This window comes from Lathamus discolor, chromosome 4 (genome assembly GCF_037157495.1).
Source record: "Lathamus discolor isolate bLatDis1 chromosome 4, bLatDis1.hap1, whole genome shotgun sequence".
Lineage (NCBI taxonomy): Eukaryota > Metazoa > Chordata > Aves > Psittaciformes > Psittacidae > Lathamus > Lathamus discolor.
In genome coordinates, this window is record NC_088887.1 from 23,050,410 (window position 1) to 23,192,230 (window position 141,821).

The following is a 141,821-nucleotide window of genomic DNA, read 5'->3' on the forward strand; positions in this document are numbered from 1 at the left end:
AATCGGGGTTTCCTGAAGCGAGTCCCCCACCATTTACTGCCTTTACTTCCCCTCACCCCGGCTCAACCGGCAGCCACCCCGCACAGCAGCGGCGCTGGGGCAGGCCTGCGCCCGCACCCGCCAGGCCGGCCGGCCGGCACAGTCGGGACGGGGGACCCGGCCCAGCACGGCGACAAGCGGCTGACGACGGGCTTCCCTCCCGCTCCCTCCCCCTCGGTGTCCCCCGGCGCGGCCTCTCGGCGGTGTTTTCCGCTGAACCTCGTCACGTTTACGAACGGCTTTCGCGGCCCGGGCGCTGTTTAACGACTGCCGGGGCTGTGCGCCAGGGGAGGGCGGCGGGGTGCGGGTCTTCCCCTCAGGACGGAGGCAGTTAACGCCGCCTCCCGGGACCCCCCCGCCGCCGGCGGAGTTTTTCCTGCCGGAGTCCTCAAACTTTCCACCGGCTCCGAGGCTTCGTGATTAACCCCTGTGGAAGCCGCCGAGAGGCCGCTCGAGCGAGCCGAGGCGGCGGTCGCCGGCCCCGCAGAGCTCTCGGCCCCCAGTGCCGGCTCCTCGAGCGCGGCACCGCTCGCCCTTGGCTACCGCTCCCCGCCTGGGCCCTGCGGCCCGGTCGCGCCTGCTCCTTTAAATAGCGGCCACGGCCCCGCCGTGCGCCCCGCTGAGGCAGTTAGCGGGTGCCGCGCCGCTCTCGCCCCCTCCATGGTAAGAGCCGTGCTCTGCGCGCTCCCCGCCCGCCCCTTCGGCGGGCTCCATGACCCCGGCCGCTGCCCCGCCACGGCCCGCCGCCGCACCGGCCCCCGGGCGAGCTGGCCGCCGGCGGGCTGCCCAGGTAGGTGCGGAGAGGGTGGGGGGGGCGGATCCCCGCTTCTTCCCCGGCGGACGCGGCGGGCGGGCCGCGGTCGCGGGGCTGCCCGGAGGTCCGGCGCCGGGCAGCGCCGCCCGGGGATGCGGGCCCGCCGCGCTCAGCTCCGACGCCACCGCACACCGCTCCGAAACTTTCTTGGGACGAGGCGGGCACGGCCGCGGGACGGGGCGGCTGTCCGGGCCCGAGCAGCGCCGGTGCCGTGGGCCGCCGGTGAGGAGGGGCGGAGGTTGGCCGGCGGGGCTGCTGCGGCCCCCGTAGGGAGGGGGGTCCGGGCTCCCGGGTCGGGAGGGCTCCCTGGGGAGAAACCCATCCGCGCTGCCGGGAGGTGGCTTCGGGGTTACTGTGGCAGCCGCTGGATTCTGTCAATATGGTGGGTCGGGCGGGTGATCCCGCGGCAGTACCGGGTCTGCCTGCCGTGCGGGAAGCGGGGGTGATGAGCGGCAACGGGTGGCAGTGTGGCGAGTCCGGGGGTTTGCGTGGAAGACCTCCGGTGAGCAGCTCTTCTCGCCCCACGTAGCCTGGGGTGTCCCTGTTTTTCTGCCTCACCCCGGTGCCTTCTCTCGAACGTACCCCGAGCCGGGGCCTGCGGTTTGGCTGGAGCCTCGGAAGAGTGCTGGCCTGTTGGCGGGGTGTTGGCACCGCTGTCTAGCTATGGGCGGTTGTGTGAGTGCCAGCATTGCTCTGGTTTCGAGTCGTTTTAGACCTGAAACCCAACTTAATCTCTTACTGATGGATCCAGTAATACAGGTGGTGTTAGTGCTCGGTTAGGGCCCTGCACTGGTTGTGTACAGTTTCCTAGGTGGCTTGGGGCAAGTGAATTTTTTGGCTCAGTTTCTCTTGGTAAAGTAAAACTGACCTCCCAAGTGGGAGAGATACTTGGGGAGATAGCGTGTAAGTGTACAAGAAGTCTGCTTACCTTTGTAATAAGTGATATGAATAGAACTATTTGCACGTTGCCCTTTTATTGCTATACAACAAAACAGACAATTTGCAGTATAAGTAAGTATAAATATTTGATGTATCTCATTATAATAACATGCCCGTCAGCTAGTAAATGCTACACCAGTGTGACCTTTCGTAAGTTTTGAAAGGTCCCACAGATTCTGGAGACATGTTGATGTCTCATGTTGATGTTATTCCGGCTTTAATTGTCTGTGCAGCTTGAGTGTTCAAGTTAAATGGCAGCTGTGGAAATAAAATACTCACAAAAACTAAAGTAATAATTAAATATAGTATACTCTGGGAAAAAAATAAATGGAAAAGCTGTAAGTGGGAAGTCCTTCCATGCCACTCAACTTGGTGAAACTAACATGTCAAATTTTACTTACCACGTAGTTGTTATATGGATTAACTATCTTATTTTGCTTTTCTTCTCCATTGTCGGAATTACATACCTTGCTTCTTTGTTCATAGGAAGTTCATGAAGTGGATCATGGTCTTATTAGCCAGCTCCTTGCTGATTCAGAGGAGACTCCCAGTTCGTGCACAGAGAAAATGCAGGGTCCTGCTCAATATAGCTGGAGTGCTGACTGGAGCTTTTGGGTAACATGTTTTGTGTTTCTTCCAACTTGTGTTTTCTTTATAAATATATATATATTCTGATTTTTATGTGTATATATATGTACTGGCTTTATATCCACAGTTCTCAAGTTGCTTTGTAGTCATGAATTAGTAAAGCGCTCTCCACCCATGTAGTGAGGTAGGTAATTTTATCATTATCAGCTTACTAAAGTGTAAGCTGAGACTGAGAGGGGGTGAAGCTGTTTACCTGATGTCACCTATCAAGTTAGTGACAGGACTTCTGGTTTCTGTGCCCAGTCCTGTCTCCCAGTTCCTTGCATAGTTTATTGACCTATCCATGTCTCTCCATGCCTTTAGAAAGACATTGTTGGTGCTTTTTAACAGTAAGGGCTGAGTTTTGATTCTCAGTGTTGGGTAGCTCTTCAGATGTGCTCTCCTAGTATCTTTTGTCAAGTAAACATTTGTTTTTCACAAGAGTGAATAAGCTTCCAGTGTTCTGTGTAAAGAATGGGATTTATGAATAGGAAGGACAGGAAGAAGGGATTTAATTTTGTTCCTCTCCAAGGAGATGCCTCATTGAAAGTTGAGGGTGTAATAATAAATGCTGACTTTAATTATTCATTACTTTTGTCATGCTTTTGATGGATTTCTCTTCTTTCCTCCCCTGCCCTCTCCCCCTCTCTCTGGTACAATGAGAGAAGGTAAACTTATGGATGTGTACTTAGAGTGTATGCGTTGCTGTTAGTTTTGTAGATGAGTTGCTACAGTTCAGAAGGGAAGGGGAACACTTGTGGCATGCAGCCACAGGCAGAGTAACACCTGATCTCATGAAGGACTTAGATGCCCTTCCTCACAGCTCTGACAGTCTGACTCAGGTTCTGCATCAGGAGGCCTCAGTAAATTGGCATGCTTCAGCTTGTGTATAGGAGCATCATCGAGACTACTGTGTTCATGTACTGATGAGGTCAACGGAGTGTTCATTATGCTCAGGAGGTGAAAGATTAAGTAACTAGCAAAGGCCGTAGGGAATCTGTGGCAGACCTGCAAGCAGAACTAGGGGATCAGATTTCCCAACTCTGTCTGTATAAATCTAGCTCCTACGTCTTTTCATTCCTGCTGTTCAAACTAAGTGGCTGTTCTGCTGGTCAGAACATTGGTTTTGTATCTTGGGCCCTGGCATAACCTTCCTCTGAAATGCATGAGTACTTTAAACTGAGCAACAGTAATCGGGAGCCAGTGGAAATGGGACAGGCCAAATTAATCCCAGCAGGTTGTAGACTTGTGTTGCTAGAGAGAGTGAGTGAATGCTTGAATTGTTGAGTATTTTCTCCACTGTTCCTACAGTGGCAGAGATGATACAGGGTTGTTCTGCCTTGTGCCCAGCTGTATATCTGTGCATGAATCAATAGCAAAGTGTGCTGCACAGATGTTGGAACTTCCAGCTATGCTCTCGTTAGGTGGCAAATTAGATTGTGCAAACTAACTCTTGATGGTTTGTATACAACCATTAAAGCAGTTGGTAGCTTGTGAGGTAAAAACGTGCTTAGGTCTTGGGGGCAGTGTGTTGGACTTACAGTTAGCAAATCTGTTTTTACCTGATCAGCTTGGCAGTCTAAACTAAAGTCAGTACAATGGAATATATGAGGAATATAACCATGCTACTGGCTTTGCATTTTTAGGTTTGAGACATGATGGTTAGAAGTTTCTTTGAACAGAGCTTCAGGCGTGTACAGTGGAGCATATTGTGTGTGCACCCAGTGCCATTTTCTGCTTCCTGTAGTAATGTGTGCATGTAACTTAAGGGGAATGGGATTCTTCAGCACAATAGCAGCCACTGAGAGAGGTGTTGTCTGGTATGATTAAATGGTTGCTTTCTGTCTGATTTATACTTCAAGACCTCAGTAATTGTTTGAAGTTAGTGTTTATCAGGTTCTGCAAATATGATCTTGCAGTTAAAACAAAGGAATTGTGTAAATACTTGCTTCTTCTAAGATACCACGTGGCTTGTAAAGTGGCTTATAAAGCCATACTGTTTGTCACTGATTGCTTCTAAAAACCTCTACGAAGCTGGTTATAGGAGGCTGTGGTACTCATTTATCTCACCCTCATGGGACTCAACTTGGAAGCTGCAAGAAGCAGAAAGTCACAAATTGAAGACAAATTAAGATATTCTAACTAAAATGTTATGTCATTGGCATCTTTCCTTGCTCTTCCAGACAGAAAATGTCTTTTAATAACTTGCATGGTTGATGATCAGCTGCTGACTACATAAACAAATCGTTAAAACTACCTAAATACTGAGTCATAGTAAATGTGTAGGTGATAACACAGAAGGCAGCTTGTTGCAGTGTGCAAAGCATGTGTCACTAACATCTGACAAAGGATGACCTTTGTGTCCTGTAGCAGGTGTGGATTTGTTATGCTCATTCCTACTCACAGGTCGCTAGGACTAAGGAATTGCTACAATAGCAAGAGTAGCCTGTGGTAGCATCTAGGGGTCAGCTTTGTTGCCTGGATTGTTTGCTTGGAGAGGCTACATCTTTCTGACAACTTTGGTTTGCTCCAAGGGTTCATTTCTTCTAAGTATTTACTCTTTGCTTCTCTGATGATGGAAACCAGATGTGGATGTTAGAGCCTGACTGGTTTGACTTCAATTTTTCATGGATTTGAGTGGGAGTAAACAGTTGTGCCATGCCTCTGGAAGTCAGGCCACATATCATGAATGCTCAGTAAGTGCACATGTGATTAGCAGCAAGCTAGGATTGGAAGCCTCTGGGATACAATTGCTGTCCTGGCTATGGTGAGTGGGGAGAAGGAAGGATAGCAGGAAAAATTAGCAGGGAAGGAAGAAGAGACTCCTACTATGCATAATTTCCCTCCATCTCTTAAAAACCAAAACACAACTTTGGCTAGCTTTGAGAAATTTTGAGAAGAAGGAATTTTCTATGCCTTTGTAAGCAATTCTTAAATTGATAGTGTTACTAACTGTTGGTGTTAAGGTGGATGGTGTCTGAGTGGGTCTTTTGTGTGTTTTGTTTGGGTTTTTTGGGGGGGCTGTTTTTTTGTTTGGTTTTTTTTTTCTTTTTTCCCCCTTGTCTAAAGACTGCTCCCTGGAGGTGGACAAAGCCAGACTTCTGTAACCTCACTGGAGGAAGAAAAAAGCTTGATCACAAACTTAATCTGAGGGCTTTCCCTCTTCACTGGAACCTGTAAAGCTTGCACCTACTTTTGATTGCCAGTTTTGGCTACTGCAAATAGAAATGATGGAAGTCAAAGATGTTTTGGAAATTGTTATATCTGGAAGCCTCATCTCGAGAATTTGAATTCACTTTTTATCCTTTTTAAGCTCTACATACTGAAATATAATTTGAATTAATATCCTTGGAAGAAGAAACCTTGTGAAAATCTTAAGTAGTCTACTGTAATAAAGAAGGTAAAGGTGAAAGAGGAAGCTAATCAAAAGGATCCTTGCATCAGGACTGAGGTGTTCTGTCTGAGGACTCTAGTTTCTGTTAATAAGCAATCAAAGTAAGTCCATATGTGTCTACAATAAGAAGAATGCCTATGGAAAGAAAGAACAAAAAAGTAAGTCATTCCCTTGCAACGAAAAAGTAGGTGGAAAGAGTTGAAATCAAATGAGCATCTCAGAAAATTCCTTTTATCTGAGAGGCTTGTTTAAGAATTTGAAATGTGAGATGCCAAGTAGGTGTTGGGAAAAATAAGAGGATTTATAAAAGCCAATTTGATTGCAATGTAATGTCCGTTTAAAGAGTTGGTCAGTGTAAAGGAATATGACAATAGAAGCAAACAAGTGCTACAGTGGAAAGTGAAAATAAGGCTTTTATTTGTACAAGATTTGGAAATGGAGTTTGAATTTTTACAGGCATGGATTTGGTTTCTGTGAGAGCTAGTCTGTGGGAGCCTGTGAGAATCTGGATGCCAAGAATATGATATGACTCAAACCCGCACAAGAGGGATGCGGATATACATTACTATTTGGAACGTAACTTACTGCAGCACAGATAGAAGGTGGCATACTTGGGGCCAAAGGCCAGAAGGGTTAGATGAAATATTTCTTGCATCTCTAGTTTGAGTGCTTCTTCCACATTTCTCTGAAGAGTCATGTTCACTCTGGGAATGGTTTACTGGGCTTGTTAGATTGGTAACTGTGTTTTGGCAGGCTGGTATTTAAGACCTTCTGATGGTTGCTTCATCTTTGTGTGCTTGTTATGTTACTACTTCTGAAGAAAGCTTTTCATCTCATCTGTGCCTCCAAATAATAGGGTTGTGAAGGACAGATGTGGCTTGTGACTTTGGAGGAGGATTTTTAGCCTCCTATTTATTTGCTGGTATGAAGCAGTCTGCTGAGGAGGATGAGAACTGGATGAATACTATAGGTCTCCAAAGAAGAAGAATCTTAAGCACACTTATGCTGTCCTTTTCTGTAAAGTGTCCTATAACAAGTACAGGCTTTTGCTGTGGTTCTAGCACTGGTGTGTTGTTTGTTTACATATCTGGAATCTAGAATAGGTGCCTTTTCAGCCATGTGATGGCACTGATTATACAGAAGCAGCGTTTTAAAACGGCGGGAAACAACAAAATCTGTATTTCTGACTAGCTTTTGAACATGGCTGCCTAATCCTAAAGTGTTTTACTCGCTTCTCGTTCTGGGAATCCCTCTATTGCTGTTGATGCAGCTCAAAACTAAGCACTGGGGTAGGTCCAACTGCTGTCAAGTTTGCCTGTTCCAGAGACTGGCAGTTGGTGCCCTATCTAAATAAGCTTTCCTCACCTGCAGCAGTGGGAAGCTGTATATAATATGAATTATTATTTCACACATATGAAGAATTAGTCTAGAACCTGAGGATTAAGTTTAATATATTAGGAAGAAAATACTTCAGCTTTGCGATTCACTTTTGTTCTTTCAGTCACTGGGAGCAAAACCATTAGAAATTCAGTATAGTTCAGAAAAAGAGCGTGGAGTTTGTTGAATGGTGGTATCTATTTAATGAAAGGGCAGCGCATAGCTTGTGGAGTGAAATGCTTAGAAAACAATTCTAGGAAATGGAAGTAAGCTGCTTTTTTTTTATTTTTTTATTTTTGACTTTATGGTTAGAGCTTTGTTCAGTATTTCTGCAAACAGGCAGTGGTGTAGCACTGCCTTTGTCTGGTACAGGTGAGCTACTTGTATCCCTTAGGAGGGAAAGAAGGCAGGTAAACAAAACTGTACAGGATGTGATTGTTCACTGGCATATTTAATTAAGTCTGTAGTAGCAGCTAGGGATAGAAATTCTCCAGGAAATGTTGAAGAGAAAAATTAATCAAAATCTGAAATATTTTGTGGAGGTTTAGATGATTTGGGGCACTTACCTATTCAAAACTATAAGAATTTTCTAGCCAAGTGTATATGGCTTGTTTTCTAATGAGCATTCTGGAAGTTACATTTTGTGTCATCCTGTGTAGCAGATGGTTATGCAGTGATTGAGTTGTGTCAAGATTCCTTGGTGGTATCAGCATTTTAGAAATCGCATGGAGTAAGTAAGGATTTTATTTCTTTTTTTTAGGTAGTGCTTTCTTATTGAAGCTGCTTGCAGAGTCAGTAAAGTGCACACTTGGGATATTTGTGTATTTGTTACTGCAACCCTCTAAAGTTACTAGGGTAAAATCATTCAGAACTTTGGTTGGCTCATACGACTTCTCAGCTGCTTCTGCCTTCTGCTATGACTGCCCATCAGGACTCAAGATATTGTTCCTTGTTCAGAACAAGTTGAGGTATATGATGATGGACCATGGTGTGTATGATCTGCTTGTACTGATATACAGGTCTTGAAACAGCTGACCCTTTGCACTCTGTTCTTATATGAAGTTGAGGAAAAATTAAGTATGGTTTGTCTTTGCTGAGAATGGCTCAGTCAAATCTGGTAGCGGCTTTGTAATCTAGAAACAACTACGAGCAAAATCTGCATTTGGTTTCTAGGGTAGAATAGGAAGAGATCAAGTTGAGTATTTTGTAGGAAAAATTGCTTGGTGGGTGCTGTTTTCCTTGTCATTTCAAGTGCAGTAGGCTATTAGCAGGCTTAATGAGGTGAGCAGTGTAATTTGCACCAAAACAGTTCATGTAATTGACTACAGTCACTATGACATTAACTATGTTAACTACTATTGTAGTTTGTCTAATGCTTCTTCAGGCTTTCACCATAATCCTCATCCAAAGTATTTGTTTATCCTTCTATGAGTTGCTGAAAAGTAGACAACAGCAGGAGGAATTACTACCAAGAGGATTGTTTCCTTCATGAACTTTTTTCTGACCAAAATCTTGGGGGCTGTTAAACTTCAGTAAAGGTCAGGGATGCCAGAGTCCAATTCTAGCAAAGTAAGGATGGGAAAGTGGAAATGAGGCACGCCATTCTTTTGCTTCTGTATTTGGCTACTTTTGGTTAAGTAATCTTGGGGAACTTTGTTGCAGGTAGGGAAAATGAGTTCAGAAGCAGTATCTTATAGTTACTTTAATGTATGAGGTCCCTCTACTCATCTGAATTCTCCCTCCCCTCACCCCCCCCGTGGAACAAGTAAGTCTAAAGCAGCTTGATATTTATTTATTTTCATTACTTCAGCAGCCTGAAGTGAAAGATCAGGTGAAGGAACAGATGTTTTTAACAAATAACATTGGCTAATTGTTTCACACACATGCTGTAGAAACAAATGAGTCAGATGAAACTGCTGTTCAGAAAGGAATGTATTTTTTATCCAAAAGGAAGTCATCCTCACTGAGCTTTTAATTGCCATTGCATCATATTAGTTAGTACATTTAGGGCTGTTGAAATCTGGACAGCATGGTTACAGGAACTCAAAATTAAACTGGAGAGCGGACAAATTGTCTGAGCTAAAGGATAACTTTGTGCTGGGAGGGTGAAAAACTCGCTTCAGTTACACAGTGTTAAAATAGTAACTGCAGTGCTCATACATAAGCAATAATATTTGTTTTAGAACTTGATGTATCACAGGGTTTTTGTTGTGCAGTGTTTTTGGTTTTGGTTTGTTGTGGGTTTTTTGTTTGTGTTTTTCAAATCCTTGTGTAGTAGATGAAATCACTAAAACAAAACAGATTGCGTGAATGCTGCATCTTTGAAGTCAGGAAAGTAGGCACAGATCCATTTTTTTTTTCCCAAATTGAAAAGGAGGTAGGCACTCAAGACCCTTGTGATCTTGGTTTGTACTAGTGTCTCAGGGAGGCAGCATGAAACATGGTCTCTGGCAGGGGCATAATAGCATAATTTTACTACTGGGTCAAATAAGTTATTGCCAGCTATGGGTGGTGTTGATGAGTATGTTGAGTGAATCTGAGATTAGATCATCTTGCCTCCCGGAAGCTAAAAGCACCTTTGTTTCCACTTCAGAGTTGGGGAAGATGTTTATTGATGGATGTGCCCAGATCTCTTGAGCTTTTTGCTTAACCTTCTTATTTAAAATGTAAATGTTTGTTTCATCCAAACTCGGAAGTACTTGGTAGCAGTTATATAAATACTTACATTAGAAGCTGAAATTATCATTTTTATTGCTAATTGCAGACGTCCAGACTCAGCTGTTTAATCAGCTGAAGATGGTGTTATCTTATAAACAGGAAATGCATGTAATTCACTTATGCCACTTCTGAGGCCTGAGTCACACTGGTACCCAGGCTTTGACTAGGCCTTTCTGAGATCCTTTTGAGTCCTCTTACTGTATTCTTCAGGCAAAGGAATTGCCAATGAGTATTTTTCTGTGTATATTTGCCTCCCTATATCTTGCTTCTCTTTCAATACACAGCGATTCTCTGTAATGTATCCTAGCTTTGCTGAGTTGCCTTGTTTTTCTGGTGAAACCAGTTCCTGTTATTTACATATGTAGCTGATCTTGACAACAGAACTGTGGGCTTTCTGAAGCACCACCACCCAGCTAGGTGCACAAAGACAACTGCTTAATCTTGGTGAACACCTGTGGCTGGCAAAATGACTGTAAATATAGCCCCATTGTATTCAATTATCTTCCTCTTTCAAGCTTTCAGGTTTAAATCTGAGTAATTAAAATGCCTTGAAATGCATTTTTCTGTTTCTTCTCTCGGCTTCCTCAGAAGGGCTGTGCTGGGAGAGGGATCTCTAGTTGCTGTTGAGTGAGTCATTAGCTCTGCATTCAGCCAAGTGCCCGAGGGGATCCGACTTGCAGGAGGCTGGGCCTTCTGTGGGTGAGGAGAATGCACCATAGAGACACCTGCCTCTTCTATAGCTCTGAAAACCCTGTGTGTGTTGTTCCAGCTTCTAGGGATGCAGTCTTGCAGCTGGGGTTGGGTGGGTGGTGCCATGCAGCAGAGGGGCTCCACAGCCCGTCACTACTGCAGTGGCTTGTGGCCTGTTCAGCCTGCTGTTTCCTTTGTAGACCTCCTTGCTTCTGGAACAGCCCCGTACACAAACAGCAGTCAGAGCCTGACTTTATGTAGGTACTTGCAGGTGCTAGGTAAGGTAAATGGAAAGGGACAGACAGTGCAAAGAAATTAGAATAGATGAATGCCTGCTGTTTCCACTTCAGAGCAGGTAGAGAGGTCTGATGGCATGCAAAACCCTATATCCCTTGCCTCAAAGTGTCTGCTCCATGCCTACAAAGAGCTGAGGTCTGGGAAGCTGGGGGTGGGGGGGAGGTGGTAGCGTACTCATTTGGGGATTTTCCTGTCCTGCTCTGGAGTTCAGACTGAGGAGGTCTCTTAGCAAGGGCTTGAATTATAAAGTGGTCAATGGCCAGGTCTTGTGTGTGAGTAGACTTTGGGTCCATATTGAGCTGCCAGGTGTAGGTGCATTCTATCCTTACGACTGGTGTGTGGGCTATAGACCTCAGTGGTACAGATCAGTTCTGATCAGATACAGGAGTGCTGGGTGTTGAGTGCTCCTTTCCAAGCGGGTGTTTCCCTGGTGATAGTACTTTCCACTGCTGTCCCCTTTGGGACTTTTTGTGAACTTGAAATGATCTATGCTACTGCAGTCTGCCTCCCATATCCATTCAGATGATGCTGATTTTTAGATTGGAGCTGGACAGGCTCTATGCCACCCCCACATCTTAAGTTTTCTTTGGCCACTTGTTGCAGGATTTGTGTCTGTTCCACAAGGCCAGTGTGTTTCTGCCTGGTTTCCAAGCTGGCATGCAAGCAAAGGCTGGCAGAACACTAGCTAGCTCTGCTGGATGAGGTCCAGCACTGTGCGAGTGGGTGGGAGAAGGGAGAGCCGTAGAGGCTGCTGGAGTGTTGGCCAGGGATTTGCATGGGTTGGAACAGGCTGCAGGCAGCTAGAGAAGGAGGTGTGTGTAGGGGGTGTATGTCTTCTGACTTTACATTAGCTTCATGCCTCAGTCAGTTTTATTTCTGAAATGAAGCATATGCTTTGCTCCTCATGTACATGTCAAACTTGAGATTTTTATATCCAGATCAGAGTTGTTACGAAAGTACATTGGCTTCACCGTTTAAAAATGCTTTAGAATGCGTATTTGCACAAAGTAAGTACTGAGTATTATAAAGCAATTGCTTCATAAGCAGAGGATGTTCTCAATCCAAACTATTTTCTGGTTTTTGGCTTTCTTGTCACCTGGTAAGAAGGTTATCAGCTTTTTCCCAAGGACCTTGTTGGAATAGCTTAAGCTGAACCCTATTTCAACAAAATGAAATGGCTTGTGAAACTGAGCTAATTTCAGTGAGTTCTTAAGGGAGAAACTTGTGAGAGTTCCTCACAAGTTCTAAAATGAAATATTTTGTTACAAAATTGGTCTACATCTTTTTTACTGTTGTGTGTTTTGTTTTTTTTTTCTAAAGAGCAAAAAAATCCCCACTTGACTTTAACTGGTTGTGCAGCTTAAAGTTTGCTGAAGAAATAGAGAACCTCATAGTATATGAATAGAAAAAGTTCAACTTTTTAAACATTGAGTCTTTGAGACTTCTTTCTGCTTGGAAAGGAAGGCAAATTTAAAAGTTCTTTACAAAAAAGATACTTTTGCTCTATTCCTAATTATGTAACCTAATGTTAGCAACATAGTTCTCAGTATTTCATATGATGCTAAACCATGACCCTAAATTTTGCTGTATGTCAAAATCATAATTGTGACGACTTTGTGGATTTTGTAGGCTGTTTCCCAAACTGTGCTCCAGCATGATTTGACACTGTAATTGCATAGGCAAAGCTCAAGTATAAGACTTTCATTCCTGCTTTTGGAAGCACAGGGTAGCTGTTGAAGTGTAGATGACCAGGCCTTTTATGAGCAGGATTCCAGTTCAGCTGAGTTCATGTCAGCAATTGACCAGAACTGGCTTTCAGAAAAGCAGGCCCTTACCACATGTCAGGTCAGTGATCAAGATGGCTTGATGAGACTGATGTCTGCATACCAGGAGCTAGTATGGGCTAGGCTACTGTGGGATGAACTAGACCCAGACTTCAGAGTAAATGGGAGCAGTCTACATTTCTGAAGTACCAGATTCGGTCAGTTTCATGACACTGGGCACCACATATTTTGTAAGTTGGGTATCCAGTATTTCAGAAGTTCTCAGTGATGGAATAGTTTTGAGGAGTTTTTTCTACATGGATTTTTGTAAGCTGTCAGGGGTAAATAATAATTTAACATTTTTAGTATACCTTCCTGTGCATCTGTAAGAACTGGTTAATAGAACACTCCTTTTTGGGGACTAGAGATTCTCTTTAGCCTTGTTTATGGGATCTCATAGGATTTAAAAAGAAAAACAGAACAAGCCAACAAACAAAACCCTAGAAAGCAGCTTAAATATTTGCTTGTGACCTGAATTTTAATACCCATTCTTTGCAATTTTACATGTTGTATTTCCAACAGAAGAAAGACATAGTTGCACGAAAATTCTTACTGAATGCCCCTCTGCCTGTACACAGATGCCGCTGAAGGAGAACTGCCACGGGTTTATTTTCTGCTCAGTAATTAAGAAGTGTTAAAATCTGTTTCTCCTTCAGCCTCTACAAATAAGAGGGGGGCTGTGCCACAGAAGGGGATGTAATGACCCTTGTGCACAGCCCTGTGCCTGCCAGTGGCCCACTGGAAGAGTGCCCTGTGCTTATGAGACTCCCCTCTCCAGAGAAGTTAAGGGTGAATGAAGAAGAGCATGTAATGAACGTAAGTAAAATAGTCCTGGCTCCTTAAACTCGTCCCACTCCCTCTGTGGCTATGGGCTGCATTTCCACTTCCTTGAGAGCATGGGAATTTTTGGAAAGCAGGCTCCTAAGGAATACCATGGCTGAGCCTCCCCTGGTAACAGTTGCTTGTTTTCCTTCTTGCTGGTTGACATGCCTCATATGACCTGTGAACGAAATACAACTGTGGATAATTGTGTGTGATTAAACAGCTCCTTATTTAAAAATAAAAAAAAGAAAAAGACCAAACCAAAAGTGGGCACTGTGTACACATCCAGTCCCAAAGTGCATAGTGTACTGTAGACAGCATAGCATGTCACCCCTAAGTAAGGTGGTGTTGCTCTTCAGCTCCTGTGAGTGTTTGTTTTGCTGTGCAGGATTAATGCTTTTATGCTTTAAGAGACAGTAAAGAGCAGTAGGTTACTGTGAGTAAAGCTTCCGAGTACTCAATAATTGGAAGTTAATTCTAACCCAGAATTTTTCTGTGCTTCTGTCAAGGAATGATTAGTGAAAATAGATCACTGTAACAGTGGATCTGGACTGTTTACTTGTGATAGGGTTAACAGAACAAGTCTGACACTTTCAAAGTACATCCTCACGCTTGCTTTCAGAAGAAATGGAAAACTGTGCCCTGCAACTGTGAAAGAGATAAAGAAGACTGGTAGTCACATGAATGTAAGCTTCCACTGGGATTCTTTGCATAAAAGCAAATGTGAGGCAGGTTTGTGTGTGTTTACAGTGATTCCTGCAGTGGTACATCTGGCTTTTAAGAAGCACATTGAAAATAAGAAGGGATTCAGAAAAGCCATAAGTCTGAAAATATCTTTTTGCTAATAGACTTGGGAAATTTAATCCCTACCCCAAAAGAAGTTATGGGGTAACTTGCTCACAATCTGAAAATAAGTCACAAAGTGAATTATTAGCTAGGATGGATTTTTCCGTAAGGATTGATCTTTTTAAGAAGGTAAATCATTTTCTTATTTTTTTTTTTCCTAAAGTGAAATTTAGACAGCCCTGGTTTTAAAGCAAGAGCTGAATTGCAAGATAGCTGTGGTTCGTGTGTTATAGATTAGATTGGGTGGTCCTAAAGAGTTTTCTTGGACTGAAGAAATGGTTGTGGTGGGATCAATGTTTCTGATAGAAAGGCTTGTCAGACTTGGCACCTTTTACAGGTAGCCTCAGCAAAGAGACTGGGATGGATCTAAGTGTGCCACAAGAGTTCTTGTGTTCTTTTGGAATATGTGAAGTCTTAAGTTTGCCTGCCTTATACTGCTAAATGAGGCTTTTGTTCAGGGCTGTTAACTTAGCCTTCTCCTAACCTAGTGATGCTTTAGACTTGCTGAAAGGGGAATATTTGTATGTTTTGTTTGGGTTTGTGTGTTTGCTTTTTGATTGCTCCCTTACCAGATAACTGTCTGACTGTTGTTCTTCTGGAGTCTGCTTGCTTTTTCTTTCTCCTAGTGCTAAGAAAGATTTTAGATGCATGTGAAGAGAGGAGAAAGCAATGCATTCTTCAGTTGAAATGCATCAATTTTTGCCAAGATATTTAATGTTTGCTTTAATGTGTTAGTGTAGGATTAGAAAGCGCTTTCATCCTAACCTTCCTCATATCCAGAGTTGGTTTTGACCATGTCTAGAAGCTTCATATGCAACCTCTTCTGTCTTTGGAGAATAGCACATCAGATGGTCTTTATGTAGGGTGCTGAGACAGTGACATGGACTTGCTTGCTTGTAGACAGAGGAGCAAAGCCATGCATCTCATTGCACATCTTGTGATGGCTAAGTGTGGCTTCTGAGCATAAAAGGGGAGTAGGTCCAGCAGCTTGCTTGTAGGCTTGTTTGATTCTGGGACCCCAAGCACATGGTAGTAACTAATACCAAGTCTGAAGCTCAGTGGGAGGCACATGATCCAATTGAAGATGTCCCTCATCATTGCAGGGAGGTTGGACTAGATGACCTTTAAAGGTCCCTTCCAACCCACACCATTCTGTGGTTCTATGTGCATCTCTTAAAGTGAGATGACATCAGAGTTGTATTACTCTAGTGTGAGGTCAACTTCCATATGTTGTCTGCTGTTTTTATGCATAGCTGCATGTCAAAACTATAGAATGCAAATTGTCAGGTAATGTGGTTTTTGTGGTGTCTTAAAACAAGCGGAAAACACTAACAAAGCAAATGCAAAATTATTACTGTCATTAGCAAGTGTTAAAAAAATGTGCACACTGTTCTGCTGAGGTTGATTGACTATTTGCATTGTTAGTGGTATGTGCAGGTAATTCGCTAATGATTAGCATTTCTGCTGTATGCCTGGGAGAAGGTGTAGCTTAATTATCCTCTGCAGTTTGCAAAATGGCACAAGCTGTTTGCAGTGTCCATGCTTTTGAAGCTGTAAATATGAAGGGAAGCTCTTTTTAAACAGGCTTCTATTGTATAAATAACTCAGCTTAGTCCTATTTAAGTTAACATTTTTTTTCTGGAGCATGACTTTGCATAGTTGGACTCTGGTCCATTTCCAAACAAGGGATGAGGATCACTGGGTTATGTGTCTTCAAGCAGTATCTGGGTCTTGCATAACTGTCTTCTGTAAAACTTTTTGGATGGCACTGAGGAGGTTTTTATACGTATGCTATTTTACAGGTTTCTAGTGTATTTTGTGGCTTCAGATAAAGAATGCTAATATGTTGTTGGCTGGACTTAATTTTCTTAATGATTAAGTATAGCATACCCATAAATGCTGAAGATTATCCTCAGGCAAAGTGTTTGCCCAATGACTTATAATAAAACTTAGAAATGTGCATGTGTTAAAAATAAGTTGCTATTTTCATCTCTTTAAATGCCATGCTACAGCCTAATTTATGCTTTTCTTATAATACTTAGTGGTTAATTTTGTAACCCAGAGGTGGCAACCTTCCTCAAATGCTGCCACATCTTGGGTATTATTATAATAGTAATTATAAGAGATGCAGTTTTCATAGAAATGGAAATGTCTTATTTCCTTAAAGTTCATAATAACAATATTGTTAAAATTGTCCCTGCTGTTTCATAAGTGCTTTGAGTGACATTTTGATCACCAAGGCATATACTGAGTACATAATAATTACTGATCTAAGTGAGCTAGTTTTCATGTAAAGTAAGGAAAGGATAAGGTTAAAATTTCCATGTGCTCACCTTTTTTTATGGTGATTAGAGAAAGATTCAGAGCAGGCTCTTTATAAATGCCCTAAGAACTCAGTAGAAACCTACAGTTAATAAGATGATTCCTTATAGCCTGTTTGTCACTCATGATAAAGAACATTTCTAAATGCTAGCAAGGGTTTCTCAGACAAACTATAGCAGTGTTTCAAGCTCTGGAAGAATTCAGTTGCCAAGTAAAACTTAAGGTAACTTGAGTTTGGATTCTTGGCCCCATTGAACTGGCTGATTCAGACACCAATGTAAATGTGTCTGTGATACTGTAATGTTCCTCCTCTCTTCTTGGTTCTTTTTGTCTTACAACCACAAAAACTTCAGTGTAGCTCTTATCTCTTGTGTACAGTGTGTTTGAGAAATTGCATCTTTCCTTAACAGCATGGCTTCTTAAATCATGGTTTCGTAAATCAGGCTTGAAGATTGTGAACTTTCTTTTGCTCTCATGGCTGACTGCTTCTTTTGTCCCCTTGTATGTTAGTCTCGTCATCACAAGCTCAGATCTCAGTCAACCGAGGTATGACTGTGTAAATTGTAGGGCCTCTGCTGGAACTACAGGTGGAAACTTTGCAGCTTTGAGTTAACTTTTCATTTTTCCCCATGCCTCTTTCTGGAGTAATTGCGCAGAACTCCATTTCTTCAAAGCTGTGCAGTCATTAGATGCCTGTTTCAGGTGATCAGTTAAAAGCATGTCTTTCAGGGCACAATGTGGCATGGTCAAGAAACCATAGCCTTTCTACTTTAGTAGATGATGTGCTCTCAGAGAATGTTATTTTCATAATCTCAGAAATAGCTGAAGTATAACTGGAAGCATACAGCTTAGTAGGACACATCTGGCATGTTGCCCTGTTAGTTGTACCTGCAGCTTTCATGCTTACTTAGCTCAGAAGGGGAGGGGTGGACATGCTTTTTTTTGTTTCACCCCTTCACTGCCTTTTGTCATTGCAATACTCAGAATATTAGTGGACATCAAATATGTACTCACCAGTGGTCAGACTTCTGTTTATCAATGGTAATAAAAGGTAACTTTTAAAGCTGAACTGAGTCAGGGTGACTTTGCCCTCTCCTGTGTTTTATGCTCTTAAACACCTGACCTTGAAATAGCACTCATGTTCTTGTGGCCAAAGATCTTGATTCTCAAGTATGGGTAGATGACAAACAGTCATAGGATGTGTGTTTAGGGTGGTGTTCAGGGAACCTCTGAACTGCAAAGAGGAGTAATCTGTTCTGTGGAAAATGGCAAAATGTGAGAATCTTAGTAATTCTAATAGCACTAGTTTATTAAAAGACCCTCAAGCTGAAGATAAGTCTGTCTTTGTTAGGAGATAGTTTTGACAACCACAGAGGTAATGAGAAAGTAGTGTCCAACTAACATGCTATAGGAGCGTGCTAAAACTAGGTATTTTCTTGTTAAACTTGCTGCAAGGTCATACAGTCAAAAGTGGTTCTTTGCCTCCTTTCTTCTTTCTTTCCTCATGCTCAGAGTAAATAGCCGCTAATCTTATGGTAGATGGATTTAATGCTGAATGTCAAGTTTTGGAGTAATACAGGTGCTCAAGGAAAGAATAGCAGCCATGTGCTTAAGATGTTTAGAAAGGTTAAAACAAAAAAAAAAAAAAAGAAAAAGGTGTAAAAGGGGCTTTAATATTATATTTGTTCCTAGTTTTGGTAACACTTGAAAGTGATTAATGACTTTTTCATGTCTTAGCTGTAGTCCAGCTGAGTCACTGCCTTACACAGCATTTAGTTAAGATGGCCCTTAAAATAAGCAGCCAACATCTGTTAAGAAAAAAAACTGGCCTTTTTATTGCTGTGAAATGAAAACTAGGGCTTTTACAGCAGAATTGTTTCTGGAGAACATGCTGAAGCTCTTTATTTGAATGGGAACAGGGACATTCGTTTCTAAGAATATTGAGTTCAAGTCCATCTGGATTAATCTACTTTGCTCTTAGTTTGCTGCCCAGTCTGAATCTCAAAGGAGCCATAGACAGCGATCTTTTAAAATATATGGTCAAATGTAGAAAAGATCAGGAAATCAAGAGGTGATGGTGGTGCTGCTATTTGTGCTTGCCGGAGGATGCTTTTGCCTTTGTTTTTACTGGTCTAATTACAACAACTGGCGAGCAACCTGGTCTAGTGGAACGTGTCCCTGCCCATGGCAGGGGGGTTGGAACTAGATGATCCTAAGGTCCCTTACAACCCAAACCGTTTTATAATTGTAGTATTCCTGAAATGGTACTCCAAGTAGAAATTGGTGATCTAGGTTGTGTCCTTGTGACCAGCTAGTGGCCTGCATGAGGACTTGACCTGCTCTGTCACCTCCTGTGTCATGGCTTTGCTACCTCTTCATTCAGTCTGTGCTGGAAGACTTAGCTGTAGAAGGGGCTTTCATGTCCCTGTGAGTGGAGGAGTTTGCCATCATGCAACTATAATGCCTTGCAATTGGCATCTGGCCTGATACAGGGAATAGTTTGGCCAATGCTATCCTAAATACAAAAGCACGTTCTTATATAAGCAAGCATAATGTTACAGTTCTTCATTGCTCTTTTGATGTTAATTTGTTCTTCAAGATAAAATTACACATCCAGTATGAAGACAGTTGATGGCTGAAAATAAATCTGTTTGTTTGCTTAACCTTTTACTATTCTTTGTTGCAGCTCTCAAGTTCCTCTTACAAATATAGGAGTGAGGAATTCAAGAGACAGTTTTCTCATCTGCCAGATTCTGAGAGACTCATAGTAGGTAAGATGCAATCATACAAAAAGCGTTTGTCTTCTGGCTGATAATTCCAGACTGCTGTAGTGCCAAGGCTTCTTTTTTGTGGCAAATTCTAACTATAGCTGATAACTTCCTATTTTTCTGTCTCTGAACTAGCATCAGATACATTCAGAGAAAGTCAGGTCCATACTCCTCTTCTGTATTGCCTGCTTTCTGAAAAAAGACAAATTTCTTCAGGAGGTTAAGAAGTGAAGGAGAGGGTACAGATCTTCCAGTTCATCTGGATATGGGATGGGAACCTCTTGATGTCTTTTACTTCTATTACTTTTTAGTGCTTTACTTCCTGGCAGCAGTGGAGATGTGACAGCTGTTAGCTGACAAACTGGAAAGAAAGATTGCTATGCAGGGTCCTGGTGCTCACTGAACACAAATTCAACATACGTGTATTAGTTTGTGCAATGCAAGTGTGAGAAAACCAGGTAGAGTTAATCCTGAGGGCACTGAGTTTGTTGTTTGTTCTTTCCAGCACAGAGAGACAACTTAGTATACCTCTTGTAGTGTCATACTAACCCTAACCCTAAACCTACCCCTAACCCTAACCTAGACCTTTGCCCTAGGCACTTGATTAATGTGACTTCTGGGACTGACTGACACAGTCCCACTTGTAATTTAAAAAACACTTTTTGGAGACAAATGCCAGCTATGTGATATGAGGACATAAATTTCATCATTTAAATGTATAATTCCCATCAGCTATCATAGGATATCATTGAAAAACACAAACAAATACTCATTTTATCCTGACTTAATGGTGTGCAGTTGGATGTATTCACCACCATGTATAGAGAGGGCAGATAAAAACGTTTTGTGCCTCACACTGGTATGTGCACATGTGGTTACTGCCTATACTGAGCATTAAGTATGTTATCTGGTGCTGCTAATTCTGGGCTGGCTCATGCCTTGAGTGGAGGTTTTTCACATCCCAGTATACCAATTTAGCTTACCCATATGCTCATGACACAGGTGCAAGCATAGATGTAACACTCAGCTGGAAGAGCAGAGGAGATAAATCAATGGGGTGGGAGGGGACAGAACAAGGTGGCAGAGACTATCAAACTATGGTGCATAACTACTTGGCATCAAAATGTTCCTTTTGAGCTCCCTGTTATGCTCCACTGCAGAATTCAGAGAAGGTAAGCCTGTAACCCCACCTCCTTTGCATGCAGTGATGCACCTTATTTCTCTTTTATAACTTGCCTTGCAGGTAAGTCTGCCTATGCTGCCCAAGCATTGTGTAAGAAATGTACTACCCCAGAACTGGGATTTGTTTTAATACAAGGGTGGTATTGTTTAGTGTTCACCTCTTATGCCATCTTTAAGGAAGTGAATATTGGGAGGCTGTCAGTATATGTTTCTAGTATGCAACGAGTTCCTTCCAGATTAATGAAAGATAAATTTGTGCAAGTGACAGCTCTGAAATTGTTAACTACCTGCATCCTTTTTCCTTTTCCAGCCTTAGAAGGAAGCAGTTTTCCTCTGAAATGCCTTCTGCATTTTTAAAATGCTTGAATTCAGTACAGAAATGAAACAGAAGAAAGGGATATTACTTCATAGCATTGTTTTGGTGTGTCTCCTGAAAGAGGATTGATACAGAAAGCCATGTAGCAAACTGAAGCACAGGTTCAATGAACAGACTGCCTAGGATTTGGAGAAAGATTTAGTGATGGGCTAATCTCAATAATGTAGGACCTGCTCCATCAGAAGCAAAGTCATTAATTTGTATACATGATGGAGTTTTCACCCCATAAAAAGCAGTGCTTCTTTGGGAGGACTTTTTGCGTCCTCTAAGCAAAGGGCTTTTCCTTTGCTTAATGCAGAGAAACTTATAGGCTTTACAGTGTTCAGAGAAGCAATTAATTGCTGCTGTTCATTAAAATAACTGTAACTACTCCCATTCCTAGCTTAGCTGTTAAAAAACTAAGCAGCTTCCACTGTAATGAGCACTGTATATAAAGATTTTGTGAAATAATTTTCTTACAATGGAAGAGGAATGACTTAGACACTTGGGAGTTTAGAAGAGTGCCACTAATTTGTCTGAAAATGTTTACAAGCAATCTTTCCTTTTTTGTGTAGGTAGGTCATGGTGTTGCTTATCACTTGTCTGTCTCCCTGCCCCAAACATAGAAGTCGGATACAAACTTCTTGATAATGCTTTCCTCAAGTCATAGAATCATAGAATAGTTAGGGTTGGAAAGGACCTCAAGATCATCTAGTTCCAACCCCCCTGCCATGGACAGGGACACCTCACACTAAACCATCCCACACAAGGCTTCATCCAGCCTGGCCTTGAACACGGCCAGGGATGGAGCACTCACAACTTCCCTGGGCAACCCATTCCAGTGCCTCACCACCCTAACAGGAAAGAATTTCCTCCTTATATCCAATCTAAACTTCCCCTGTTTAAGTTTGAACCCATTACCCCTTGTCCTGTCACTACAGTCCCTGACGAAGAGTCCTTAACCTCAAACTCCTGCTACCTTCCCTCTCCCTGCTCTGTGTGTTTTGGTATCTGACTTCTCTTTAAGCATCACGTACAACTTACTGGTTTGGATTTCTTTAATTCTGTTTGCAATAATGTCTTGTATGCATGCCTCATGCTTGTTGCAAGAAATTCTATTTCTACTTGATTATTTGAGGGGAAAACCCAAGAGAATTTAAGAAATCATAATAAAAGCTCCTGTAGATGCAGACTTACCTTGAAGTTAGGATGGCAAGGGTCTCCTGAGCCTCTTGGTACTTAGAGCAACTGTGTTCATCATCTTGTTGTACACAGAACCAAAATTCCGTCTCGGACACTAGCAGATACATTGCTTTTCAAAATAACAAAACTCTTTGATACCTCTAAAGTTAAAATCAATAACATCCTGCTTGAATAGGTACATTTTTCTATACATAAGGTAGCCTTCTTTAGGCTTGAGCTTCCAAAAGGGAAGTCTTGAGTGTCTAGCAGTAGTACTTGTGAAAATTCCTTTTGGATCTTCAGGGTCTGAAATTACATAACGTGAGAGGTTTTTTTAAAAATGCATCAAAATCCTCTGGCCTGGTTCTTAATTAGTAGGTATCTAATGATGGGTAATTGCATTCTAGATGAATGTTTCTCAATAGGCATGTTTCAGCCACAGGCAGTATCATAAGAATGACAGCCTCTGAAAATATCTCATGCCTGAGGAACTGGGTAGCTTCAAGCTGCCTTTTAGTGTCTCACTTTGCAGATAGTTTTAGCTAGAGATTAGAATCTGTTTAGTGGGAAATAATTATCTTACTACAACATATGAACTACTGTTAATGTAGGAGTTGACAGTATATATACTGTTATACTGTAAACATGTTTGTGTATTCTGTTGTTTAGGCACTTTGAAGTTTGACTTATGAGTGCTTCTCCTGTGTGCTCCTGATCTTGCCTGATACCTCTTCTCTGAAAATACAGGATAATGCACAAGGGGATTAATACATGGAATGCTGTCCTCATGCAGACATTTCCATCAGCCCTGGCACTGGGGTGTTCCCAGAACAATGATCTGGATGCAACCGAGTACAAGTCTGCCTTCACAGATTTTTGAAGATTGAAAGAAATAGCTTTTTATTTGTATTGTAATACCCTTATCTTATTTTAAGTTAACATGTGTGGGTCAACTGAGCTGCATTAAGTGAGTAAACTTGTTCTTTCTCTCTATACATAGATTATGCCTGTGCACTCCAGAAGGATATCCTGCTGCAAGGACGCTTGTATCTCTCTGAAAACTGGCTCTGTTTCCACAGCAATATTTTCCGATGGGAGACCACAGTAAGATCTCTTAGCTTGCTTGAATCCTTGAATCCCACCTCTTTGTCCTGTATGATCAGGATATGACTCCCTCAAATCTTGCCCTGTAAATCTCATGCTAGTAACTTTGCACTGGAAAGATATAGCCTCCACCCCTCAGCAGAAATACAGATCTGTTGCTCCATAAAATGAAAATAGCATTGGAGACGTGAATGCTGAAATAGGCCTACTCCATCACTCGTGCAGGAAGGTGTTCAGGAGTTATGCTGAAGATGATCTCTTACATTTCTGGATGGCAGTTTGCCTCTCCTTACTAAGGAGAGTTGTCCTATAAAAGATGTAACATGTAATGTTTTCCTATAAAACCAGGAGCATGATACAATGCATGCTGTTGCCCTGTTCAAGAACTCTTCAGTGTTAAACCTTACTTGGTTTAGTCTCGTGTAAATATCAACCTAAGAATAGCTAAAGAGAATCTATAAATGACCTTGGCAAGTTCTCGTGTTGTGTAGCTTTTGAACGGTATGAGGAAAAGTAGATATTTGTGACATTGGCCCTCTATTTCTCTTCAGTTAGCTTAATGAGTTAAAATTTTTCATTCAAGCAATTTTTGCGTATGATGCAGAAATAGCATAAGGCAATGAATGAGAAAAGGAAAGTAACCTAGTTAATAGGTGATGGAGATGTGTCAAAATCTTCTGCAGCTGTAAGACTACTCATACCTTAATCACAGAATTCTACTATGTGCACTCTGAAGTATACAGGGCAGACAACAAATAGCTTGTGTACTGAAGACAATGAGGAGGTGTAGAAATGTTTAACTGGAAAACAAGCTTAATTTCATCAGATATGTTTTACAATTTAATGTTTCTCGTTGTAGACTTGAGATTTAAAAAAAAATCCTTTTGAAATCACATCCTTGAATATACATGAACTATTCAAAGACCTATTATTTTTTTCAGCTAAACTAGCATATATTCTGGTAACCTGTTCCTGCCTGCCTAGCAGAGTGATATCCTATGCAATATCAAGGCAATCTGAGCCTATTAGCTACAATGGTAGAGCTAAGTTTTGGGACCTCCTTAGCAGGCTGTGTTGATGCAGAGAGAAAGTGGACCTTCTGCACACACAGGAAAAATCAAGATTCCACTGCTCTGCTATACAGAAACATTTAGAATACTAATATGCAAGGCAAACACACCCAAGCAGGAAGATTTCCTTGCAGTGTCTGGACTGCAAATAAACCTCTGTGAAAATGGACTAGATAGTCTGTCATCTGATTTATGTCCTGCCTTATGTATAGCATACTGATGGGGATGGGCTTTCAGATCTGTGCTTTGTGTGTGGTTGGGATTGTGCCTTAATCCTCAAGTATTGCTGGATGAATGGAAGGAAAGAAGAAAGAACTGCTTGCTTCTCTAGTCTAGTATGAAAGGAGATTAGTCTTAAGTCATCTTAACTTGCTTCTGCTTTGGAATGCTTGCTGTTAGCAAGTTGAGACAGTAATTGACTTTGTGATCTCAACTCAATTGCATCCCAGGGCTTGGGGTTAGTTTGAGTTCCTCTTGCATGTTCTGTGACTTCGTAAATTTTCAGTTTTAAGTTATTTGTAATATGTCATTAAACTTCTTTCTGCTTAGATATCTATTGCCTTGAAGGATATCACTTTCATGACAAAGGAGAAGACTGCTCGGCTCATTCCAAATGCCATACAAATAGCAACAAAAGGAGAGAAGGTGAAAACCTGTATTGTGATGTGTTGTTTTTTTTTTTTGTTTTGTTTTGTTTTGGGTTTTTTTTTTGCTTTTTATTTTGTTTAATTGCAATGTCCAGGGCAGAGCACTTGTAGTTTTATATCCAATCACATTTAAAGATTTGATCACCAGACTTGGTGATCTAGTCCCTGTACATATTGCCTTGACAATTCAACCTAGAATTCCCTAGAATCCCAGAAAGTAAGGGAGTTTTTGTCCCATTGGTTCTTGAAGGAAAACCATTGTAAAATTCAGAGCATGACTTCAGAATGTGCATCCTCCAGACTGCAAAAATTTCAAATTCACTAGGTTTAAAGTGTCCCTGGAATTTCAAAAACCTGATTAAAAACAAAAGGAATGATGTTGTGGAGAAATCTACTCATAGAACATGTAATTTTATGTGCTGGGAAATGTAGGTTTTGGGTATCCATTTGGAAAAACTGAAAAGCATGATGTTCATGTGCAGTGCTCTTCCAGTATTTGTCTGCTCTCTCTCAATTTATTAACTTTAATCATCAAGGAAGATAAACCTCTTTCTCTGCTAAACAAACATTCAAATGGGAAAGATTTTAATACTGCAAATGATGCATCTCATTTGATCTATTTTAATTATTTTGATTTCATATCTCCTTATGTGAAAAGATTAATGAAAGTAATATATGGTAGAAGGATGGAAAAGGCTGTGGCCTGCAAGAAATAGGTATACGCAACTCTAATTTGTTCCACATCCTATTTAAAACTGGGAGAAAGATGTAGCTGTGTAGTTAGTTGAGGGGGGAGCACTTCCTTTATGCCAGAGATACAAAGGATAGCAATGAGATGCCTGGAAGAGCAAGTGTCTTTATATACTAATGGGGAACTAATTTTTACTTACTGAAAGTGATTAAAAAGTGTGGAGTGTGAGGAATGGCAACCCAGGTTTGTTGAATGTGAGAGGATTATACTGTTGGCTGAAAACCTTAGTTTATTCAAGACAAGGAAGGATTCTGAGTTTGTTGAAAATACCTACAAGTGAGCTTTTATTTCATTTTAAACAGTGAGCACTTTGTTTTTCCTGCAGTTTTTCTTCACATCGTTCAGTGCAAGAGACAGAAGCTACCTCAGTATCTTTCGCTTATGGCAGAATGTGTTGTTAGATAAGGTAAGCTTGTAAGTGTGGGTGCCAGTGGTTAAGTAACAAAATAATATTTTTCTAATGTAAGAAGATATGTCTTTGGAAGACAAGAAGCTTTCCTTGAGAAGTTAGTTTTTTTCCTTCTCATACTGCCACCTACAGCTTTGCTGTTGGTGAAGTATTTTGTCATTGAAGATAGGTTGTATGCTTTTCTTCGCTACCAACTCAAGCAGTTATTACTAAATTGACATGCATTTGCTTAGCATTTTCTATGGCTAATTTGTGATCAACAAGGCAAGAGGCTTATTCACTGGAAGCTTTTTATCTTTTTGAGGAAAAAGCCTAAAGTCACCTCAGGTAACTTAGTTGAACCTTGGCCAGCCAACTCATTACAACTCCCCTGACCTTGAATAAATGCAGTAAAGGCAGGCTGTATGAGATGGAAGTGTATTTTGGCAACTTCTATTAGTTAGCTTGATTTATATTGCAATTTGTGAATACTTGAGCTAATCTTCTTTCTAAAAATGTCCCGACAGTTTTGCAGAACATCACTAAGTAATGCAATTTTTGTAAACCAATCCCTTCCTGTTTATGGCTCTTGTTGTTTTAATATTTCAACACAGTTGCAAATGAGCACTGAAATATCCATATATAACTGTGTGGTACAGTGGTCCCCAAAGGCTTAAAGCTGTTGTACTGCTTAACTGGAGTGTACCCACAAAAGTTTTTTGTTTTTTGTTAGGTGAATTCTAGGGCAGATTAGAGGCACTTTTTGTCAAACAAAAGCTGGAAATAAAGGAATGTGCCATTTAAGGCAAAAGTGAAGTTTCCTCCAAGTCTCTTATCTCTCATATTAAATACTGTTTTATTGTAACATCCCAGTTATCTTGTCTTGAATCCAGCAGCTAGTGCTGCAAACCCCACAATGCGCTATGTCATCTTTAACTGGAATGTGCAACTGGAAACCAGCCTTGTTTTCTTTCGTTAAGCATAGTTTGTCAGGAATGGTAATTATGCAGTTGTTCAGTTCATGGTGCTGGAGGGTGAATGTATGGGCATTCAGGTATACAAACCTACCCAAGAGAGTGGACCAGAGGCAGCAAGCTTTCTGCTGCTCAGTGTTAGTTTTTCCCCTGTGTTTGGTCTCTTTGACACTGAGTGTCACATTAGAAAAAATTTTTCACTTCAGAGCAGTAACTAAAGGATAGATATGAAAGTAGAAGTCATGGACTGCATGTAATATGAGATTAATTAAGCCAGAGAGTTTTAGGGACCAGTAGTTTGGGACCTTGTCTTATTCTTTATATCACATCTTGCTGCTAGCATTACTTGCATCTCACTAAAGTACATTGAAAGATAAGTCTGCAAAATTTTGCATGGGGTTCTCAGTTGTAAGAGCATTGCTATGAGGTGTAGGGCTTTTAGTGTAGTATGTTTGGGGCTACTTATTGAAACAGGATTTCTGTTGGGTTGAGCTCCTACTTCTGCAGGGCAGTAGTGACTTCTGATTCTCTGCTAGAATGTTTGAGTCACCTGTCAGCCTGCTTTATGATTCTTTATGATTCTTTGTTGCTTAACCAAACTGGATCAAGGTATAGAGGGGCACTGAGGAGTTGAAAGTAGAAAGTGAAGTTGCTAGAGCTGGATCTGGCATGGCTGTAGTGACAGCTGTCCACTGACCCGTTGCTAAAAGAAAGCCCTTAGTGCATCCAGGCATTTTTGCTGTTTTCTCCCCATCACCCTGTGACAGGGACAGAGTATGTTTGAAAGACATCTCATGTCTGAAGCTCTGGCATGGTATACAATGTCCTAAGTACGTGAAGCCTGGTGTTTCTGGGTTGTGGGCTCAGTGGTCACAGGGATCCTGTCAGAATTTGTAAGGCTTGTGACAAAACCCCCCAAATCTCACCCTGGAACCAGTTTGAAAAGGAGCTGGTTTTAACATTTCCTCCGTGAAGAGCTAAGTAGTTAAAGCCTATGGATACTGTAGTTATTATCTGAAGTGCATCTGCTAGACCTGGAAATGAAATCCAACTGTTAAATTCTGAAATAGTCATTCTTGTGTCACCAGAAGTACACTGGATACAGCGCTGGTTTGCACCGCCATCTGATGGTAAATAATCCCCAATTTGCACGATTCGCATCCAGGGGATTGGGTTTGTATTTACTTCAAACCATGTTTGTGCAGAGGTAACTTTCAGTCAAGGGCACTGGCCTCTTCAGTGTGTTCTGAGCATAGATTTTTGTGTTACAAGGTCTCGCCTTTGAAGAATGACCTACCTCCTTTAAGGGGATGCTCCTTAAGCTTTCGCTGCCTGCAGAACTTTTTGGTAGGGTCAGTATGTCCTTTCCCAGATCTCCATCTTGTGGCCATTCTGCCTTGTACTTTTAAAGTATCACAGGACCTAGAGAGCTGAACAAGTAGTCTTCTGTGAAGTCTACCTTTCTATTAGAAGTTACTTGCATTATGCATGAAGAACAGTAAAGGATTACATGCTATTCCATGCCTAAGCTTGCTTTGGCCATCAAGATGCTCTCTTCCAGCTTTACATCACTGTTCTCGTAGGACTGCTGGTCTCCTTAGCTGGGCTGTAGCTCTCTAGCTCAAAGCTTCTCCTCTGGATCTTGCTCTGAGTAACAATACTATGTGCATTTGGCACCCTTCAGCTTTGGTTCCTCAGGGAATCAATGAGTACCTCCATCTTAAGATGGTCCTTTCTTAGGCTATTTTATTTAAAATGTCCACGTAAAGACTTTTTCTTTTCAAGGAAAAATACACTTATTTTTCTCTAGTCCTATTGCAAAATGTGCTCGGTAAGTCTCTTAAGGCTTGCTATTGGGTATTTTTATTTAAATGCTCCTGGCTGAAGGGGAAGCATCATGGAAAATAAGGAGTTGTTAATGTAGGTCTGGAAGAGACATGACACCGGTTTTGATAAAACAGATAGCTGCTTCCACATCCATTGTGGCTTTCAATAATACATCAGTTTATAAAATCAGCCAAAATTCTTGTTTTGCAGCAGGCTTTCCAGATTGGTTAAACAAGTTTACTAATGGCTGTTATTGACAGTAAAAGCAGTGCCATTTAGACTTTTGCTTTATTTTGCTAAAGCTTTTGGGTGTCAAATATCCACCCAGTTTAAGGGAGAAGGAACAAATTAAAATCTAATTAGGCAGGTCATTCAAATCCCAAACAAACACAGCACTCCTTATTTCTAATGGAACAAGATCTTAACTTAATCAGTCTCACTTCCCATGAGTCTTCTTTGTTAGAGCTGGATTTATTTTCCTGTTCTTATGCATTGCTGGGTAGAGATTTGCACTTCTCTCCAGAGACATTGTAGCAGGTAAGTCTAGAGGTGTGAGAAGGGACCGGAATTTCTGATGAGCTGGGCTTCTTGTGGCAACATCTACCAGGACAGCAGTTCTGCCTTCTCCGGCAGCTTCTCAGGGAGGGTTGTGGAAAAAAAGGTGTTTGTTTGCACCTTTGTGTGCAAGGAGGGGTCTTCTGGAGATCTCAAAGGGCTTGGGTTGATTCTGACCTTCACGTTTGGGCAGTTAGAGGGGGGAGTTGGCTGTTTCACTCACCAGCCCTGCAACAGACTTCAGTATCAGAGTAGCCTGGTGTGAGTGTGATGTGTGGTGGGGGTTTTTCTCTGAGGTAAACCTGTATTGAGTGTCCTGTTCTTATTGCTGCATGTCTGGGGGGGCTAAAAATCAGCAGCTTTGCTTATGTCAGTGATATTCCGTAGTATCACTTGTGCAACGCCGCCACTTTGTATAGAGTGAAACAAAGAATTGATGTTTTTTGCTCCTAGTTGAAAAGACAAAACTGTGTGTCCTGGCTGCTTCTTGTAGCCTTTTTTTTTGTATACAAAGGGAACTGAGGAAAAACCCAGCATAGGCCATCACCTCCGTGGGCAAAGTAATTCATGTTTAGGTTCAGCCTTTCAAGCTTCAGAGCTTCTCAAAACCACGCTCTCAGAAGCAGAAGTCTGACCCAGAAAATTCGTGCCCTTGTTGCCTTCAGAACTTTTGCTTTATTGTACTGGAAAGGATGTCTGGTCTGATCCTGGGCTGTGACCATTAAGAACTTAGTATATCTAGCTGAGCTAGGAATAATTGAGTAGAGTGCAAGAATCCCGTTTTAGAAGCAGAAGTCGGTAACATTGACTTTAGAGAACCACAGGAAACAGCTTTATAGATTCCTAAAATGCATAGCTGAAAAGATTCTGTGCTTTCCTCAGATCTTTCAGCCCGCTGTGCAAGGGCAGCCTAATGTGCTCACACACTGGTGCAGACTGTGCTGGTGAATTTCACTAGTGACATTAGCTGTTTCCCGGTTATTTTCTTATGACTGGAAATAAAGGCACTGTCAATAATGGGCATGGGAAGTGAAAGGGGCTTTGCGTCTGCCCTTTAATTTCTGGTTGCAAGGTGTGCTATCTAAGCATGCACTTCAGTCATATTCCTAAAGCATGTAATACCTGCTCCTGGTTTTAGTCACTTAAGGGGAACAGCTGTAGGTAGTTGTTTGGCTATGAATTTACTGCTCCAAAAGACAGTGTGCCTGGGGAAAGCAAGGCAGCTATGCGTTGCTGCATATATTTTTAGCACTGCACCCCCGTGGCAGAGGCAGGCATTAGCTGGTATGACCCTTGCTTTCTATGTGTGTGTTTTGTGTTTTAGTGTTTCCTTTGTCCTGGGTAGGATCAAATACCTTGAACCTGATCACTGCCCATAAGATGCTTGTGCCAGCTGCTTTCTGAAAAGACCAAAACTTTGTTATGCTGCAGAATACCCGGGAGAAAGCCCCTCTTCCAGGGCGGCCGTGTGCCGGTCCGGGCTGGGTTTGCCCTGACCCCGCAAATTTTACCCCTGGTTTTGCGGAGGCGCCGTCTCCCTCTCGATGCAGCGAGGGGACCCGCATCGAGCCGGGGCGGAGCGGCGCCCGGGGCCGTGCTGGCGACCGGGGCCGGCGCTTTGACAGTGCCCGGCTTCCCCCGCTCTGGCGGGCGGGGAGGTGGTAGTGGGGGGGCTGTCCCCGGGCGGGCCTCGCTGCCGAGCAGGAAGTGGGAGCGCGGCGGCACCGGGCGAGGCCGAGGGTGACCCGGGAGGGGAGCGGCGCCGTGCGGCGGGGAGCGCCAGGTTTGTGGCGGCGGGGGTGCCGCAGCCGGGGGAGGCGGGGGGGTAGAGCTGCCCGGTGCGTGCGAGTGTTGCTGGCGGGGGGTCAGCGCTGCTCGCTGTGTAACACTGCGGGTAGTGTAACACGCCACAGGTGGAAGCGGGGAGGGGAGAGGATCACTTAGAAACGCTTTAAATAATGCATGGCTGTTTAATGCGATCATTTCATGCGCATAGTAAGCAGTAAGCAGTACTTGTGTAACTGCCTCATTATCACAGTGCTGTTCCCTTGATCAATATGGATTGTGGCTGAGGCACATTTTCCAGGATGGTGTCTCTCTTTTAAGATTGCTGGTATTGCTCCCTGAGCGCTGCTAAATCCCAGAACCGTATCTCCTGTCTGTTTTTTCTTTTTCTTTTCTTTTTTTTTTTGTTTGTTTGTTTTGTTTTTTGGTTTTTATAGCCCTTTACATCCAAAGTGGACTTTGAAACCTTTGAAACTGGTTGCTTACTTTGCCGATATGAGTTTGTCATACTACTTTCACTTCCTAACTTTCCCGATGATTTGAGGGAATTTAAGTATATCCCAGTACCTATGGGGGTTCACAGGGCAGGGCAGAGATTATACAGAGAAAGAGGAGGGTAGCTAGTGGTGAGTCAAGGTAATACTGTTACTGAGCAAAAGCGACTTTTCTTTAAAGGCAGTTCTGGTGGTGGTCCAAAGTGAGGCTCTCCTGTCCCACCTTGGCAATGTGGATAGTTGGTGGCAGACCTAGACAGACGGTAGTGACTGGAATGCTAACTTCTCACCGTTCATAAGGCATTCTGAGTGTCCTGAGAAGCAGGCATGTGTCTATTAAGCAGTTTGTCCAAGATCAAAGAGGGAGTCCTGGCTGTCTTCTAGTTACTGGTCTTGTGCTGTACTGAGTGAAATTCAAGAGACACTGAATTTCAGGAACACTGTGAAAACACAGGTGACACATGAAGAAGCGAGTAATGGCTACAAGTGTGTGTTTTCTTGGAGTAACCATTTTTCTTGTGTCTGACATTTCTGGTTAAAAAACGGGTTTAGGAATATGGTTTCTGTGTTTCCCAAACAGTGGTTTGGGAATATGAAGTAGACAGGAGTACAGTTCCCCAAAATGCTGAAATCCAATCTTGAAATGTGATACCTAAATGCTTTCAGTCCTTGTCAGAATTGAGGTTAAAGGCTGTGGTGTAACTCAGACTTCTGGTTTACCTCCTGTGCTTTATTGTCCCATACAGTAGTTCTTGACTAGCCTGCTTTATTTCAGAGGCTGACCAAGCAGGAATTCTGGCAGCTGGTGCACCAGAGCTATGGCTCTGAGCTGGGCCTGAACAGTGAGGAGATGGAGAGCTTCCACTCATCGTCTGAGGACAACGGGCAGTCTCGGTAAGGAGAGGCTATAAAGCTTATTGAAGCACTCTGGGAGAAACAGTGTCCTGTGTCTTAGAAATTCTGTTTCCAAAGTGTTGCTGTAGCCTTGCTGGAAAGGTTAAGCCTATAGTAAAAGGATGCAAAGAACCAAATCGCATAAACTGATCATCCATAAAAACTTAATTGTGTTCATTGTCTAAAATGTAGGAGCACAGTTGAGGTGCTTAGAGAAGGGACATTTGAAGACCTCGTTCTCCTTGGAACTGCTTGGGGATACCAGCAGGATAGCTTAAATAGCAACCTTTTCTCATTAAGATACCTAGTCAGGGTCTGTATGCCCTTCAACAATATGGAAGGGCTGAATGGAATGGAGCTACGCATGGTGTTCAGATACTTTCTGATGCAGAGACTGAAACACTTGTTTTTCTTTATTCTTATGATGTCTGAGGTATTAGCTTATTTTTGTGTTGTCCTCATCTTGAATTAGGAAGCTGGAATAATCTCACTGTATGTGGATTATTTTTTTAGAACAGTTACCTGGCCTTATGAACTGCTTTAATTATGGCTTTAATTTTTGTGTCTGTATGTAAATAAGTATGGCTCTACAAAACCAAACAATGTAATTTATGTCTCTTTTCAACACGGTCTTATCTGAGTATGTTTGCTAGAAAATGAAAAAAAAAAAAACCCCAAGTTAATTGCAAGCTTTTTTCTTTTTTCCTCCTGTAATAAAAATGCATCACTTTGCAACTCTGGAATTAGGGGGGTAGGGGAAAAACATCTTCTTAAACTTTCTTAAAACCTTTTATTTCCAAGTTTGTTCTTGGCTATCTCCATTTCCTCTTTTTCTACAGCATGCACTCTCTGTGATTCACCTGTACTTGGTTTTGCTAACTTTGTGGTCAGAAGCTGAACATTCTGAGAGGTGGTTAGCATGGGGAAAATGGCTTGTGAGATTAATGAGCTGAATGTGGGAAGAATGAGTTGGTAGTTTTTGAAGTTAGCTGAACAGACATTGTTTAAATGCAAAAATCTCACACGAGAAGCTTTCTCAGATTTCTCAGACCTTATATCTCCAACAATATCTTCCTTCTTGCTTTGGACAGATCCAGCATTTGTGAAGATTCTGGAGAAAGGGATGAAAAACTGCCTAAAATGATTGGTTTAGTTCGGGAACCCACGCTTCAAACAGAAGGGGAGTCACTCAATAGACACACATTGCCAGGAGTAAGTCCTGACGCAGCCTTTCTTGCTTATTTGTAACTGATAAGCATATATACTTGTGTATGCTTATATAAGTGGAGGATGCATGAGCTTTTAACTTCTAAAGAAGCCCTTAGGAATTCATAATAGTCTAGGCAGTTTTCACATCAGAAAAGATGAGTATTGTCAGGTTTCAGGAATATTTATTGAATTTAGAAATGATCAATGTTAATAAAAGAATATTGCTTGTGTGAGTTGCAGCAATGTCTTGTCACTAATTCACTGCATAACCTGGCTGGAATACTGAGGCTTAAGCCGTTTTGTTGTGGGGGGTGCGTTTTTATTACTAAAACCAAACAAAATTAACTTTGTTTTTTATCCACCTTTCTAGGGACCATTTTTAGCCAAGTGCTTTACGAAAGTAATGCTTTTGTTTGCTTACGGTGCTTTCTTGCTTGTGCTATTAGTTGTTTATAAAGTATCTCTTCTTATACTTCTCTTTCCTATACATGAGGTTTATTGAAGGGTACTTATGTTGTATTACCCTTGCCTTCAAAGATCAGTTAGTCTGCTGTTATGAGTATATGAAACATTTTTTTTTAATTGTAATATCTGGAAATGTTTCAAAAAGGAAGGGGAACCCCTATGTTTCATATAATATAGATGAGTTTTGCCTTAATGCCTTGTGTTAATACATGTTACCAGCATGAATGCTTCACTCAGTACTGTCTAATTTTGTGAATATATTTTTCTGTTTGGGAGTACAAATGCACTGGTGGCAGTATCTAAGGTGTGCACAGTGCCCAGCACAGTTGCCATATGTAGCTGTAGTCCTGAAAGGTTACAAACATTTTCTCCTAACAGACACTGCAAGGCAAAGATCTTGGAAAAGCAGATAGAGCAGTAAAGCACTTCTTATAAACTTCAGTAGAGTTGGGTACCTAACTGCTGTTTCTGCTTTGGAAAATTTGGGGAGGGAAGAAAGTAGATGATTGTAGCAGTTTTTACTGCCATGTAAATCTTCTGGCTTTTGTCACTTGCTAAAACTGATCTGGAGGTTAAGCAGGCTTTAAATAGTTCTGCCAAAAATCCAAGTTAATGGCTAGAGACTTGTACCCAACAAACAAGACTGGTATTTGTCAGATGTTAAAAGCTTAGTTAATTGGGTGATGGATGTCCCTCGTGGAAATCCTGGCAGTATGAAACCAGATTTTTGGAGAGATGTAAGGGAGGCCTAGGAGGACTGTGGATGCTGCTGGAGTTTGGTCTCTTTAGGATAACTAAAAATCTGCCCAGGTAGCCTTGGTTTGGACTTTTAAGTCCTACTTGCACAAGAACAAGCCATTTAAAACTAATTGCTCTGCCTGGAAAAGTGTTTTGTTTAACTATGGGGTGCCACATCCAGAGATGTCTCTTGCAGGTGCTACATGTAATTGAGCATATTGGTAAGCAGGAATGCCTGGGGATTTGGTCCGTATGCAAGGAAAAACTTTAGGATTCTCCCTTGTATAAACTGCCTTTAAAAAGTCTTTTAATTATAGTGTAAAACACAGTCTTGATAGATGTGTAACTGAACTGTTTAGTTTACTGTTTCAGCGTAACTAAAATACATAATGAGTGTGTTCAGCTATATGTGTCACTTGGTATTTCTCAAGAATGCCAACGCTCTCTCCACAGCCCCAGGATGACAGCGTATTTTGTAGAAGCACAGGGACAGTAGGAGGAGGTGGTAGTGCTCTAGAATGTATCTGTCAAAACCATTGCACTGATGGAACAAAACACAGTTAACACCTTCCAAAGACTGGAGGAAAACATGCTTAACCTCTCCTTTACTGCTCTGATTGACAAAATAAGTCCCAAAGCTCTCTTCAGAGGAAGCTGTGAACTAATGGAGGGGTTGGCTATAGGACTTGGCCTGTCTTGGAGTAAGTATTGTCAGTAGCTGTCTATAGCTGATTAAAAGAAGAACTGTATGTAACACCAGTCATGGCTCATCTGCTTCTCTGAGTGCAGTTCATCTCAATGTGGGAGCCACCTTCTCACCTGTATTTGCAACCATCTTTTTCTCCATTCCTTGTAGGGAGGCCTTCCAGTCCCAGAGCCTGCTGTTCACAGGTTAAAAACCAGAAAAGCCTTGGCACAGAGATTAGCAGTATTGGACTAGCTCAGGAGATAATACAGAAAGAAGAAATTACACATTTTCAACTCCACCTGACAGATCTGAAAATCATTTCTCTTTAGCGTAAAAAAACCTAAACGCCCACCCACATCCCTCTGCAAAAAATAAAGTAACCTTTAAACCCTAAGAAAGCCAATTTGAGTTACTACAAAGGCCTCAGCATCAGTCTCCTCTGCCCTGACATTATGAAATCCTTTTTTGTAGGAGCTGTTGCCCTTGTCTTTTGACATGAGCCTGACATTCCTGTTCTGCTCATGGCATGGTAGGCTGCTGTTATGCTGCTAGTGGGGGCTCCACTTGTTCACCAGATCCTTAATCATCATAAAAACGCAATGCAGGCTCCTTAGATTTGAGCTGGATCTGTATGTCAATTTTTAGACTGTTTTACCACAGCTAGCTCCTGTCTTCCATCTGTATTGGCAGAGTATTTTGACATAGAAATGTTGGTTCTGTCCTAGTTCCTGTTGTGTGACTGAGTGTAATTTCAGGCATTGTAGCTCTTTTCAATAGGAACATTTCTTGACTGATCTGCTTTTCTGATGCAGTTTTTTGACCTTGAGGGAGTATTTCTGCCCGCTTATGCTGCAGTTAAATTCATGCCTGCCTATTTCCCAGCCACCCACCTTCTGCTGATGTTCCTCAGTTGCACAGAAAAGTAGATGGTCTTTATTGAAGAAAGCCAAGTACAGGAAGTACATGATGACTTTTCAAGTAACGGATGCTCTTGCTTTTTTGAGTCAGCGCTGAATAATCTGCAGGGATGATGGTGTACTGCAGATGAACTGGAGCTACTCAATAAAGGAAGCCTGATCTTACTTATTTTATGGTCTGTGTAGTACTTCATATAGAGGCTGTAATATTGCTGATTTCAGCTGTTCCATTGGAGGCAATGGGAGCTTTGAGGAGAGATTTAGAATGAAAACTATGATTTAATGCTCATAGCCAAGCTTTTTGGGTGGCATTTGGAGATGTACAAACCTTGTGCATACAGTTCCGCTAGAAATTACTTCTTGAAGTATGCAATGGCATGTAAGGTTAGCCACCAGTTCTTAAAGTTTAGGGTTAAGAGCTGCATCATTGATTCAGTGACTCATGTTTTTGGGGGTTTCCTGCTTATTGGAGATGGCAAAATGGTACTCTGTTGCTTTGTTTCCGAGAAGTAACATTTTATCAGTAGGATGGCTCTAGCCAGTGTTTTAAAAATTTTTTGTCAAAGGGTAATGGAGCTCTACAAAATAAGAACACATTTCAAATGTATAATTGGGAATTTCAGATACCTAATTGCTGATAAAAGGGAGGTCGTGTCACAGAATCACAGAATCACAGAATCCAGATGTCCAGTTTGCATAGCTGATCCCTAACCCAATCCTCATCTACCAAAGCAAACTCCTCCTTTGTCCTGACTCCTTCTGGGGCTATAGAAATCCAGGGCCCTCGGGGAGAGTCTGCAGGAGTAAAGACAGAGGCAAAGAAGGCATTCAGCACCTCTGCCTTCTTTATATCCTCTGTCTCCAGGGTACCCACTTCGTTCAGCAGTGGGCCTATATTGCCTCTTGTGTTAGTTTTATTTGCTATGTATTTGAAGAAGCCCTTTCTATTGTCTTTAACCCGACTAGCAAGATTGAGTGTCTATTTCACTGTGCTTCCCCTCAAGATTATTGGACCCCTGACTAAACTGTCAGGAAAAAAAAATAACCTGATCAATAAAAAGTAAAAAAATCTGTGTTAGTTTAATGAATATGTAAATGCATCAATGCAGGGAAGGACACCAAACTGTGCAGGTGGTTGCAGGGGCACTGGATGAGGAATAAACAGTCCTTTTTAAGGCAGCTTTTGGTATAACAGGACAGATAAGTAATTCTGTTGCTTGTTACCAGAGTAAAGTGACAACTTGAAACAGAGGAAGGGAGATAGGCTGTGGCAGTGGAAAAGTGAGAACTTAGTGTTTGACTGTGTGGTAATTGAGCAGATAGAACTTTTCTGCTTTTACATGGCTTTCTTCTTTGGTAACTTTTTTTTAAATGGCTTCTGATTACAAATGCTTTTTTTTTTCTTTCCTCTTGGTTTTTTAAGGTGGAGGAGTCCCCAAGTGAGAAGGAGGTAAAGAAGAGTCCTCTTCCATCTTCAGAAAGAAAATCTGTTAAGCTGGTCAGGAGCAGGTCTTTAGAAAAGTCCTTGGACCTGAATGAGAATGAAGATCCTCCAGAGAAAAGCAGTGCCTCAGACAGTGAAGAAGGTAAATCTTTTGGCAGTTGGGATCTATAAGCCAACCTGACTGGTGCTGGTCCATCTCACTTCTGGAGCAAGTTAGAGAACTTTCTGATATTATGAAACTTGCTGTTCATTTGTTTCACGGAATTGTAGCAACAGCATCTTTGTATCTTACTTAGTTTCTGGGGAGGAAGAAAAAGTTGCTGGTGTTTAGAATGAAAACAAATTATGGTTTTGCTTTTTCTCCTTTGGTGGCTAGAGAGTTGGTAACAGCTTAAACAAAAAGATAAAAAATGGTTTATTTGACAATGTGGTGGTGGTTGCTCACTTTTCATGCTCTCACAGGTACTTCAAATATTTTATTTTTTTCTGTTTTCACTTCTTGGGAACTGCTGGGAAACATTTTTGACCATTCTTCAGTTTTTGAAAGATTTACCCACCCCCACTTCTTTACACTTCTCCCTAAGGCATATGGGCTTCAGTGTTACTGATGGGGTAAACTGAGGAACTCACCGAAAACACAGACAAGACAACTTCTCAGACTTCAGGAGTGTATTGTGTGTATTTTAAATCTGGTCTGAAGGTGCAAAAACTTTCATGTGTGTCTTGGAGGAGATTATACTTTGTGTTCCAGCACAGTTAGTATCTTAATGGGTCCTAATATCTCATCCTCAACTCTGTCATTACACAGTATAAGATGAGGAGAAACTTGGACCACAGTAGTGCAGCGCTTGTAACCTGGCTATTCTGAGCTTCCTTTCCCCTTCTCACCATAGGACAGAAAAGCATAGCTATTTGTCTCATAGTGGTTTTGGTATAAGTATTTCTGCTACCTCCTGGGGAGATAGTAAGGGCAAACTGTGCCTTCTACCTAGGCTGGATGACAGAGAGACTCGTGCTGTGGTCTGTGGGTTCTCGTTCTGTGGTCCCACATTAACCACTGACAACTTCTTGCTCTAAGTTGAGTGTTTCACTTATCTTGGCAAACTTCTGTGCGAAAGGGCCATAGTTGTTCAAACAGCTCACTAAGTTGTGGTGGATGTTCTGTTAAATATCCCAGTCTTGAACTCTGTAAATGCCTTTGAAATGAGGTGTGCACAACCTGGATTGATTCCAAAGTTGTATGGTGGTGTGCAAATGACAGACAGGAAAGCTCAACAGTAGCAGTGTGCCCAGTGGCAGCTGCATGTTTCTTTCGTATGTGAGGAGATAACTTAACTTGCTTTTGTTGCCTGTTGACAGGAATAGAGGAGTTCAGTTAATTGAGGCCAGTTCTTAATCCGGCTGAAAAACTTTGCATCTCATCCTTTCAGAGTTAGCAACTGAAGTTGCTTGTAGGTGTCATGATGTTGGAATCACGGAGGTGTCCAGAAAAGCTTTCAGAGTCATGGAATGAATTGGCTGCCTGCAAGTTGTGGTTGTTGGCTGAGGATATACTTTATATTCATCTAACTTTCCTTTTGTTCACCCATACTGCTTCTGTGCTTGCTTGTGGGTATCTTGCAGTTTTCCTGTTCTTAGTACCATGTCTCTCTTCTGTCTCTGGGTTATATTTTGTGACAAAGGTCTCCAGTGAAAGTGATGCAAAATGGTCCTGTTGTCTTTCATACTGCTGTTTGCCTAAATGCTAGCAGAAAATATTCCCCATCACTTCTGCACTGGTGATGTTGAATAAATAGAGCATATTAAACTGGAGATGTCTCTTTAAAAAAAAGAGAGAACTGACTTCATGCTGCTTTTCTTATTTCTCCCTCCCCTCCCCCAAGACTAGTCTTTTTTATTCAGAGCAGGATTTTCTAGTCCCACAACATTAATCTTTTCTTTCAGATTCCCTTCTTCATGCTTAGAATATTTTTCTTCTGTTTCTCTGTTTTCTATTGCAGTTGTCCCATACTCTTGCAAGGTGAATTCCTTCATGCAAATAAGGCTATCTTTCTCACATGGCGAAGGTTTACCCATGCAATTAATTTCTCTTGTGTCCTCTGGCTCATGTTCAGGCTGCCAGTGGAGGTGTCCTGGCAAATAAGGTGATGGGCAAGCTCAAGACTTGTACTCCCAACTGCAGGTCCAGCTGACACCCAAAGCTGCAATGCCAGAGCCTTAGCAGCTCTTCTTCTCTTGCCCTAAGTCATTCTCACATTGCTTACTTGGGAACAGGGGATGTGCATCTTGCTGTGCACCACTGAGCCTTTTGACTTGCATCTTAGTGCTTTTGTTTGGTTTAATAAACTGGAGTATCAGTCTCAAGCCATGACAAACTTCTGGCTGAGCTAAAAATTAGTTTTTGAGGTCTAGATTCTGAATTTCAGAAAACAATTTTTAGGTCAAGCATAGAGTATCTACTTCCAAAACAGAGCCAGAAGATTCTGGATTTCCTCACATGACCCTTGTATGTAGGTTTTAGTTTGGGGTTTTTGTTGTGTTTTTTTTGGTTTGTGTGGTTTGTTCTTGTTGGGGTTTTTTTTGTTTGTTTGTTGTTGGGGTTTTTTTCTTTGCTTTTTGGTGTTTTGGTTTTGTTGTTTTTTTAAATGACTGTTTAGCAGCATAAAATACTTGGAAATTAAAAAGGGGGAAGCAGGAAACAGTCTTTTGTGTTAGAAAGCTTTACTGTGTATGAGGACATGGTAAATTCCTTATTCCCTTTGTGACTTACCCCCTTTGTGAGACTTTCTGTATTGTACTAATAACCATCTTAAATATGTGGTCTGCAGGAGAGCATAACTGCTTGTGCTGTAGTGCTGTGGGATGGGTACACCGACCTTTCTTGCAGAAGGGTATATAAAGGGCAGAAAATATTTTAAACACAGGATGGTTGAAATTAGTTCAATCCTGTTTGGTTTTGGGTCACCTGTCAGCACATACCCGTCCCCATGTGAGATTTTGGATGTGCAGTGTATGTAAGGAAAAAATGGCCCTGTTATCTTGTTGCCATTTTAATCAAAATACTGGAAGTGTATATTTTGAATATATAAATACAATTACTTGTTGCTTTGGGGTTTGGAAGATACGTGGTTGAGTTATCTAAAGGCATGAGGTTTTTATCTTCTGAACTGGAAGAAGCTGGCATTGTTACAATTCATACTCAGTAACTCCCCAAGTTAATTTTGTCTTTAGTGTTTTAAAGTTTAGGGGAGTTCTTTGATAATGGTTAATATTGCTGATGCAGTCATTAAATAGATGGTGTCTGGAACATGTTCACTTCAGGAACTGGTTTTATTGACTTGATTTCAGGTGTGTATGGTTAAAGGCTCCTGCCTGCATATTTTTTTGTGCAGTGTGCAATTTTTACCTCCCACAGAGGCACAGAAATCCTCACAGTGCCAAGATTTGCATGCATGCTTCTTTCTCTCCTGATCCTCCCCCAGCTCTGTGGAGTGGAAAAATCAACCATGTTATTAATTTGTTTGATAGCCTCTGCTCTTATCAGTTCAGCTTTCTTAATTTGCTTGTGGTACGTGTTTACTTTGAGCTGTTAGCTGTTTACGGGAATTTTAAGAACATTTTTCCCTCTCTCCCTTTCCCCTCTTCCAGTTTTCTGTCTCTTTTGTGTTGCAAATGTTTTCAAACCTCTCAGTCACTGCTGCATCATGATATTATGATCAGATATTATTTCACATCTTGTCTTGCAGCAATGAAAATGACCTTATGAAGTGCAAGGTAATAGTGGGGGGAGGGAACAGGCTTGCTGCTCTCATTACTGAGTGCCCTGGTTCAGTTTAGGTTTACTTTTGGATTTCTGGGTCCCTAGGGTCCTAAACTAAAGTCAGAATAATCTTATGTTCTCTTATCAGACAGCAGCACCAATTCATCTATAAATGTGTTCAGGCTAAGAGAATTAGTGGTTGATAATTGCATACTGCTGAGGTGTTAGAACAGCATTAAAGTTTAAGGAGTTAAGACTGATATCTAGATACCTGCACAAAACATTCTGTTCATAAACAGTATTTCTAAGCCAGTCCTAGGTAAAATGCTTGCTGTTGCTCTAGTATTGAGGTAAATAAAAGGAAGGTAGATTTTTGTGTGAGTTAAAATGGTTGACAAACAGGCGTATTCATTTGTGGCAGAGACAAGTGGTTGAAGCTTTCTATCCTGTTTAAATTGCAAGCGTGTAAACTGTACAGTTATTCTTTGCTATGCTGCTGTTCCTGCTTGCTGCTTCACCTACAGGTAAACTCTGAGAAGGCCAGATGAAAGTGACTTGAAGTTTGTCAATCTCCTGGTGTATGCAGTAACTTTCTTCCACAGATGTGGAACTCACAGCAGCATTCATACATACATGCACCTTCCAGACCTGTTGTATTGAAGATTTTTCTAGGTTTCCTGGGCGAGAGCTGTTTGAATCTCAGCATCCAAAGTGGCTGATGGGCCTGATGTGTCAGCCCAGTTTCAGCTTGGATTTTTTGAAAATACTGCTTCATGTAATAGCACCATTTTTAAAAATTTGTGTGTTCCAAGGGCTGAGAGCAAGTAAAAACATATTTCTCAATAATATTCTCATGCACTTGGCACTCATTGACTATTCCTTATTAGAGGCATGACTAGATACAAATATTGTACAGGAATATTGTATAGACCCATGGATGCTCTTGCTTAAGACTTAGTACAGGGAGGACAGACATCATGCTCGAAGAGTAAAGTATCTCAGTAGCAAGGTGTGCACATCAAGGTAATAATGTATGGGCTTTGTGCATATCATAAGTTGCTGTGGCTTATTGAATTACCTTGCATTATCAGAAACATAGTAGCTGTCCTCAGGAGTTTCAGGTGAATGTAAAGTTGTGTAGTTTAGCTGAGCCTCACTGGGGCAAAGGTGACTTGTATTATCTTGTATTTGCTAAGACATATACAAATAGCTGCCAGAGCTTATCTGATGTACAGTGGCTTGGTCATGTGTCTGGGGTTTTGTATTTTTTTTAAGTGGTAACAGATTCCTTGGGCCTGTCAAGGTCCAGCTGAGTGAGACTCAGAGTAACCAGGTTTGAATTACCTGGTGTCTGATTCCATGCATGTTAGCTGATGAGCAGCAGGCAAAGAGGATGCCAACACCAGTATCTGAAGCTTCCTATCTCTTAGTGAAAGGAAGTGGAGAGTGAACTCTGAAAGAGAGGTCTATAATGTTGAGGTCTTGTTAGCTGAGGTCAAGCTTACAGTTCACTTGGTCTGCATTTGGCTGGAATTGGGTTCAGCTCCAAGAGGAAATACAGTGAACATAAGCTGAAAAGCCAGGCTGAATTTCTGGCTTCCCACAAAATGTTTCAGCACAGCAGAATCTGTATTCTGGCATGTAATGACTGCATATTGGCTGATTAAATGTATCTCTTAAAATGCATGCTTGCTTTCTGTCGCCCCTTGTAATTGTAACTGCATAAGCAGAACATAGCATGGGAAGGAAGTCTTTCTCTTGTGCAAGCACAAAAATATGGCAGTCATGCTTTGCTTTTGGAATCCTACACTGAAGGTCAAAGAGAACTTTTTTGAAGGCAGATGTGTAATAGGGACTTCTAGCAGGCCAGAAGCAGCACCAGAATGGAAGTCTGCTCAGTCAGAATTGGATTTCACTGGGGGACTGTGGTGTTCAGTTGCTGTGTTTGCATTCATCCATACTGACTGCTGCTACTAAGCAGTAACATTTTAAGTGCTGTAATCTTAGCTTATAGGAGCTATAGCTTGATATTCAGGCTAGCTTTGCATTGGTGGCTAGCACTGACCTTTGCCAGCTCTGAACATTCATTTCTATCAGTTGAAAGGTTAGCCAGACTTCCATCTGGCTCCCACAAGATTTGCTTTCAGGCATTTTGTTTTGTTTCAGTAACATGGGTGTGTGTGGGGGTTTGTTTGGTTTTGGTAATAATACCTTAGGATGGACTTCCTTCTAAAGCATAAGCAGCTTGAGTTGGGGTTGGCATAGGAAACTGCTTGCCCTCCAGGATCATAATTCTGTCCCTTATACCCTGCAAGAGTGGCTGAGATGACCACAAAGCTGAGTCATGCCAGCAGCCAACAAGGAGAAAAATAGCAAAGGTCAGTGCTGCAGCCACAGAATGCCACTGGGGTGCTTGTCGCAGGTTTTGAATTGGGGATGGCAATCCTGGTGCACTTTTCAGGACTGCAAAATGGAGCAGGGAACCTCTTGCATTGCTCTTATGATTAGGTATGGAGGGAAGAACTGTATGGGAGTTTACCTGGTCTCTTAGACTGTGAACACTATTAACATTACAGATGTTAAAAGCAGAATTCTGAAACTCGCCACAAGTAAGAAAGCCAGTATAGTTTTACTGTCCTGCTTGCTATGCATGTATCCTTCCTATAATAGGCATGCATATGAATGAAGATTATGTGCTAACATTTTGTCTTCCACAATGATTCTTATAGTAGGATTAGTAGAATACTGAAGGCAAAACTAAAAGGATGGGACCTTGTGATGTTGATTTATCATTTTAAGTTTGCACAGGGAAATGGGGGAGTGGTGTTGAAAATCAATTCTGGACTTTGTTTCTGAAGACAGCCTACTTACCAAATCATGTGCTGCTGTCATTACTGTTTTTTTGAGAGTGAGAAACAAATGCTGATGCAAGCTTGGGAAGGATTTGAGCTGTAATAAAGCTTAGAATATTATAAAGTTTCTTCATAATACTGTTCCATTCTTAACGTGACCTCTCTGCCTTTCCTTAGCAGTGAAGGAGACTGTCTCTGAGAATGATCTCTATGGGAGACTTTTTATAAACAGAGTTTTCCATATCACTGCAGACAAGATGTTTGAAATCCTTTTCACCAATTCTCACTTCATGCAGAGGTTTCTCAATTCCAGGAGTATAGTAGGTAATGCACTCTTCTCCTTTCTGCCTGTGTTGCAAACTACCCTGAAAATTTCAAACTCTGAGAAATATTAAATAGGGCTAAGTTGAATTCTAAGGTTCTCATTGCATAAAAAGAATTTTGGAGCTTTGAAGCTTTACTATGAGAGGGGTTATTTAAAGCTAGCCTGTTGTTTCCATAGATTTGTAGATCAGTTATACTTCAGTGTAAAAACCTCATTTCAGTGTACTGCAAAACTGCACCCTAATGGCTGAATTTGGGTTTGTCTGTTACAGAGATGCAATCTGTGGGGTATTTCTGATTACATTGTGTTCCAGAAATAGTGAAACATGCAGGGCTGGCACAGGGGCAAGATAACTGTATCCTCCTAAAAGATACTAACAGGCTTTAATTTTCTGGATGAGTAAACTTTACTCATTGATACCATATGAACAGAAATCAAAAAGGGTAATAATATTTATTCAGTGTCAGCTTGGAAAGCCAAGTGCCAAAAGTGACATATTTTCGTTTAATTGCTTACTCTTCTCTGCACCCTCAGGTCTCTTTCAGTAGACCCAGGTTCAGCCACTTAGTGCTTCACCTTTGTTCATCAGTGAACTACAGTTTTCACTTTTCCTGCAAACACCACACCCATTTGGAATCTGTTTTCTGCCTCTTTCCCCACCACTGTTCTTAAACTGTTAAGATGTGAATAGGCAGAGATAATGCTTTTTAGGTAACCTACATGTGAGGTTTTGCATAATTTCTCATCTAGATGCAGTATCAACCCCTTGGAATAGAGATTCCAATGGCAATCAGTTGAGGACTTTGACGTACACTGTAACGATTAACAATCCACTCTGTGGGAAGTTCACAACTGCAACTGAAAAGCAGGTACTGTGTGCATGTGTGTGTCTGTCTGGTGTCCTTTAATGCAAGGGAGAGGTCAGATGTACAGCCTGTTGGAGAGCTGACCGCAGTTTAGAGTTCAGTGAGCTGCAGTGCATCTGCAGTTTAAAGGTAGCATCTCTAAGGTAGATTGCTGCCTCTCACCATTAGTGAGTAAATGCTGATGAAATCAGAGAGGCTTTCTGCCTTTACAGGTGGCTGTAAGCTTCTGCTGCAGACTTTGTGGGCAGAAGTATTAATGTCTCTTATGAATTTAGGGCTGAAAAGATGCAATGAAATGCTTTCAGTGTCTACTTATGGGCTCTTCAGGAGAGATGGAAAGAGTCTAGCAAAGGGCCACTAAAGTGATTAAGGAAATGGAGCATCTCATGGGAAGCGGATGAGAGTTGGGGCTGTTAAGCCTGGAGAGGGCTTCAGGGGTGATCTTACAATGTGTCTATAAGTATCTGAAGAGAGAGTGAGGGTAACAGAGCACTGGAACAGGTTGTCCATTGAGGTTATGGCATCTCTCCCTTGGAGATACTGGGAAGCCTGGTCCTGGGCAACCAGCTCTGGATGGCCCTTGAGCGGGGTCCTTGGACAAGATAACCACCAGAGGTGCCTTCCAATCTCAAGCATTCTGTAATTATGCTTTGAGAAAGGTCTCATAGATCAGTCTCAAAGAGCAGCTGTGGTCACGAGTCAGTGGCCAGCCTTGCATCTGGTACTTAAAATGGCAGTGGGGAAATACTGTTGCATAGTGAGGCATCTTCTCTTTCCCACCCCATCTATACTTCCTATTAGTAACTTTTTTATTGTGGTTGTTCAGGCTTTCTCCCTGCTCTACTTCACTTGAAGTTATTGATCTAGCCTAAGGAATTCAGGCTGAAGGGGGGGGGGGGGGGGGGGCGGGAGGGGAGGAGCCAAACAGGTACCATGAATATACCTTCTTATTTTCTTTTATGGTAGATCCTGCATAAGCAAAGCCAGAAAGGTCAGTCTTACCAGGTGGATGCGGAGGTGCTGACCCATGATGTCCCCTACCATGATTATTTCTACACTGTGAATAGATACTGCATCAGCCGCACGTCCAGTCACAAGTGTCGATTACGGTGAGGCTGAGTGGTGCACAGTGGGAGGGGAGAAGCCGAGACACTTATGTTACAGGTTGATGAAGTGTGCTTCTCTAAAGATCTGCCAACAGCATAGAGAAGGTCAGCTTCTCTTGAAGTTAGGGATCTCTTCTGAAAAGTAAGCTTGGTTTATTTCTTGTCACATGTATGCTGTATTTAGATTTCATTAATGTAGTGAGAAATGAACTCTTACTCTGTGAGGCATAGATCTCATCTCCAAGGCTGAACTGGGTTCTGATCGGCCTTGAATTTTTAAGTGCACCTGTGTGAGTGGGGAAAAATTGAAGTTGTGATGTTTTATTACAAAGTTTCCCAGATATCCTTGTTAAGGGCCTGCAGAGGAGGACAGTTTCATACGAAGGTACAGAGAAGATGGAAATGTACCTGCTTTTGAAGGGAGGGTACTTAAGTGAATCAGACTTCATTATTAAGCTCTACCTAGATATGGGAGTCTTAAAAGGCACTTCTCTTTTCTCTTCCATTTGTTAAAAACATGCTTAATGTGAAACTTGATCCCTTCAGATATTTATGTGACTTTCTGACTATATTATCCTTTCTTGTGCTGCCTCTGTTTTATCTCAAACTTCATCAGTACCCAGGAAAGGTAGGAAGCCTGAATTTTGCTCTGGCTTCTCTCAGGCTATACACATGTTGAAGGCTCTCTCTCTCTACTGGGAGAAGAAAGGAAGAAAGGTCCTGTTCTGAATGATTTTATTTTTTTTTTTTTTTTCAAGAGTCACTCTTCCTCTGAGGGCTGTGCTTTTTTTTTTTTATCTGAGACACATGGCAACCCCAGGGTAAGACCGAAAACCTAGATTTCAATATGGTGCACAGAGCATGCATGTATAGAACAGAAGGTGCGTGGTGGTGTTACAGCTGGCTTTATTATACTATGTTTAAAATGGTTCAGAAACGCTATTTGAAAGAAGCTGTTTTATTAGACTAGAAACACAGTGGGCTTACATTGATTTGGGTAATTATTTGAAAGCGTTGAAAAAAGGTATGTTCTTGACTTAAAGAGCTCAAAATCACAGCCTACCCTTTTGTCCTTTGTGAAAAGCTTTGGGATTCATTCAGTTCTTAAAAGCAACACTCTGAAGGAATCTGTGCCATTTCTATTCTGGAAGCATTATTGATTAGCTTGACCTGGGGAATGCAAAGGAGGAATGTCACTTCCCTTCTGTTGTACAGAAAGACAGATTTTAGTTTTGGGGTAGGATCTGAGCACTTGGCACATAAGTGGTGATGATGAATTTTAGCTGCTGCCATTGCACTGCTCATATGATACATATGTATACACACACAGAATAAATTCAGGATTTCATGATCTGAAAGCCTGAAGCCTATTTTGAATGTGTGTTAAGACGCGATCACTCAGAGGAGAGAAATTCTCTGCTAGTCTGAAGGAAAGTAGTTCAAAATGTTTCTTGTAATATGGACATTCACATCTGAGTCTTTAGCTAGATATGTGCTCTTTGGTACTGTCTGTCTTACTTTGCTTCAGTGTAGCTGCTGTCCAGGTGGAAAGCCAAGGCAATTGCAGTTAGTATTTCAGATTGTGGACAAAAAAGCTAGAGGCCTGCTTCTGATAAGAGATTTCTATCACTGTGCTACCCAGAAGAGCACTCTTTCACTATTGTATTCTGTTTATTAGGGTTTCTGCAGAAGTGAAGTACAAAAAACAGCCCTGGGGCCTTGTCAAGTCTGTAATTGAGAAGAATACCTGGGGAGGTATACAGGAAAACTTCAAACAACTTGGTGAGGCATTTTCTTTGTGCTGGAGTAAAGTGGCTACCTTTCCTATGTATATTTTCATGTCTGTCAAACTTGATTCTTTAAAGAATGGCTTGAAAAGAAGGCAACACCAAAGGAACCTCGAAGTCAGAAGTTCCTGTAGTCAACATATCTGCCAATTCCAGGGTATAAAAGAAGCCTTGTGGCTCAATGCTAACAAAAGGCTTGTGTATATCTTGTTATAATAGCTTTCTGAAGGAAACATGAGGAGCAGCAGAAAAGCTGTTACTCTCAACTGTATCTGTCTTTAAGTACTTCCTTGATTGTGGGTATGAGAAGAGAAGCAGTGGCACTCCTCAGGCTTCTTGGCTATGTCTGTTACCAGTCTGGTCAGCCATAGCTGCAGGCTCACAGTCTAACAGTGTCTTGAAGTGCTCTTCCAACTGCTGTCAAGCATACCATTAAACAATCCTGCATAGGCAGAACATACACCATACCTGAAAAGTGTACTAAGTGCCCTCCGGCAAATAGAACAGGTGGTACAGGTCAAGGCATAATTTATGTCAATAACCTGCTTTTATGTTTGTTTACTGGAAGGTGCAGTTACTCTCTCACTGCCATCCTGCATATCTCACAATTGCGCTAGGCTTTTCAGCTCTCCATTTGAAAGTTGGGTAACGTATTGTTTTCCCACTGCAGAATCAGATCTCCTAATGGAGGAATATGCAATTAATCAGTCTATAGAAGACACTGGAAAATTAGTTGCCCTGAGACGAAGACGACGCACTTTACACCGGAGTCTGGCAGAATCACTTCCCAAACGCTCTTCCCAGCACTCCTCTGGTGACATGGGAGTACAGTCCCAGAGCAGCATAGTAGGTAGGAATATTTATATCAAGTGTTTTCCAGAAGGTGTGTTCAATAAAACTGACTCAGAATACTGCAAAAGTAACGCTTGTGTGTATGTTACTTTCACTGTCTATCTAATCGGTGTGGTAGCAAATGCCTCAGTGTGCTTAAGCCTGCATAAAATAGATTTGGAGCATGCATAATTACTTATAAGTATCTCATGAATACAAAGCTAATCTCACCTTCTGTTTTTAAAACAAACAAACAAAAAAAAAAACCATCCAACACCTGAAATGTCTACACTGTACCTGCATAGGATTGAAAATCAAGTGGGATTAGAAAGTAATTCAATGTGACTTCTGTAAAATTGGTGAAAGGAACTCATGTTCTTTACTATGTTCTATACTAAGTATGTTTTAGGGAAACAGGAAATTGCATTTAAAGATTGGCCTGCCCATGGTGGGAGGGATAGCTCAATTTGGAGAGGACTGGCATGCTTTCTGTCTCACTAGTGTCTGGTCCCTGTGGCTTGATGGCTAGCAGGTATTCTTTTGAAAGGCTGCCTTCAAGCTGATATATATTGACTTGCTTTATACCAAGTCAATAAGGATGAGACAGATTGCAGGAGTATTTTATTTGACCCTGGTTTTCAGACTAATGTGAGCAGAAGAACAAGCAAAAAAGAGCCACTTCGCAGCCTGTATCTGCTTATGTGTGGCTAGCAGTGTGTGTGAGTGTTACTAATAGGCTATAGGTTTCTCAGGCTATCTAGGTTTGATGTGAACATGCCCCAGTGCTGTGTTCTCCCTGGCATACTGGAGTAGGGGGAAATCTTGCTCCCAAAGGAAGAGCCTTACCATCCAGCCAACTTGTCTGAGCTGACTGCAGAAATGCCTTGGTGAATGATAGAGATGATCCTCTGCACCCACATGATCTGTTATTTTTTTCCATCAGAAGCTGTTGAGCTGTTCTGTGTGAAATGCTGGGCACTGACATGTATCTGCAGGCATCCTTTAGGAATGTTCTTCGCTGCTTTTTAACCTCCTTCTCTTCCATGCCTTATAGGAAGGAAAAGAGATGCTGTAAGTAGGACCACCACCATCATTGTAGTAATGAGTGTCTTGTAAGTACTCGTTTGCATTAAAATGTGGCTTGACTCAAGTTCATCTTGGTCTTTTATCTGTCTGTACCTCACTTGTATGTTAACATTGCATGTAGCATGATAATTTGAATGGAGCACTCAGGTATAGGAGGGGAGTGGATTGTCTTAAGTGACACATGGAATTAAAATGCTGACTTGCCAAACTAATCTACCTTGCAGCTTTACTTAGGTCTAATCCTAAAAAAACCCAAGAAGTGTAGAATTTACTAATTCCTAATCTTAAAAGATCCAGGAGGAGACACTTGTCGTTCTTATTAGTTGCCATTACACATCTTAATGCTACTTGCTAAGAATTCTTTGGACAGATCTTTATTTTCAGTATAGTGCTGCCCCACGCATTTTTTGGCTCTCAGAAGGATTCTCTTTTCTTACCTGTTTTTAGCCAAGATCATGTTTCTGTAGCGTTGCAACTGAAATTGTTACCGGACTTGATTTTTGTTCTCTTCTCTCTGCAGCTTGCTGCTCTTGGTCTTGCTGAATATAACACTGTTTCTCAAACTGTCAAAAATAGAGCATGCAGCTCAGTCCCTCTACCATGTCCAGCTTCAGGAAGAAAGCTCTTTGAAGTAAGTTGCATTCACAGTCTTTGCTTTCTTCACAGCTTATGTGAGAATTTGATCTAAAGAAATAAATTTTAAGCAATGAAACTCAGTGGTAAGTTTTCGAAAGCTGCTGGTGCTTCCTGCTTTTCTGTGGTGTGTGCTGATATCCAGTGACATGTCTGACTGCACCTTGCTGTAATAAATTTCTCCTTTGGCAAGTTGTTTTCTGGGGAGTGTTAACCATTGCTTGCATTTATCACCCTGCTGTGTGACTCATCTTCTGAGAATGTCATAGTGCTGATCAGAGAACCAAAGTGTTCGCTTCATCATGTGTGAACTGGCGTGATCTCAAATGTAACACTGAAGATTCACTTTAGCTTTTTAGTCTCTTTCTGTGAGTCTCCTGCTAAACCTCCTTTCCCCCTCAAACTTCCATGTTATGTGCCTTTTGTGTTCAGGCACACAGAAGAGGCTCCGATATTGTTTCCTCTCTTAAATATGGTATCAGCAAACAAGTTGAAAAAATATAACTTGATTTTGAGTATGGAAGCAGTGTGGTGACCTCTTGGAATAATCACTTGGAACTGATTAAAGTGGCTTCATAGGAAAGACCTTGTCCTCTGAAGTGTGTGAACTTGCATTGTAGACATAATGTGAGGACATTTGATTTTGGTGGATGTTGTCTGTGAAGGTCTGAGGTAGCATCTCCAAGGCAAGAGGGATTGGAACTCAACTGCAGGCAGATTTTTAAATGGCTTTTGGAAAAGGGTGCTTTTAGCAGTGGCAGAGCAATGGTGGCAAAGAGCAGTAGCTTTTAAAAAGGCGTGAGAGGTGCTTGTTTCATATTTCTGGTTTAATCTTAATCTCTTTCAGCATATCCCCAGAAATGGTATCAAAAGAGGAGATCCCTCAGTACGATAAGGAACAGGTTAAACACGTGAAGGGAGTTTTGAGAGACTCAATTGAAATGCTTGAGCAGGTATGTCTGCCAGTCTTTCCTGGTGATACTCTTGTTTGTTGATGCAGTTCTGAATCATGACAAAGCAAAGACTACAGTAATTCAAAATATCCTCTTTTCTAAGAAGACTCAAACCATAATATTAAGTAGTTGGTCACCTTGTTACGGGGTTTCTTCATTCAGGTTTATCCTGGCTTTGCTCCTCATTAATACTCTAGATACTGGTAAGAGCTTCAGTTAGCTTTGGTATCACAGGGCCACCTAATCTCCAGTGAAAAATAAATAAATTCTATAGACCATATGTTTCTGAGAGGCTCCACAGCTGTGGAGTTAATCCTTCTCAGTAACTGACATTTCCAGGCTCTTAAATACTACAAGCGCTAAAAAAATAGCAAGGTTGCTGAATGCTGTTGTATTTCTCTGATCCTGAAGTCCAGGACTCGTGAACCCCTAGGCTGGGTTTTCAACTCAGTAAGTGAAGGACAATAAATTTGTACTTTGGTACTTTGTTTTTTACTTCTGCATGTTCTGATTTTAAGTTCTTTTGGTAAATCTTAAAATGTGACAGAACAAATTACTAGATTAGGAAAGCTGGGATGGAGTTCACACGTACCTCTTTGCGCTGTGTTCTCCCACACACTAAAGGTAGAAAAAGAAGCCACTTCTTAATTCTCCTTGTTCAGAGGTGTCTTTGCACAGGAAATTGTTCTTAATCTATTAACTATTTTGATCAGAGCTTGAAAAGGCTTATGAATGCTGGAAATTTCACAGTAGAAATTAATTTCATTCCCATGCCATTTTCATTTTCTTTGGTTACTACATGAACAATTCCTAATTCTGAAGTGTTAAGCTGCTTTTTGAACACACAGTGTAAAAAGAATAAAAAAAAAAAAAACAACCTTAAAAGTGAGAATCCAACCACCTTTTTCATCCCAAGTAACACTTTAGTCTGGAAATCATGATGCATCTTAGTGCCTGTTACCTTGTGTTTTGTGAGGGTTGTCAATAATTTGAACACATTTTGTGTACCAAAATGCACTGTGAGGGCCAGGTATTAAACATAAATTAATGCTTTGCTGCTACATTCCTTAGAGCATTTGGTATGAGCATTAACTATGACTAAAAATGAGTGGGGTGGCTTATGTTCTGCACTGTTGTCTGGTGAGGTGTTGAGACTTTATCGTACTGGACTGTTAGTATTTATAAACTGCACAGAGTATAGCTGTTAGGGAGAGCACAGTAAGCCAACTGTTTATAGAAACAGGGAGGAGGAAATTGCATGAAATCTTTAAAAGAAAAGGGGGGAGACATTATTTTCTCGATAGCACTCACCCATGCAGAAGACTAACTTAAGTAATTGGGGGGGCTATGATGGTTGTATCTTCACAGCTAAAGAGCTCCCTTTCCGTGCTCCAAAGAAGCTTTGACCACTTGAACAGGACACAGAGTGGCAAGACTGAGAGTTAATACCCACATCAGCTTTCCATTCAGGATGTTGGAAGAACAGATGTGTGTGTGTGTATGTGTGTGTATGTGTGAGGACTTACGGGGTAGGGATTGCAAATGTTACCTTTGGACTCTTTATTATTTGGCTGAAAAGCTGCACAGAATAAAGGTTTCTGAAAGAAGTTCTGCATTCCTGTAGCCTGGTGACCTGTCTCTCCTGCCAGCCCTCTACCACAGGGTAAGCCTCGCTTACCAGCAGCACAGAGCTCTCGGATTGCTTGGTGAGTGAGTGAGGGCAGTGGTACCGCTGATTACCAGATATGCAGAGTTTGGAGAGGGGGAGAGCAGAGAGCTGGGCTTCCCTTTAATAAAATCACAGCTTTTTATGCCAATTTAAAAAGTGACTGTGGATTGAAAGCATTTTGGAGGAAAAAACAGGTCATGGTTTCACAGCCACAGGATCTCTGTGCTTTTTTTAGCCACAGGGTAAAACAAGTCAGAGTCTTGAAGGATGAATATTTTCAAGATTAATTAACTAAACAGGAAAGTGCTTGATAATCTCTCGCATACCGTGAGCTTTGGCAGTCTGCCTTCTGCCATATGTTTCTAGTTCTCCCAGAGAAATCTCAGCCCTCGGTATTTTCCCTCCAAGAGCTGCTCCTCAGCTCTTCCGCGTGGTTTGTGCCCACTGGTGATGAAACACCTTTTCCTTGGGCTGGTAAAAAGAAGGGAGATGAAAACTGAAATTGCAAGCCAGGGAAGCAGCAGCATCCCTCTGAGCTCAGACCATCATTTTAGGGCAGTGCTGGTTGGTGAGGTGCTCGGTCTGTCTTGCAATGATGCAAACAGCTGAGTTCTGGCTGCACCTGGGGTGTAGCACTGGCAGATTTTAGCAAGTCCTCCCTTGCTTGGAACTGGGGGGAACTTCAGAGTAAAAAGATGGATTTTCTCCATCTGAATGAGAAGGTCCTACTTTGCCCATGTGTATAGCATGAAGGGGAGTGAAAGAAACACACTGTAGTCCAGAAGCAGAAAAAATTAAAACCAAAACCACCTAGTTCTCAACCAGTAGAGGTGGGTAACCTGGTGCAGGAGGTAAGTTATCAAAGGAAGGAAGGAAAAGCCACAGTGCTACTGGTTATACATCATTCAGGACTGTCACCTGGGCATGCCCTTGATATACCTGTGTTTGATGTGGTTTCCTACTCACTCGCATCATGGGACTAGCCCAGGATTTAGCACAGACCAAAATAAAAGAGCTGTGGTGCTACTGCTCTGATAATTTGGGGACCTTACTGGTGATTTCCCCAGCAGCTGAAGGCATACATCCAGGAAAGCAACCTATCCGTAGGCTTCGTGGACCTTTTTCTACCACCTTCTCCAGCGAGGGTGTCTCCACCAGGGATGCACTGGGACCAGTGTAGGTGGATAGCCTGCTGTATGTCCATGAACTTGGAAGCTGTCATTTCCATATGCCCTAAGCTTTCCCCATAGGAGTTAGTTGCAAAGATTAACGGATCTTATGTGTCAAAGGAGAGAAAGAATGGGTCTGGTGCAACACCCGACACTGGTAAGTTCAAATGCACTTGGCACAAGCAGTGAAAGGGAATAAATGACTGAACTGGGCTGTTTGGGGTCCTCTGCTGTGATGGTAGCACTCAGCCCAGTAACTTCTCCACATGTTTGGAAGTCTCTGGGCTGGGTCATGCTTTAAAGCATAGAAAGAAGGAACGCTCTAATTCCCATCAGACGGGTGTCATCCCCTCAGGAGCGCGGCCTGGCTCTACGCGTGGCCGGCGGGACGCGCTCGGAGCCGCCCTCGCCCCGCAGCCGCCACCTGTTGCACTGCCCCTTTAAGGCAGGTGCCGCCGCGTCACGGCCGGCCCCGCCCCTCGGGGGCAGGCATTGGGCTGCTCCGCCGTCAGGTGGACGGGGGGCTTTACCCGCCCCCTCCCCGCACACCTCTGCTCGGGGCGGGGGCGGCCCTTGGCTGCCAATGGCGGCTGGGCTCCGCCGAAGGGGGCGGGCCCGCTGGGGAGGAGGCGGCGGAGGGCGCGAGGCACCTGCGGCCGGCCGGGAGGCGGGGCGGTGGCGGCTGGAGCGGAGGGAGGGCAGCGGGGCAGGGCGCGGCGATGGAGGAGCCCCTCTGCTGCTGCGAGTACGTGGACCGGCGCGGCCGGAGGAACCACCTGGCGGCGTGCTGCTGCGACTGCGAGGACGTGGACGGGGGCTGCGAGAGGTAACGGCTCCGCCGCCCCCACACACCGCCCGCCTGCGAGGCCCCCGCCCAGCGGCCGCCCGCAGCGCCTCTCGGTGCCCCCTGTGGGCAGCCCGTGCCCTCTCGGATGAGTGGAGTGGGGGGGAGCGGAGCAGCGCCCCGCTTCTCGGGAACCTTGGCCGCGGAGAGAGAAGGGGTCGGCGGCCGGGCTGGGCGCCTCGGGGCGGGAGGATGCAGCGGTAGGGTCTCGGGTGCGCGGCGGCTCCCCGTCCGCTCCCCGGGCTAGCCTGTGCTTCGCCCTAACAGGTGGCTGACGTGCAGGTCCCTGCCCCCCGGGGCTCTGGGGAGAATTGCCGACACCGTGGCGGACCGGGTGCGGGTGCCCTGGTTCGCAGGGGCCGTGAAGATCAACGTCAGCCTCGTGCCGCCGCTCGTCCTGCTGCCCGTCTTCCTCCACGTTGCCGCCCTGCACTTCCTGCTGGGGCTGGTCATCCTGACGTCCCTGCCCGTCGTGGTGCTGTGGTATTACTACCTCACCCACAGGAGGAAGGAGCGGACCCTCTTCTTCTTGAGCCTGGGGCTCTTCTCCTTGGGCTACATGTACTATGTGTTTCTCCAGGAGGTGGTTCCGCGAGGCCACGTGGGGTATTCCCAAGTGGTTGCTCTCACCTGCGGGTTAATTCTTATGCTTGCAGCCCTGTCTCGAGCCAAGACAGACCCCGGCTACCTTCCCATCCCGGCAAGCAGCGAGAAGTCATTGCACCGGGGTTTGCCCAGCAAGAGTGTTAGAGGGAGCTCCGATGGGCTCCATGCGTCAGGAGCTGCCAGTGGCCGTGTTGTGAATGGCGAAGCTCAGGGCTATTCCCGGGTGTCAGCTGAGGATCCAGAAGGTGTGAAAAAGGACTGGTGTGCTAGATGCCACTTGGTCAGACCTGCCCGAGCAGGGCACTGCCGGCTTTGTGGCAGGTGTGTAAGGAGGCTGGACCACCACTGTGTCTGGTAGGTTTTGCACTGCTGAGCCTATGTGTGTTCTCTCTCTCTCTCTCTCTCTCTCTCATTTCGTTTCCCCATTTTTAAGTTAGTTTCTTTTTTTACAGCTCTTCTCAGATGGGGTTATTACGTGGAAGACAGGTTAATGTACTTTAAGCCAGTACATTTGATTTACTAGTTTTAATAAGAACTACAACGATTTTGTTCTAGGTTGGGTTGACCTGATAGCTGGAAGCTTCTACAGCATTCAGAATTCGTTCAGAATTGCCTTTGGTTCTCTACTGGTTTTCATATGGGCCTTCGGGTTTGGTTTGCTGTTTTAGATTTGGCCTGTGGAACACTAGCAGTCCTGAAGTTAACTTGCATTAGTGCTCTTCTGGGCAAGGGAACCCCAAGCTGCCTGTGTGTATGCTGTACTGGAGCCAAGGAGCAGTAGGGTATGATGTGTTTCAGCAAAGCTTACTACACTTGCTGAAAGCTTGAGATAAATGGTCTACCACTGTTACCCTGCTGGTCTCTTGACTTGTGCCTATAACCTTTCTATAAAAGGCTATAAAGCTTCTTTGAACATGTTTCAAAGTTCTTGGCTCGTATTGTATAGAAGTACCTTGGAAATTAGGATCTCTGATAGCTGGGGGAGGGAGGAAGAAAGAGAAAACAGTTTCTTTTCCTTTTAAGCAAAGTAATCTTCTCTTTCCTTTCGGAGGATTAACAGCTGCGTAGGGGAGCGGAACCACCAAGCATTCATCCTTGCCCTCTCCTTCTTCATGCTCACCTCTGTGTATGGGATTACGCTGACCCTCCACACCATTTGCAGGGGCCGAACTTCATTTGTGGCATTGTTCTACTGCCCTGGGGCCTATTCTGACTACAGGTGAGATGTCTGTCTGGGAGAGAGACGGGCTGAGAACAGGCTTGGTCAGGTAGCTGATCCTCAGAGGAGAGAAGGCCTGTGCTCTAGGCCTGTGCTGTTGGCTGTCAGACCTGATCAAAAAGTGCTCCCTAGAAAGCTCTGGAAGGCAGGGATGTATCACTGCTTTTGTCGAGGCAGGGAGCCTGAGACATGGAGAAAACTTGCCATTTATTTGGAAAAACAAAACAGAAAACACTGGGGGAGCTGGTATTTAAATTCTTTATTGTGTCCTGTATAGATACATCCTTAAATGTGTTTGTCCCCCAAGTGCAGGTAATGGTCTGACAGTCTAGAATACATGTGTAGTCTCTCCCTGTCATCCCTCACTATTTATCTAGTGACTGTCCCTCCAAATTACCTGCTTAGGACAGACAGCGTTAATGTGCCTTGTCTGGTGGGAAGGGTGGCGAGAAGCATTGTACATGAGTTCAGAGAGCAACGCTACCGCTGATGGGCAGAGCACACTAGCACGGATGACTCCACCTTTCTCTACACTCCATTTCATGATCTGTTGAGTGTGAGCATCGTTGTATCCCCAGATAAGGATCAAGTGCGCTTACAACAGTAAGTGTAAAGAGCTAGACTGTGCAATAGCAATGCAAGAGTCACTCTGGTAGCGTTAAAGCTCTCATTAAGCAAGCTGTGAAGCTTTAATTTTGAGAGAGCCTGTAAGGATTATCTGATGAAAGCAGCAAAGTGAGATCACTGTGGCAGATGCAGACAGGGATTTGAAAGGATAGTGATTACTAGAGAAAGTCACTCTAAAGCAGCTGCTCCAAAACTAAATGGCTTCCTTCCCATCTTTTTCCCTGCTGCCAGCTCTGCTCTGTCGTTCACCTGTGTGTGGTACTGTGCCATTGTAACAGCTGGCATGGGATACATCCTCCTTATCCAGCTGTTGAACATCAGCTACAACGTGACCGAGAGGGAAGCTCGGCTGGCTCTGCGGGACAACACTGGGCGCAGGCTCCTGGGTGGTTTGGTGATAGACACTGGCCAGTATAATAGGGGTTTCCTATGCAACTGGGGACATTTCTTGAGCCTGGGGTCTTCTTCTCCACAGCGCTCTGCTGAAGACATTGTGTGACCCCATCTTTCTGCAGATGATGTTGACTGACTTTCTTTAGCCAGGAGAACAGCCCCTTCCACTATGACTCCCTCTTCCTATACCCTTCTTCATGGTTGGTGTATGGGCTGTGTATCCCATTGCTGACAACATCAGAGGCTTTCCCAGGCAGAACAGCTCGTCATATGCTGTCAGCCAGCAATAGTATGCAGAAAGCAGTAAGCCATATGCACAAATTTGAAGAGGAGGAGCCTGGTGCTTTTTTCCACTGTGAGGAACTTTGTGCAGCTCAGCTTATCAGGAAGAAGAGCACATGGTTTTGAGAACTGGAATTTTCATTAGGCGTGAACCCTGGCATCAAGAGGAACCTGCTCTGGACTTCAGAGTGTGCACTGATTCCTGCAAAGGTTAAGAAATCCCTGGCTCTTGCCTACGTGTGATGTTTCAGAGATGTCAGGAGGGTGAACATGAGAGATGGACCACTTGCTTCAGTCTGTTTGGCTAAAAGAGACTCTCTAGGCACTCACTGAGCAGCTCCCTCCTCTCTGGTACATTTTTATCTTTATTTTCTATCTTCTATTTCATCCAGCTGTATACATGCTTGTATTAAGTGCCTTTGTGAGCAAAACATTCCTGCAGGGCTTTGTAAGACCCCTTCACCTTTTGATCCCTAAAGCTGTTATTCCATCCCCATCTGTCCAACTGGGTGAGAAGACACTGTCATCTTCAATCTCATCGTTCTTCCTGTAGGCTGGGTCTGTGATGTTTTGAAGGTTGGCTCATCTCCCTTCAAGTGTTTCTGCACTGATTATGGATTGTGACATGAGACAGCAGGTAAATACACAAAGCAAAAAAGAGATGTTTTGAAGCAACATGGAACAGGGGATTCTAAGGGGAAAACAAGTGCTGTCTGCTGTTACAGTAGCTTTATGGAAAGTATCTTTCTCTCTTCCTATATGGGAGAAGGGAGTACGTGGGAGAGCAGACAATTCTGCTAACAGCATTTTTGGTCGGTAGCATCTTGGTCTGTTGAGTTGCTAATAATATAGTGATCCTGTCTCCTCTCCACCAAGTCACTGTGGAGCTGCCTGACTGCAGATCTGTTTTCTCAAGCCAGGAAGTCAAGGAACACTTTGGCTTCTGCTTTTTCAGGGATAGGATGTGTTTGAGCTGCTTTTTAGGGTAGATGGCCTGCACTGGCAGGTGAATGAATGTGTTAAATGTGCTGTGCAAGAATGCAACTTGTTCCTCATCAGCCTGCAACTGTATTATTGCCTGGACTTGTGCTTCAGCTGAAATAACAAGGTTTTGGTGGCAATTGTTTTTTGGGTTTTTTGTGGGTTTTTGTTTTTGGTGTTGTTTTTTGTTTTAAACCCTTTGTATGTGTTGTTGGCCCTGCTGCTATACGAAATACCTGTCTGGAAAAGGCTGGGGCCACAGCACGAGAGTTGCAGGCCTAAGTTCAGAAGCAGAGGGAAGGGCCTTGCTCTAGCTACTGATGGTTTTAGATGCGCGTGCAGCATGCACAAATCATATTTACCCCAGACTCCCCTTGCATGGCAGGCAGCTGGGGGCTGTTGGCTGAGAGATGGAAATTCACTGTGCACTGCTGTGCATTATCTCTGAAGAATGGATGGATGGTGCATGGTGCCAGAAAGCAGCAAGTCTGGGAGTGTCCCTTGAGATCCCTGCCGTATTGCTTTCGATTCTGTGTCCCAGTTTCAGGTGAAACCCATGTCCCTCTTTGTACTATTTGGTTTCCTTAAGCATCACTTTCTATAACCAGCAGATAATTGAGGAGCAGCTGCACTTGAAATGAGGCTGTGCAGAAAGAGTTACTTACTGAGTGTCCCTTATTTCCACTTACCTCTTTTCACCTAGTGAGCAATCTTTTATAAGGAAGTAAAAGGGACACCTCTCTTGCTTCTTGCCTCTAACTGAACACACTAAGATGTTTCTGACCACTTCCCTGGTCCTAATGTCAAGAAAAAGGCACCAGCTGGACTGTGCTAAGTGTTCCTCTGTGACCTTCTGACTATGTGGGGCTTGGAGACTGCCTGTATGAGTTTAAATTAATACAAAGACCTTGTCTTCACATGAGTTGTCTATAAATGCTTCCACTGCACATACACATTTTGTGGTGCCTGCTGAGATGAACTAGAGCTTGGCAACCCTGGAGATGAGGATGCTGTGGGCTGGCATGTTCGCGGTCTTCTCAGATCTCATCCTGCTGGCATTTGGGAAGATTAAGGCCGAATGACCTCTTGGGCTAAACAAACACCTACAGTTGGAGGTAGCCAACCCCTCTGTCCCTGTGAGCTACATGTGTAGAAATCAGTCATACACCCATGAGCTGAATGAGCTCTGGGAGCATTTACAGGTTTGAAATAAGTGGTTTCTCTGGGCTGGGAGAAAGAGCAGATTGCTTCTCTGGCAGCTCCTGAACAGTGTGCTCACTTTCTCCCACAGGCAGAGACCAGTTACTACTTTGCAGCCTGTCTGTCAGCGTAGGCTTGTCCCTTGTCTCTTAGCGAGCTCTGGCATGGGGGATTTCATCTGTGTACTGTTTACACTGAGACTCACTCAGTGGTGTTCTCCCAGGCAGCGTGGGCTTTGCAGCACAGTTCAGGAGCAAAGGACCTTGGACTAACGTAACCATTCCCCACCTTTGGTCAAGCCCGCTCCAGTACAGTGGGGGTAAATCCTAAAGTAAATTTGATTTACTTTTGCACTCCTTCCAGAAGGAACTGGAACCATTCAGGACACTAAAAGTGTTGCAAGGCTGGATTATTATTTTTGGAGGAGAGTGCAGTTCTGATTCCCCGTTGAACAGGAAGTTCAGTGGCTGTAATGTGCATAGCAATGGTGATTTTAAGGCCATGGCTTCTGTTCACAGTCCTGGCTTCTTCCTAAGAGGATTTACCTTGTGAATGCCTTGAGATATACGAAGCATAAAGTAACAGGATATCTAAAAGGCATCTAGAAGGCCGGATGAGCTTCAGATGCCTACTTCGGAGGTCTCCTTTTAATAGCTCTGAGAATTAGCAAGAAGCCTTTGAAGGGTAACACTCCCATTTGCACTTACAACAAGGGCAGACTGTTGTGATCTCTTGTGCACAGAAGGAGTTTCTTTTCTGCTATTGAGCTTGTTATTGGCCACACTGGTAGAAAAACATTAAAACCTGGGCATAAAGAGTCAGTCCTGGGGCTCGCTGTCTTAGCAGCTGCCTGGATGCATGCTGCCTGGTGTGGGAGCAGGCTGCATTTGACAGATGACTTGTGGGTCATGTGTGTGGTCTTGAGCACACATAGCTGGCAGTGCAGAAAGTCTTCCGTCTGTGAGGAGAGGGCCCAGAGATGGTCAGAAGCAGGGAAGGATTTTGGTAATAGCTAGCCTTGATGTCTCTCCACCCTGACTTGGAGATTAGTTTATCCTGCTTTAACCATGACCTCTTAAAAGGCATTTGTCGTTTCACAAATAGTGTGGATTTCTGCAGACGAGGGCAGCTCTTCAGGGGCCAGGCTTCCAATGTTGCCACTGTTGTAGTGTTAAACCCTCCGTGTCCAAATGCCAGCACCCTACTGTCTGGTGACTAAGAAATGTGTACCATTAGATACACCGTGTAAATGGTGGCTTGGCACTCTTTAACTGTCTTCTTCCATTGTGCTTTTCTGTAGGCAAGTCACAGGTCCCCACATTGACTGTTTCTCCATTTAACTTGTCCTCGAATGACAAAAGTCACTGGTGAGCCTGAGTTGTGCTGCTTGTGACTCCTAATCACATTCAGCCTTCATGCTATGATGGTGCTTTTTTTTTCCCCTTCAAAGTAGGTTGCTTTCAAGTGTCTTAATGAAACCATTTGCTGTAAAATTTCTTCTGAAGATAAAATGGATACTGCCTCACTGCCTAATGTCTTAATAATGTGCTTGAGTTATTTTTTTCTTCTATATGAATGTATATTGCCTCATTAGGGCAGGGAGCGTGCGTGATTATGGATGTGTTTCCCTGTATTGCTTACAGTGAAGAGCTTTACAGTTTCTCATGATTTTCCTCCACTGCTAGAATGTTTGTACAGCAAAAATCTGTGGATAGGTGAGGTACGTTCTGAAATGTGGGAGTTCAGCCTCCCAGGATCTTGTTTTTATGGAACTCTAATGATAATGTGAAGAATGATGGGCCCTGGAGGAAATGTCTGCCTTGGAGAGTGGGGTATTTCATTTTGGTTTGGTTTGGGTTTTTTTCACCCCAAGTTTCAGCAAGAGACTTTATGAAACATTTGTGAGCATTGTTGAAAGGACTGGTGTGCGTATGTTTGTGTCCATTTTGTGTTGTGTTCAGTGTTTCCAAATGCAATTATGAATCAAAATAAATTACTGGAAATGATCTTTGTAGTGGCCTGTTGATTTGTGCCAACACACTCAGCCATGTCAACGACCAAAAGCTGCCATCATCTCATGGCTATTTAGCTGTGAGCTGGACTTGGGAATAAGCGAGCCACAGGCTAAGGAGAAGCTAGGAAATAAGGTTTATTCCAGTTCTGCAAAAGTTGACCTTTGGGTTTGTTGGTGTTGGGATGAAACAGATGCCTGCAGGCAGTTCTCACCACCCTGGAAACTCTATCTGATCAGGTTCCTAGTCTTAGTCCAGTGTTCTGCTTTCCCTCCTACACCTGCCCACACAATCCATCCCGAACCCTAAGAAAGAAGAATCTCTTACTTTAAACCCTCTTCTAAGCCATGCTTGGAAATGATGTGCATATTGTGTGTGCAGATGGTGGGAAGAGATGTAGCCTTTGATTCCATTTGTATCTCGGGACATCTGCTGAAGGGCAAAATGACTTTTCATGAGTAGAATCACAGGTGCCTTCGATTGTTCCCAGAGCTCTGCTTTGATTTGCCTGGGTGGCACTTCTGTCAGCTGTTCAGCTGTTTCTCTTTGAAGATTACTTTGCAGTCACTGACAAGAAGGACCTGCTAGCAGTGAGCCAGGCTTGTAGCTGGGTGAGAGTGGTGTGTGCCAAGGGTGTCAGGCTTCTGACACCCCAGCAGCCACCAGCTTTGTTAACTCCAGTGCTGATGATAGGGACATGCGAGACTACTGTTTCCCTCAGTTCTTATATTTCTTACTTCCCTGTGGCTTGCCATGTTGACCTGCACAGCAGGAGCATGCCTGGAGCGGTAGTTCAGGTGCTGGGGAAAGCCAAGGTGCACAATATGTGTCTATAATGCACAAGAGGTCTGCAAAGATGTGAGCTGTGGATCACTCTGTAGTGGTTCATGGGCCCTTCCCAGGCTAGCTATGTTTGCCTGGGGGGAGCAGGAGAAGACTGCAGGGAGACCTTTTTGCAGCCTTTCAGTTCTTAAACGTGGCCTATAAGAAAGATGGGGAGAGACTTTTTAGCAGGGCCTGTGCAATAGGGTGGGAGTTGATGGTTTTAAACTAAAAGGGGAGGTTGAAGTGGGATGTGAGGAAAAGATTCTTTACAATGAGGGTGGTGAAATACTGGCACAGGCTGCCCAGAGAGGTGGTAGGTGCACCACCCCTGGAGACATCCAAGGCCAGGCTGGATGTGGTTCTAGGCAACCTGATCTAGTTGGAGATATCCCTGCTCATTGCATGGGGATTGAACTAGGAGACCTTTGGAGGTCCCTTCAAACCCAAACTATTCAATGATTCTATGAAATTGTTTAATATTTCAGGCACTGTTTCGAATCCAGTTCAAGCTGGGCCTGGGAGACTTTGAAGAGACTGCTGTACAGATTTACTGAGATGATACCTGTGTGGTCAAGGTTTTGGGGAAAGCAGGTAAGAACTCTTAAGGGCAGCTGTCAGCAGGGAATGGGGTTGGGAGTAAGGGAGTTTGCAGTCACTTCAGGGTTCTGCATTTGCTGTCGTACCAAAGTGAAAATCCTCCCCCCTTCCCTGCACAGAAGGCAAGTCTGGCTGTGCAGCCACCTCCTTCTCTTGCCAAGAAAAGCAAGGAGCTGACAGGCAGGAGTGTGCCTGAGCTGTGAGAGTGTGGGCTGATGACCAGCATTAAGGCATTGACATCTGCATCTTAACCAAGCACTGGAGCAGGAGGCTGTGCTCTGGCACAGCTGCAGGCTGAAGCTGTTTCCTTAGTCTGAAAAGCTCTCTTACATGTCGCTCTCCTGCTGGGAAATGCTTGCAAGAGCTTTAATCTGCAAAACACTAACATCATGCCATCATGCCTGGGATTTTAGGGGTGTCTCGTGCAGTCTCCCAACAGCCTCAATGGGCACAGCCTTATTTCTCTCAAGGAGGTACGAGTTGTTTCAACCAGGTGTGGGTTGAATGGGGAAGTCGAGGGGCTTCTCATCTCTGCTTTGATTCCCATTGATTCAGACCACATTCAGTATGAATGCGCCTGATCCTTGAACATCATCCCTATCCTAACTGAGGCTTCAGCTCCATGCTAGTGTTGAATTAGCAGTAGGCAAGGGCAAAGGGGTCTCAAAGCACAGCTCCTCAGGGATCTTCTGGGACTGCCCAGCCAAACAGCATCTTGCTAGGAGAATCTTTCTCAAAGCTACTAAGAGCAGAAGAAAACCCTTCTCACCCAGAAGGTGAGAAAAAGGTCAGTTTCAACAGTAAGTGTTGACTGCATTTCAAGTTCTTTGGAGTATTATTTTAATGGAAGGTGAGTGGGCGCTGAGGTGAGTGGGAGCTCTGAGCCTCGAGGATAAAATGTGCAAGTGTGGCGTTGCTGGGGAAAGAATCTGCAGTTCAGTGACCTGGAAGCACCCCTGCATAGCCAGTGGTTCGGGGCACCCTTTTAGCTGTGAGAGATGTTGATTCAATGCCTGCTTAACCTCTTGCTAGGGTCAAACCAGGCTGTGCTTGTCCACTCTACTGCTCCATCCTGCTGCTACTCCCCATACAGCTTCTGTCTGTCCTGTCTCCAGCTGGCCATAATCCTGCCTTCTGTCTAGCTGAACAAGGATGTGTTCTCCCCTTTCATCCTCTAGGTCACTATCCTCCTTACACCATGAATCCAGGTGAAGGGTGGACTGGAGACATTGCCTGCTCTCTTCATTGCCCTGGTGAAGAGGAAGTCAGCTTAGGAAAAGGCCAACAGTAACATGAAAGCTGTTCTGGAGGTATTCCAGGAGCTCATTAGGCACTACATGGAGAGGCTTCCAAGAGGAGACTGTGTACGGAGAGGAAAAGGATTGCTGCTGCTGTGCTGCCACAGCTTGCCATGATTAGCACCAAGTGGCTGCTGGCTGCACTGGGGCATTAGTTTGGTAGCTCAGTCCCCAGCCCTGATTCTTCCTGCCTTTTTGGCTCAGTGAAAGACACTACCCTTCTCCAGTCGCTGTTCTTCCCTACAAGACAAGTTATTGAGCCCTCTCTCAGCTTGCTGCTTCTTCTCACAATCTGCCTTTTAATGCAGCCAGATGGTCTGTACTCGCCCACACTTCACGTAGGCACCTTCAGCTCCCTGTGTTTGGATAGTGTGCTCATCTGACCTGCGGGTGGTCTGGTCTGTGTCTGCCTTTGGGAGATGGTGAGTGCTCATGTGTTGTAGAGAACGGCTGTGGGAGTGACAGTTCTCTTCAGACAACTTCAGATGGAGAATCTGCTTGACAGCCTGGCTTGTGTGTGCAGGAGGCTCTCTGACCACATCCCTGTGAGCTATGTGCATGGATGCTAACGCTCTGAAGCCTGCTGCTGGGCACCTGTTCTGTACTGCTTCATCTGTGAGGCTCAGTGATGGTCCAGGTCCGTGACCATGGGCTGGCGTCTAGTGCTGTGTAGTTGGCTTCTGACACAATTTGCACTGGTAACTCCACTGGTGTTCCGTTCACGTTTGGGTTTATGGGAAGCTTTCAGTGCATGTACAGGTTTTAAAAGCCACCTGATACAGTGGGTAACAGTAAACTGTCTTCTTCCTGGCATCATGCAAGTGCTCCCTGTACTGCCAAATGCTTTTGGAGGGAACTTTGCGTGTCTTGCTGTGAGGGGGAAGTGATTCCAGCCTCCTGCCTTATGCTCTTGCTAAGACAGGACATATTGTACCTTCACGGCATTACCCTGTGTGCACTGTGCTGCAGGTTAACCCTAAACACTGGTAAGAAACTTTTGTTTTAATCATGTCAGCGTTATGTAAAAACAGTCGGTGTTTTTCTTGGATCTTTTATGGCTGGATCAAGTGAAAAGGCCCTGACAGACTTGCACAATATATCCTTAAATACTACAGTTAAACAGCCTGGAAACTGTCCGAATGCAAGACCGAGGCGGACACCACCACCACCGCCGCCGCCGCGCTGTGCCGTGCTGTGCTGCGGTGTGCCGTGCCTCCCCTCACTCGAACCGCGCCGCCGCCAACGCGACGGCCTTCTCGTGTTGCTAGGACACCGAGTCTGCTCCCTGGCAACGCGCCCCATCGCGGAGCGCTTTACGGCAGCTGCGGCCGCTTCCATCCGGCCCTTCCACCGGGCTCTCCCCCGTCGCCTCCCGCGGCGGGGGGGGTGGCGCCGCCATGTCGTCGCCGGGGCGGTCCGAGGAGGTGGACCAGACGCTGTTCGTGGGGAACCTGGAGAGCCGCGTGCGGGAGGAGATCCTCTACGAGCTCTTCCTGCAGGTGGAGGGCGGGTCCCCGGGCGGGGCGGGTGTCGCCGGGGCCGTGCGCGGGTGAGCTCGGTTGCCGGGCCGCAGCTCCGCGGTGGGGAGTGGCATCGTTCGCCGTTGGAACGCAGCGTGGAGACCGGCTGGTAAAGAGCGAAGCCGCCGGCCGGGGCTCTAGGCCGGTCCTGCCGTCCGCAGGCCACCGCGCACGTCTGGTTTTAGCCTGTTCGCGAAGTGCAAGGTTCGGTGCCGCAGTTGGTGATGGAGTTAAATAACCTAAAGATGTTCTTAAAACCCCCAAAAAACCCCAACAAAACCAACCAAGTGGGTTTTACACTTTGTTTAATGTATTCTGAGCAAGTAGGTTCTGGTCAAGAATTTAATTAGGAAAAAATAGTGTAAAACCTGAGAATGTGCTGAGCAAAGCTAACAATTAACAGGGTACTGTTAGGAATGATGTGCAGGTGAGGCTCTGGACTTCCACCCACAAATGACCTTCATATCAGAATGGTTTATGTTTTGATGCATGAAAAGATAAAAAATCCATTGGTGGGTTTTTCATCGAGCTGGGGAGAAATACTACGTAGCCGGCCCTGTTTCAAACCTGAGCTTAATTTTCTTTGGAAATAAAGTATGCCAAGGAAGAAACAGAATGGCAAAGACAGAAAATGTTAAGACACTGAGTTGGCTTCAGGTTTGATCTCACGTTGGCAGAATCTCTGGCTAAACCAGGCTTATTAACCTGATAGTAGTAAGGCAAAGGGGGAGGATATTCAGAGGATGGCACATTACATCGCTAGTGCAAGCATCAAATGACAAGATGGACTGACAGTAGTTGCTGATGATGGGCTTCTCCTGAAGTTGTTTATGGTGTGTTTGGTTTATTTTTTTTCCTCCTGGCATGATCTAGCAATCCTCTGTCAAGTTAAAAGGTCCCAGACTGACTGGGCACTTTAGCTGACAGCATGGTGATAAACTTGCGTCTACCAATTATTCACTGATTGTCTCAGAATAAATCTTGCTTCCTTCTGGTGAGTTCACAAAATAAAGAGTGCAAAAAGAAGAGGTAGGCAGAATCATCTGTTCTCTTGCTATTTCATTTGCTAATCAGGACTAGTTCTACTCACCAGTTTTATTCCACTGATTAATCTGGTATTTGTCTTGTTAACCAGCATGCTACCTATTTTCACTGAAAGGCCCTTTTGTTTGGTAAGTTCCAGCCCTTTGGGTTGCTACCTGTGTCCTCTTATATTCCTAGCTTTCATTTTTTTACTTTTCCCTAAAATTAGCAAAGAAATATTTGTTTCTTCTCTTCCTGCCCCCCCTTATTTTCTATACAGTATTCCTACCTGTTTCCAAAACTGAACAGTAGTCTGCTATTTAACTGCAAATCTTGGGTAAAGAAAGCTTATCTTAGCAGAGGACATGACTAATTCCATACAATTTCTGGAGCAAAAGTGATAAAAATAAGTGGATGCTCTCAAAGACGGTTTTTCATGACTTTTCTGCATAATCTGTAGCACTCACCCAACTGCTGACTTTTATTATAAGTCTTTAGGTCATCCTCATAACACCTGCTTAGATTTTTTTGTTCTGTTCACCTTATTCTCCATCGGGTTTCTCTGTCTTTTGCTGCAACAGCACGTGCTGCTCACTGCAGTACTGCTCTTTTCTTGGGAAGTTTGCAGTTCAATATTCCTGCTATGGCATGGTCCTAAAGATGCACTCCAGACCTGTAGCTTTTTCCCTCATCAAATTATGAGCAACTATCTAGTACTGCTTCTAAACTATTAATATTTTTCTTTATGAACAGGAAGACTACGTATTTAAAAGAACAGTCTGCAAAGGACTCGAGTTTGTCATTTCTAGTTCTTGAAGAACCAGATCATCCTCATTAGGCAAATATTAATCAGAAGACGGGATATATGTAATTTAAAAAACTGCAATGTAGTGCAGAACAGCAACAAAAACACCTGAAGGAGCCAATTCAAGCAAAAATAAATGTTCAGAATCTTACTGAAATCCCTTCTTTAAAATAACCAAGCCCCCAAACCCAACCCAACCAACCAAAATAATAAACCAGAAACAAACACCCAAACAAAGGAAAAAAAAACCCCTAACCAAAAGACCCCAGCAAACTTCCAGATGTTTGGAAAGACAAGATCAACATTTTAAAGATTCCCTGCACAGGACAACCTATGTAGTATCCATTGCTGTATAGCCTGGTCGCCCTCTGCACCGCTAATAAAAATGGTACATTATATTTGATCCTTTGTGTTTGTCTGCATGAATTCCCTACTTTCATCAGTGTTGGAGGGGTGGGGGTGTTTCATTTTTCAGTAGAAGCATCTTATTTAATTGAGGATTTAGTTCATACACAGCTGGCAAAAGCATGAAGCAATCAAACATTATCACAGATGACAATCCTGAGTATCTTCAGTCTGACAACATGGAGGCTATGATAAGGGAGTTGGCTGCACATCATCACTTTGAATGCTCAAAGCAAACTGCAGATTTGCTGTTTGACAGGAATCCTTGGAGATGCAGAACAATAAAGTACATGGCTTTCTATGGCTTATTTTCTTTATCTGAGCATATGTCCTATGTTTATTTTGGATGTTTAACCGTTTATGCAGTTTAATTGCTGTAAAGCTGTTAGGAGTTAACTTGTGTTTGCCTGAAGCTACAGGTGACTTCTGAGTGACTTTTACTGCAAAGCACCTATTGTATCTGTAGCAATAGTGGAAGGCAGTTCTGGTAACTGCTGAGTTTTGATTCAGAGCAATGAATTCTCCATCTACTACAGTAATTTAGACATTCAGTGGTTTTTTTTGCTACTGGATTTTTTCGTAATTTATGTGGCCTTCATTGCTCATACTGTATCCTCCTAAAGTTAATTTGTGGCATCCTTAACACTCCAGAGCTGTGGCAGGAGACTGCTGTTGGCTGCTTCTTTTTGCTCTTTTTGCTCTGCTAAATCAGCCGTACAGACACCTAGTTTGTTTTGATGAGAAGCTGTTCATTCCATGACTAATGCACTGACTCCATCTGGTGGAGAGAAAATTCTTCATCTTTGATATCCATTAAGAAAATGAGAGTTTCTTTGAAATGGAGACAGTATTCAGGATATCACTGCTTTGATTTGGTCCTAGAAGTACTATGCAAGGATTAAAATGTTATGTGTAGGCAGAATCGGGGCTTTTCACTGAAGGTACTCCAGCCAAAGAGTATGGTTTGGGGATTTTTTTGATGGGATTTTGCAGGCACAAACCCAGTATGTCAGCTGTAGTGAGATGATGGGATCTCCTGATTCCTTGCTATGTAGTTGTGAGGAGGGTTAGGCAGTACAGAAAACTCTTTTGTGGTGGTTCCAGAAGCTCTACTCTCTATTCAGCTTCGTATTCCCTGATGTGCTGATGGTGACCATTTTAGGAATTTAAGCAAGAGTAAAGCATATTTCTCGATCAGGTCACTTCTACATAGCTGATATTATCAATTTGCTTAGTTACATTAACGGTGCAAAAAAGCCCTCTGTAATAATTGTACTAGCAGCTGCACATGCATTAAGATGACTTCTGCTGTGGAGTAAGTAAATTAGTCTTCCTCATTGCAGCAGCTGTCAGTGTATTTTAAAAATAAGCAAAAAAATCTGATTATTAAAGACTCGGCATCCTCCACGGGCTGATGCTTGGTTCCCTTTTAACATTTGCGGAGCTGACTTTTGTTTGTAGAAGGCTCAGAATTTGAGTTTGGGGAACGTGGTGAGATATCTTTTAAAAATGAAGATTCTTCTATGGAGAAATTTACACAGTTTCTGACTATGGCAAAATACACATCATTATGAAACCGTCAGAATGGAATGAAGTGTCAACCTCTGTTAATTTCTGTGAGAAAATAATACAGATTTCTTTCAGGCTGGACCACTAATCAAAGTGACGATTTGTAAGGACAAAGAAGGAAAACCTAAGTCTTTTGGATTTGTCTGTTTTAAGCATAAAGAATCAGTGCCTTACGCAGTAGCTTTGCTGAATGGAATCCGTTTGTATGGAAGACCAATTAGAGTGCAGTTTCGGTTTGGTACGTTTAGTAATCTCAATGATTAAGTCTTTGTGAATGTTTTAGTTTTAATGACTATTTTTGAATCCTACAGTCTTTTACAAAGATGTTGATTTGTAGTTGGAACAAATTACAGTCCATTTTTTCAAGAAACAAAAACTTTTTGTGGCTTTCGTATAGGGGAGGATTCAGTCCTTGTATTTTTTGTTTACTAAGAGAATACAGTCACTGGGTTCAGAACAGCCTTAACTTGCAAGACAGCTCAGACCACACTGTATGAAAAACATAGCAACACAGGTTTTCACACCAGATTACATTTAGGAATCAGGGTGTGACTTTAATTTGCAGTCTGGCACAAAAGTTGATTCAGTGGGTGCAGCAACTATCAAGCTGTTTGATAGCTTTTATACTAAAGCCACAGGCTTATCAGAGCTGTTGTTTAAGTTGAAGGGATTATAGTTCAAAGCATGTAGTCAAATCAGAGTCACATCCTTCATTTTATGTTTATGAAAATAAACTAGAAAGCTAATGATCAGGCACTGTTTGCAAACTAAACACTAAGGACTCATGTTCCCACTGTGCACTGTGCCACTCCTTACTTTGTAGGCTGTAGAGAGCAATTGCTGGCTTTAAATACAATGGCTGAAGTTCCTAAAGTCAGAAGCATGTCCTGTGGCTGTAACTGAATGGGAATTACTCTGTTCTTGGTTACTTCAACAGCCCTGATTTATGCTTCTGTAATTGAGTAACTGATAAATGAATGTTTGCAAGCAGTAAAACGATGCTATAAAGCATTCACCAAAAAATGGCAAATACTTTATATACTACATTATATATACTTATATATAAAAGGCAAACCTTTATATACTACCTTATATATACTAGCACAGTACAGATGCCACAGAACACTTCCTGTGGTTTTAGCTTGTTAATTGAATAGTTGTAACTGAATAGTCATTATGCTCTTGTCTTATCTACAGGGAGTTCTCACTCAGCAGAACAGAGCAACCCTAAACGTGGTTTTGAGAACTATACTGACTTACATTCACCTTCATATAGGTAACAAAGATCACCTGTGAATAAATTCAATGACTTTAAAAAAGTTTCCTAAAGAAAATCAGTTATGCGGTAGAGCAATCTTCAGGCTCTTCATTAAAACAGCTGTTGATGCTTTAATTGCATCCTTGCTGACTTGCAATGGGCTGTAGTTAGCATTAGGTTGTTCAGCTTGCCAGAGGTTCAGTTAGCTTGAACTTTGTACTCTTTGTTTCTGCTAGATACAGGGCCATAAGAAAATACTGAAATATGCTGTTTGTACTTACAACGTTTGCAGTTGGTGGGGGAAAAAAACCTGACAATTGACAATATTTTCAAACCCCACTGAGTTTATATCTGTATTTTTTGTGTGTATACCTACAAGCAGCTGTCACACGTGTATAAATGCACAGGTATACACCTGTTACAATGGAAGTCTGAACACCCCAGGTTCAGTATTTTTCAATGTCTCAACATTTTCATTTACAAATGTGACAGAACTCTCTGGGGAAGTTAAACTTCCATGGTGAAATCTAGAACCCTTCTTTATCTGCACTAAAGTACATGTGAGGATTACTTTTGGGTATATTTTCTTTGTTTTATGATGTTTTTTCATGCAAGTCCAGTTGCTAATATCTCAGTTCTCCTCTTGGATATTCTCATTAGAGCCCAAGCATTAAGTCTCAGCACCGTGGTAAGCAGTATGTGGTGGACATCTAGTCTTTGTACGTTTGATTGTTTTTCCTAGATATCAAGAGCCGTATGGAAACCCTCCAATTCCTGTTACTCCTTTTCCAATGAACAGTAGTCCACCTTATGAATACTCGGGCTTTCCAAAGATGGTGAGTTTGTGTTAAAAGTTAAAAATTTGGGAGACTGTTTACGATGTTGACTGTATTCTGCGTTTCTGCAAACAATGATACTTATTTAATGTCTCAAAATGGGATCTAGGCTGCTAACGTTGACTGTATTAGGTCTATTTATTTTAGCACTTAAGCGTACTATCATAATAGGGGATCTACCAAAGCATTTTCTTACAGCAGGAATGTTTTAAAAGTTAAGGAGGCTAAAAATGTCCAAGTCTACAGAGAGAACTCTCTCCGGTACTGTGGTCTAAATCAAATCCCCTTGCTGAGTCAAGCTAATCCAGTAAAATTACAACCGTGCGAGCAATAGCTTCTTCATATACAGCTATTTCAGTCGTGGAACCTCTTAGCTCTTCTACTCAATTCAGAAATACCCAGCAGAAGTTTGAAATGTCCTAAAACCAAACCTAAACCTCATCCAGAAAATCACTACTGCTCAAGTTAGGGCAACAACAGTTTTAGGGTTTCTGGCCTGAACCTTTACATGCCCATGCAGTTCTCACATTCATGATTTACTTTCACAGCAGTAGACAGTGAGAACCTGTATTCATTTCCCCTCCAACAGACTCTGGTCCTGTCCTAATCTCTTGTGTCTGAGACACTCCACAAGGCAAGGGAACAGGTCCCTTCAGATGGCAACCTGTGGGCCAAATCCTTCTTTCTTCCATCATGGAGCTTCTGAATCTGATGAGTATGGATCAGTAGGACTTGAAGAAACCCAGCATTTAATGTGAGGTACCAACTGTGGACAGCAGTGCTGCTGCCCAGTCTGACTGGGGAATGGCCAGCTCTCTTTAACCGGGGAAAGGGTGAAGTCTGGATAGATGACAGACAGTTGCTAGCTGCAGTCTGAGCAAGAAGATGGAGAGGGTTTGTTCCCGGTTGCACAGATGTGGTAGTGGGCTGCCTCCCTTCTTCCCAGGCTGTGGCCTCAGAAGGGCTGGTGCTTGCACAGACTGGTACATCCCCTCCACTGTGGTTGGAAGGCTTGGGAGTGTTCAGTCTCCCCCACTGCTCACCGATGAGCCCACTCCTCATTAACAAGTGTTAAGCAGTACATAAATACCCCCAGACCAGGCTCAGCAGACCAGCACACACAACCCACTTCATCCCATTTTCTGCTTGCTATAAGGGATGGAATTGCAGTATGTCTCCGTAGTTTGGTGCAGCTTCAGCAGGAAGTGGTCTTGTCACATGTACACCTTCACAAATCTCCCTCACCTTTCTTTGGGTGAGCCAGGCAAGTTACTTGGGAGTGTGCCTGCACATATAACACAGGCGTGCTCCCCATCATTTTTGTGGTTACTGCCAGTCAGCAAAAAGCCACTCTTTTCTGACCTTTGTAATTCTATTTCTGTATTTGGACTGTGCATTTTGTATGAGAGGGACTGTCGGGATACTTTAGGGACTGGAGCAGTAAACTGGCCACTTGCTGCATTGTTCCGTGTGCTTTGATCTCTGGATTCACTATACCTCATTGGAATGCCTTGTTCCACATTAAAATTAGTTAAACCAGGTTAAAAGAAAAAAATGCAAATGTGCATTTACATTATTTACATAATGTCTTTACATTCACAGTAGGTACTGAAGTTACAAATGTTTATAAAATACACAGATGGAGAAATGAAAGGAATGCCATGTTTGATTACCTTACACAAGGACTACCTGGCAGTTTAATTTCAAATCAGATTACATCTCTCTTTTAACTATGCCACTAAAAAATTGTCTACTTTTTCTAACTATACTAGTTGATACAATAAATACGTAAGTTTTACTCTCAAACGATCTGTGTTATAATTTATCAGTATTTTCATTGTATAAGCCTTAATGCATGCAACATTAAACCCTTCAGAACTTCCTCTTTACTGTGTTAACAACCCAAGTTTCTGTTTCTCTAGGTGAACAGTTTAGGACAGCAGTACCCAGTACAGAGTCCAGTGGTTCAACAATTTCCTTATTACCAGATGACTCCACCACAGCCTTCAAATTTCCACTTTTCTCCCTATCAGAACCAAGCTGCAAACTTTAAGTCTGCACAAAGTTCTTTTGAAATGGCCCTGCCACACTCAAGTCACTGTGGAATGCACCAGGTGGATCAAAGAACCCATAAAAGAAAAAAAAGAGAACACCAAAGTTATGATAGTGACACTAGCATTGAGGGTGACAAAATGAGACAGAGAAAGGAGGGTGAAAAATACAGGAAGTGCAAAGCCAAGAGAAAGAGGCACTAAGACTGTGTAACTAGGTTAGTCTTTTTGTTGTTTGCTGCTTCTATTTGAGGGGAATGCAATATTTCATCTTTGCACTTTATAAAAAAAATGAATGTTCAAGATTCATATTATTTTTGAAAAGTTTTATGCGTAAAGTATACTGATAATTTTATTTAATCTCAAACTATTTAAAGAGGAAAGTACTATTTCAGGTATAGGAAGCATTTAAGAAGATAAAGTTTTCCAAATAAAAAAACCACCAAACTTACTGATTCTCTCTTCACCCAAGAATCATGGAAGGCTATTATTTCACTGATACAGAAACTTTATGAAAATACATGATTTCAGCCACTCATGAAGCTTCACACATCACTTATGGAATGTATTTCTGTGACTGGTGTAAGAATTCTCCGGAGCCACTGAAGAAGTGAGCAGGCTAGAAATTTGTCAGAGAACATCAGAGATGTGCTTGTCACTGAAGTACTATAACTTTATTCTGATTTAGCTCTGCTGTTACTTTCAGTTAGAATCAGTTTGTGTGGTTATTGGAACTGGGTTTTTCCAATAATAACTTTGAGGTAAAATACAGGCTACAGGGTAAAATACACTAGCTACAAGACTTACATGTGTATCAGTACTAAAATGCGTGTATGTACTTTATGGCTACAGTTATGTACTGTGTAGAATTATGTGCAATATATGTATCTTTCTGTAAAGTTACTCTCTAGTGTTTTATTTGCTTATTTGAGAATCTTACTGTTCATTGTAACAAATCAAGGAAAAATTAGTGAATATCTCACCTAAATGACAGCACAAAAGCATAAGTCAGTGCTGCCTCTTAAGAAGGAAAGTTTTCCTTAGCAAAGGAAGAATAAACTATCTCATAATGTGATAAATCAAAGTAGTCAAATGACCTATTTTCTACCTTTCACAACTTCCACCACCAACCTATAGACAGGTGCAGAGCTACTGTGTTACCAATAGTCTTGCAATACTAAGTACAGGTGAAACACTTTTAAGATCCTGTTATATGAGAAAGCAAAACACTTAGTTTTCAGCTATTTATCATGGCTTAAAGTCAAGTCTTCTGTTCAGAGTAGATGTAGGCTTCAAATTGACCCTGACAGTAAAAAAGGATTTTGGTTTTGTTAAACTCAGTTTTCTTGGTTATAATGCTGAGTTGCTTTTCATCACTATACTGGTATTGAGAAAGAATACCCAAATTTACTGGTCTAAAGGTGATGTGTTTTACAAGCCCAGATGACTTTCAGAAATTGAAGCACATTTAGCTTGCAACAATTTCTCTTTTGTCTGACAAGATAAAATACAGCTATTAAAATCGCTTTCTCAAGACACTGCTTTTAATTTGCCCATCACTTCTTTAGCCTAAGAGGCATTTCTATAACACCACAGTATGGCATCCTTGGAACATCATTAGCAACTGAATTCAGCCTTCTCTAGAGATAACTTTATGTAACAAAGGTCTGTGCCTTAAGTAAAACATCTTATATTTTAAGGAACGTGCTAGGTCTGCCCAATCTGTTCATCAGACAAAGGAGAAAACAGATGGATGCTCAAACCAGTTAGTCTACAAAAAGAGAAGCTTAGTCAGGTCTGTGCTAATGTGTCCTTACCAGGCTTCCAGGCTTTCCCAGTGGATAGGTAAGATAATCTGTTCTGTCCAATTATATTCTACAAAAGGACTGTCAATGAGGATCATATTGCATATGGCTGACAACATATCAACACAGTTCTTCTGAAGAAACACTTTTTTCTTACCTTCCTTCTTCCCAATCTTCTATCCCCCCCCCCCCCCCCCAAGGAGATACGTTTTTTAACACCTCTCTCTATCCACTTGGCTAAAACTCATCAGTGTGTTAAAAAAGCTGGTCATGGGGGAATGTGCTAACATTAGCCATAACTAAATTTCTTTCATACATCTGTTAACTTAAGATGTCACTTTTATTGGGGCCCTGATGATATTTTAATTACATTGTCACCACGATTAAGAAATAAAACAAAATAATCCACAGTTGAGTTTGGCCTTGACCAAATGTTTCTTCAGCCTCCTGTTTCAGTCACTTTAAGAAGATTTTCAGTAATATTAAATGAGTTCCGATTATAAATCACTGTTATTTGTCCTGGCCTTTCATTTCCTATGCTACTGGCTGGCCGTGAGACCTTGGTTTCCCTGCTGTCACACAGGTCTTGCGTTCCGTATTTTATCTCATGAATTCAACACACAGGTATTTGTTCCAAGCTCCCGAACTTCGCACACATCAGTACTGCTCACCCGGCGCTTTCCACACACGCTCTGCAGCCCTGGCGATGCCGTGACGCACGGCTCGCCCAGGCCACCGGCGGCCGCAACCGGGGCCCTGCGGGGCTGCGGAAGCGGACGGGACTGGCCGGGCGCAGGCTGCGGGGAAGGCTGGGCCTGGGCCTGGGCCTGCGGCTGAAGCTGAGGCAGCGCCGCCCTCCCGCGCTGCGCCCCGGCTTCTCCGCCTCCGGTGCCTCTCCCCCTCAGCGGGCTCTTCGGCCGCGGGCAGCAGCCATGGCCGCCGCCCGCGGGAAGCACAGCGGCTTCTACGGGCGGCAGAGCCCCACCGGCAGGAAGGTGACAGAGCGCGGGGGGCCGAGCGGCAGGAGGTGTCACGGATGGCGCTGAGGGCGGGCGCCTTCCCCCCACAGCCTGCCTGCTGCCCGGGGGGAGGCGGGGCGCTGCGGGGGGTGCGTTGAACCTGCGGGGGTTCATGTAGGTCGCGCTAGCGCTGTGCAGGAACCCGCAGCTAGCGACGGCTGGTGTGTGCTGGGGTCTGTCCTCCGGATTTGCAAGGAGGGAATAGCCCCTGGGCCAGGGTTTCGTTCAGCACAGATAGGAGTAGGAACAGCATTTAAAGCAGGGAATGCTTGTGACCAAGCCTTCGACTGCGTTCTTCAATAGTAAAAGGCAGTTATTTCAGACAAACAGCGCTGTATGGGTGTGAACCGTAATGGACCGTGGCAAACATTGACATCTGATAGCGAAGGGTGGGCAGGTGCACAAGCAGAGGTGTTTGTTAGAGAAGGAGCGCATGCACGGCAGTTGCGTGTTTGTTAACCGTGGATTGCCGTTTAATCACTCGGTTTTCGCAGAAAGCGCAAGAAAATTGCTGTGGAAAACACCCAGCGTCTCAGAGCACCTGCGGCGTGCGTTTTGGCTAGGTGGGGTTTTACACCGCCTGCCGAAGAGAACTGTGACTGCATCTTCGGTTAGAAGCGGGTTTAGAACCGTGCTTACCGCAGGACAGAATTACCCCCCAGCTGTGCTGAAATCACTCTTGAGTGTGGTGTATCCAGTCCTGAAGAAACGGGGGGGGGGGGGGGGGGGGGGGGGAGTTCTTATTCGATTACCTCTATTACATTTACCTTCAGTGACTTCTGCAATTGACAGCAGTGCACGAGCCTCATGTTCTTCTCCTCATTTATGTGCACGGTACCTATTAGTAGTACTAAATCTCTTAGGGGCTGAAAGGAGTTTGCTGTTCTTTAGGTGTTAGGAGTTGGTAACTTCCAATAGCTAGGTTGCCAAATTGGGGGGAAAAAGCCCCCACAGGATTTTAACTGTCAAAGATTTAAGGAAAGTTTGCTTGTATTTGACACAGAATCGTAGAATATCTCAATTTGGAAGAGAACCATAGTGATCATCGAGTCCAACTCCTATGCTTTAGTGTTTGGTATGTGTAAATAGTGTAAAATCAGGCTAAGGTGGTGGTTGATATCCTCTTACGCCAAGTTAAGTTGTTCTAATCAGAACATAGATCTCTTTCATCCTTCATACCTTGTGTTTGGCTGTGTTGGTGGGAGAAGATAACAGGCAAAGAAGTGTAGACCTTATTATAGTCCAGAATAAAATAGTTCTTAAAACCTGCTTGTTCAGTAAACAAACAAACAAACAAACCCTATTTTATTTTCACTTTTTCAAGTAACATTGATACTTTTATTTTTATTTTTTTTTTAAACAGAATCGCAGCCCTGAAGAGAATGTTTTTTTCTTCAGTAAGTTAACGTACTCCTGGTTTAGCAGGTGAGAATTTACTGAACTGCCTGTTGATGTTCACTGGTGTTCACAGAACTGTAGAGCACGCGCTTATGTTCCACACCATCATTCTGGCTTGAGCCAGAGTTTAAGCCTGAGATTGCTGTTAGCTTTTTGTACAAAAATAAAAATTTACAACTTTAGAGGTCATACTAAAATATTTTGTGGAATATAACAGTCATTTTACACTGTATCTAATGGCATTATTTAAAACATTAACATTTTGATAACTAAGCACAATATTCTTGTCATAATGGACAACAAAAAAGGCCAAATTAGGCTATCATTTTTTGTCCGTGTAAAGTTTGCCAATAGACAAAAATGAAAATAAGGATTCCTTTATGCTCCATGTAGTGATACAGCAATTTGCTGCGTCTCCAGGAGCAAATCCTCAGCAGTACATTTAAGGTCTTTTCCAAGTAGCCAATTTCATGCTCATTTTCTTCCCTCTTTTATGGTAGGCCACATGTTGTAACTGTAGATCACCTGCTCATAAAGCCCGACAAAGTCCCTGCACTTCTTGGGAAAGTTTCCGCTCAAAAATAGGAACTGAAAGTTCAACTATGTTGGGTAACGCAGCTTCCCATCAGTTAATATTTGGGATGTTATTTCAAACAGTTTCATGTTACATCTTGTGACCATTACTCACTTTTAACATTTTCCTTTTTTCTTCTTTAAAAATCATTTGAATCAGATGTATACAGTTCAGAAATCTAAAAGTGAGAAAAAAACATTTTAGGAATGTAACAGTTTCTTGCTTTATTCAACATTATTAATTTTAAGGAAAACCTGAAAATGCTATTTACTGTTAATAAGCTGAGACAAAATGATCAGATTGTTTCAAGGATTCAGAGTATTCAGCTGAACTCTGCCCCTGCTGAAATTAGGAGTTCACCACCAGTTTCAGAGTAGCTTTGGTTTTTACCAGTCCTCACTTTCTACACTATAAATACAATAAGTACACTAATACAAATTTTCAGTTTTTCTAGACTGTTACTAAGTGTTCCAAATGCAGGACTTCTATATGACATATATGTATTCATTATGTCACAGTGTTCACCCAATTGTTCAAGCTGTTCGATCCTTTGTATGTTTTAACCAATTTCACAATGTTTAACAAAAGATGAGAGGGGGAAAAAAGTATTTAAGTTCTGCTCAGCGAGAGCTTATTTAGCTATGAAATAACCGAATGCGATTAAACTAATGTGAGCATTAGTTGTATCCTTTCTCTCCAATCACAAGCAAACACAATAAGTTATGTCTAATATATACTCGCCTTAAGTGTTTACAGTCTAAATGAGTCAGTCTCCAACAAGTGTTATGTATTAAATCCATAGTGGTATACAATTTTTCTTTAGAATTCAGGCAATCTGGAGATGGCATTTGTTAGAGCTGTTTATCCTCTGGCAGCAGCAAGTTTTAGGATTGAGGTGAGTTATGCAGAATTCTTAAGCAGCAGTTCCCCTCAGGTACCTCTTGGTCTGCTTTCCTTATCTGTCTCAAGAGCTGGAGCTCTTCGGGAGAAGCTGTGTCATTTTTGCCTTAACTTATCAGGCATAAGGGAAATTTACTTTGTATTAATGTTGCAGGTTCAGTAGATGTTTGGATGGCCCTTGAACAGTGAGGTCTGTCCCCACCGGAATTTTACAACCTCCAAAAAAGTGTTTCTGAGTCTTTATTTTCTGTCCTGTGATAAGCACAATGGTACCCACGTTAGCCCCCAGACCAGCACTGGCACTGACTGGCACTGGAGTGATACACTGGAAATGCACACTGAAGACAAATGCTGCACTTGCATTGCACCTCTCAGGGAAGGAGATCCCCACCAGCTTGAAAGCAGTAGAGCTGCCGCTGAGAGGACACACATTCCACTGTCTATACATGTGTCTCGTGTTCGGGAATTTGTTTAAGTTAGAAGATGTAAACATTAATCCTTTTGAATTTTCCCCACCTCTTGCCCTCTTAAGTGGATAAAATCCCTTTGTTAAAACAAAATTTTAACAGCTAAAGAGCTGCTGTAAGGAAACTTCCATTTTACTTGTGCTGAAACCCACTAGTTTAATGTTGCTACCTTGGTTAAAGGAGATTTGCAACATAATGAGTCACTGTCCCTGGGGGTATTTAAAAGACATATAGACACGGCACTTGAATGGTTTAGTAGTAGACTTGGTAGTGTTAGGTTAGTGGTTTGACTCCATGATTCTAAGGGTCTTTTCCAACATAAATGATTCTATGTTAATGTAGTCCTGTGATAGAAAAGGTATTTCATTCCAGATTACAACAGTAAGTGGATAATGATGCTACATGTTTGTTTATGAAATAGTATATTTTCCTATGAAGAAATATGGGATCAGAAATGTAGATATTCTGAATTACAGAGGTTCCTCAGAATTTGCTTTTCAGATGTGGCCATCTGCTTAGGCTCTTACTTCAAGTCAATTTTAGTCTGTTTAAGGTGACTGTAAATATGTTCCACTATTTAGTCTGTATCATTTATAGGATTTTTGATTATGATTATGGAGTTTATTTATATGAATTAAATTATATCATTAGTTTTTTTTCAGTTAGTAATTCCCCTTTTTTTTTCTGTGACATTTCATGCTGTCTAAATTAGTTTGTTTCTTTCAGATTAATATCTATAGGCTATAAGAAGCCATTGGAAAGGGATGACCTGTTTGAACTGAATGAAAGAGATTCACCATACACCGTGTGTCCTAACTTTGAAAAGCAATGGAGAAAAGAAATCCAGAAGTCCACCACAGGATCAATGGTAGCTACAACTCTGACAATAGGCAATATTCTTTTCTAAATTTATGGAGTCTAGAAGTTGGAGAAGATTTCTAGAGTCTTACTTATTGAACAGCCTCTCTATTCTGTAGATCACAAAGGCCATTCAGTGTTGTGATCGGGGATCTCCGGTGTGGCTAATAGATTTTTCTAAATTGTTTTAAGTTCAAATTTACCTCTTACAAGGATTGTATGTTATATTTCAACACTTTAAGTGATATGGAATCTACTTTGGTGATTAATTGCCATCTTTGTCACAATTTTCCAACTAATTTCTCTCTGAACCTGTCTGTTTCTGTCTTATCTTTGCATCTGTATTTCAGGTAGATAGGTAGTCTAGTAGATAGATTCTTATCAGTAGATGCCCTGGCTTATAGAACACACAAAATAGGCTTCAGTTTTCTTTAATTTTAACAATACTGAGTTTTACAAATATTTTGTTTGTTTGTTTGTTTTTGCCTGAAGTATTCTGTGTGATTTTCATGTAAACCCTTGACAGTTTCAGTCACAGTTACTATTTGGTTGTTGTAGTTAAAGTACACTAGGAGCTCTGTAAGGTCAGGAAGTTCATGAGAGAGAACCTAACCTGTAAGTCCAGTAAGAGTGTAGCTTTTGTTTTTTAATAAAGAGAAGAGGGCTTCTGCAGAGTCTGACCTTACTGCATCTCTTCAGTGTTTTTCTTAGCTATTTGTAGATCTGTCCTTTCTTCCAGTGATGGTTTGTGGACACCAAAACCTTTTCTACCAAAGCATTCAAAAGTGGTTTTCAATAAGGATATTTTTTTCCATTCAGATACTGGTTTTATTATTCAAATAATCTCTCCTTCATCACTGTGTTAATTAAGAAAGGGCGACTATTTTTTTTTTAGCCCTCATTAGAATGCTTGCAATTGCTTGAGGTACATTCAAACTGAAAAAATATAGTTACTTGACAACTGAAAATATTCTGAAAGAATAGAAGGGTTATTCAACCTTAAATATAAAGTTGCTGTGAGCCTGCTACAAATATTAATGCATTGATGTTGAAGCTTAGCTCAGCTTTTCTGGTACTTTTTTTGACCTGTGATAATCATTTGAGGATTAATTTATTTTCTAATTATATTTGTGGCTGATTGGGGCAATTTTAGAAATTGTATTTGTCATTCCTTGAAAGACCGCTAACCAAGCTAAATAAAACCAGACTTCATTTCTTACATGAAAGCTTTTCTTTTAACTGTAGGAAATGCTCTTTTTAAGATCATAAGTACAGTCATGGCTTTAGATGGACACTTGATATTACATATTTTATATTTATAAATGTGGGTGAAGTTCAAAAATACTTTTTCTCTTAAGTCTAAACACATTTTTGTAATCTTGCAGGCTTCTTACATCAAAAGACTGCTGTTTAAGAAAACAAGTTTCCATAAACCATCTTTGATTTGGTCATTATGGCAAACATTTAAATGTGTATTGATTAAAGTTTCATTTCTGAAAGTTACAGCTGACATTCTGGCTTTCATGAGTCCACAAATAATGAAGTAAGTTTTTATTATGTTTCACTTTATGATCAGAAAGTAACAGCAATAATAAAGCTAAAGGGTTTCTAATATCAAAACCAAACCAAGGAACAGCTTAGGTGTGTAAAGATTTTGTTTGCTCCCCATTCCTCTGTGATTATCTGAAAATGATCTACTGAGGGAAAGCTCAAAGAGATCAAGAATCTCTTAGCCAAAGGTCTGAGACGAAACCAGTAGAACTTCAATTCCACAATATTGTTTTTAAGTATTTAATAAACTTATACGTATAATAAGATGTTAAGAAAAAATGGAGCACCAAGTTATTTAACTTCTCTGCTTCTTCAACAATATTTTTTCCATCTCTGTTGAAAAAACCCACAAACCTAAATATATAATAATATCTACAGCTTCAGCATTTAATGTGAAACTGCAGTGACTGTTGTTATGTTGTTGGCATCACGAGGCTGATGGAAGTGGTTTTTTGAAATCATGCTTACCACAGAGGTGTTAAGAATTTATCAAATACCTGTGTGTTTATAAGGAAAAGAATTAATGAACAAAATTATTGTTAATCTCCAAAATCTGAGTCAGCATAATCTTGAACAAAATCTTTAGCTATAAAATCTGTCTGAAGACATCCCAGTTGCTGGTTATTTAAGATAACCTTATACTAACACAAAAATAAGAATTTTCCTGTAGTTTTTTTTCCTCTCTCATGGCTGGTAGCTGCAACCTTTCTAAGTACAAATATCTAATTGTATTCTGGGTTTGTTTCTTTTACGCCATTCTTTATTTATACTCCATTGTCAGGGATGTCAGCAACAGCACATTCATGGCTAAAACAGTATTTGAGAATTGTTTCTAAGGTAACAGATAGGAAAACACAGATAAGACCTGCCTTCTTTATAACATAGTATTTCTTTGTGACCTTTCACCATATCTAAATCCAAAATGGATTTAATTAAACAAGTTTCTAGTATTTCAGCTTATCGAACACTTTTTAGTTGATTTAATGCACAAAATGTATCTTTTTTCCTTTGTTTTCAGAGCAATGATAGCGGTCAGTGAAGATCATCCTACTTCATATGGGAGTGGATATGGCTATGCTATTGCCCTGTTTTTTGTAGTTCTCTCACAAACTCTTCTCCATCAGTTATACCAACGTAACAACATGCTCACTGCAGTCAAAATCAAGACTGCAGTTGTTGGCCTGATATATAAAAAGGTAATAATGTTTTCACTTTTCTTTGAAAACAAAAGCTAAAATAAAACACACAGTGTTAAAAGACAATGTGCTTACCAGCATGATCAAAACCCAGGATGTTGCACACTGGTGACAGGCTACAACAGATTGACTTTGTGTATTTTGGTGATTATTTATTTATAATAATCTAGAGTTTCATGAGCATTTCTATTGTTAGACTCTAATCCTGAAATTGCATACTTTTGTCAGCCACCTGTACATGCGTAATATTTGGGCAGTATGTAGAAACTCAACTCTTCCTACTTTAGTTATGAGTTAATCTCTCGTATTTATTGAATGAACTAGGAAGACTTTATATGTTGGATGTCCAGGAAAAAGTAAGGGTATAAGTGATAACTGTTTTTACTGTACAATAGTAGTGAATATGAGAAGCTGAAGTTTGCTATATTGTCTCCTTTGGAGGTTGAAAATACACACCCCTCCACCACCCCCAATTTTAGTAAAACTGGTTTTCTGATGAGTTGAATACCCAGTAGGTTAATTATTTTTCAGATGTTTAAAGGATGACTAACTGCTGTGGAAATCTATCTACAACTTATCCCACCTTTAATAAGAGGTGAGGTGGCAGCATTATTAGCTCCCCAAAATGCAGGTGCCAATAATGTAGACGTAAAAGTAGCTGTTTGACCTGCAAAACATTGAAATGTTTACTATGCTGTTAGTATGTAGCGTATGAGATGAATCTGGTTTCTCAGTGCTGCACCTTTAGTTTGCTTTGTTATGCACATGACACATTGGCATTTTTACTGCAGTATTTAGCTATCAGGCACAAATTAAGGAAGTAAAAAAAATAATCCAAATCTGAAATAAATTACTGTCTTTGTAAATATAAAATGTAGTCTCTTTTCTCAAGAGAGTCAGAACAATCTTTTAACATAGGCTTCTCAGGTATGTTCTGAATCACTACACAAAATTTTACTTACAAGTTGCAAATCAGTTAAAGAAAGGAATTAATTCTCTCAAGTCACATATCAAGGTGTGTCAGTACATCAGATTATGAACAGCGGAAGAGAGTCTCCAGCTGGGGTGGGCATGTCTCCTGGGCAAGTTTTCACAGCTATAGGATAGAGATAGAGCTTCTTCCTCTCTCTGTGTAGAGTTGATTAGTGAATGCTGGGTCAGGTTGTGCTTTGCACATGGGATGGATGGTGGAGTGAGCTGCTGCAGCACTGTCTTGGTATATGCAGGATTTTCAGGTGATATAGTAGAAAAATTTGAGGCAGTAGCACACAGAAGGAGAGAGAGCGTGTGTATGTGGTTGTCTGGGTGTCAGTCCTGAGACACATGGGACGTATGTTATCTGCCTGACACACTGAGATTATACATGTGCTTGTTGTGGAGCCTGCTGTTGCTGGTTCCTGTACTAGGAGGTTCTAAGCGAGGCCACAGATAAGGCTTTCTGAGCCCTTTTTATGCCATGTTCCTCTTATAAAGAGTTGCAAGTCTGTTTCAGAGTTTAGCTTTGCTCTAATTACTGTGTTCTTAGCTTCTGCTGGGCAGCTAAGCCCATTGAAATTGTTGAGTTTTGATTGTGACCTCCATTTTCTGGTTGCAGGCTTTAACTTTAGCAAATTCCTCACGACGAAACTATACAACTGGGGAAATTGTTAACCTGATGTCAGCAGATACACAGCAGCTCATGGAAATGGCTGTAAACCTCAACCTCTTATGGTCAGCACCTTTTCAGATCATCATGGCTGTTGTCTTTCTCTGGAAAGAACTTGGCCCCTCAGTCCTAGCAGGTGTTGCACTGCTTCTTTTGGTTATACCTATAAATGCGCTCATTGCAGCCAAAGTAAAAAGACTGAAGGTGAGCTATTTAAGTAAGCATAGTAAGAGAGATAATATATTATATAATATATCATAATATAGAAATGAAGGGGTGTGTGTACAAATTATGCGTGTGTAAGAATACTATAGGTATATCTAAATCAAACTCCAAACAAATAAGCAAAGCCAAGGCGCAGCTGTATTTCACTGGAGGGAAGCATAACTGGTGTTATGCCATATGTTTGATAGCTAAAGTAGTATTTAATTTGGATACCTATATTTCCATTATCCTGAAACAATAATTTTGTATTAGTAAAAGTTACTGTGTAATTCATTTAGGAAACAACTGTGGGTTTGCATCTTACGTGAGTTAATTCTATTAAATAAGGGATTTTTGTATGATTATGGCCCTCTTCTACTTTTATTATTCAGGCTAAGCTGCTCACTCAAATTTAGCACATTCTCTTGAGATGGGAATTCCCACAGAGGTACTGCATGTGTTCTGATTTCCTTTCTGCTTCTCTGATGCTACACTTCGCTTGGCTCTGTATTGCCTGTTAATACTTCTATTTCTGTGAGATCCATTGAAAAAAAAAAAACCCCAAAACTAAGTTTTGTTTCATAGTTGCTATAAAGGCAATTATTTGTCTCTTTTCTCATTCTGCCTTTGATGACACAACATGCAGTAGAGACTCTGGGTCTCCATTAATTCTTTTGTGAGGCTGTGACAGTTTAGAAACATTGAAAAAACAGCAAGAGAAAGCTCTCACCTCTTTTGCAGGTGAGCTGTTACAGCTATACATGCACTTAGATCCCTACTGTGATGTGAGAGAGAGAGAAGAAATACAAAAGGCAATTAAATAATTCTGTCTAAAAGTTTGCAACTTGTGTTTGAATAAGACTCAAAACATTAAAGAGGATGCTAATTAGTATAATAGATATGTGAGATGCAGAAGAGTCTGAGTATAGCATAGGAGTAAGAAGAATTTCTGTGTTTCTTCAGCTGGTTCTTTCAGTAACAACGTATTCTTCAGTAACAAAAGAAACTTTTTTCCTAGCCTCTGTATATATGCATATATATGTATACAGTGGTTTATATCCATATAGTGCTACATATATGCTCATGTTTATGTGTATATAGTGTTATACTGTATTGTTAAAATGTTAATTTATTTAATTCTTTACCTAACTAATGATTTCCTTTTACTACGTATGTATCCAAAAATGGTATAACTGCAGTGCTAGTGTGTTTTTTAGCAAGATAAAATAGCAAAAAAGGTATTTATTGTTTATAGAACACTGAATATTTTACTCTCCATTTTCTTTTGCTTGTTGAAAAATGTGAACATTGCTGTCTTTTAACCAGAAAAGCCAAATGAAGAATTCAGATCAGCGAGTCAAGCTGTTAAGTGAAATGTTGCATGGCATAAAGGTAATGCAACAACTAATAAGGGTTTGGGTTTTTTTCTTAGGTTGCAAAGACAGAGAGTAGGTTATTTAAAAAGCCCTAGGTTTTATGAGTAATATTTCAGCTAACAGTGATAAAAGTTTACAGAGAAAGTGTTTTTGGAAATATTTACTGGTTTAATTTGATTTGAAAAATGTATTATTCATGATGCATTATTTTAAATACCACATTTTTAGTAAGAATGTAAAATATATTAATAGATGTCTGAAAACCTTTGGCAGACTGAAATTTTGGCATAGAAGAAAAGCACTTCACAAAGTTGTCTCACTTTTGTTATCTAGTTTTGAAATAAACCATCTTATTGTTTATGATACATAAGGGACAAGTTGAAATCTGAAGGAGTAACAGTAATGGGAGTATGTCTTCCATAAGAACAACCTAATTTAGAATTATCTCAGGTCTTGCTTTCATTTGTAAAACATTCAAATTGTTGTAGTTTGGCATTGGTGAATATTTGAAAATGACATTTGGAGCTTTAGCTTATTTTCTGAAGCATGGTCACTGCTCTTTTGTTTTATAAAGATACGTTTGTTTGCTTGTTTAGATCCTCAAACTTTATGCATGGGAACCTGCATATCAAAGGAAGGTCATGAGCATTAGAGAACGTGAAGTGGATGTTTTGAAGTCTTCTGGGTATCTGACGACTTACTCCATGCTAACGTTGACGTGTATTCCTTTTATGGTTTGTTTTATAAAAATATTAATTCATGCAAGGCTGTTTCTCAGGTTCCTGTAGCAACGGTCATTGAAAGAGCTTTAAACTAAACTTGAAGGGGGAAAGGGATAAAATCAAGCTCATTAGAGATAAGTCTGTGTCCAGCATGCCAGGGTTTGAGGGACAGGATCTTACTGCTCTCTAAACTACCCGAAAGGGGTTTCAGTGAGGTGGGGGTCAGTCTCTTTTCCCAAGTAACAAGTGATAGGACAAGAGGAAATGGACTCATGTTGCTCCAGGGAAGGTTTAGATTGGATATTAGGGAAATTTTCATCACCGGAAAGGTTGTCAAGCATTGGAACAGGCTCACCATGCCTGGAGGTATTTAAAAGGTGTATAGATGTGGCACTTAGGGACATAGTTGGTGGTGGACTTGGCAGGGCTGGGTTAATGGTTGGACTCAATGATCTTAAAGGACTTTTCTAACCTAAATGATTCTATGGATCCAACTGGAAACTTCATTATGGATAAATGACCACCTTTAACTTCAGTTACAAAAAATGACATCTTCTAGTGCTTAACTCATGGTATGTAAGAGCTGAAGAGGAATATTCCTTAGGAATAGTGAAAGGGAGGATTAAGGCCATCCTTCAATCTGTAACCTTGCTAACAACTGAAATAGTTAAAGCAGTGAGCGAGAAAAAATCCGAAGTTGAATTAAATGAGGTGAAGTAATCAACTTCTTATTTAGGACTTTGTTAGGAGTCTTTCTACTTTATAACTAGTTTAGTTTAGGAGTCCGAAATTCAACAAAAGGCAGAAAAGACTCCATAGGACAGGTTGTTAAATGTAGGCTTTTCTGGGTATTCTGAAGACTTGAGTGTCTGTTGTGTTAAGAGTACAGTTTATTCTCTGATGACTACTGACTAGATTCTTGAAAATAATTCCAAGTGTCCAACATAAAAATCCCTGCAGTAAATAATTCTATTTTATGTCCAATATCATAGCAAGAGAAAGAAAAAGAAAAAAGTGAATTTCCTGAAACATCGTGTTTGAGTGTTTTAAAAATGAAGAAAGTTGATGAGATGGGAAAGCTATTTCATATAGTTTCTGGCTGTGTCTAACACAGTAGCCATGGCCTTTGCTCAGTAAAATGATTGTATTCCTGCACTCAGTATTGCAGCTATGCAATAATTTCCGTGTGCAGCAGTTACAGAGCTCCTGCTTACACATGAGCAGAAATGGGGTACTGCACCTTTCAAATGCAAACAAAAATAGTATATGCGTATAATTATGATTTTGCTTCTGGATATGTCATTTTCTTTCATTTATTTAAAAGGTCTCCTTGGCTACATTTGGAGTCTTCTTTCATCTGGACAAAGATAATGTTTTAACAGCAACTAAGGTTTTTACATCTATTTCTTTATTTAACATTTTACGACTGCCTTTGTTTGATTTACCGTCTGTGATCTCTGCTGTTGCCCAGGTAAACATACTATGAATAAGTGCCATGAAAGGCTGATGTTTATGCTCATGTTTCATCTGTTTCTAGGAATGGTTAAGTCATTATTTATTTTAAGTTACGTTTCATTGACATGAAACTGAACAGTAGTTTTATGGATTGAGAAGCATGAAGAATGTTTAAAGAATGTTTCTGTCTTAAGGAGAAAGAAAATGAAAGGATTAACTATATATTCTAACACTGGATATGTCAAGCATAATTAAAGTAATGTTCTGTTACTTAATAACTATAAAGCAGTAGATCGTTAGGAAAAAAAATACACTTTTTTGACTTTAGATTGTTTAGTACTTTAAGGAAAATATTTTTTAAATACCTAAACACCTTTTTTGTCTATCTTCAAATAGAAGATATTTGACAAAGAATATTATCTAGAACTTTAAAGTATTAAAATATTAAGTTTTTAATTTTAATTTAAGGAAGCACAGGCATGTTGTATTATATCTAATCCATCTATCTATCTATCTATCTATCTATCTATCTATCTACCTATCTACCTACCTACCTACCTACCTATTCATCTTGCAGACCAAAGTTTCTCTGAGCCGTTTAGAGGATTTTCTGTGTGCTGAGGATATTAACCCTGAGGATGTCAATACAAACTACAGTGGAAGTAAGCAGTAGTTATTATTTTTCAGTTGGTCATGAGTTTATATGGATAATCATTAAGAAACTCAGCTGAGGGGATGGATGAGCAAATCTTTGGTCTCTTTTTGTTTACTGCAACAGATCATGCTGTTGGGTTTATTGGTGCTTCTTTCTGCTGGGAAAAGAATGGCGTGCCGGTCTTAAAAAAGTAAGGTATTTCTCAGTTTTTCTTATGAGCTCCTTTGGCAGAATGTGATGTCTATAGAGACTTTTTTCAGGTTTAATATATTTTCATTCAGATTATTTCATGATGTTACATACCAAAATAACATAAATTATTGTTTCCAGAGCATCCCATGTGACCAGTGTGCTCTGGAACATCAAATCTGACCTGGTGTCCCTGATGCTCCAAGAGAAACCACATAAAAGTGCATGTTTCCCAGTATTGCACTGTATAAGTGCTATGGGAAGCCAGTGCCCTTCCCTTTCCTCTTCCTCTCTCCCACTCCTCCTCCCTCTGCCTCACCATCTCCCTTTCCCTAAGAGGTCTAGCAGTTGATTGTCAGAGCAAGACAGAATGTGAACTACAGGCCTGAGAAGAATATGGTAAGACCATTTTTTGGTTAGACTGTCTCCAATTGATTTCATTGTGACCAGATGAAAGCACAGTCTTTTAACTTGCAGACAAATCAATTTATATGTAAAACCATTATTGCAAGTTTCTGAATGGTACATAGTCAAAAGACATGCAAACTGATGTACTAATTTCTCATCATTCTGAGGGTAAAATAGACTATTTCTTTCTCACAGTGACCACTACTCATACATGATGGAGTGTTTACAAAGCGAATAATTTGTCTCCCTCAATATTTCCAGCCTGAGTGTCAGCATTCCTGAAGGCTCTTTAGTTGCTGTTGTGGGAGAGGTTGGATCTGGAAAGTCATCTTTTCTTTCTGCTGTTCTTGGAGAAATGGAGAAACTTGAAGGAACAGTTCAGAGAAGAGTAAGATTGTCCATCTGTGTCCCCCTTCCCTGCCCACTCTTCAATACTTAAATTAAGCAGAACTGCTTTTGAAACTGCAGTTTTAGCTCCTCAGCTATTTATGGTTGTAGAAATACTGGCAAAGGTAGCTCCAGCTTCTTGAATCTTCAAAGAAAAGTAAGAATACAGTGACATTTGTTAATAGTGTAACAATTTCGCTTTGTTATCAACCTACATGATTGCAAGCTATTTTCATTTTTTATAATCTGTATAATTCAATGCAGAAATCATGAGTGTTTAAGTCATGTATTGAGACTAAGTGTCTCTAATTATTGCTGGTTTTGAATAGCTGTAGAAACATGGCCCACTCGGAGCAGTTATAAGCTGGTATAGAAGATGATCAACTTTCTTGCAATGGTTTATGTGGATAAGGAAATAGAATACAGGATATGGATACAGGATATGGAAACAGAGGTTAAAACTTAACTTTAGGCAGAGATGGAATTAGGGTGCTGGCTCTCCTAGCAACACGGACCCCTGTAGCTTAGCTTGTCTTGTAGTTACATACAGCAATGAAAGTCCCCAGCACAAAATAGAGTTTAGGGAAGTTTTCAATAGGTTATAGATATAGAGGAAGTTAACCTCTGATGACAGACTACAGTGCTTGAGCCAATAAATATTAGTGAATAAGCACAATATCAGTTAATCTGCTTGCAAGTGGATGTGGCACTGTTAAAGACGTGTCTTAGTCTTGAGAATACGTGTTGACCAGGAATCCGCTCCTGTGGAAAACTAGTACAGTGTCCTGTCACTGCTGGGAGGTGGGGAATGAATATGAAGTTGAAGTGTTCTGGATCTGAAAGTAGTAATTAATGGGAAAAAGATTAGATGTGTAAAATTAAGGAAGGCATATACCCAACAACTGTATCTATGCTATCAATTTGTTGTAAAATTAATAGAATTTAACAGGGCATGTAGCTGAATGTAAGAAAAGATTTAGGAGCATTTCCAGTTATCTTTCCTGTCCTGTAACCTTGATTTCTAATTCTAATGCCATGCTGACACATTCCACAGCACGTAATATAAAAATACAGTCAAACTGTATTTTGATATATACCTAATATGGACCCATTTTGCTGCATATAAATCTTACAGTAGATGCCTGTTTGTCAGATCTTTCCTGAAAGGCTGTTCAATATATGTTCCAGCTCTGCTGGGTTTATTCACAGCATGTGCTCTTGTAATAATTACAGGCAAACTGTTATACAGGACTATTCAACAGATTGTTTTTATTACCTGACTTAATTAAAATGTTAACAGTTTAATAATACAAACAGCTTAATAATTTTGGAGGTAATTACTGGTTACTTTGAGGAAAAGCTGGATTTTCAAACATTTTTTTAAATCCTTTTTTTTGTGTTCAAAGCCTGAGTAAACAAACTGTTTCCAATTCTTTTTAGGGCTCAGTGGCATATGCTTCTCAGCAGGCTTGGATTCAAAATGGCACTTTACAGGAAAATATTCTCTTTGGTGCAAATCTACATAGGCCATACTATGAACTTGTTTTAGAGTCCTGTGCTTTACTGCCAGATTTGGAACAGTTACCGAATGCAGACCAAACAGAGATCGGAGAAAGGGTGAGAATTTGAGGGGTCAGAAATTATGCAATAAGTTAAAGCTTTTATGTTTTTATATATTACATATTTGATAATTTATACTGATGACTTAATCAGTGCTCAGGCAAGTAAGTCTATCACATCTCCTACTTAGCTTACTTACTTTGAACTTAAGTTTTGTCCAACCTCTGAACACTTAAAATGGTTCTTTTCTATACAGAAGTTTGAGTCAGCCCTGTCCTGTTCCCAGAGGGTTCCCTCTGTAATGTAAAAATGCCTGTATGACTGTAAATAAAAGTAATTTTTTTTATTTTCCAAAGTACCTTGCATTCAATTTAATCAACAGAGCTCAAACTTTGTTCTAATTACTTGAAAATCCAAATTTACTGTTCTATATTCATAGCTAGTATAAAATTAGCTTTGATTATGTGAAAAAATTAATGAGACTGAGTGTAATACACTGGTCTTTTTAGTATTTCATATTTAAATGTGGATTATTTTGCTTTCTTAGGGTGTCAATATAAGTGGAGGGCAGAAGCAGAGAGTGAGTCTTGCTAGAGCTGTGTACAGCAATGCTGACCTTTATCTTCTGGATGACCCCCTGTCTGCTGTAGATGTGCATGTTGGGAAACACCTTTTTGAGAAGATAATTGGCCCTTCAGGTCTCCTAAAAAGCAAGGTAAAGTAGGGCGGCCTCCTTTCAATTTGGGGATGAATTGGTTTGCACAATACAATGGACACAGTAGAAGTTACAGTCATTCTGCAAAAGCTCATTTCTTACCTAGTGTGTTGATGAAAATTGTTCTGCATAGAGGCTAAATTGAAAGCACAGCTGACTGTACCAGTTTGGAGCCTGTTGGGTAGGCACAGAACAGCCCAGAAGAAAAGATTGAGAGCTTACCTGACATGAGAGTCTGAAAGATTCACATAATATTTGCTTATTTCTTCTTTACTGGCAGTTTCTGAGGAGTGCCAGTGTGTACAGAAGGCTGGGTGGAGCCCTTTGTGGTCAGTCTTGATGCCTCACTGCAGTAAATAGGTTATAGAAAGAAAGGCTTCTTATTGAACAAAGAAATTCCTAGGGGAAAGTGGATCAGAAGGAATAGGTTCTCCCATTAAAAAACCGTTCATGTGGGAAGGTCAGATAGTTTGTAAAAAATCTCTCCTCAGTGTTATGAACTAATACAGATCATTCCTGCTGGCTGATGCCTGCAAAACATATGTATTACTGTGAAATATTTACTATTATGAATACACTACTTACTATGAGGCAAATGTCTTTCGCTTTCCCTTTCTCCCTTCTCCCTTTTATCAATTTACCTGCTCCACTGTTATAAGTATGTGGCAGGAGTAAGAAAACTAATAATGGTAGACTTGTAAGCAGATTTTAATATTGAGATTGTAAAAGTACATGTAGTAGATTAAAATCTGTTTTAGCTACTTCTTCTCCTTACAACCTAATCTAAACCATTCTTGAGCAGAGAATACACATTAAGAAATAGAAAAAGTATTAGTAAATAGCTATAAGCATAAAGTTTGACATTACAATCAGCAGTTAAAAGAGTAAAGTAGTAAAATAGGTGATAAATAATATAATAATAGAGTAGACAAATGAGCAAAATCCCAGGAAAAATTCCATTATATCATTCCAGTTATCATAACTGGAATATAGCATATCATGTCTAATTTTAATATACACTTTGTATTTATATGAAGAAATGGAAAACAATGTGTTTCAGACTCGTATATTGGTGACCCATAACGTAACATTCCTGCCTCACACCGATCTTATAATAGTAATGGAAGAAGGCAGAATAAATCAGATGGGGACCTATCAAGAACTAGTTTCAAAGAGAGCTAATTTTGCTGAGCTTATTCAAGTCTTCAGTGCAGAGCATACAACTGAAGAGACAGCCCTGGTGGAAGGTGAGAAAATCTGTATACTGTGCTTGCTTAGTACTTTTTCTTTTAATTCAAGATGTTAAAAATATTCCTTCTGGAAAAGAAATAGAATAATTGCTGGAAAATGTCTAAATTTTGGTATAGAATGACAGGTTATACACTGAAAAAAAAATCAGGCTTTAATGTCTTGAGATCAAATGGTTTTACTCTTTCAACTTTCAGTTGCCTTTTTCAGCTGTTTACTACCTTTGCATACTGTATGAAAAAGGTGAATGTATGTATGAAAAAGTATGAAAAACTGGCAAAGCTACCTGATTCTGTTAAGGATTTGTCACCCAGTAAAAAATTTATGGACATTTCAACTTAATCTTGCAGTGTCAGTGATTATGTCTTGTTTTATATTGGATGCTTCCCATTTCCATCACCTTAGAGTGCTGCGTGGAGCACAGCAGGAGTAAGAGAATATTGTCCATCTGTAGGAGACAAAAAATGGATTGGGACTTAGTTTACTTCTGTACCTGAGTTGTTCAACGTGTGCTCTTGAGAGCTGTGGGAAACAAATAGGTACATTGACAATACAGTCTGTTTGACCTGTTTTCATCATGTACTTCAGAAAATTGTGGTTATTTAATTTTGAGAGAAGGAATCTTTCCACATGACAAGAAGATTCCTATAACAGATACATGACTGTGGATGTTTGCAGTTAGCTTAGCTACTCTAAATTGAGTCTGCAGTAAGTACAGTATGCAATCTGGTGGTCTGATTGATTCAGGTCCTATACTGGAGCCAGCACTCTGGGTTTCATGGGGAGGAGCAGAAAGACAGGACAGCAGATTTGCAAAAGGCAGCAGTGGGCAGTCTCAAGTTAAGTGTGTTGGGACAAAAGTATGAGATAGCTGTGTAAGGGAAATGTTATTCTTGAAGGGTAATAAAGTGAGGGAAGGGGAAACAAAGTAATGAGGAGAAGAAACAGCATGCAATATGTTGTGATACAACATTATACAGCAGAGGTACATTCAGCAGGATGGTATGATTTAAAAATCATATATTTGTCTTGACAGATCTGTTGACAAAACCAACATCACATATGAAAATAAGAAAAAGCCCCATTCCTGGAAGAAAAAAGTGGTGACTCTTTTCGTTAACGCACAAAGAGCAGCAAACTTGGTTTTCCAGCCATGATGCGAGAATACTTTGAGATAAACACTAATGTTAATATTTGTAGGGATACTTATACTTTCACTAAGCAAGAATGAAATGCCAAAGAGACTCTGGGGTGTTGGGGAAGGTTTACCCACTGTCACAGTTCTAGCATTTGGTCATAAAAGTTTCCGTCTGATGTAGTAGCTGTCCCAAGACTAGGTCGACTTCAGTAGTTCATACTTTAAAGTATTCTCATCCATCATTTTGTCCCAGTTTTTAATTTCTAGCTTCCTGTACCATACCCATCTACTCATTGCATAATACTGAAAAATGTTTTGATTCTTTTTTTTTCTGTTGTAGTGAGATCTCCCAAAGAAGAAGGCCAAATGGGCAGGAGTTTGCAAGAAAGAGAACTGGTGAAGCGTAAAGAGTAAGTATTAAAATAATAAATAAAATTAGCCCTTGCTTAACTGTTGCAGTGTTAGAACAACCCTAAGTGCTGAAGTCTGTACAACTATGCTTCACCATGCAAACATGGGTGAAGCCTGAATGACTGTTGACAGTTGGCTGGAGGGCGTGTATCTGGACCTCATCTTCTGGTTACACTTTATGCTAAAGAAAACCAGTTAATGATGTGCTGCATGAGTTCAAGAGGTCCAGTTTTGTGCGCTGCTTCACTGTGTGAACCAAAGTACATTAAGCAGGAATGAAAGGAACTTTCAGAAGGCTAACTGAACTCACTAGTGTGGATGCACCCACAATTCCATGGCAGCAGTTTGATTTCTTGGTGTATTAACAAGTTGTTTATGCTCTTTGTTTTTCCCCTGTAAGATTGATTTATCTTTTTCCACCTTTAAGAAAACTTCTGGGCTTTCGAATAGTTGAATGACCTCCTAGATCAATTTTTAAAACATTGTAGTGGTATATTGGAGGTGGCAGAAGGTATGCAAAGGTGAAGTAGAAGAGACTCAAACTAGCAAGCATAACACTTCAGCTTAACCACGCTGGTCCAGAAGTAGTAGAACTGGATGTGTCAGATAGTAATCTCTAATCCTGGGCCCAGATAAGGGCTGAGGCCTGAGTTGCACCACATTTGCATGCCTCAGAAAAGGGTGGTCTCGCACCTCTAGCTGATGCCTATGCAGAGCAAGCTTGGATTTATCTACAGGTAGATACAAGAAATGAAACAGCCATACCTCATGTTGTCTTCTGACCATAACATTATTGTAATAACAAAAGTGGAACAGCTGAGAACAGTTCATGGCTCCACAGGAAATAATTACAAGATTTTACAGTATTAATTTTTGCTTAGGAACAATCAAACATATTCTTTGTGTGATGATTCACAAGAAGATTTGAAAGATTTGAAGATTCGTTTCTTTTTGCAGTTCTTCCTTTGATCAGTGGAAACTACTCACGAACAATAAAGAAAAAGTTGCCACTGGTGGTGTAAGTATCACAAACAGAAAAGCTTTGACATTAGGTTTTATAAAAAAATATTGTTTTGCAGTTTTCTGCTTGTTTTCAAGGTTGTCTGGAATCTCATTACTAGAAATTTTTCATGGTAATACTGCTGCAGTATTGGTTTATGTTAGAAGCACACTTTCTGCAGTCTCCATTTAAAAAAATCCTGCCAGTTGCTAGGTAGAAGGAAAAGAACAAGTGAAACTGAATGTGGAGAAGGTCAAAACTTCTGCAAAACTGTAGTTTACTTAAAATAAGAATGGGGTGGGAAAGGGAAGAAGATGGTAGAAATGGATGGTGGAAAAGAATCTGCAGAAGAGATGGAAGAGTTTGTGCCAAGTAGAGCTTATTTCCATCCTGTAATTAAATCAAAGAACCTGTCATTATTCTGTTCCTACCAGTTTTACCTTCCAAGTTTCCTAGCTGAGTTTAGCCTCATTAGTGCTCATCTACACCAAGGATGAGAATTTTCTTCTGCTGACACTAATTTCCTTGGCTTCAGGAGTCCAGAATGGCAGTTCTAATGTTTCTAGTTCCATTGATGAATAGAGTAAGATTTGCTTCATGCAAACTGAATTGCATTCATGTGTTTGTTTGTTTGATCTGTTTTTGTTCATTAGTTTGTTTTGTATAACTATGCATATAAGATTTTTTAAGTCTGACACTGGAAAGTGTCACAAGCAAGCTTGTCTATGATATGTATCGTTAAAGAGCAGAGTGTAGTGGGAGAGAAAACCTTTTTATAGTAGGATTTTATATACTTATCAGATTTAATTAAGAAATGGTTTAGACTTAATCTGAATTTAATGTATCTGCTTCCCATTATGTAATGTGTATTTGCCTTCAACAGTTATAATGACTTTTTTGTATATATATATTTTTTTTACATGTGTTTAGATGAAAATGTCAGTTGTTTTGAAATACCTCCAAGCCTTCAACTGGCAATGGATGTGGCTAACCATAGCTGCTTATTTAGGACAAAACGCACTAGCCATTGGACAAAATCTATGGCTGAGCACCTGGACTGCAGAAACAGCAAAAGTTAGTGATCTCACAGAATGGAAACAATCTCAAAACTATAAACTTCATATCTATGGACTTCTGGGACTCATACAAGGCAAGGATGAGCATTTATGACTGTTTTCTCACTACTTGCCAAGTCTGATCTGCCTGAATGTGTATTAGCAAAGAAATAATGCTGGCTGTTTCATAAACATAATTGTATGCCACACAGTATAATAGTTCAGCCTGGGGAGAGAAGAGGTACAGGCATGCTGAAGAAAATGCTATTAGAGTTTATGATACTTCTGTGAATTCTTGAAACATCCAATTGTAACCTAATGAAGTTGTGTTGGCATCTCAGTGAAGAAGGAAAATAGTGTTGATGTGTGGCATGCTAACATGAGAGACTTACATGCAAGAAAAAACATACTAATGAAGTAGTAAGATATATCAACAAACTACAAATATGTACATTTGTAAAACTAAGAAAGATATGAAGTGTGACTGTTGTATTGCTCACTGCTGTAGAAAACTGTGACAGATACAAGCTCCATCTCTTCCCTTCCCCAGCCATTCATACAGTCTTTTAATTCATCCATTTGTAAGGTCTTTTTGTTTGCTGTGGTGCCTATGTGATCACCAGGGGATCCCTGTCTGCTTCTCGGGCATTGCATCATCAGCTGTTAGACAATGTATTGCATCTCCCTCTTCAGCGTTTTGAAACCGATCCAGTTGGTCAGATCATCAATAGATTCACAAAGGTAAAAGGAAAACTTGTGTATTTTCCATTTTATGAAAATGAAGCTTGAGTGACTAATGGATTTAATTCCATTTAGTGTTGTTGAAAACTGAAAGATACAAAAGTAAGTGAATGCAATATCTGGCAATAGAAAGTTATTTTAGTGCATAAAAGTTTTAAGAACTTTCTCTAGCTATTTTCTTACAAAATCATCAAAACATGTTATTAGAAGTTGTATAGATCCTGTTCAAGATCATTAGGTCATTCCTCAAAAAACATTCTTGCCATGCAGCAAGTTTACTAGATATAAACCTGATCTGTGTTTCAAAAAATTTGTATTTTTCTTTGATAGTATATTGCGTATCAAACTCAAATATTTTTGTCAAATACAGTTAATACATTACATTCACATTCTCAGAGGTATATAGACTAAAGGTGAATATTATTTTCTATTTTTGTAGTGTTTTGGTTTTAACTGGAACTGCTAATACATAAACAAGTGTTATTTACTATGACTTTAATAGTTCCCACTCTCATCATAACTACGTCATTGCAATGTACTACTGATCAGTTCAGATATAATGACTGTTGGTAGCTGTGTTCTCTAGAATAGACCCAAGAGTGGTTGTATAACATACTAAAAGATCAGTTGATTTAGGTTCCACTCAGGACCGTGGTCTTTGGTAGTGGTATATTATAAACTGCGTTTGAAAAAGCTTTACCGTGTACAGTAAGAGATTAGTAATATTTCAGTACAGTTCTAGAGTTATTAACAGGAGTATACAAGGGTTAGGATTTGAATTCCTGTCTTCCTTTTCAGTCTGATATGCTTTACATAAGTATTGAGTCACAAAACAGCAAAAGCTGTCTCTTTCTGACTTCAACACTCTGAGCCTGTTCTCTGACATACCATGGGTAGTCTAAAAGCTATTATGTCTCTTCCACTTTTAGAAAAATAATAACAGTATATGAATACATTCTATTATGATATAATCGGGGGGACCCTACTAATTTTTATTGAAGATATTTTAGTTTGATTCCATTTTTAAAGAATTCTTTCTCAAAGTTTTTAGTGAAATTTACTCACAAAAGTCTTGATTTTTCTGTGCATTTTTACAGGACTTATTTATAGTGGACTCACGTTTCCATTACTACTTACGAACTTGGCTAAATTGTACCCTAGATGTTATTGGAACCATTCTGGTTATCACATCTGCCTCACCACTATTCATAGTGGTAGTTATTCCCCTGGGGTACTTCTATTTTACTATCCAGGTAACTGCGTTAAGCTTTCACAAGGATTTCTAGATTTATGTGGGTGAAATATCCAAAGCAATCAAGGATACAGGCTTAAATTATTCCTTACTGTGAAAAAAAATATCTCCAAATGTGTGTGTGTATACAAAGAACATGTGAAATTGCTTTCAGAAAAAGTCCTCAGGCTTTGAAAAGAAATTGAATATATCCTGCAGTGCTTGTGAACTTCTAACAACTTTGTGCTTTCCTCTTTATTAGGAAGATACAATATTGATATAGATTCCACCAAGGAATTTGATTGTTACCTGGAAAAAGGGGGTGTATGTTGTAGTGAATGTTTAAAGTTCAAGTAACTGTGAAACAGCAGATGTGAAATAGAGTGATGCTTAAACTACCTGTGCCGTATTTTTCCTAGAGTGTCAGTTATACTACAGAGAAACCAAAAGTAAAGTTTTAGAAACACTAATTGCTGCATTTCTGTTTCTTGGTGCTAGAAGTATGGTCTGTGATTAAAGACCTTAAAAGATTCTCAAAATAAGAATATAGGGGAATGAAAAGAGGACCTGGATTCAGTCTCTGCTAAGGAATTTACATTGATACATTGAAGAAGCAAAGGGTGACTTTCATCTGAGAAAGAAGTAGGACATTCTAATTTGAAATGTTACGGAGAAGTGTTAGTTAATAGTTACACACTTCTTGTGGTATAGCCCATTTTCTATAGAATTTGGAAATAATGTTTTCTTATTTAACCTTGCCACTAATTTATATATTGCAGTTATAGAAGCATTATGATGTTGGTGTGTCCCAAGAGACAAAGGGTTTTTTTATGCTCTTTGCAAACAGCTTTTTTTCTGTGCAGGGACTTCCAACTTCATCGTATTCAAAATTCACAGGAGTTACTAGACAGTTTACTTAACTGGAAATAAATATAGCAAATATTTTAAATAATGTAAAAGAAGCTGTAGCAACTTAAAATGTCTGTCTTGTCTGTTTTATACTGTTTTATTAGCGATACTACATAGCAAGTTCACGACAGATTCGACGGCTAGCAGGAGCGTCGCATTCTCCTGTGATTTCCCATTTCAGTGAGACTCTTGTAGGGCGATCAACAATTCGAGCATTTGGCCACCAAGAGAGATTCATTAGAAAAAATAATGATGTTGTGTATGAGAACTTGGTTTACTTCTACAACAACGTCATCTCAAACAGGTACTTTACAGCAGTTCTGTATCTGTGACTGAGACCACCTTCTATAGAATTCCACAACTATTTACCTTTAGTCAGGGAAAACCCACTGAGAAAGGGAAGAGCTATTTATCCAGCACTCTTTGTAATGAATGCATAGATTATGTATAAGCACTCGGATGATTTCTTCTTTATGTACCAAAGGTTTATAAGAAACATGCATATTCTGTTGAGAATATTAAAAAACATCTGATGAGAATATAATAAAAAAGGGGGGAGAGGAGAAAAAAAAAGTTTACCAATCCATCATAAGCATGGCCTGTACGACATTTCAGATTCCTCTTACAAGTTTATGAACAAATTAAACTTGTATTTCAGTAATTCACATGGAAGTAACCTGAAGAACTCTCAAGAAGTCTTGAGAATGGAATCTTTGGTTTAAGGAAAATAAGTTAATTTCCTCTCCTTCCTTTGGGATGCAGTTCGGTTAGAGGCAGATATGAGCAAGGATATTTCAGTTCTGGTTTTCAGTCATACACCTGAATCTTTTCCAGATAGGAAAAGCAGTGTAAGGACTGAAGGGAGCACGAGTCAGGAGTTCAGACCTGCATTCAGTTTTTAGCGGTGCTACCAGTTCTAGATACATCATATTCCCTGGCCAGTCCGTCTGTAATAAGTTACCTCTTTTGTTAGGGTAAATTGCTAACATAATGATCTCAAAGAATCATTATATTAGCAATATGTTCACTATACTATAAAAAATTTTGTAGGTAATTCACTTTTTTCTTTGCCTTGATTTGCTAACAGGTGGCTATCTGTTAGGCTTGAATTTCTGGGAAATTTAATGGTGTTCTTTGCTGCACTGTTTGTAGTACTGGCTGGAAATACCATGAGTTCTTCTACAGTGGGTTTATCTATATCCTATGCTCTAAATGTAAGTAATACTATATTTTTTTTTCCTGCTCCCACATTGCTTATAAGGCAGAAATAATACATACAATGAAGCTGAGTAGGTGAATATACGCAGTAGCATCAATGATATTGAGTCTCATGGGCAGAACAGAGTTTTCTTTTAAATTCCATTAATTCTGGGAAGCTTCACATTAATTATTTTCCACTTCTCAATTTAGATGAAATAATAATAATAAAAATGTATTTAAAAATCAGTAGGTATGGTTTATTGTTAAGTGTTTTGTTAATCTAAATCAGAAGCTTAGTCATGTACAATTATACTTCATATTTGATTCCTTGGTTTTGTTCACTTGTTGAATGTTATGCAGGATTGCTTCCTTAAAGGTTTAATAAAATTATTTACTTTGGCATTTTCCTTGTAAAAGTAACACATGAGAGCCACAGCTGTAATGTATCTTGAAGTAAGGTAAACTGTACTGATAAGTTGCTAATTAAAATAAATCTTCAGTATTAAGTATACACAAACTAAGCATCCAAATTTCCTTAATCTCATGATGCTTAGGGGTGTAGCGGTATCCAGATTCTCACTGTAGTAAGTGCATGCTTCAGAAACACAGCTGACAGGTACTCATGAACACACACACACAAAAATATAGACAATTACCTGTCATGGTGTATCCACATTACCCCCAACTGGCAAGAGTTCCATTTTCTATGATTCAGAGAAAGAACAATCTCCTTTATATCACCATTTTTGTGGTGATGGTAGTCACAGGTACTGCGCAGTTTTTACCTTCATTTGATGTCAAATTGACACTATTCATATACAGCATTTCAAAACAGTTGACTCTAAGAATACATTTGGCTCACTGTTTTCCTATAGGAGTGGAAATATTTAACCACAGAATTCGTTCTGTTTGCAGAAGTATTTCCAGTGCTTGAAGATGACAAATTTGGCAGACATGATAGACCAAACACATATCTCCATTAAAAATTCCTTGTTCTGTATTGCTGGCTTACTTTACCTAGGGAATAGTGCATTGATGTACCTGCAGTGTTAGGCATATATGATTTTCCTTTCAACGTCATACAATTACTGAACACTTTCTGTAGATCCTGAAATAGTTTCAGATTTCTGGAGGTGTTACATTAGTGAAAATTAAGATAGCCATTGGGCAGTCTGAAAGCAGACAAGAAGTGCTCAGAGGAATGCTGAGATCAGCAATTTTCTGACAGTTCATTTGGTGTGCCATCATTTTCTGTATACTTTTTGGCTTCTGTGGTTAGGCATCCAGTTTATGAGATGATTAAATTCAGGGTAAGTTTTGAAATTAATATGCTGTATTCTGGTAGAGTCAAATGTTTATGTTCTATGATGCAACTATTTCCCCAGATAATTCAGAGTCTAAATTTTTGGGTGCGTAAAGCATGTGAAATCGAGACCAATGCAGTTTCAATTGAAAGAATTTGTGAATATGCAAAAATGGATAAAGAGGTAAGCATTCTTCTTGAAATGGAGAGGATTCTTCCTCAATATTTAATTTATGTGCTTAGAAAATTATCTAGATCTTAATATTGGTGAGTGGTAATAGGTTATGATTTGTTCTTAAATACTTCCTCTTACTGTTTTACACTGAGAATAATACGTAGCTTCTTCATTACATTTATAGTCATAGCAGTTTTATTCTTACTTTGACCATAAAATTATTTTCATTCTTCTTTGACCATAAAATTATTTTCATTCTTCTTAGCAGTAGATTTTTTAGTAAGACTAATGCATGTGAACTTTCTATGCTATGTGCAACCAAGAGGAGCATTTATTAAAGAGGGGAAGAGAGGCCTGTCAGACCCCTAACTGTTACTCTCCTCTTGTCTGAAGGGACATTTGCTTAAAACTGATTTGCCTTGGTTATTGTGCTTTTCTGAAACTAGTGCCCATGTCAGGCATGGAGGCAGAAGAGCCTTGGTCTGTCTCAGAAACAAGAGTCTCTTCTACTTCTTCATTCTTTTACACTTCCCTCATGTTTATGTTTCCCAGTCTTTGTTCACATCTTTCTGTTGTCTCCTACTCCACTTCTTAAAACAAAACATATCTCATAAAATATGCTTTTAAATATCTGCAAGATTAGGCATCAGATTAAATTCAATTCCTGTCAACTGATGGAACAAATACCAAACTATTGGCAACTACTCAGTTAAACTGAGTTCACTTTTTTAAATGAGTGTGTATACATGTTAAAAACCCCACAACTCAAACCCAAAACCCCTAAAAAACCCAGCTGGAATGTTTCTGCCCAGTGTTCATGAAAACAGGTCCTCCTTCCCTTATATTGCATTGGAATTATTTTAAACCTTCTGGGATTTTTATAGATATATATAATTTTCCTAATGTTTTTATTAATTTGTAACATCTTTAAAATCATATACTGAAATACCAGTGGTTGTAATTCCAGGGACCGTGGATAACATCAAAAAGACCACCAGTGGGGTGGCCTGATAGAGGAATAATAGAGTTTGTCAACTACAAGGCTCAGTACAGGAAGGATCTTGGTTTAGCCTTGAAGGATGTCTCTTTTCGGACACAGAGTAAAGAGAAGGTACTGTATGTAACAAATAAATCAGAGGTATAAAATTCTGTTTTCCAGCTTTCTAATTCAAAAAGATTTAATAGGAGGACACTGTTACTAGATGCAGGAAGATGATGTTGAACAGCAAAGATACTAAGTGGATAAGACATTAAAGAAAAGACAGATGAGAAAACTACTTTCTCCTACGATGCAGAAATACTTTTCCTTGAAAGAAACTGGGATAATGTTTTATGAATTTAGCAGTTCTAAGGAAGATGATACACATTTGAAATTAAATCTCTTGTCCACTGTGCTGAATATTTACGTAGAGAAATATGCTTCCAGATCAGTGCTAATTAACTTTGGATTTGGGCTCATGGAGCGCTAACCGAGACCTAGTTTAGAATCATTGGTTTGAGCTGAGTGCTAAAGTGAAGGGAAATGGCAAGAATTCCCCCTGAACCAGGCAAAGTCTGTACAGCTTCTGAGGGAGCGTTCTTGATTGCGAGTCAAGTTCCAAAAGTGAGTTTTAAACAGTTTTATCGACCTATAGGATTGCATGTTGGTGAAAGAGACTGAAGTTTTGAACTGAAAGTTGAAACTGAATTCACTCATCATTTTTCATATAGAATGTGTCGCATGGAAAGTTATAGTCTTTATCAGGAAACTTTCTGTTTCAGGTTGGAATTGTTGGAAGAACAGGAGCTGGTAAATCAACACTCACAAATTGCTTGTTTAGAGTTCTAGAGGGATCCGAGGGCAAAATAATTATCGATGGAATTGATATATCAACTATTGGACTCCATGACCTACGTGGAAATCTTAATATTATTCCGCAGGTGAGATGTGTTTTAGAGGGAACTTTTTTTTTTAATAACACAGGACACTTATTTTGGGGGAAGAAATTATAACCCTGAATTGCAAGAAACAGGCTGCCAAGAGACAGAGGCATAAAACTCCAGTAGAAATTTATTAATCTTTGAAACCAGGTTCTGTTATGGCCTATTGGGTTTTAGAATTGAATTTTTGAGGATCTCAGCTATTGATTAGCCAGTAGTCTTCAGTACTGCTAGCAGAATGCTATCCTGAAAAACGTCACAACTGCATGTTGGCAATTACATGGAAGAAGCTTCAAAACAGGGTGACCACATAGTTTTTATAATGGCAGGTTTAGTTTAACAGGCTTAGCTGGAATAGCTCATGCTACACATGGTGTTTTCAAGTCCCACCTGAAGGCAAAATATTTAAAATAACTCTAAATATGTCTGAAGGCTGTAGGGAATAAAGTAATGTATACACAAATTGTGTAATAGGTATTTCGGCTAATCTGTTGCAGTCTGTCATGTAAAGCCATCCTTGCTTACTTCAGAACAGGGCAGGAAACTCAAGATTAGTTCACATATCATTAGGATTGTGTTTGTGCTGGTACACTGACTTAACATTGAAATGCTCTAGGATAAAGGAAAACCTTGAACACATATTTAGTGGTCACCTGAAGACCTTCTGCATGTTCCCTGAATGCCATTCATAAACCCATTTTTGTGCATGTGTGATGTTAACATCACTTACAAGAAATTTATCTGATGTTTTTCCAAAGGAAGGTCTATTTTTTTTTCCCTAGCTTTTCTGGAGCTTTAACCCTGGTAATACTTGCTGTCTGTCTTTAGCATAGACTGTGCTAATATTTAAATAAAAAAAGCATGGCTCTTCCAAAAAATGAGCTGAATAGAAAAAACATGTATATATTCCTTCAAATCCTTGTCTGCTTTTCCAAAATTATTTGTCCGAGTTTGCTATGCTAATGCAAGGACTTACAGCAGGCTGTTTTAAGTTTGTGTTGGAATTGTGCACTTACATTCTGCTATTATTTAGGACCCCATCTTGTTTTCTGGGACACTGCAGTCAAATTTGGATCCACTTGCAAAACACTCTGATCTTGAACTGTGGGAAGTATTGGAACTGTGTCACTTAAAGGATTTTGTCCAGTCACTCCCAAAGAAACTCCTTCATGAGATTTCAGAAGGTGGTGAAAATCTCAGGTACATAAACAAGAAACTGCTGTTGCAGTTATTTTCTGGTACTGTAAAACTATGTTCCTTCCAGAGAATTTCATTCAGGAAGTATCAGTATAATGACACTTCTCCTGTCATTCTAAGTAGAATTATTCTGGTAGTATGTGTTTCTTTGAGGTGGCCAACTCTTCACAACTGTATAAAGACCTCTGGCCTGTGCTGTATGAGAAGCCCAGCAAGTAGACTATTTTAAGCTCAAGTGTATGAATAGGTGTAAAGAAAGGTGTGGGAGGGTGGCAATTCATGCACTTTCTAATTAGAGCTGGATACAAAAGTGCTCATTGATTCATACTAAAAAAGAAAAAACAGTAAAGCACTGAACATGGAAAGAAGATAAAACTGCAGAGAGCTTAGGCCTTTGCTTTATTTGCTTAGGCAAAACACCTAAGCACCTGATTTTTTTCCTTGTAAAACATTAACCCATAGTTATGCAAGGAAGGTGACACTTGAAATAAAAAGGCTCTAAGCTCAAGGAGACAAATACTGAAGCTTTTTGCTTTTCTGCTAAGGGGCAAGTCTTAGATGGAGCTTTCTGAATAGCAGCTTGAATTTTTTTGGCAGATCATTTTCAGGAGGAAGTTTCTAGAAGGCAAACACCACAGCTAACATATAGGAGTATCCAGACTTTTGCAATGAATGTTATTAGAAAATGGTTTAGGTCTCCATCATCTGGTTTATTCCCATTATAATGTGAATGTGGAAATGGAAGGCAAGACTAGGTTTATGCTCTGAAGTTCAGCCACAGGTACTAAAGAGTCACATCTTAACTATAATTGGTATGCCAAGTAAGAAGAAAGGAAAACTCTCAAAACAAGGTGAACATATTTCACTAGTCTTGTCAGAAGTATAAAACATTGTTAAGTAAGATAGAAGAGAATATCAGCTTTATATTGTTCTCCCTTTCCTAACCTGATCTTCTCACATGTATTTTTAACAGTGTTGGGCAGAGACAGCTAGTCTGCCTGGCCCGTGCTTTGCTACGAAAGACAAAAATCCTGGTCCTAGATGAGGCAACAGCTTCTGTTGACATGGAAACAGACAACTTGGTGCAGTCCACCATCAAAAGAGAGTTTCACAACTGCACAATATTAACCATAGCCCATAGGTTACACACAGTCATGGATTCGGAGAGGTGAGTAAGTTTTGGTAAGCCATTTAAAAAATAAATGGCTTCCTTTAAATGTAACCGTTTTCAGACTTACTGAAGTTTGCGCTCCAACATTTTTTACATTATCTTTGTATCTGTACAATCCACAGTATCCCAAAAGTCTTGAGCATCAGTATTAACTAAATATCAATATGTATGTTCTGTTTCCCCCTTCTAATTACAAAATTAATATCTTTACTGCTAAGGTACAGGCATAAACTACTATTAAGACCACTTAATTGTATAGAGTATATATGTACTACAGCGTTTTTTCCAATTAAGCAAAAATGCCACTTCCAAAAGTTTTTGTTTGTTTTCTTTAATATAGGAGTTTTTAACTTTAGAAACCAATGAATTACCTAAGGCAATGGTAATTCTTCTAAGAGTTCCTATTACCCAGAGATACCTGTATTAGGACTGTAAACTATAGCTGAAAAGCTGATTTTTCTCCTCCTGTAATCTTTCTGGTTTTGCATTGTAGAGTGCTTGTTCTGGACACTGGAAGGATTCTAGAGTATGATACACCACATAATCTGTTACAGCAGAAAGGTGCCTTTTCTGAAATGGTTGCAGAGGCTGGGATAAGAAGATAAAGAAAACTAAGGAATTAATACTCAATGAAGACAAGAATTCCTTACTCCATTAAACACTGGAGGGATATCTGGCATTCCACATATATATGGAGTATTTTATATTCCATTTGAAATGACTAGCTTGCTCAAAAGCTGCTCACAGCCTTGCTTTTTACTACAACTACAATCTGTATATATTGATCAGGTTTCTTAAAATCTTGTCTGATTTTATGCAAATCACTTATTTTGATCATACTGGCACTGGAACAACAGAGTGAAGCAGTAATTTTCATGGCATATTTTAACTGTTGCACTAGTAAATGTGGACTGAAAAATAAATCTTGTTGTTCACACACAGTTTTTAATTAAAAATAGTATTTCATTAAGTTGCTCTGACATTGTGCCCATTTACTTCTTAATTATGATTGCAAATTCATAGAGCCCAAAACTGCGTATTCTGTGGATATATAGGCAGATGTCACTTGGTGCTGATTTTTAGAACATGCATATTTGCATGTGTACTTGGGTAATTCTTGAGGCAATAAATTTGGCACATTGGATTAGATTAATTTGCCTTTTGACCTTATGAGTTCTGAATAACTGAAAAAACATTCCATATAAGTGAAGCCCACATCTAACGTATCTGAGCATTACGAAAATCACATTGTGACATGGAAAAACTGTCAGGTGCAGCTATCTCCTTGCTAGTAGGTTTTATGCAAACCTCAGTACTAATTCAGCAGCAGAGCAGGTTATGTACGTGTACTGAAAGTGTCAGGTGAACATGCCTGTGCTTCTCTAGGCCACATAAATATTAATTTTCATTTTTATTACAGTCCTTGTAACTCTTCAAATTTAATACCCACTGAATCACTGCAGCCTTAGCCTAAGAAAAGATCCCAGCAACTGCTTTAAAAAAAATAGAAAAAACCCACAAGGTACATGAATATAGTTTCAGGCTACAGCCCTGCTATATTACTTTTATCGTGACACCTGGTTACTATCTAGTAGGATCTTAACTTCTAGCCTGATAGCAAGCAAGCCATATTTGCTGTTTTAGAAAGGTGGTGAGAAGCAATGGGGGCTCTCTGAAGAAAGTTCCTCAAAGATGTGATTCTGCTGTAGTGAAGGTAAGTGATTCTCTGTCCTCTCCTGAAGGTAAAAAAGAAAACCTGTCTTCCTACGTTACACAGTACCATCATCACAGAGTACTAGTGGCTGCAAACCACAACTAAATATACTGTCACACAAAACGATTTTAGATTAGGAACAACCCTGCCCAGGTAACTATTACCTTCGGAAAGTCCTGGAGAGACTAGTGTGAGAGAATGTTTCTCAGGAGAGAGAACAGCTTTCTGCTTTTCACCTCTGCTTTCTTCTTTCCCCCAAGTGAGGCCATCAGTATCTTCAGAGCTCACACCTTACCTCCTGCCCTGTCTCCTCCAAACAGCAATTCTCCTGCATTTGGAGTTAAGACTCTAGTCTCATCCTGTGGGGCTATTCACAGGCACCCACCACCTGTGACTTTGCCCCATATGGGCCAGTAACTGCCAAGATCTCTCAGGCGGTGCTTGGGCTGTGCTCAAAGGGCCTTCTGACAGGGCAGGAAAGCTTCATTTGGCTGGGGATAATACAAGGGACACAACTGTTCATCCCTTTGAGGAGCTACTGGTTGGCCTCCTTTTCCAGGTAGGTTGCTTGGGTTAGGGAAAGGAAGGGTGGGACAGCCAGGGTGTCAAGGGCAGAGTCTAAGAATGAGGCTTAGAAGGACACCCTGACTCTTTTCACAGGGAGAAGCACGAAGCAGATCCTGCTCATGCTCTGCTTCAACTTCCTCCCCACAGCATTCAAAAATCCCACAGGCGGCATCTTTTCAGGTGTTCCTTCCCTCAGCCCTTCTTCTAGCCCTTGCTCTGTACTTTCCTGGCAGTATCACGGGAGAAACTGGACAGCTGTGGGGAAACCCCTTTTTTCCTTGCTGGAATATACACATTTCCACATTTTGCAGCCATAGTTGATTTCCTTGTACTAACCTGCACTTTTCTTCTCAGTTCTGTTCCCCCACCCCAAACTGCAGCTTGAGGAGAAAAGGGCTTTTTCACCTTCATACCCCAGTTCCTCCCAGTTGCGTGTGTCATATCCCAGGGAAGATCTGTCACTCCAGCAACACCTTGACAACCTGAGGGATTAGGACCTGATTCTCTAACAGCGCTGTTACAGTTTTCCCTGAGAAACTGAAACAAAGATGCATCCAAGGGACAGAAACTGCTTTTATTAAAAACATTCTAAAAGGTTATTTATAAAATGCATTTCATCATCTGCATTGGAACATACAATTGGTTAGGCATCTTGGACTTTCAGAATTTCAACTTGCAAAACAAGCTTTAGCTATATAAATTTGTTACATACCTACCACCACAGGCAACCATACTGAGATTTCAAGGACTGTAGAAAGATTTCAGCCTTCAAATATGAATTTCTTTAAAGAGAGACAGGTAAGCAGTGCACTTGCATACCTGGAAATAGCCACTTAGTAAAGTGGAGTCATCTTTAAAATTCAATGTGCCAAAGTAGAGTATTAAACCCAAAAGCTACAAAATAAATAACTTGACTGCAGAGTTCAGGAAAGTTATTTAATAAATAAAGATGCACTGTGAGATAGCCAATGTACAGTAATTTCTCTATTAAAAAAACCCCAAACATTTGTACAGAAATCTGAGTAAATACCCTTTTGTGAATTTAACATTTTTAACAAGTAAACAACTTGCCCTTCCCTTCTGACTCCCAGATTAACACTGAAAGGGATTTAACTCCTCCAGACTGAAGGAGCATGTGAAAGGAAAAAAAAACCACTTCATTTATTTGCACTGAGTGTAACAGTTTAAAAGTTTCTCCCACTCTTACCTACCTTGTCCCAGAACTGCAGAAAGCTTTTAATAATTTCACTGTGACATGCTTCTATTTTTACACAGGTCTGCTCATTTTACACAGTGCATTCAAAAAAATGAAGACTGAAGGCCTACTGTAACTCCAGTAGACTTTGAAATGAATTCACAGCAGGGCAAAAGGCCACAGGGACTCCAAAGACACTGGAATATGTGTTGAATCCAACACATACATTTGGATTTGCAAAGCAAAGGCCCCAAATAGCAACTGCTTATGAGAACCATATTGTCTATTGCCATTCATCAAGGATTTCACTGAAGAGGCACTTCTTTCAATGAAGCAGTTTCAGATACTGGAGGTTCCATACAGATGTAGACAGGGTCGCTTTGAAAGAGGTACAGAGGAAAAAAAAATCCTCAAATGAGAAAAAAAATCACTGCGGTTTCAGCTCAGGGAAATGAAGCAGATGTTAGCAGCGTTTCAGGAATCCTCTGTGAAGTGAAACAATGCTGATGGAATGGTTGCATGCAACTGTGATTCAATTTAAGAGGTTTTTAATTAGATTACGTCGAAGACATGTTTAGACAACACCTATGCAAACAGCTGAACTGGCACATTTGATTTACAGCAGTGACATAAATAAGGCCTGCTGCCAGGAGAATAACAAGCCTATTTTAATATAACTACATGTTAAACAATAAATCTAAGCCCCACACTTTATCTTGGCAAGTTTAATACAAACAAAATTATTCTGCAGAATACAAGATGTTTAGAACCACCTGTTACTAGAGCTTTCCTGATAAAGTCTGGGTTCGTTTCTAAGCTGAATGATGTGTTTTCATTATAGAAAGTTCTACAGGTACAATAATTCAACTGGCCTTTAAGTATTGATTTAAGCCTCCAAAGAGAACTGTCACCATTTTTTTTTCCAGATCATTATTTTCTTCTCATGCATCTTCTAGATAGCTGGTAGCAAACCATTTGCCTAAAATGAAGTCCTAAAAAGTGCTGCCTCAAATCCCAAGTTACACACCTTGCTTCCTTCCCAAAAGAACAGCTACAATCTCTGATCTATGTTCAGCGTAGAGTGGGATTACAAAACAATTTAAATCAGAGATAAAAGCTACAAAGTGTGAAATAGTTGGGTGAATTGTCATTTACTAGGACTACAGGAACTAGACTTCATCAGACAATCCATCCCTTCTGCCCCACACCTGCTCCCCAAGAACCGTACAGCTTGGGGTACTCCGGGGATAGATGTCAAAGCGCTTGTAGATGCGCAACAATGAAATTTGTGTTGGTCAAATTCAAGGGAAGATACTCAGCTGTGGCTTTGATATATATAAAATTATGGCAGTTTTCAAATCAGGCAGGGGGAGGTATATGTAGCTGGCAATACGTCCTTGTTGTCTGTGGAGAACATCAGTGGTACAACAGCAGAACCAGTATGACAACCATCAAAACCAGATCTAAAGTAAGCCCTTACAGACACACTAAGTAACACTACAGTAGCAAGGGCACAGGTTTTCATATGGTTTGGCTGAAACATGAGATAATTTGCCATACAGCCTCAGCAATACCATTATGCTGTTATGAACAGCAGAAGAATCAAGTGAATGCCTAAGTTTCATTCAAGCTGCAACATGCCTTTTAGAAAGGTGCTTAAAAGCTCAAATGACTCAATTTAATAAATAAATTTAAGCTGAACACTGCTAGTGCTATGTGCATTAACACTGCTTCACATTCTTTCAAGGTAAATATATTGGACCTGGGAATACCTACAGTACCATAACCATGTTACCTGTCACCTTGGCCACACTCCCTTTTTATTTTAAACATACACCTCTACAGGACTTGCTAAGAAAATTTAGCAATAAAACATAGGTGTGTCACCACTGGCATTTTCATTAGAACTTCAGAAATCAGTTGTACCTTTAAAATAACTTCTATCTTTAACGCAGTTTGGTGTCCAGGGACACCTAACTGCAACAGATAAAAACCTAATACAATACGGCTAAGATTAGGCTCCACCACCAGTCAGCTAAGTATGCACCATGAGGTGGGATGCACCTTTTGGAGAGGTGGGATGCAATAGGCAAGAGTTTCTTTTCAGTTAAAATTAGTCTTCCGTAAATGCTTATTAGGAATTTCTATAGCGCTGACTTGAAGAGGCCAGGACCCACCAACAATTCCTGCTTGGATAGCTACTCCCATTACAACTGCTAGGTCGGGATCTACGGAGGTGTTAGGTTCCTTTCCAAAGAAATCCTGAATAACTTTGCGTATCTGAGGTATCCGGGTGGAGCCTCCCACTAACACAATTTCATCCACTTCTGCTTTCTGGAGGTGGCCATCCTTCAACACTTGTTCAATGGGCACAAGAATCTTCTCAAAAAGGTCCTCATTTAACGTCTCAAACAGCTTCCTAGAGATTTCTGTTTCAAACACAACTTTGACAAAGTTGTTCTCTACTTTTGAGGTGTCTCCAGGATTTTTCAGGTCTCCTGTTTTTTGTGAAGGCTCGTCTTTCACCACATTGTTTGGTTTTACCTCACTATCTGGAAGGTCTTTTGTAGGCTTCCTTTCTGGCATAGTCAACAACACCCTTAGCGTAGCTGTCTCATGAACAGTCAGATTTAACTTAACTGCTTCCACAGCCTGTCTGAGGCGATGTATTTCTTCTTTTCTTGTTGGCAGGGAACCATACATTTGATGGAGCTGATTGTATAAATACAGCATCAACCTCTGATTAAAATCCTGTCCTCCAAGTTTGTTGTTACCTGAAACGTCAGAATAGAAGGCATCAGACACATCACTCTCAAAGCTTCAGAAAGCAGCACACATCTTTTCATTTACTGGGAGATGGTGGTTGAGGGCCAGAACAATGACAGTAGGACCATAAGCATAACACAAGAGCAAACAGAACTGTGAAAATAGATTTCATTAATTGTCCACTGAAGAACATGTGATGGGTAGTAATTTCCAGATTTTTATTTAGCAACAAATCTGCCCCCCTCAATGGTTTTCCCTTGGAACTGCTCTGCTACACTCTAACAGGAAAAAGCCATGGCTGTGAACTCCGAGGTATTTCTGAAGAAGAAACCTTGTAATGACAAATTTTGAGCTGGAACGCTGTGATTAAAGTGCAATCTCTCACAGCAAATTGTTTTCCCAGCTCATTTCTCTCTCTGTCTGGAATGAGTTTTTCTCTTAGCACTTCCACAGTAGGGCTTTATCAGGATTACTGTTCTACCAGTTTCAAGTTATTCAACATCTTCATGCACCCACATGAAAAAACACATGCCACTGAAGTACATGTATATACCTTGCCTAAAGCAGAAAATACATAACCAGTTCCTACTGAAAGAATACTCTTGTACTGTGTTTCCAAAGCCTTTCAAAACAATTGCTTTCCATTCAACAGAGCTAAAAAGAAATGACCTGCAGACTTTCATCCATGTTGAACAATATTCTCAAAGCTTTCACCATTTGGGGTTTTTTTTTGACTGAAAACAGGAATTCACTTAGTGGGTCTCTGTCTAAATGAACCTGCTGAATTATGTCTTGCTGTTCACTCATACTGGACTGAGCAGCAGCTCGTATCAAAACTGAAGGCAACACAAGCAGTTAGCACTGTAGTCACAAAGTTAATTGTGCATGAAAGGCAGCTGAGAACACATTCAGAGAACACTTTGCAACAAGGCTGGTATGTTTTAAAAGCCCCTATAATGTGACTTTAGGCGCACCTTTTATTTTTCCCCCACTCCTTGAGGAAGTAAAGAGTTTTTCTCACCTGCCATGGCTCGTGTGAGGAACATCCCTCCCTGCTTGTTCAACAGAGACACATCCAAAGTTCCTCCACCCAAATCCACCACCAGAACATTAAACACATCAGCATTGTGGAGTCCATAAGCCATAGCTGCAGCTGTGGGTTCATTGATAACTCTCAAAATTTTTAGCCCTGCAAAGAGCAAAGATACCAAGCAAGAATCAGGTATATATCTGAGAAAAGTGCAGTTCTCACATCATAATGACATATACCATAAGCTGGTTGGTTGTTTTTTTTTAACCAAACTTAAGTAAAATGTCAGATCTAAAGGAAATAGTTTTCTAAGCAGTAATACTTGATGAACTCTTTTCCATACTCAAGCCTAAAGCAGTATTCCTTCACCATCAGGGTGAAGTCATGAACCATGATTTGCCCAAACACATTTCTTCCACAGAAATCTTGCTAAGGAGACTGACATGTTCTATTTCTGTTTAAATCACTGTCAGCGGGTGCTCTGCACCAACTCTCTATTTGGAGACTGCCAAAAAGACTATTATCCCTGAAGCAAAACTTACTTCTTCTAGCTACCTACATCTGCATTAATTTGCTGCACCAGCTGGTACCCAGGAGTTCTCTGCTGTTCCTCGCAACATGGTTAATGGTCTGCAAAAACAAAAAATCCCTTCTGAGGTCCTCCATCAATGATTTGCTGTGCCTATACCCTCCCCAAAGACTTTACTGTTGGAGAAACAGACCTTAAGATTTCCTAGAAAAACACCAGAATAAGGATGCATCACCTGCAATATTAGCTGCCTTAATGGTTGAATTCCGTTGCCTTTCATCAAACTCTGCTGGCACGGAGATGACTGCCTTCGAAACAGGCATGCCAATATATTCTTCTGCCATTGTCTTCAATTTCAGCAGCAGCCGAGAGCCAATATACTCTGGAGTGATGCGAAAGGTTTCATTAGTTGTCAAAGAAAATTCAGCTGATCCATTGTTGTTGAAAATCTAAGAGGAAAAAGCAACACAACCCACATGTAAGAAGCCGCCTTCTTATGGTCTCCCATCCTGCTCCCATCAAATGTTTTATTTGCATATAGTCTGTATTCTGGAAAAATATAAATGTGCTTTTCCACTTCCCGAGTCACTTCTATTCCTTGACTATGAGTACTATGCAAACCATGACTTAAGGGATCCAAGTATACCCAAAGCAGTGATTCCCTCTGTGCCCATGTAAGACACATTAAAAAACAAAGTTATGACCTAGCGACTGCGTGAAAGCTTCAACACCCCATTCAAAGATAAAAGTAATGCTTTTTAATCATTAGACTTTTTTAGACTACGAGGGGAGCTGAAGTTTCAGCAATTTCACAGTGAGAATTTCAAGTTGAAATTTATCCTTTAAGAAAACAGGCTGGAGGGTTACCCAGAAACAGATTTCACAGTAGAGGAACGGGTCCTCTGGAAAATCACTATCAGCTCCCATGCAGAAATATGCCGCTTCTACAACCGTTTCTTCTTCCCCTCTATGGATACCTCTTACGGTCTTCAGACATGTACGATTTAGCCAAGTGACTCAAGGTCAGACAAGCTCGTTACTTACTACATGTTTCAAGCATCCCATAGCTTACTGCTTGGCGAGAACTGAAGGAGAAGGCTACTCACCTTAAAGGGATACCTGCTACTTTCACTTTTCAGTTCTTCCGAACTGAAGATTTTCCCAATGAATCTTTTTGCATCATATATGGTGTTCTGAGGGTTTGAGTCAGCCAGTTCTAGGCCATCATATCCTACATAGACACCTTTGTCCGTGAAAGAGACTATACTTGGAATGCTGTTGTGCCCATTTTCATCTGCAATAACCTTCACCAGCCCTGTTCCAGGAAGAAAGACACCAACAGAGCAGTAAGTTGTGCCAAGATCAATCCCGATTACTTTTGGTGCAGGCATTGGTAAGTACTGCTGTGCTAGGTAGCCAGCTAACAGGAGAGCCAAAACAGCTGAACCTGAAACACAGAGTTTTAAAAAATAGGGTTAGCTACTGCTGCAAACTTACAAGCCAGTGAATATTAACACTTATTTAATACAGAACAGTATTATGCATTACACTTCATGCGGCTTTATTTCATGCCCTTAAGCCTGTTCAGCTACTCAATTACTTTTCAGTTTCCTGAAAGGTCACCAGCAAATTCAGGTCTCTTAATCCAACAAAAAGTGGTTAGAAGAGTCAAATGTCCCAGCCATTAAACACTACAGAGACTTTAAAAAGCCCAAGAGGTACAGCAAAACTGACAATATCACCACCCTGCAATAATTCTTTTTCTCTGAGCAAGGTACTTCAGAAATAGGCTAATTAGTATTTGAAAGGGAACTGCCTATGAGTGATCCCTCCCTAAGGGACATCTAGTTAATGAGGCTGCACAAAATGACAGTGAAATGACAAACTCCCAACCCAAACATCTCCTCCAGCTTCAACAGAAGTCTAAACATAAGGAGATGCAAACCCATGCCAACTCCTCCTGGTTCTGTCATAGCCCCCAGAGAGTATCTTCCCACATCTCTGAATCTTTTCTACACCTTGAAATCAAGGGGTAGAGTACTTTAAGTGTGAAATAGATTGCTTTTAAAATCTTATTTTACATATGTTCAACTAACAAAGCAAGAAACCTGAAAACCTAATAACGCCTCAGCAAAGGTGGTGGTGGGGGAAGGAAGGGACGGAGGGAAACGCCAATAAACAAACAAAATCTCAGGAAGCACTCTGAACAGCTGAAGTTTCGAGGAGTGGATAAGCCCTGCTCCCCAGCGGGGCAGGGCAGGGCGGGCGCAGCTGCACTTCACACAGACCAGTGACACAAGAACTGGTTTACGTTCAGCCGCCAATTTCGCAAGCCCTTTCTTCGCGATACGGCCCTCCCCACAGGGCGACACTCCGCGCCGGCCGCACGGAACCCCGCCTGACGGCGGTGACAAAGCGGGCAAGGCTACGACAGCCCCGCCAAGCCCCGCCGTGGGACCAGCGGCCTCCTCCAAGGCCCCAGCCCGAGGCAGGGTGACGGGAGGTGCCTAAGGCCCGCCAAGCGGCGGCCACCACGGGCGGAGCAGGAGCGACCAGCGCTCCGCCGGTGCCGCCGCCGCCCCTCACCTCAACCCTGGCACCGTCCCCTCAGCCGCCCGGGAGCGGACAGGCCCCCAGCCCCGCTCACCCAGCACCGCCATCTGCCCGGCCATCGCTGCCGGCCGGCTCCGAGCGCACCCGCCTACACCGACTGCTGACGGCTCCTTCCGGGCGGCGGGGCGGGGCGGGCCGCCGCACGGCACGCCGGGACGGCTGGTACGCGCGCCCCGCCCGCCCTGCCCAAGCTGGTGTACCGTAGTGGACGGGAAAACCACAACTCCCAGTAGGCATAGGGGCACGGCCGTTTCCGGCTGACCAGCCAATGGGATGAGAAGGAGGTCATCAGAGAGAGGCTGCGGGTCACACCTAACGGCGCTAACGCGGTCGCGATGGCCGCTGGGAGCGGTAGTTCGGTTGGCAGCCATGGTGGTGGCGGGGCCCGCACGGTGCCCGGGGCGGTTAGGACCGGCAGCCACGGCGCCCGCATGCCCTGGGCACGGGCAGGCAGCGTGCGGCGGTGCCGGGGAGGGACGCTTCCTTTCCGAGCCAGCGGGCTCCTCCCGGCGTGAGGCGTTAGAGACCGTAGATGTGGCGCCGCCAAGCCAGCGCACAGTAACGCTGTTAACCGTTTAAAAGTAATTATCGCGATTATCGATTATCGTTATTGCTGGCACCCAGGAGTAATGATAAAGAGGCTCCGGCACACTCCACCCAGTGTGTGAGAGCCTGCCGCTGAGGCGGGCAGCTGCCCTCACAGCCCTGGCACTGGCGCTCATCGCAGAGCCACCGCTGCCGCACAACACAGCGGGGCTGCTGCAGGCCGGGCCGTCTGTAGGCGCGCCGGCTGCTTGGGGGGGAACGGCCTTGGCCCTGGACGAGGAAAGCCCCTGCTCAGAGACCTGACCTGCCGTTTGCTGCCAGCGCCCGTCCTGGCGCCAGACCGAGACCTCCCGGCACCGGGGAAGGGGCCTTGATCCAACACGGCATTAAGCTGGAGCAGAGGGTTTGTGTTTCATCTGCTCTGTGATGCTGTCTCCAGAGAGAGCGGCAGGGTCTCCTGCGCTGAGGCTGCACTTTCCATTTTAAAAACGCTTAATCTCCTCTCCCTGAAGTGCTCTAATGAGTTTTGCAACTTATCAGCGTTCTTTCAACAGCGAGACAGCCACGGCAGCTCTTTATCAGTGGTGAGGAGAGAGTTCCTTCTTGCCCGGCTGACATTTAGACAAGGAGAACACAGCTGAAACCGGACCCTGGAATACCTAGCGTTCCTCCTCGAGGCGCACACTTACTTAACCCAGGAAATACAGCAGGAAGTACAGTGTGGGTTGCTTCTTGTCAGCTCTCCCTCTCTCATAAGGAGGAGCAGATTTTCAGGTTCTTGCAGATCAGGTGCTGTTTCAGGCAGGAATTAATGGTGAGAATCTAATGTTTCCTTAATGCAATTTAAGATTATTATTTTTTTTAATAGACAATAGGCATAAATGAATAGCTGGTAACAATAGCATAGTGGAAGACAAGTTAGGCTAAGTTCCACTGCAGTTACCATCTCTAGCATGTTTGTTTCTCCTAAGTGATGGAAAGACACATAACCCAGAACTAATTTCCAGGAGCTTGCTTCTTACAAGTTTCTTCTTTATGCCAAAAGCAGCACCACTTTAAGTTAATAATGAAAATGTGTGCACCCTCCATTTTATGGTTAAGATACATACAGTGATGTGGTTCATACTCAGCACAAGAAGGCAGAAACTCCCCAGTAAGGGAAGAGAAGGTTGAATCTTCTTAATGACTCATGATCTGACTGTTTTCTAATGATGTTTCTAACTAATTTCTTTTCCATACGTAAGACATGGATACTTTAATCATGTTTCTTGAAGTGGGACCATTGTTATTGTGATCATTCTTAAGTTATTTAAGTGGGGGAAAACTTGCAATCATTGTTTACACTATTTCCTCACTTGTATAACTCTAGAGCAGGCGCTTTGTATTTTATGCAACTGTCAGTGGATGGTAAGCATTAAAAAAAAAGGTTTAGTGTAAACAGGGCATACAATTGAAGTGGATTTTGCTCATAATCTTGATATTTAATGGCAACCTGATACTTTAATATATAGGGATCATGTGAAATATTGCACTAAGCAATGCAGATATGTAGGGATGCTTTTTTAAAAAAACACTGATACAAAAGCTTATTGCAGAGATTTCTTCCTTTTCTAAAGCATAGGCCAGGCTCTGGTTTTTGTTCTTGAGGTTAAAAGACATTGGGATCTTTTGATAACATATCTGCTGAAGGTCAGAATTCAAGCGCCTATATAGTTTCCATTCTGTTTCTTCATAACAGAGCTACTTAATGAGTTTAGCGTATCAGTCAAGGACTCCACACCTGAATCAGGCTCCCCAGAGGCCTGGCTGTTCCCTGCAAAGTCACACAGGCTGCCTGCCTGCCTGGAGTCAAATCAAGGAGGGAGCCTCGGCAGCCTTCTTGCCGTGCAGCAAACACATATTATGCCAGAAGCTTCTTTGGAAGCCACCACCCTCCCTGTAGCCATTTTTGGCTTTTGTGCAGTTTGAAGGCTGGATCCATTGTCTGTACTCTGTAGTCCCTTAAAGGCAACACTGGATCTTCAGGACGCATGCTCAGATGAAGTCAGAAGTGCCTAATTTTTCCCCTGCATCTGCTCTATGACCTATCAGGACCTGCTCATAGATACTCCTGGACTCTGTACAGAGATGCCAGACTTCTTTTGCATCTGCAAAATCAGCAGAACTAATCCTAGTGAGCTTGCTTTTTTTTTTTTTTTTTTTTTTTTTTTTTTTTTTTTTTGTTTAACATTCCCAGAGTGTCTCCTCTGTCAGCTTCTTTTACCTACTCTTGCACGCCTCTCCTCCAGGAGAGTGAAACCTATTTCCCTTCTCTTATCTGAGGAGCTGCTACAACCAGGAGTGGGTTGTTTAGGAACAGAAGGGAATGTTCAGAGCTTCTGGAGAAAATGGCTTGATTTTGCACAGAATGATTAAATATTCATTGGTCAATAGAGGGAGAGGGTTATTTTGCTGGGACGGGAAAGCTATGGGTCGTCCCTACAGACTGCCTTATGGGAAATCCAGCAGTGTGGTTAGAGGTGGTCTTTTTTTCCTGAAACAACATGCTTTAAACACTTCCTGTGGCAGGGCATATACTCAAGCATCCTCCCCTGAGGGTGGGCAGTGCAAGTTCAGACCCATACTACTCCTTTGAAAAAGCTTCAAAGGATGTAGCTGAATGAGAGTAAGTGAGGTGCTGCAGTGACATGGGCTACCAGGGCAACCGCTTCTGGTATCTGCTGGTTTGGGTACCTAGGCTGTGCTGGCTGCGTAGCGTCAGCTGGCCCTTGGTGACCACCCACCTGGCCCTCAACGCTCACCTGCCACTGGCCCTCAACACTCTCCTGCCACTGACTTGAGTGGGAAGTGGGCATGCAGCTAACTCCCTCCGAGGGTCTTGTTGAAGTGCTTGTTTACCCCTGTTAGTGCATCTGTTCAGTCTGGTAGAAAGCTGTTTGTAACATTTCAAAAGGTTTTTGTGGATTAATTTCCTTCGAGGGGCTGTTGTTTTCCTCTGGTGCTTTGATAGGTGGAGGTAAACATGGTTTTGTCTGTAAGTAGCTTGAGGGAGAGAGTTGTTCTTACAATGTAAGAGCAGAGGCTGGTTTTAAAACGGTCTCCCATCAGATGTGAACTGGTATCTACAGGAAAAAACCTGCTACACTGGGGAGTAATGCTGAAAATGTAGACCTGTGATGTGCTAAACACAGTTCAAGCATTCGGTGTGTGTGTAATCACATGCAGCTTGTTCCCATTTGTAGCATGCTTTGCATCAGCTGTATTCCCACATTTGGAGAAAAGGGATTTGAGCTTGCAAAGCCATCTTTTCTGCCATCATGCAGAAACAGGCTTCCTCTTTCCTAGGGTATACTCAGTGAGTGCTTTCTGCGCCATCTCAGTCATTTTCAAGCCAGTATCCAAAACTGAAACACAGGGTGTAGGGATATGGCCAGAGCAAAGTGCAGTCCCAGCAGCCTAGTATGATCATGCTGTTTTCCCACTGTGAAGGAGGAAGGGGGAGACGGAGTTGGATCCACTCCTTGGGAGAATGTAGTCAGTGTCTCTATGAGAAGGGAGGTGTTTTACTTAGATGCAAAAATCTGAAACCTCATTTTCAGGGTTTTTAAGTTAGAGAAAAGCAGGTTCTTAGCCTTAGTGAAATCCCATCATCTAAATTATGGAGAACGTCACTGATGGATGGACCACTCGGTAGATAAAGAACTGCCTGGATGGCTGCACACAAAATGTTGTGGTCAATGGCTCAATGTCCTGCTGGAGACCGGTAACGAGTGGTGTCCCTCAGGGATCAGTGTTGGGACCGGTCTTGTTTAACATCTTCGTCGCTGACATGGACAGTGGGATTGAGTGCGCCCTCAGCAAGTTTGCCGATGACACCAAGCTGTGTGGTCCGGTTGATACGCTGGAGGGAAGGGATGCCATCCAGAGGGACCTTGACACGCTTGTGAGGTGGGCTGATGCCAACCTCATGAAGTTCAACCATGCCAAGTGCAAGGTCCTACACCTGGGTCAGAGCAATCCCAGGCACAGCTACAGGTTGGGCAGAGAAGAGATTCAGAGCGGCCCTGTGGAGAAGGACTTGGGGGTGCTGGTCGATGAGAAAATGAACATGAGCTGGCAGTGTGTGCTTGCAGCCCAGAAAGCCAACGTATCCTGGGCCGCATCAAAAGGAGCATGACCAGCAGGTCGAAGGAGGTGATCCTGCTCCTCTACTCTGCTCTTGTGAGACCTCACCTGGAGTATTGTGTGCAGTTCTGGTGTCCTCAACATAAAAAGGACATGGAACTGTTGGAACAAGTCCAGAGGAGGGCCACGAGGATGATCAGGGGACTGGAGCACCTCCCTTATGAAGACAGGCTGAGAAAGTTGGGGCTGTTCAGCCTGGAGAAGAGAAGGCTGCATGGAGACCTCATAGCAGCCTTCCAGTACCTGAAGGGGCCTATAGGGATGCTGGGGAGGGACTCTTTGTCAAGGACTGTAGTGACAGGACAGGGGTAATGGTTTAAAACTTAAACAGGGGAAGTTTAGATTGGATATAAGGAGGAAATTCTTTCCTGTTAGGGTGGTGAGGCACTGGAATGGGTTGCCCAGGGAGGTTGTGAGTGCTCCATCCCTGGCAGTGTTCAAGGCCAGGTTGAATGAAACCTTGTGTGGGATGATTTAGTGTGAGGTGTCCCTGCCCATGGCAGGGGGGGTTGGAACTAGATGATCTTGAGGTCCTTTCCAACTCTAACTATTCTATGATTCTATGATAGTTCCCTTCCCTAATTAAAACATTGATCTTCTCCTGTTGTGTATGGTTGAGCAAGGGAAGGATGTCACCAGAGCCCAGTCTTCCTCTGACAGACAGTTCAATGTCAGGCAGCTGGAAGAGGAGTATAACCTTCAATTTAGATGCAAAAGTTTCCATTTAAATTCCAGCACATAGCTTAAAGATTTGTGGCTCCCGTTGAGTGGCTGACTGGCCGTTGCCAAGTAGGTGTGCGCTGAATTCCTCATCAGCCAGAAACCCATTCCCCAGCCCCAGGGGCAGCGGGAGCAACTCGGGGTTGCTCCGAGGATTCGTAGCGCCGGAGAGCTGTACCAGGAGGCGAGAGACAAGTACAAGAAGCTTCCACCAGATGTCTCTGCCATGCAGCGTTGCTTCCCCTGCCCGCTTTCGGCGCTTGACAGATACCTGCGGATTCTTATAAAGCATATTAACCTTTTGCAATCGTTATCCAAATTCTTGTAAAGGCATAAGTCATGAAAACGGTGTCTCATTTTTCATCACGGTTTATTTAATTGCCTTAACATACGCATTTCACTGAACCTTCATGAAATCATTTTGAGGTTAACAATGAAATTACTATTTCCCCTTTCATGAATACAGTTGCAGTGATAACATTATAATGTAACCCAGTAGCTGTCCAGGAAAAACCATCTGGAAGAGAAATGAGATTTTTACTGGTCTTGCTCCCACTTCTCTACTTGAATTTCAGTTGGTCTGCATGCTGATACATCTTGCTGTGGTGTGAAAAAAGAAAAAAAAACACAAATAAAAGCAGAGACCTTCTATAGAAGAGACAAAACAGGTTTGGCACTTACTGGTCCGATAACAGAATTGATCTTCCTGCTTCACCGTAGTGCCATCTTGGGGAGGTGCTGCAAGGCAAAGTGCGAATGGCAGCTGTGAGATTGGCTGAATTTTCCCCAGCCATGACAGCCTGTGTTTGTGGGGCTGAATCAAGTTGTGGCTTAGTTCCGTGCTGATGCCTGTAGCACATAAGCCATGATCTACTCCACTTCGGTGTGCAATGTGGAAGCAGGGAGAACAATACCACAGTAACTCCAGGGGTGACAGGTAAACTGATTGCTTGTACAACTGTTTGGTGACAACAAGGTGTTGCAAAGTGCAACCTAGAGCAGAAGGAGGATGATATGGCTGAGAGTCTCGTCATCTGTATGAATCATTATAGTGATAATGATAATGAACATGAGTCCCAGCGCTCTCCCAGGAGGCCATTTCTCATCCACATTGTTGCTGTGTTTATGAAATACATACAGATGTCAGTCAGGCTTGTCAATTTTCTCTCTTATAAATGACAACAAAAGGATAAAGAGGAATGCACTCAAATATAGCTGCCTTAACAGTGAGTTTCCCAGGCAAAGAAGAGGTTTTGCAGTATATGGTACTGAGGCAAAAGTATCAGAATATCAGTTTTACACTTGTTCTTTTCGAAGGTGTCACCTGCAGTCCCTTAGGGGGTTTGTACACTGGTTAAGAACTTTTGGGCCTTTATAGTGAATCTTTCCACTGGCACAGAAGATCTGTTTCAGTTATGATGTATAAGCAGTGTTAGGGTACTCCAGAATCAACTCTGCTATGCCTATTTTCATAGAAGAGCTAGTCCATGGCCCAAATTATTTCTAATCCAAGTATACAGGAGAAATAGTATGTAAGAGCATGTATTCTTTACAGAGTGTGAAGAGGAGGAAGACAGAAATTCAGTGACTTGGCAACTCAAGAATAGACAACAAGCCCGGAGGCCAAATACAGTTTGAAAAAGATGTCTCAAACACCACTGAAGACAGCTTACAGAAACATCAACCTTCTTCCATTCTTTTAAGGAAAGGAATCTGTATTAAGGAGGGTCAGCAAAAATCTGATGGGAGAGAAGTGTCCTCATTTATAATTGCCGTTTGAGCAAAGTGGCAGTGGCATTTACTGATGATCTTTATAGTACATATCTGTCCTGCAGGAACCAGCGTTGTCATTATTGTATAAATATTTAGCATACTTCAGTTTAATGGATACGTAATTCAGTACAACTAAGATGTGAGAAAGCTCATCAGCGTTACACAAACTCAGTTTGGTTTTATTTCTGAGTGGGGTATGTGAAACCAACAACACTTGACAGCATCCCACAATGCCTCTTCCATACTCTAGTTGGTCTGAAATAGGGAAAGAAATGTTGAGAATACAGAGAAGAAAACTCAGTATCATCAGCCTAAGTCAAGGTCCTTATCATTGCTTTGTACCTTCCCAGGACCTCTGGTTAATTGGCATCCACTCCACATCAGTTGTTGCCTGTGCCAAGGCTTGCGACATACCTGGAGGGCTCTCAAACCTATTTCTGACAATATTGATGGAATCATTCCGACATTAGTCAGATTACTCTTACAAGACAAGCAAAGTTGTTAGCCACAGCATGTCTTATTTTCTCAGCATCACTTCCCATGCACTGTCTTGTGAGTAGCAAGTGTCTGTTTAGCCTGGAGAGAAGTTGGTTAGAAGCAGATACTGTAAAGTTAGAGCCATTCCGGAAGTGTGGACTGCTACAGAAAATGATCCATCCACAGAAGCAGAAATGAGTCTTTCTGTGTAAAAATCACAATAAAATAAAAGTACTGTGCCAGCTTCCTTTCTCTTTCTTGAATGATTGTATAGGTCTGCTGGATTGCATCAATACCTTCTTGCAGCCAATAATTCATTGCCATGCTTTTGGCTCAGTCCTGCTGCTCAGATATTCAAGTGCATGCTTTTACCCATTTGAAAAATCAGCTCTTGCATATGCACACAGTAGTAGACTTTACAAGATATGCAAAATCTGTGTGCCAGCATATTTGTGGGCGCTGAGCCCTTAAGCCTCAGAATATTTTTACCAAATACAAAATACTGATAAAAATGCAACAGTATGTTTATGTCGTGGTTCCAAGAAACATTTCTGACTATGTGCAAACAGTCTCATTGGGCAGGACTGCTTTTTTCTTTTGCTGTTCTTAGCACATAGCACAAAAGGGGCTGAGGCTGTCGGCATGCTGAGGTGCTCCCACAGTACCACTAATTACCATTAAACAGCAGTGCGAGGGAGGGATTTTGCAACCTCGGGAAGATGTAACAGAAGTGTATTAATTTCTGCTGAACTGTTGGGACAGAGGATGCATCTCTTCATATGTTCTGGAGAAGCCTCAAATGTTTCCCATCTCAGATAATAGCTCTTTTCTTGCTGTCAGTCGGTCCCAAAGCGAGCAGAGCTGAAAGACATCGATTCTTTCAGATGTTCCCTTTCCTAAGGATCTTGACAGCTTCAGCTGCAGGAACAACAAACTTACTACTTTTTTTTTAATCTTACCTGTTTAGTCCCACCATAGCTGTCCTCTCTCTCACAAGGAGACGTAGATTCAGTTCGTATCATGCAACATCAGTACTTTCCCCTCACTTTGCTGAAAAGGATTCAAGGAACAATACAATGTGCTGCCTGTCCTTCTCTGTCTGCTGTGTGCTACGGTAGCCATCTTCCATACTTTCATTTCAGAAGCAGTTAGGTACGACAGAATAACTAGAGGATAGACACGGATACATAACGATATGTTACTCAATATAGTTAGGCAACTGCTACACACCTACAGTACCTGCAATATGCATATCAGCAAAATAAAACAAAAGACAAATTGCAAAGAAAGGTTTTGCTATTTCATTGGTAATAAATAATCCAATTAAAGATCTGTGTCTGTATCCTTGTTGTTGTTACATTCATTTAAAGCAAAACAATAGTTTTGTATCATGCTGTCTATGGACACAGTAATATTCAGCTGTTTGGATTACACATTCTGGCTCAATACTGGGGAAATACGGCATATCTGGATAGTTCCAAAGGGTGCGTGTGATTTAACCAGATAGTTAAACCTCTTTGGTAATTTGATTTCATACAGGCGTTATTTTCACCCATAAAATAACACTGAGTTGACTGTTAGCTGCAGTCACTGAAGGCTAGTAATTCCGTTTCTTCATTTTGATTCCTGTGTGTGGGTGAGAATGCTATGGACAAACCTGTTTCTGTGTGGCTGTTTTGTATATTTTAGCGTTCACTTGCATGACCCCAAAATCTGATCAGGACAAGCAAAGCCTATTTTTTTATTTTTTTTTCTGGAAAGTTCATTAGGCAAAAAGCTTTAGTAGCTGAAACCTTTCCCCAGTTCTCAGAAAACTCTTCATTTTTTTTAGGATAGATTGATAGATTTGAGCTGAAATGTGTGATAAACAGTTAGGAGCCGAGCTCTTCCTGTAAAAGGCAGTCCTAAGAAAAATGTGGTTTAGTTTGCAGCCTGTGATAATCTTAATGAGATAATTCATGGAGGGCTTGTCAGGAAAATCAGTTTACCATCTCCACCCCAGTTTTAAACAATGCGTATTTATCTATCTTTTTTTCCTTCTCTATTTACAGAAACATGAAGCTTTCTCTATCCTATACTGAAGGATGGCAAAAATAGGGAAGAAAAAAAGAAGGCAGTTTTCTTTTTAAATACAAACGCTTTAAATGACTTAGGGGAAGTGGTTGCTGCTGGGAACCTTATCCACCTCTCTGCTCCTCCTGCTGGTGATTTCCATCCAGCTGCATGCTTTGCAGCCTCCTTTGCACACATGCTGTGTGGCACCACCAGCTTTTCCAGCTCGCCGAGCAAGCGGAGAGCTCTACACACAAAATATACACAGTCATGTTCCTGCCCCTCTTGGGGGAGCGCACAGGCCAATAATGCTGTCTGGTAATGTCTTCTTGGCTCGTTTTCAGCAGTTAACCAAAAAGTTCATTTCAAAACCATCTATGCAACAGTATTTACAGCAAAACAAAATTGAGAAAGTCAGGATTGGGGATAAAACTGCTTGTGAGGAAAGAAAAAGGCTGCATTTGTTGGATAGTGGTTTAACCAGCTGAACTGTGATTCAGCTCTAACCCACCACCGTTGTGCCTTTCCACATCTATTTTCCATCTCTTTTTTTAAATATAGAACAAACGTTCTGTCTGCTATTAAATTTAAGTTATTCTATGTGACTATAACAGTCTGCTTTTCTATTTGATCAGGCTCTGTTCCATCTGAATGGAAAAATGAATAGAGGATTGAAGTAGTTAGAGAAGGAACAGCCATATTAGACTGGAGTCCATCATCCTGTAAGAGTATGATATAATACTATGACAGAGGCCATATCAGATATTAAATTGATGTAATACAGAAGTGTTTTACACTATCTGAAATTATAATGAGAGAGAGCACCCTAGAAGTGGATTTCTTGTCAGTGCAATAGCCGGGTTACCTGAAAAGCAAGAGGTAATGCACAGACTATTACAACAAACAGGTGCTAGGTTAGTTTGTGCCATTAAGTCCTCTCTAGCATCAGTCCTGTGTGTTTGGTACTATGAGGTCCAAAGTGACATGCTTTTGCACCACCATGCTGTGATCTGTTGGCTCTCACTAGCCAAGTGGGAAGGGGCTGATTCAGTCCTTATGGCTTGAAACGCAGTCCATCAAAGCCAAGGGGAGTTTTGCCTGTGATTTTGGAGCAAAGTGCTGCCAGGCTCAGCGCAGTCCTGGAGTGAAGGATGGGGCTTGGTGCCGCAGTAGGTGGCACTCTGTCTCCAGTCAGCCACTTCATGCCGCCTCCCAAGAGGCCCTGGGCAGCTGGAGATGCTAGATTTTGCTTAGCATCTGAAGGCAACTCTGATGTCTTGCTGGAGGTGAAAAATCCCGTGGCATATTTGCAGAAAAAGAGATAAAAGCCTTTTGGCATCCTGGCTGGACCCAAAATTAAATGGATCTATTCTGCCTAATTTCTCCTGCATTTTAATTGATGCAGCTGTAATTGATGCATTGCTTCTCCTAGACTGAAGCAGGCTTTGAAACAGCCCTTTAAATGTATATTCCCTCACCTCCCACCACTGAAGGTGAGGTAAACCAGCATTTAGCAGTGCTTATTAAGTTTGTACTGCACATTAATACAGTTGTGGAAGCTAGCACTGTAAAAATATACTATTTTGAAACTATTTTCTGCAGAGTTTCTTCATCAGAATATGAAATGATGGAATAAAAATGTGTTTTACACTCTTCTGCTGCTAGAGATATGATTGTGAGACAAGGAATATCTTTAGTGCAGTGCTTTAAACTCTCACAACAGTTTTTTCTCTCAAAATACTAGTAACAAAAATACATTGCACCAGGTGCCCTGGTTTCATTTCTGCATGCTCTTTTCTCAGAGGTTTCACATAGCTCAGAAACGGAAAGTCAGACTACACAGTATGCATTTGTTGCTGATGGGCATATGCACAGGGGTAGACTAATGAAAATACCACATTTCTTCTCAATACAGTGTACATTTCTAGTGCTGAGTAAATACTAAACACAATGGCTGAAAGATCTTGTTACTAAGGCAACGAGCTCCCATGTTCTCTTTAAATATATGTATGCTACTAAAAAAGAAACAACCTTATCAAGATTTTGTGAACTGAATACTTGAAGAGATCTGTCTTATGAAAGACTATATGTTGTGTCCAGACTCAGGCTGGACTTTTGGGTTGACATTAAGGGTAGGAACAGAAATTGATGGAAAGGGTAATGATTTTCAAGTTGCAGAGTATTGGCTGACTTGTACAAAATAGGTGTTAGTAGAGAACTTTTCTAAGGCCTGTGTATGCCATAAGTGCCTTCAGAGATCTAATATATGTAAATATTTCACAGTGCCCCTTCTGAGACAGCTGTTTTCACTTGCCATATTAGGCAGACCAATATATTTCTCTAGTATGATAATTGTTGTTACTAATGAGCCTAAGCAAAGCAATGCCCAGCAGCATAGAGTATGGTGTGTAGTCTCTACATCCTGCTATTAGTAATTATTTCTGTATAAATATCTTCAGTATTAGAACACATCACATACTGTAGCATGCAAGTGTGCATAACTCAGTGCTGCTCCAAGAGAGGGAAGAGTGCAGTTGTGGCACTACTTGCACAGTAGTTCTTATCCAGCTGTCTTGGCTATGACTGACTGCTGTTGCTATAAATGTTTATTTTGAGGGCCACTCAGTTGTACTTTATACCCAATGAAAAAAGAAGAGTTCCCTTAGTGGGGGTTTAGTGCTCATGCTTATGCTGGTGCAGTGTCAGTTTAATTCAGCCTTTCCTCATCAAGAGATGCTTCAGTCCCAGATCATCTTCACAGCTCTCTGCTGGACTCTCTCCAGTAGTTCCTTGTCTTTCTTGAACTGGGGTGCCCAAAGCTGGACACAGTACTCACCAGAGCAAAGAGGAAAGATAACCTCTGGTGACCTGCTGGCCACATTCTTATGCTTGAGTGGACCTTAGACTGGACAAGTTTACAGCTTCTTACAAATCACCGTGCTTTCACCAAAGTACTATAGGTAATAATAAGGTCTCTATATTCAGGTTTTTAGGAGCTGGTTTATTCATTTGTTTATTTTTAAGAGTATTTAAATAACTCCAGCTTAGTGCCCTATCCCAGCAACAAGGGACACTAAATGAAGTTATATTTGAAGGTGTAATTCATCCCCACATACTCACTGGCAGTGAATGTCTCTGAAAAGCCCATTATCGGCAGGTGTAAAGGGTGTCACCGAATAAGCTTAAGAAATAGAGAAATAGTATTAGCCAAGAATTCCTCCTCCAAGTGAAGTCTTAACCCCAGTCCATCTCTCACAGCTCCAAGTACTGAGGCAATTCACAAATACTTTTTCCGTCTTCTGTGTTATGTCTAAAACATTATTGTTCAGAATTGGGGAAATTCACCTGTGGGCACAAAGATGCCTCACTGCCTTTTTTTAGCTTTTAACACCAAGGAAAGTGTCTGTCCCATCTTCTCAGATCTTGTAATAAGGCCAGGAGGTCCTTATCCACATCCCTCAGCTAGGTTATTCTCTCTCCATGGCTTGGGTCCAAGTACTTTCAGCTCATTTCCGACGCCTCAAGAAGTGACACCATTCTGTTCCCACTTTTAGAAAATACCAGTGACACACTGAGGCTGAGAAAAATCCTTGCTCCTAAATAAGCTGCTCTGGAAGAAACTTTTCTTGTCTCATTTCTTTCCCAGCCTTTTCAGAGGTTTCCCTCGTGTGGTCTTAAAGACAGTGCTTGTAATTAGGGAAGCTCTTCATTCCAAGCACAATGAATACAGTCCTTTTGCCAGTTACCCCCAGCAGGGATAATAGTATTTTATTATCCTTAAATCCAGAATTTAAATGTATTTTAACCAAAGTGCCCAAACCCAGTGCTTAACAGCAATGTAAATGAGGTCTATCCCATACAGTCATTTTCCTGGCTCACCAGCAGATGCTCGAGGAAAGCACCTTCCCCTTAGAGGCCTCCATCCATCTGGAGTTCCAAGCAGCCCTTAGGCTGCGCTTCTCCATTTTCATCAACAATAAGCTCTTGCTCTCAAAACCTTCAGGGAACGTGAATTACACATGCATGGAAATGGGATTTTTAGTAACAAGTGACCAAATGTTCAGATGTCTCCTCTGAAGACATTTGTACTTCTAGTGAAAAAAAGAGCCTGATCCCAATAAGGAATCTGTTTCTAAATTAATAATAATTTTAAAAACCCCTCAAGTCTAAGATACATTAAAATACAAGGTGACATTTGAATATGTACTGTGGGTCAGACTCTGATGCTCTAAGGCACGTTGGGTACTGTCTTACTTGCAAGTAGTTCCATTAATTTCAGTGACCCAGTTACGGAGTTAGACACCACTTAGCGAGAGAAAAGATGTTAAAAATCTGCCCACAGTATTTGATGCTAATTTGATTTCTGTACTACCTCCCAGATCCAGCCACCCCGTTCTGTTTTCACCACAGTGCAGCATCTCTTTCATAGATGCTGACATCTCTAGACGGCTGTCAGACTTTGTGACGAAGAATATTGAAATAACATTGCAGCTGTGTCAATAAAGCAGATATACATCCATTCATGAGGAGGCTATTTTTTCAGTGATTCTTGTAAAATTCCTTGGATTTTTTGTAACTTTGATACTCAGGTTTCTGTGACTATGGTAACTTCTGTGCATTTGCATATTGTAGGCTGTGCAGCCACAAAACTCTATTGGAGATAATTGATTTTCTCCCCTAAGTAATTTGGTGCTCTTCACTTCAGAGATCATCCTTTGGATTATCGACTCCTCATTATTAGTCATTTGCAAAATTATTGCTATGACTGTGAGGTTCACAGCCCTGTCAGAGTTTCGGCTTCTTTTCCTCAGGGTTTGCTTCCTGACCAGGAGGGTTTTAATCTTTTTGTACTTGTGAAAAAAACCAAGAAGCCAGCTAGCTGTGCTGGCACCTTCTCCCATAAGGCTGACATTTCAAATCAGTTCTTTATCAACACATGCTTCTTGCTCGCTTTTACGATAGCCTCAAAAAATGTTACAAAGAGCATGGTCAGTGATGATAACCTCTGCAGAGCACTGACCTGCAACAAGGAGAGGAGTGTTTCCAGATTACTACATCATATTAGCAAATAAGTAGTTTTGCTTGCACTTGACTACATTGTCACCCTTTTCAGTGTTTCACAGTTGGATTAACACTTTGCTTATGATAGCTTCAGACCATTTTTTCTGTTTCAAATTAATTTATAGCTTCACCATAAAACCTTGCTCTCGGCTAAATGGTAAATAAACTGCCTGCCTGCAATTGACTGTATTATTTAGTCCAGAATTTTCAGCATTGTCAGAATAGCCATCAAAGAGTCAGAGCAGGTGAGGCTTGGGTTGGACGTTCTTTTAATGACAAAAGGTGAAATTCATCTTTTAGAAAAAAATCACCAAATGTATCGAGTGCTGTTGTTTATGTTGATTTTCAAGGCATTTAGGACTTCACAGAAGTGGTGTTGATAATCTAAATATAAGGAAATGTTTGAATTTCAGATACTGCTGCTTCTCTGTTTGCACTCTGTTTTCATGGCAAGAAAGTGACATTTATCAGGCTCTGCAGTGTTCAAACACTGCAGGTAGTAGTAGGAGTAACTCAGTGCTTTCATTACCATCTGTGGTTCCCTGCTTGCTCCTTTGATGGTTTCTGGCTTGCAGTTAAGGTAATCATTGAGTAGGAAGGACCTGGGTTTAGTTGTGCAGTTGTATCTGAACTAGTCAAAGGGGTTAATATAATGCAGTAGCATCCTGGCAATAGCTAAAAACTTCCACGTTATTTGTTCTTTTGGTTGTATGTCAAGCTCAGTGAACTTCCTGCTGAGATCATCATCCTGTCGGTAAAAGCATGCAGAATTGGGACCCAAAACTATATACAGTTTTACTGATGTCCCAGTCATGGCTTCTGTAGTGCTGGAGGAAGACTGGTGTGGAGGCACTGCATTTTGGCACAAAACATGGGATATAGGTAGGGGCTGTGACTACTGATAACATTTCTTCTGTTGTATGTTGTTAATTTCAGCAGTATTCATATGCAAGCACATGCATGTGTGTATACAAAGGCATTTCATTTTCCTCTGCACTGATAGCTTTCTGCTTGTTAGAAGTCCTCGTTGTCTGCATGTTAGGGGCTCAGGAACATTGCCATGTGCTGGAGGATTCTGAATTTCATTAGACGTAGCCTAGCCCTGACAGACAAGTCTCTAATGTCAGGCACATATTTTACTGGTTAGAGTGATTCCACAGATTTCTGTGTAAACTTGTTCCGTTGCCTAACTTCTCCAATAGTTATAACATTTGCCTAACATTAAACCTAAATTCCCCCTTGATGCATCTTAATCCCATCACTTCTTGTTCTGTCCTTATTCTCTAATGAGAATAATTGGTCTACATCCTCTCCATAACAGCCCTTAGCATATTTGAAGGCAATAATGCTTCCCCTCAGTCCTCTTTCCTCCAGACCGAGCGGGCCCTGCTCTCGTAACCTTTTCTCAGAGGTCTTATTTACTAACTCGTTAATCATTTTTGTTGCTCTCATCTGAACTCTCTCCAATGTATCTGTCTGTTTTAAAATGCGGTGTCCCCATATAAATACCATTCTCTGAATGAGGCCTAGTCAATGCTAAGTAGAGCAGAATAAATATCTTGCTTGTTTAACATGAGGTATTCCTTAGTGTGGCTCTTGCCTTGTCTACCAGAGCTCAGTCCTCTGGCCTCTCCATCCATTTGTTATCCTCTATAACACCACAGCAAACAGAAGCTTTCTAATTCATTGTTTTAAGGGCAAAGACAAATAAACCAAATCCTAATGTCTTAATTATCCCACTTTCCAAATGGGAGGCACTCCCCTCCCTGTCTGCTTACAACACAGAGGAGGACCTGGTGGCTGAGCTGTCAGGTTTTGGGGAGGTCCAGGAGGCTCTGAGGTCCCGCATCCCACCCCACAGGTGCTCCTCGCCACAAGCCACCATGCTATGGCCTTGTGCTCCCCTTCCCCTTGCCTGGCGAGGGGCTGTGACCTCCCATGTCTTCCCCTTGCCTGTGCCCTACATGTGCTAGTCACAGTGGCCTTAACACAGCCAGGGCGTTTTCTCTGTGTGCCATTAATGGAGACCAGTGCTGCCATGACCAGGGCTGTGAGAGCCCCAAGCTCCTGGGAGGCTTTGGGCAGGTAGTTTCAACTTGGCTTTCTTTCTCACAAAGGCGTGAGGGTGGAAATTTCAGCAGTGTCTCCCTACATTGTGCAGTTTGATGTTATTTCTTTGGTAAATCCAAGTACTGAGCTCGGGATGGCTGCATCAAGCCCGTATCATGGAGTGGTGAGTGAACAGCACTGACTGAGTGACCACATCTGGGTGAGATGCACCCCATCATTTGCAGCAGAGGATTCACCCTTGTCCTTTTGGGCTGCCAGGAGTCAAGCCTTGCAACTTGGCCATTGAGTTCTCCCTGTCCACTGCAGCCCTGGAGACCTGCACAGGAAGCCTTGCATGGATGGGAAAGATGGGTGTGGAGAGGAGGGTATGGCTGCCACCTGTATGCTGGAGACAGAAGTATCAAGGTCAGAGGAGGAGGAGCACATTAGTTTTTCGGTCACTCCCAGCAAGTGAGAGATGTATTTATCTTAGTTCAGAAACAGTTATTGATGCAAGGATTTTCATTGTGGTTTTGTGCCCACACCATGAACAGTTTGCTTGAGCATCCCTCCTGATACTTGTGCAGTTGGTATGGAAGATTTGAGGGGTGAGGCCCCTTTGGAAGGGCTGCCTGGCAGCATGGGAACCTCACAGCTGGTGTCTTGCAGCCCATGGCAGGTGGGTACTGTTCTGAAGCTGCCTTGCAGGTGGCAGCTAAGAGGTTGTTTTCCAAATTTTGTGTCAGCTTACACCAGTGGGAGGTGAGGTGCTGATATCCTTGGAGGTACATGACCCAGGGAGAGCGCAGAGAAACACCATTTTGCTTAGGACTAGCCTTTGCAAACCGTGGGTCTCTTTATGTTGCAATTTATGCCCATAATACAGGGACAGCAGTACTGCCATCTCACATACTTAAAATGTCTTGACAGGCTTTGGAGCTGAATCCAGAGCCCTCTCTTTCAAACATCCGCTTTGACTTTGCAGAGCTTGGAGTCGGCCCTGGAGACACTCCGACTGGGAGCGCTGCTGAAGATGATTACTTCTTTCAGAGAGCAAGACAATACCTGCTGACACACTGTTTCGCCTGCAAAGAATTAAAAACTCAGCAAATGAATTCTGCATAAATGTTCCAGTCTCATACTTTGAGGGGGGAATGCAAGTAGTAAAAATACACCCGCATCCCAGGCTCTGTGTTCAGCAAAGGCGCTGGGCTAGAGCTTCAGCTTTGCTGAGTCCACGTTTTTTGAAGCTGAGTGAGGAAATGGTTATGGCTTCTTAACTCCTTGACTGGCTGCCAGCTCACAGCCAGGTTGGAGCGGCCAGGGAGCTGCTGTGACATGTAGCATCCAGTGGCATCTCCAAGGCCTTAGGCACAATGAATACGGATGGGCAGTGATGTAACCTGGGCGCATCCCCTGTGCCCTTCTTTCTTTTTCTCATCTTCGCCACCCCTGCTGACATGCTCTTGGAGCAAAGGAGGCAGAGGAGCAGCAGTGTGCTTTGAGGGAACGTTTCAGTGCTGGCAGTCAATCATGCATGCAGGTAGCACAGCTTCTCTCTTTTACCTCTGCACCTCTTAAGCAATGCAGAGAATGTGCCCACAATTTACGAGGCTCGTGCTGAATGCAGCCGGCGTCATTGACTGCTACATTTTTCCAGATCGGTGCACCAGTATGCTGCTTAATAGCTCTGGCATAACGTGCAACTGTACTGAGCTCTTTACCTTAGAGCTAAATGAGGAGACAGGAAGAGATGAACAGCATAGTTGTTTTTCATGCTGCACACAGTGAAATTACACAGGAAGTAAGTCACCTCTTGAAAAGACTAGACACAAGAGGAGTTATTTTTCTTGGTTAAATTAAAAAGAAAGGTTAAATGCCAGATAGCTAGAGCCTGTATGTCAGATACTGCACAAGCACTTTTCTTGCTAAGGAAGTGACCATATAAATTACCGTCTGACTTTAAAACAACTAAGAAAGTGTAGGTGTAAGATTCACTACTGCTAATTTGCCTTCTGTCAGGAGAAGGAGAAACCAGCTTTAGCTGGGCATTTCACTTCATACAGTATTAAAATACTGTGGCTTGTAAAGAGTGCCTGAACATGTGAGCACATGGTGTCTGGTTGCTCCATGCTTGACTGATGAACTTGCGTGGCCATCACAAAAGCTTGACATACTGAGCAAAGAACTGCGAAACCCAAACCCAGCTGACTATGTAGTCTGCTGTCTCTCGGCTTTGCAAAGGTATAGAACACTGGATTCACATAAGCTCACTGAAGGAATGGACACTGAAGCAAATTCTCCTTAAACCCTTTCTGGAATCTGGCATCTCTTTGACATTTCTAGTTAGCCACGGACAATATGCCTGCTAGAGGAAATTCCTTTCCTGGGGAATTTCTCTTGCTGTCCCAGCACTAACCCTGTTCTGCCTCAATCACAGCAGGTAAGATAGACCAGAGTGGTCCCTTCAAAGTGTTTTCAGCACAGCCTACATAGGAAATACCTCTATATCATACCTTGTACCCAAAGAAAGATTTATTTTCCAACTTTCTGTTTTCACCCCTTTCACTTCTCACCAATGGGCACAACACTCATATTTAAGGGAAAAATACAATAGTTTTAAAGACTGTCCCACTTTGTATCAAAACCTTTCCATTCATCTCAGCAAGCATTGGCAAGTTGTAAAGTACTAAGGGACAATTCAGTAGGGAGAGATACTCATCCCATCTCTAAACTCTCTGATTCTGGAGTTTCACAGTTTTATCTTGTGAAGATTTGCCTCCTTCAGGAAATACATGCATGGGTATTGTAATTGTTTGGGGCTTAATTGGAAATGACCTCCAGTACAAAACCTTACCCCACAACCCTAGTTTCTCTCCCATCATTACCATAAATTCTCTGACTCAGTGGAATAGTCGTTAAAAATATAAGAGAGGGTGTGTGAATTCATCTCTCTGGTGTCCTAGGACAGAGAAGCAGAAAAGCTTTACTATTCAGATCAGCGTGTATAAACTCAGTTCTTTCCTGCTTTTCTTTGGTTACTTCTTTAACTGCAGTCTGAGGGCAATAGGTGGAGAGCACCACAACTTAACACTTTCAGTTCATATCAAAAGCTAACCAAGACAACCTCTTTCTCCCCCACCTTTATAAATGATAGTGATAACTTTTCTAGGCTAGGATTGGAATGGATCAAACAGATGTTATTATACCTTGCTCCTTTGAAATATATGCTTCCTGTTGCCTGTATTTACTTTGCTACTCAGCTCCTAATAATGTGATAGGCTATCTATAACCTTTTTTTTAAACAATCTTTAACGGATGAGTGGAACAGGAAGCCCCTATGTTTTTTAGAGACCAACTGTAAAGGCAGATTCCTTCGAAATCCAGCTATTCCAGTTAATGGGGCCTGGCATAGGCACTACATCTACTATCCCAGACCTTAAAAGATAATTTATAGCAGAACTTTGAATATTTCCTGGCTCAATGCATTTTTTAATATACTGGATCATTTGCATCAGTGTCTCTGTTCACCTTATAATTCATGAGTAAGTAAATTGTGGAAGGTTAACCTTTTCTATAAAAAAATAGGACTTTATATGGAAGTCAATATTGGCACAGTCTGTAGAAGAACTGTGTCTTAGCTATCTGGGTGAATGGTTTGTCTGGCCTTCACTGCAATTCTTTTGGTTTTACTGGGTCTTTCTTTTATTTCCTTTCTTTCTTTATTTTTTAATCCTCCCCCCCCCCCCCCATCTAAAAAAGGAATTTTAATAAACTAACGTAAATATAAAATTCTTTAAATTGTCAAGTCATGCTCTGGCTAGCTTTCCCCCTGTATAGAGCTTTGTGCCATGGTGAACATTTATGCTTACAGCACATCCCTTCTTGAGTAATTTATAGCATTTAAAAGCTTAGATGGTCTTACGGGCTTCTTGGTTCCTTGATGCTTAAGTGGGCTGTTGGCTCTGTAGCAGCCATTCCAGATCTAGCAGGCAGCAGTGTGCCACCACAGTGCTTGATTGCTACCATACTCATCCAAGGACATAACTAGCAGTATGAAAGATTTCTCCAAAGACTGATGCGCACAATTAACTGAATTACTTCAACAGGGTGTAGATAGGATAGATTTAAAGTGGAACCTGTTACTGTGCCAGTGGCTGGATGAGGATCCTGCTGTGCCAGTCAAGGGGGAAGAAAATCCTTCTCTGCCAGTTCTCAATGAGGAAGTTCTTGCTGTGACAGCAGATCTAGCTCGCACGTATGATTTAATGCCCCCAATTACCATATCTTTGTAATTATCATCCATGTCTGATAACTCTTGTGGAAACTATCAGGTCTTGAGTAGAGGAGCTAGGAGTCTTGTAAGAATATTATGTCTTGAATTGATCTTTCTGTTTAATGTTTCATCACTCTGCTACCGATTGATCATTCTTTGAATAAAATGATAGCATAGCTGTATGCCAACACTTGTGATTCATTTTCACTTAGCTAATCAAAATGTTGTTTCACAAGACCCTGATGGTGTTCAGGATGCCTTTTAGGAGGTATTACCTTACTTCAAGCTGGCTGACTCAGATGGTCTATTTCTTATAATGTTACCAGACCAAACCTCATGATTTATGAGGCATGATTTTCTTTAGCAAATAGTTCTTATGGAGGTACAGAACTGTTTCACTGCAAAGTTTTTCAACTAGCAAGAAATCATGGTAAATATTGCTTTTCAGTTGAAAGAACTGCAGCATCTTAGCATATCCTGGATCAGTAACAGCACATTATTTTCTTTCTTCATGAAAGTTAGGGATTAGAAGAAGATTTCTAGCCTCATCCATACAGACCAGCCATCCATCGTTAGCTAGCCAAGCCACGCATCTCTTTTTACTCTGTCTCATGCTGAAACCATAATGCCAAGATTCAGACACTGTCTTGTTTTTAGGAGAGCTTCTTTTAGCAATGTGAAAAATGAAAACAAAATTTTTTCTACTTCTGTCGTCATGAGCCGTGTTCATGTTTGCAGCTGAATTTCGAAAGCACATACCCATCAGCCAGGGATGTGACTCTTCCTTTTTTATGAATACTAGTTGCTCTTCTTACTGATGTAAAGTTAAACAGAGTAATGGAGTTTGATGTTTGCAATAGCAATGAAATGGTAAGTAAAGATCACCCTTATGAAGGCTTAAGCACTGAAGTAGGATGAAGCAGTGAGTCAGGATACTCTAATGTAGTAAAGA

The 141,821-nt window shown here is 41.5% G+C and overlaps 5 protein-coding genes across 19 annotated transcripts; 4 read left to right on the plus strand and 1 right to left on the minus strand.

Moving 5' to 3' along the window:
* Positions 1-293: 293 nt before the first annotated feature.
* GRAMD1C (GRAM domain containing 1C) lies at positions 294-53,951 on the plus strand. Of its 5 annotated transcripts, none has more exons than XM_065676710.1 (18): positions 294-702; positions 2,279-2,407; positions 19,395-19,479; positions 23,196-23,299; positions 24,919-25,014; positions 26,093-26,173; positions 32,566-32,684; positions 33,776-33,896; positions 38,125-38,287; positions 44,935-45,081; positions 45,833-45,951; positions 46,915-47,057; positions 48,733-48,836; positions 49,512-49,691; positions 50,727-50,784; positions 51,279-51,389; positions 52,239-52,344; positions 53,713-53,951. In XM_065676710.1, exons 1-18 carry the CDS (start codon positions 700-702, stop codon positions 53,788-53,790), a joined length of 1,947 nt encoding a protein of 648 aa, XP_065532782.1. In that variant the 5' UTR covers positions 294-699; the 3' UTR covers positions 53,791-53,951. The 5 variants fall into 5 exon arrangements, 4 of the variants coding, with proteins under 4 accessions (XP_065532782.1, XP_065532780.1, XP_065532781.1 ...); XR_010612185.1 differs by lacking the exon at positions 294-702 and adding an exon at positions 723-829 and having other exon boundaries at positions 50,727-50,743; positions 53,713-53,799; XM_065676708.1 differs by lacking the exon at positions 294-702 and adding an exon at positions 724-829.
* Positions 53,952-55,875: 1,924 nt separating this feature from the next.
* Positions 55,876-67,440, plus strand: ZDHHC23 (zinc finger DHHC-type palmitoyltransferase 23). Of its 6 annotated transcripts, none has more exons than XR_010612186.1 (5): positions 55,876-56,008; positions 56,294-56,986; positions 57,684-57,851; positions 58,710-59,790; positions 64,657-64,742. XR_010612186.1 is itself a non-coding variant. In XM_065676719.1 (5 exons), exons 1-5 carry the CDS (start codon positions 55,902-55,904, stop codon positions 65,968-65,970), a joined length of 1,098 nt encoding a protein of 365 aa, XP_065532791.1. In that variant the 5' UTR covers positions 55,876-55,901; the 3' UTR covers positions 65,971-67,440. The 6 variants fall into 6 exon arrangements, 3 of the variants coding, with proteins under 3 accessions (XP_065532791.1, XP_065532788.1, XP_065532790.1); XR_010612188.1 differs by having other exon boundaries at positions 58,710-59,504; positions 64,657-64,729; XR_010612187.1 differs by lacking the exon at positions 64,657-64,742 and having other exon boundaries at positions 58,710-59,504; positions 59,707-63,340.
* A 20-nt stretch (positions 67,441-67,460) lies between these two features.
* Positions 67,461-75,765, plus strand: RBM11 (RNA binding motif protein 11). The gene is made up of 5 exons (XM_065676720.1): positions 67,461-67,565; positions 71,464-71,626; positions 72,586-72,664; positions 73,389-73,482; positions 75,405-75,765. Exons 1-5 carry the CDS (start codon positions 67,464-67,466, stop codon positions 75,735-75,737), a joined length of 771 nt encoding a protein of 256 aa, XP_065532792.1. The 5' UTR covers positions 67,461-67,463; the 3' UTR covers positions 75,738-75,765.
* Positions 75,766-78,160: 2,395 nt separating this feature from the next.
* LOC136013200 (multidrug resistance-associated protein 1-like) lies at positions 78,161-110,286 on the plus strand. 4 transcript variants are annotated; one of them, XM_065676715.1, is made up of 28 exons: positions 78,161-78,333; positions 79,721-79,782; positions 82,423-82,564; positions 83,940-84,097; positions 85,124-85,301; positions 86,896-87,150; positions 88,477-88,542; positions 89,123-89,260; positions 90,573-90,719; positions 91,281-91,365; positions 91,482-91,548; positions 92,217-92,343; positions 93,783-93,959; positions 94,450-94,617; positions 95,678-95,864; positions 97,344-97,413; positions 98,372-98,432; positions 99,345-99,564; positions 100,056-100,210; positions 101,308-101,463; positions 102,455-102,654; positions 103,438-103,564; positions 104,936-105,037; positions 105,996-106,139; positions 106,790-106,948; positions 107,982-108,148; positions 109,119-109,313; positions 109,810-110,286. In XM_065676715.1, exons 1-28 carry the CDS (start codon positions 78,271-78,273, stop codon positions 109,919-109,921), a joined length of 3,888 nt encoding a protein of 1,295 aa, XP_065532787.1. In that variant the 5' UTR covers positions 78,161-78,270; the 3' UTR covers positions 109,922-110,286. The 4 variants fall into 4 exon arrangements, with proteins under 4 accessions (XP_065532787.1, XP_065532785.1, XP_065532786.1 ...); XM_065676713.1 differs by having other exon boundaries at positions 78,197-78,333; positions 90,573-90,638; XM_065676714.1 differs by lacking the exon at positions 101,308-101,463 and having other exon boundaries at positions 78,197-78,333.
* Positions 110,287-112,152: 1,866 nt separating this feature from the next.
* Positions 112,153-120,907, minus strand: HSPA13 (heat shock protein family A (Hsp70) member 13). 3 transcript variants are annotated; one of them, XM_065676722.1, is made up of 6 exons: positions 119,765-119,905; positions 118,224-118,564; positions 117,353-117,566; positions 116,580-116,747; positions 114,970-115,566; positions 112,153-113,317 (listed from the first exon to the last, which is right to left on the minus strand). In XM_065676722.1, the coding sequence occupies exons 1-6, from the start codon at positions 119,787-119,789 to the stop codon at positions 113,256-113,258; spliced, it is 1,407 nt and encodes a 468-aa protein (XP_065532794.1). In that variant the 5' UTR covers positions 119,790-119,905; the 3' UTR covers positions 112,153-113,255. The 3 variants fall into 3 exon arrangements, with proteins under 3 accessions (XP_065532794.1, XP_065532795.1, XP_065532793.1); XM_065676723.1 differs by lacking the exon at positions 119,765-119,905 and adding an exon at positions 120,581-120,907 and having other exon boundaries at positions 112,153-115,566; XM_065676721.1 differs by having other exon boundaries at positions 112,153-115,566; positions 119,765-119,904.
* Positions 120,908-141,821: the final 20,914 nt, after the last annotated feature.

Coding starts and splice junctions, on each gene's coding strand:
- GRAMD1C (XM_065676708.1), top strand. CDS start 752: ATGACCCCGGCCGCTGCCCCGCCACGGCCCGCCGCCGCACCGGCCCCC. Junction 47,058..48,732: donor AGTCACAAGTGTCGATTACG/GTGAGGCTGAGT, acceptor TCTGTTTATTAG/GGTTTCTGCAGAAGTGAAGT. Junction 51,390..52,238: donor CAGGAAGAAAGCTCTTTGAA/GTAAGTTGCATT, acceptor AATCTCTTTCAG/CATATCCCCAGAAATGGTAT.
- ZDHHC23 (XM_065676716.1), top strand. CDS start 55,902: ATGGAGGAGCCCCTCTGCTGCTGCGAGTACGTGGACCGGCGCGGCCGG. Junction 56,987..57,683: donor CTGGACCACCACTGTGTCTG/GTAGGTTTTGCA, acceptor TTCCTTTCGGAG/GATTAACAGCTGCGTAGGGG. Junction 57,852..58,709: donor GGGGCCTATTCTGACTACAG/GTGAGATGTCTG, acceptor CCCTGCTGCCAG/CTCTGCTCTGTCGTTCACCT.
- RBM11 (XM_065676720.1), top strand. CDS start 67,464: ATGTCGTCGCCGGGGCGGTCCGAGGAGGTGGACCAGACGCTGTTCGTG. Junction 71,627..72,585: donor TAGAGTGCAGTTTCGGTTTG/GTACGTTTAGTA, acceptor TCTTATCTACAG/GGAGTTCTCACTCAGCAGAA. Junction 73,483..75,404: donor ACTCGGGCTTTCCAAAGATG/GTGAGTTTGTGT, acceptor CTGTTTCTCTAG/GTGAACAGTTTAGGACAGCA.
- LOC136013200 (XM_065676715.1), top strand. CDS start 78,271: ATGGCCGCCGCCCGCGGGAAGCACAGCGGCTTCTACGGGCGGCAGAGC. Junction 78,334..79,720: donor AGAGCCCCACCGGCAGGAAG/GTGACAGAGCGC, acceptor TTTTTTAAACAG/AATCGCAGCCCTGAAGAGAA. Junction 105,038..105,995: donor ATGCAAAAATGGATAAAGAG/GTAAGCATTCTT, acceptor TTGTAATTCCAG/GGACCGTGGATAACATCAAA.
- HSPA13 (XM_065676721.1), bottom strand. CDS start 119,789: ATGGCCGGGCAGATGGCGGTGCTGG. Junction 117,567..118,223: donor GTAGCAGGTATCCCTTTAAG/GTGAGTAGCCTT, acceptor TTTTCCTCTTAG/ATTTTCAACAACAATGGATC. Junction 115,567..116,579: donor CCTCACACGAGCCATGGCAG/GTGAGAAAAACT, acceptor CTGACGTTTCAG/GTAACAACAAACTTGGAGGA.